The 121896-nt window shown below is 43.6% G+C and overlaps 3 protein-coding genes and 1 long non-coding RNA gene across 20 annotated transcripts; 1 reads left to right on the plus strand and 3 right to left on the minus strand.

The window, feature by feature from the left end:
* Window positions 1–34287: 34287 nt before the first annotated feature.
* Window positions 34288–94821, minus strand: SERPINB9 (serpin family B member 9). Of its 15 annotated transcripts, none has more exons than XM_078055622.1 (11): window positions 94355–94819; window positions 94098–94164; window positions 53558–53735; window positions 50145–50282; window positions 49669–49786; window positions 48043–48185; window positions 46558–46713; window positions 45061–45300; window positions 44814–44911; window positions 41634–41668; window positions 40634–40805 (listed from the first exon to the last, which is right to left on the minus strand). In XM_078055622.1, exons 3-11 carry the CDS (start codon window positions 53723–53725, stop codon window positions 40777–40779), a joined length of 1125 nt encoding a protein of 374 aa, XP_077911748.1. In that variant the 5' UTR covers window positions 53726–53735; window positions 94098–94164; window positions 94355–94819; the 3' UTR covers window positions 40634–40776. The 15 variants fall into 15 exon arrangements, 14 of the variants coding, with proteins under 14 accessions (XP_035943180.1, XP_077911748.1, XP_077911750.1 ...); XM_078055624.1 differs by having other exon boundaries at window positions 44894–44911; window positions 94355–94810; XM_078055621.1 differs by having other exon boundaries at window positions 40634–41668; window positions 94355–94821.
* On the plus strand, window positions 54396–69065 carry LOC118532607 (uncharacterized). The gene is made up of 6 exons (XM_078055852.1): window positions 54396–54410; window positions 54686–54755; window positions 55585–56819; window positions 58193–58267; window positions 62380–63040; window positions 66467–69065. Exons 1-3 carry the CDS (start codon window positions 54396–54398, stop codon window positions 56550–56552), a joined length of 1053 nt encoding a protein of 350 aa, XP_077911978.1. The 3' UTR covers window positions 56553–56819; window positions 58193–58267; window positions 62380–63040; window positions 66467–69065.
* LOC144379105 (uncharacterized) lies at window positions 73400–78586 on the minus strand. Its single transcript, XR_013441348.1, has 2 exons — window positions 76600–78586; window positions 73400–75757 (listed from the first exon to the last, which is right to left on the minus strand). It is a non-coding gene; the product is annotated as an uncharacterized LOC144379105 (long non-coding RNA).
* Window positions 94822–96548: 1727 nt separating the features above from the next.
* Window positions 96549–119181, minus strand: SERPINB6 (serpin family B member 6). 3 transcript variants are annotated; one of them, XM_036087301.2, is made up of 7 exons: window positions 118906–119181; window positions 106128–106302; window positions 105009–105155; window positions 102097–102214; window positions 100898–101040; window positions 97276–97431; window positions 96549–97089 (listed from the first exon to the last, which is right to left on the minus strand). In XM_036087301.2, the coding sequence occupies exons 2-7, from the start codon at window positions 106290–106292 to the stop codon at window positions 96685–96687; spliced, it is 1134 nt and encodes a 377-aa protein (XP_035943194.1). In that variant the 5' UTR covers window positions 106293–106302; window positions 118906–119181; the 3' UTR covers window positions 96549–96684. The 3 variants fall into 3 exon arrangements, with proteins under 3 accessions (XP_035943194.1, XP_035943195.1, XP_035943196.1); XM_036087302.2 differs by lacking the exon at window positions 118906–119181 and adding an exon at window positions 118584–118682; XM_036087303.2 differs by lacking the exon at window positions 118906–119181 and adding an exon at window positions 118433–118553.
* Window positions 119182–121896: the final 2715 nt, after the last annotated feature.

The following is a 121896-nucleotide window of genomic DNA, read 5'->3' on the forward strand; positions in this document are numbered from 1 at the left end:
TCAAGGTAGCTTTATTGGTGAACTGCAAAGATCAATAGTAGAAGAATGGATACATGAACTGTGATATATCCATTCAGTGGAATACTAGGTAGCAATGAAAAGACACAAATTATTGCTGCGTTCACAACATGGATGAAATTCCAAAACATAATTTGAGCAAAAGAAGCCACATTCCAACAACTACATTTCAACTTTATTTCATTTATACAGATCTCAAAATCAAGCTAAAGCAAACTATACTGCTTTAGAGAAAAGCAAAGAAATGATTGCAAAAGTCAGAAGAGTTGTTACCCGTTGGGGGATGTGGGGGCTGTGATCTGGAGGGGTCATGTGGAGGGGAGAGTATTTGATTTTTTTGACTTGGGTTACTTGAGTGCATGCTTTATAATTAGCTGTTCCATTACTTTTATGATCTGTGCAGTACATTTTACGATAAATGAGATAAAATCATACCAAGTGATCTAACAGACTGACATAGAACCAAATGCCTGACAAGGTGCTGTATCTGTAATTACAAAGTTAAATTAAGAAATGAGTAGAACATAGAGCCAGAGATAAAGGAGTACCGGGCAGGTGCGTGAGCAGGTGAGCTGGTTCCTGTACCAACCCTACCTCCCTTGACAGCCCTCCGGTGAGATTCCTCCCTGTGCTCGGTGCTGCGTGGCCCCCTGCTGGAATGCTCCGTGAGGGATGCGGCGCTGACGACAGAGGGCTGTAAGGAGCGCGTCCCCAGCCTGCTGGACAAGACATGGAGGGGCTTTGCCAGGCTGTGGCAGCGTTGCCTGAAGACAAGACCAGACCCTTCCTCTGAGCTGTCTTCCAGGGTTGGTAGTACTATGCAGCAGTAGCTGAATTTTTTACAGACCTTTTGATTTTGTTCAGAAGTTTCCAGTCAGATGAAAGCCAGGCTTACATAGGGGGAAAGAGCTTGCTAGGCACTTACTGAACGAACTGAGAATAAGTACAAACGAATCCACAAACTTGGCATTCTTATAAAGAGTATAAAGACTCATGTGTCAAGACTGCCAGACTAGAGTCAAGTCATCTGAAATGCCAAGTCACTATATGAAAAGCTGAGTGCGCCCAACTTGATGCTCCGAAGCAAAACTGTAGGCATTCTAAAAAAGGAACTGAAAAAAGTGAAAATCAGATGCTCAAAATGATATGAACTGATTAAAGGCATTGTAAGAAGGACACCATCATTGAGATGGAATCAAAGTCCATCAAACCACACGTGCCTTTTCCACGCAGAATGCAAGGGACGGCGAACATTCCCATCCACTCCCTCATCGGTTTGTTTGGGTTGGAAAGGAGAGCTTCCCCCCATGTTCACACAGACTCTCTGCAATGCTGTGTGCACCCTCCTTTCTCCCAGTCTGAGGACTCACTGCCAGTGGGTGGAGCTCTTCCTAAGACCTCCTCTTCATCCCTCTCTTCTTGGGCACTGCCAACGTAACTTCCCACCTAGTCTTCCTGGCACAGCTCAACAATAAGGAGGATCAGTCCTCCACGGGGTTTTCCTCGTGACCCTCCATCTGGACTTGAATTATTCCTCCTGCCCTACATCCTGAAGGTAGGAGGGAGTTACTCTTAGATTTGCCTTGACCTTCAAAACAAGCTGATCACTGATCATCCAGAACCCCCACAAAAATCTTGATTTTTCTTCCCTCTCTTTTCAAGTCATTTTGAATTGGTTTGTTTTGCCATTCAGTTTAAGACACTGTTATTAAGCAAACTGTTATACTTTTAATTAACTTGAAGCTTGGCGGAGTTAAAAGCTTCACAATACTGTTTTGTAAATATGTTAAATGTGGTTCTTATGAGTAACTTATTTCCATGTTATTGTGCTCTCTAGATATTTTATTTTAGATAATCTCTCAAGACATAAACAAAATGTACAATATTCCATGAGCGTGGAAATATTTTAAGCTTAAAAAATGATTTTTGTAAACCGAGAGCAGTATTTCCTGTAGTTAAAAGAGAAATATGACAATTACTTGCTATTTACGTAAATAATTGTTCAACTTATTTCAATAACTTATTTTTAACTTGTTAAAACAAGAAAAATAACTCAAATCACTCTGCAAATGTTTTCCTATCAATAGTGTGAGAGTTTAAGGTGAGACACAGTAATTTCATGACAATGAATAATTTTGGCCCCGGTCAGTAGCTGCAGGTGACTAGACAGTCCTGGTAAATTCTAAACCAGTTATATTCTCATATCTTGGGCAGCTTAATGACTGAGGTTATAGAAATGGATAAAATAACCCCTCAAAGTTTCTTCTAGTCCCTTTACTTTCTACCAAAAAAAATGGGACAAACCCAGTATTAAAATTTCAGCTGCGTAACACAGAGGGCCACCTGTGTTTCGGTGGCCCTCTGTGTACTCATTTCTTAATTTAACTTTGTAATTACAGATACAGCACCTTGTCAGGCATTTGGTGGCCTCATCCACTAGAGGGCCGAATGTCTTCATTGTAAAATAACCAGGGATCTGATGTCCAAATACCAGGAACCCTCCTGTAGTTCTTCAAAAAGACCAGTCCCCTTTCTAGGATACCTGAAATTTCCAGAAAATTAATTTCTTCTTACATATGTACATGTCAATCAGGATTTTTCTTTGACCTCACCTCCTTCTCTTTCTCCCTGATTTGATAGGTCTTTTTTCAGTATCTCAAATTAGAAGGCCCACTTTCTTCCAGATCTTTGTCCCCACTACTGTCTGGCCCTAGAATGACTGACTCCTTACAAGTCTGGCCTTTGCTCGATGCAGCCTCTGCTGAGACCGACCCTGGCCACTAGGCCTCTGTTCTTGTTCCAAGTTACTTTCTGTTTGCTTTCCAGCACCTGTCACCAGCAGAAATTATCCTGCTTATGAATGCGTCGTCTGTCTCTTTCAACAAACTATCCCATCACAACAATGGGGCTTTTCACTGCCATATCCCCAGTATCCAGAACAACACCTAACACATAGTAGATGTTTAGTAAGTATTGTTGAAAAATGCCTGGGGGCGCCTGGGTGGCTCGGTCGGTTAAGCGTCCCACCCTTGGTTTTGGCTCAGGTCATGATCTCAGGGTCATGAGATCGAGTCCTGTGTGGGGCCCCATGCTCAGCGGGGAGTCTGCTTGAGATTCTTTCTCTCCCTCCGCCCCTCCGCCACCACATGCGAATGCACGTGCTCTCTCTCTCTCTCTCAAATGAATAAATCTTTTTTAAAAAATGCCTCGATAAATGAATGACGGTTAAAGCCCAGGACAAATTAAGCTGTGTGAACAGGTGATGTGATATTTAGTAAAGTTTCTTGGTGAATGGTAAGTGGAAGAAAAGTCTTTTCACACTGAAAGTTAGAGGAACTCTAACTTAAGTGGAAGCAGAGCCCAAACCAAAGGAGTTTAAGTCCCAGCTCAATGAACTGGAACACAGACAGGAAATGATATACATGGCCTATAGGATGGTGCAAGGAAGTTGGCCCTGGGAACTCAGAACTGAGAAAGAGGCATTTACCAAAGCCTGTCATTGTCACACCAAGGGCAAGATGAGAGCACAGCGAAGGAGTGCTAGCTGTTTATGGAAATGACTGAAGTGTGGCTCACTTGAGGACAGAGGTCTCCTGAGGCATGCTGCAGGGCTCTGCCTTTGGTGTGGTCCTGTCTTACCTCCTCACAAACAACTTAGATGGAGTCATCAAAGAGCACAAAGAATAAGTTCACAAAAAGCACAAACCTGGGAGGAGTAGGAGACCTGGATTTCATCTGGTCTCAGGAATTCAGCTGGATAGGGATCAAACCATTCTGAACACCTACAAACTCAACAGGAGATCGAAGAAAAGAATAGCAACAACTCTCTGAACAGAAAAGCGACCACTTTCTGGAAGGTCTTTTCTGATTTGTTTAGAGTATATTTTCTGGGGACGTTGTTGCCCTGTTAGCATTTTGTTCTCTCATTCATCTATTCTCCTCTGGACAAAATGACAAGATGGAAAAAATCACCTCAACAAAAAGAACAAGAGGTAGTACCGACTGCCAGCGACCTACTCAATACAGACATTAGTACGATGTCGGATTTAGAGTTCAGAATCATCACTTTAAAGATACTAGGTGGGCTTGAAAAAAGCATGGAAGTTATTAGAGAAGCCCTTTCTGGAGAAATAAAAGAACTAAAATCTAACCAAGTCGAAATCAAAAAGGCTATTAATGAGGTGCAATCAAATATGGGGACGCTAACGGCTAGGATAAATGAGGCAGAAGAGAGAATCAGTGAGATAGAAGACCAAATGATGGAAAATAAAGAAGCTGGGGAAAAGAGAGATAAACAACTACTGGATCACGAGGGCAGAATTCGAGAGATAAGTGATACCATAAGATGAAACAACATTAGAATAATTGGGATCCCAGAAGAAGAAGAAAGAGAGAGAGGGGCCAAAGGTATACTGGAGCAAATTATAGCAGAGAACTTCCCTAACTTGGGGAAGGAAACAGGCATCAAAATCCAGGAAGCACAGAGAACCCCTCTCAAAATCAATAAAAATAGGTCAACACCCCAACATCTAATAGTAAAACTTAGGAGTCTCAGAGACAAAGAGAAAATCCTGAAAGCAGCTCGGGAGAAGAGATATGTAACCTACAATGGTAGAAACATTAGATTGGCAACAGACCTATCCACAGAGACCTGGCAGGCCAGAAAGGACTGGCAGGATATATTCAGAGCACTAAATGAGAAAAATATGCAGCCAAGAATACTATATCCAGTTAGGCCATCATTGAAAATAGAAGGAGAGATAAAAAGCTTCCAGGACAAACAAAAACTAAAGGAATTTGCAAACACGAAACCAGCCCTACAAGAAATATTGAAAGGGGTCCTCTAAGCAAAGAGAGAGCCTAAAAGCAACATAGACCAGAAAGGAACACAGACAATATACAGTAACAGTCACCTTACAGGCAATACAATGGCACTAAATTCATATCTTTCAATCATTACCCTGAATGTAAATAGGCCAAATGCCCCAATCAAAAGACACAGGCTATCAGATTGGATTAAAAAACAAGACCCATCGATATGCTGTCTGCAAGAGACTCATTTTAGACCCAAAGACACCCCCAGATTGAAAGTGAGGGGGTGGAAAACCATTTACCATGTTAATGGACACCAAAAGAAAGCTGGGGTGGCAATCCTTATATCAGACAAATTAGATTTTAAACCAAAGACTGTAACAAGAGATGAGGAAGGACACTATATCCTACTTAAAGGGTCTATCCAACAAGAAGATCTAACAATTGTAAATATCTATGCCCCTAATATGGGAGCAGCCAATTATATGAGGCAATTAATAACAAAAGCAAAGAAACACATCGACAACAATACAATAATAGTGGGGGACTTTAACACCCCCCTCACTGAAATGGACAGATCATCTAAGCAAAAGATCAACAAGGAAATAAAGACTTTAAATGACACACTGGACCAAATGGACTTCAGAGACATATTCAGAACATTCCATCCCAAAGCAATGGAATACACATTCTTCTCTGGTGCCCATGGAACATTCTCCAGAATCAATCACATACTAGGTCATAAATCAGGTCTCAACTGGTACCAAAAGATTGGGATCATTCCCTGCATATTTTCAGACCACAATGCTTTGAAACTAGAACTCATTCACAAGAGGAAAGTTGGAAAGAACTCAAATACATGGAGGCTAAAGAGCATCCTACTAAAGAATGAATGGGTCAACCAGGAAATTAAAGAAGAATTAAAAAAATTCATGGAAACAAATGAAAATGAAAACACAACTATTCAAAATCTTTGGGATGCAGCAATGGCAGTCCTAAGAGGAAAGTATATAGCAATACAAGCCTTTCTGAAGAAACAAGAAAGGTCTCAAGTACACAACCTAACCCTACACCTAAAGGAGCTGGAGAAAGAACAGCAAATAAAGCCTAAACCCAGCAGGAGAAGAGAAATAATAAAGATCAGAGCACAAATCAAAGAAACAGAAACTAAAAGAACAGTAGAATAGATCAACGAAACTAGGAGCTGGTTCTTTGAAAGAATTAACAAGATTGATAAACCCCTGGCCAGACTTATCAAAAAGAAAAAAGAAATGACCCAAATCAACAAAATCATGAATGAAAGAGGAGAGATCACAACCAACACCAAAGAAATACAAACAATTCTAAGAACATATTATGAGCAACTCTATGCCAGCAAATTAGATAACCTGGAAGAAATGGATGCATTCCTAGAGATGTATCAACTACCAAAACTGAACCAGGAAGAAATAGAAAACCTGAACAGACCTATAACCACTAAGGAAATTGAAGCAGTCATCAAAAATCTCCCAAAAAACAAATGCCCAGGGCCAGATGGCTTCCCAGGGGAATTCTACCAAACATTTCAAGAAAAATTAATACCCATTCTTCTGAAACTGTTCCAAAAAATAGAAATGGAAGGAAAACTTCCAAACTCATTTTATGAGGCCAGCATTACCTTGATCCCAAAACCAGACAAAGACCCCATCAAAAAGGAGAATTACAGACCAATATCCCTGATGAACATCGATGCAAAAAGTCTCACCAAAATACTAGCCAATAGGATCCAACAGTACATTAAAAGGATTATTCACCATGACCAAGTGGGATTTATCCCTGGGCTGCAAGGTTGGTTCAACATCCGCAAATCAATCAACGTGATACAATACATTAACAAAAGAAAGAACAAGAACCATATGATCCTCTCAATAGATGCAGAAAAAGCATTTGACAAAGTACAGCATCCTTTCTTGATCAAAACTCTTCAGAGTATAGGCATAGAGGGTACATACCTCAATATCATAAAAGCCATCTATGAAAAACCCACAGCAAATATCATTCTCAATGGGGAAAAACTGAGAGCTTTCCCCCTAAGGTCAGGAACGCGGGAGGGATGTCCACTATCACCACTGCTATTCAACATAGTATTAGAAGTCCTAGCCACAGCAATCAGACAACAAAAAGAAATCAAAGGCATCCAAATGGGAAAAGAAGAAGTCAAACTCTCACTCTTTGCAGATGATATGATACTTTATGTGGAAAACCCAAAAGACTCCACCCCAAAACTGCTAGAACTCATACAGGGATTCAATAAAGTGGCAGGATATAAAATCAATGCACAGTAATCAGTGGCTTTCCTATACACCAACAACAAGACAGAAGAAAGAAAAATTAAGGAGTCTATCCCATTTACAATCGCACCCAAAACCATAAGATACCTAGGAATAAATCTAACCAAAGAGGCAAAGAATCTGTACTCAGAAAACTATAAAATACTCATGAAAGAAATTGAGGAAGACACAAAGAAATGGAAAAACGTTCCATGCTCATGGATTGGAAGAACAAATATTGTGAAGATGTCCATGCTACCTAGAGCAATCTACACATTCAATGCAATCCCCATCAAAATACCATCCACTTTTCTCAAAGAAATGGAACAAATAATCCTAAAATTTGTATGGAACCAGAAAAGACCCCGCATAGCCAGAGTAATGTTGAAAAAGAAAAGCAAAGCTGGCGGCATCACAATTCCGGACTTCCAGCTCTATTACAAAGCTGTCATCATCAAGACAGTATGGTACTGGCACAAAAACAGACACATAGATCCATGGAACAGAATAGAGAGCCCAGAAATGGACCCTCAACTCTATGGTCAACTAATCTTTGACAAAGCAGGAAAGAATGTCCAATGGAAAAAAGACAGTCTTTTCAACAAATGGTGTTGGGAAAATTGGACAGCCACATGCAGAAGAATGAAACTGGACCATTTCCTTACACCACACACAAAAATAGACTCCAAATGGTTGAAAGACTTCAATGTGAGACAGGAGTCCATCAAAATCCTAAAGGAGAACACAGGCAGCAACCTCTTTGACCTCAGCCGCAGCAACTTCTTCCTAGAAATATCACCAAAGGCAAGGGAAGCAAGGGCAAAAATGAACTATTGGGACTTCATCAAGATAAAAAGCTTTTGCAAAGCAAAGGAAACAGTCAACAAAACCAAGACAACTGACAGAATGGGAGAAGATATTTGCAAATGACATATCAGATAAAGGGCTAGTATCCAAAATCTATAAAGAACTCATCAAACTCAACACCAAAAGAACAAAGAATCCAATCAAGAAATGGGCAGAAGACATGAACAGACATTTCTCCAAAGAAGACATCCAAATGGCCAACAGACACATGAAAAAGTGCTCAACATTGCTTGGCATCAGGGAAATCCAAATCAAAACCTCAATGAGTTACCACCTCACACCAGTCAGAATGGCTAAAATTAACAAGTCAGGAAATGACAGATGTTGGCAGGGATGCGGAGAAAGGGGAAGCCTCCTACATTGTTGGTGGGAATGCAAGCTGGTGCAGCCACTCTGGAAAACAGTATGGAGGTTCCTCAAAAAGTTGAAAATAGAGCTACCATATGATCCAGCAATTGCATTACTGGGTATTTACCCCAAAGATACAAATGTAGGGATCCGAAGGGGTACATGCACCCCGATGTTTATAGCAGCAATGTCCACAATAGCCAAACTGTGGAAAGAGCCAAGATGTCCATCGACAGATGAATGGATAAAGAAGATGTGGTATATATTTACAATGGAATATTATGCAGCCATCAAAAGGAATGAGATCTTGCCATTTGCAACGACGTGGATAGAACTGGAGAGTATTATGCTGAGCGAAATAAGTCAAACAGAGAAAGACATGTATCATATGACCTCACTGATATGAGGAATTCTTCATCTCAGGAAACAAACTGAGGGTTGCTGGTTGGGGGGGTGTGGTGGGAGGGATGGGGTGACTGGGTGATAGACACTGGGGAGGGTATGTGCTCTGGTAAGCGCTGTGAATTGTGCAAGACTGTTGAATTTCAGATCTGTACCTCTGAAACAAATAATGCAATATATGTTAAAAAAAAGAAGAAGAAGAAGAAGATAGCAGGAGGGGAAGAATGAAGGGGGGGAAATTGGAGGGGGAAACGAACCATGAGAGACCATGAACTCTGAAGAACAAACTGAGGGTTCTAGAGGGGAGGGGGGTGGGAGGATGGGTTAGCCTGGTGATGGGTATTAAAGAGGGCACGTTCTGCATGGAGCACTGGGTGTTATGCACAAACAATGAATCATGGAACACTACATCTAAAACTAATGATGTAATGTATGGTGATTAACATAACAATTAAAAAATTTTTTAAAAAAGCACAAACCTATTGTGGGTTCAAAGGAACTCCCATGACTGATAAGTCATCCCAAACCAATATGAAAGTGTAATAAGGAGAACATAGATGTTTTAAATTTAGATTTTAAGAAACAATTTTTGCAAATACCAGAGGTGGGAGGCCTTTGTTTCCCACATCAGCAGGAGCGGTTCATGTGAAAGAAAATTCTGAAATTGGAACTGACCACAAACTCCGTATTCACCAACATGGTTAGGAAGGCCTTAGTAGAAGCATATAGTCCACAGCCCGGGGGTGGGGGGGAGCTCCCCTGCCTCATGCTCTGGCTTGATCTATCTAGAGAATAGCCTTCAGATGTGGGTGCCACAGATATCCAGAGGAAGGCGAGGGTGATGCTCTGCTAGGAATTTTGGAAGGAATTAGATTTGCTTAATTCAAAGAGGAAATGGGCAGGAAGGAAACCATTATGGTGTTGTAGGCAATTCAGTAGGACATCTTTGAAGGAAGCCCACTGGTAAGAGGGCCAACACTGCCCCTTTGTGGCTGAGTCCTTGAGGCCAATATCTCATACTGTCCGGGTCCCAGCTGCGCCATCTACACACTGAGGTTAATCATTGCAACCTCCTAAGGTTTTGGGGCGGATTCAGGGAAACATCTCTAAATGTTAGAAGCAATTCAGATACGGTCTGGAAGGTGGCCGAGTGGTGCCACTGTGCCGGCATAATAACTGGATATCACTGTTAAGAGTTAGGACACCTGGGGTGCCTCGGTGGCTCAGCTGGTTGGCTTTTGATTTCGGCTCAGGTCATGATCTTAGGGTTCATAGATCGAGCCCCGCATCAGTCTCCAGGCCCGGCGTGGAATCTGCTTGAAAATTCTCCCTCTCCCTCTGCCCCTCCCCCTCCCCCCCACCCCCTCGCTCATGTGCTCTCTCGCTCACTCTATAAAATAAATAAATCTAAAAAAAAAAAGTTAGGACACCTAAGACTGTGTATGGGTGTTTAGGGTATGTTGACAGGAAGTTTAACACTGATGAGAGCCTGTCCCAGGAATCACAACCTCCAAGGTCTTTTGGAAATAAGGTTTCCAGGATCCTGAGGGGGCCAGCTATTGTTAGAAAAAAGTTGTTTATTACTGTTTAGTAAAAACTCATGAGACCCTTCAGATGTATATCGGTGGGTCATATGCTTGCGGGTTGATTGCCAACATGTATCTTGTGGGGTAGAGATAAAGGAAGTTTCCAAAGGAATTTTTATATGTGGAAGTTGACTTACAGGGTCCTGGGGGTCGGGCTAAGACTGCCTTTTGCCCTTAGGGAAGTATTTACATGGAAGCAGCTGAGTCCCTAGAGGAATGTCACTCCACCGGTTTCAAGGACTTGTCAGTGGGCTGTAAGTAGTAAGGAAATTTAATTTTTCTTTTTCCTTTGTTTCCCACATCAGCAGCCATGTAGGGCTCTCTGTGAGAGTTGCCTTGGAGGGGTGGCTTCCCTGCCTTCCTGTAGCTTGATGCCCTTGGCACCCTTCCCCCCACCTCTCCTGACATTTCCTTCACAGGAAAAGTAGAACAAAGTATGTAACTCCTTTCATCTTCTTTTAAGCACTCTCTTTTTAGCATATTTCTGTATTTCCAACAGCGCTCAGAAAGATATCATTTTAGGGGCATCTGGGTGACTCAGTTGATTAAGACTCTTGAATTCAGCTCAGGTCATGATCTCAGGGTCCTGGGATGGAGCCCCAAGTGGGGCTCTGCACTTAGCATGGAGTCTGCTTGAAATTCTCTCTTCCTCCCCCTCTGCCCCTCCCACTCTCTCTCTCTCTCTCTAAAAGAAGTAGATAAATCTTTAAAACAAAACAAAGGAAAGATATCATTTTAAAGATTTTTGCAGCCCACAGGTCATCTACACAGAGGAAGCTTCTTCCAACTTCTTCCAGCTATGGAGGCATCCTGCCACCTATTAACTTCCAACACAACTCTCCAACACCAGCTGGGGTCCTGCACCTCACTTCATTCTGACAGTAACAACCCAGAGTTCAGGTGGAGGCCACATGTCATGGGCTTGGTCTTCCTGGTATGGCCAACCAGGCCCATTAGGAATCACCTCATTAGAATAAAAAAGACACTATTTATGAATAACCAAAGACACTCCTAACACCCAGGAAATTCCACAGGTTTTTGAAGTTCTATGGCAGGAACTGGATGTAGGCCAAATATGTTTTGCTATATCACACCTAAACTCACAGATAGCTCTTCCAGGCACTAATCTTCTGGGTCAGACTGGCATTGTCTGGGGAAGGGGCTGAGAACTCAGGAAAGCAGAGACTTGCAGGTCCATCATAGAATTGCAGAGGTCCTTCCCCATCATCCAGTTCAGCTCATTTTTTTGAGACACCAGGTGAACAGAGAAGCTCAGAGACTTTTGCCCAAAGTTGCCAAGTTGGCTAATAACACAGCATAATAACACAGCATAGGAACTCTGTCCACAGTTGGTCACAGTTTCACAGTTCTTCCACGTCTTCTTTATCCATTCATCTGTCAGTGGACATCTGGGCTCTTTTCATAGTTTGGCTATTGTGGACATTGCTGCTATAAACATTGGGGTGCAGGTGCCCCTTCAGATCACTACATTCGTATCTTTGGGGTAAATACCCAGTAGTGTAACTGCTGGGTCATAGGGTAGCTCTATTTTCAACCTTTTGAGGAACCTCCATACTGTTTTCCAGAGTGGTTGCACCAGCTTGCATTCCCACCAACAGTGTGAGAGCAATCCCTATCAAAATACCACCAGCATTTTTCACAGAGCTGGAACAAACAATTCTAAAATTTGTTTGGAACCAGAAAAGACCCCAAATAGCCAAAGTAATCTTGAAAAAGAAAACCAAAGCTGCAGGCATCACAATGCCGGACTTCAAGCTGTATTACAAAGCTGTCATCATCAAGACAGCATGGTACTGGCACAAAAACAGACATAGATCAATGGAACAGAATAAAGAGCCCAGAAATGGACCCTCAACTCTATGGTCCACTAATCTTCCACAAAGCAGGAAAGAATGTCCAATGGAAAAAAGACAAATTGTGCTGGGAAAACTGGACAGCCACACACAGAAGAATGAAACTGGACCACTTTCCTACACCATACATAAAAATAAATTCAAAATGGATGAAAGAGCTAAATGTGAGACAGGAAACCATCAAAATCCTAGAGGAGAACACAGGCAGCAACCTCTTTGACATCGGCCACAGCAACTTCTTACTAGACATGTCTCTGGAGGCAAGGGAAACAAAAGCAAAAATGAACTATTGGGACTTCATCAGGATAAAAAGCTTCTGCACAGCAAAGGAAACAATCAGTGAAACCAAAAGGCAATCTCAGGTTCTTAATCTACCACCTGAAGATAATGCAAGCCCTCATGTGCCACAGAGGGGGTACTGTAAGTTCCTTGAAATTACAGGATGTTTAATGGTGATGTCTCTAATAAAAATCCTCTCATAGTTTCACTAAATGAGTGTTTGTAACATCCCTGTTCATAATGGACCCAAATGGAAACAATGCAAATCTCTATCAGCAGTAGAATGGACAAATACAATGGTATATTTACACAATACAATGGCATGCTGCAATGAGAATAAACTACAACTGAACTAAAAAATACAGAGGAATTTCTTGTGTAATATATTTAGGGGAAAAGCCAACCATGAATTTGTGAAAAAGTAAGATTATATTTAAATAAAAAGTCCCAAAACAGACTAAGCTAACTTACAATGTTCAAAATCAGCATAACCCTGAAAGGAAGAGTAACAATGATTGGAAGGATAATTCTGTGGTGTGGTTAATGTTCTATTACTTGATCTGAGTATTTTTTTATATGAGTTAGTTCCATAAGTGAAAATTCATTGCACTGTATACTTATGAATGCTATTATTTTCTGCATGTAATTTATATTTCAATAAAAAGTTCAAGGATATATAAAGCAAATGATAACCACAAGAAAATATATGGAAGTAAAATATCCTCAACTAAATTACAAACAGAAGGTAAATAAGACGATCATCCTCCTGAAGAATACCTTTGCAATAATGTTCTCTGCACGTGAGATGCTATTGACTTTGAAATTATTTTACAAATGAAGTCAGGTTACAAAGAATGTAGAATTACCTATCAACTCGTACATATTGGAACATAAGCGCATTTTCTGGAATAAAACTATCCCTTTTATTTCCCCCAGATCAGGTAGAAGTTCTGCCCTGAGGCTTTCATGCTGTCACATTCACTTTAACAGAGTTTTGGGTTAATTTTGGTGGAATGGCTATATGCCCTGTAACAAGCATCTCAGCATATTTCAGTGGGCTTGGCATAGTTTTGTTTTTTTTCATATATATTATTATTAAGGTGCAAAAAGTAAATAATTTTTTTAAATACATAACCTTGTAGTTTATTTCCAATCATGTGGTTTATACAGAACAAATTGCAGCATATCATATTTAACACAAGAGTAATCTCGAAAGATGTGAATGAATGACATTACATTGGCTGAGTAGATATCATGAACACAGATACATGAATATTAATTGTAATATATCTTAGAATGGCAGTGATTCTGACTTGAAATCTGCATTTCACATTCCGAGAAATCTTTATTGGCATACTACTTTCATCTTGTGTATGGCTCAACTACTGGTGATAGATTTCATCTTATTTATGGTAGTTTTGTGTTGAGGTCATTAAATATAGGGTAGTGTAAACCAATGGTGTCAGAGGTCTTTGAGAGTTAATTTTATGCTTTGTCTCTCCTGGTTCTGTCCTAGACTTTGCATTTCCTCATTTTATTATCTTCCTTAGGTGATTCAATCCATTGCTGTGCTTAAGGAGGGCACATGTTGTGATGAGCACTTGGTGTTATATGCAACTAATGAATCACTGAACACTACATCAAAAACTAATGATGTACTATATGGTGGCTAATTGAACATACTTTTAAAAATCTCCATCTACACTGCTGACATTTTTTTAAAGATTTTATTTATTATTCAACAATTCTATACATTACTCAGTGCTTATCATGATGAGTGTACTCTTTAATCTCCATCACCTATTTCACCCAACCCCCAACCACCTCAGTTTGTTCTCTTGGTAATCATCAGTTTGTTCTCTTAAGAGTCTGTTTCTTGGTTTGTCTTTCTCTCCTTTTTCCCCCTTTTTCATTTGTTTTGTTTCTTAAATTCTACATATGAGTGAAATCATATGGTTTTTGTCTTTGATTGGCTTATTTTGCTTAGCATTATACTCTCTAGCTGCATCCCTGTTGTTGCAAATGACAAGATTTCATTCTTTTTTTATGGCTGAATAATATCTTGTTATATATATAACATAGGGGTAGATGTATCCCTTCGAATTAGTGTTTTTGTATTCTTTGGGTAAATACCCAGTAGTGCGATTACTGGATCATAGGGTAGTTCCATTTTTAACTTTTTGAAGAAACTTCATACTGTTTTTCACAGTGGCTGCACCAGTCTGCACTCCCACCAACAGTGCATGAGGATGTGGAGAATATCTTCTCCAATACTTATTGTTTATGTTTTTTATTTTAGCCATTTTCACAGGTGTTAGGTGATATCTCATTGTAGTTTTGATTTACATTTCCCTGATGATGAGTGATGCTGAGCATCTTTTCATGTGTCTGTTGGCCATTTGTATGTCTTCTTTGGAGAAATGTCTGTTCATGCCTTCTGCTCATTTTTTAACTGGATCATTTGTTTTTGGGGTGTTGAGTTTTTTAAGTTCTTTATATATTTTAGATACTCTTTATCAGAGATGTTATTTGCAAATATCTTCTCCCATTCACCAAGTTGTCTTTTAGTTTTGATTGTTTCTTCGTTGTGCATTAGCTTTTTATTTTGATGTAGCCCTAATAGTTTATTTTTGCTTTTGTTTCCCTTGCCTCAGGAGACATACCTAGAAAGAAGTTCCTACACCCAGTGTGGGAGAAATTACTGCCTGTGCTCTCTCCTAAGATTTTTATATTTTCAGGTCTTACATTTAGGTCCTTAATCCATTTTTATTTTCTCTGTGTATGGTGTAAGCCAGTGGTCCAGTTTCATTCTTTTGCATGTTGCTGTCCAGTTCTCTCAATGCCGGTCTAATACCATGTTTTTGAAAAGCCTTTTATTTGAAACGATTACAGATGTATAGGAAGTTGTAAGAAATGTACAAGAATGTCCTGTGCACCCTTCACCAGGCTTCTTCCTGGTACTGTGGTCCCATCTTGCACAACTGAGGTACAATAGCAAGGCCAGGAAATTGACATTGGTACAATCTTCAGGATTTATTCATATTTCACCCATTTTATGCATGCATGCATTTGCTGTTATTGTTGTTGTAAGGGCAAATACAAATAGAATCAAAACATTAATTTTGCATGGTACAAAAAGGAAAAGAAACTCTTCCCCCACCCCCTTCTCTTTCAGAGCACTTTTTAAGAAAAGTTGTAATTATACATTCTTTCACTATCCCTTTGAGTCATTTGCAAACCTTTTTGAAATCTAAATGAAATTTCTCTCAAGGACTTGGGAACCATCTCTTTGAAATGCAATCATCAAGGAAGACAGCATTCCTGTCTCCTAGTCCCTATGGGAGAGTAGAAGCCTAACTTCAGTGGGCATCTCCTTCCAAGTTGCAAACCTATTTCTGGTTGTAGCTAACACAGATGGTCACCTCAACTATCAGATGAATTTAGAATGAACTATGCATAATAAATGGCACTGTCAGGTCCTTTTATTTGAGCGCTGGTTATTGTTTATCTCAAGAACATGTGTGTAATGGATTGTACCTGCCTGGTGATATAAAAGGCTAACAGTTCTTTCTATCTTTGCAATGTTTTAGTGCATTGCCTGGGATGCACATCACATTCTGGTTCAATCATAAACTGTTTTCTCTTCTACCTTTGTAGAGAGGTTTTCTGGGTTGACAGGAGATTTTAACAATGTATGGTTCTGTGCAATTTGATCACATGTGCAGATTTGTTTAATCACCACAATCAAGATACGTGACCACTCCTTCACCACAAAATTCCCTCTTGCCACCCCTTTCTAGCTACACCAATCTACCTGTCCCCTTCCCCCAGCCCCTGGCAACTACCAATATATTCAAGAAAATAATTTCAAGAAAATTATATAAATAGAATTATATTATAAAGTATGTAACATTTAGAGATTGGCTTTTTCTCACTCAGCATACTTCTGAGATCCATCCAAATTGTATCAATTGTTCATTCCTTTTTATTGCTGAGAAGTATCCCATGGTAAATGGCTTTTTATTTTATTTTTTTTTTAAGATTTTATTTATTTGACAGACAGAGCACAAGCAGGGGGATCGGCAAGTTGAGGGAGAGGGAGAAACAGGCTTCCCGTTGAGCAAGGAGCCCGATGAGGGGCTCGATCCCAGGACCCTGGGATCATGACAGGAGCCGAAGGCAGATGCTTAACAACTCAGCCATCCAGGTGCCCGTAAATGGCTTTTTAAACAATTCATCTATTGAGGACATTTGGGTGGTTTCCAGTCTGGGACTATAATGAATACAGCCACTATAAACATTTGTATTCATGTTTATTTGTGAACAAAAGTTTTCTTTACTCTGGGACAAATGTCCAAGACACCGTTGTTGGGTCATATACTAAGTACAGGTCTCGTTTTTTAAAGAAACTACCAACTATTTCTAGAGTGTCTGTACCCTACCAGCGATGAAGTCTGAGTGATCCAGTTTCTCCAAATCCTTGCCAGCATTTGGTGCTACCACAATTTTTTGTTTTAGTCATTCCAATAGGTGTGGAGTGATACCACATTGTGATTTTAGTTTGCATTTTCCTAATGGCTAATGATACTAAATATCTTTTCATGTGTTTATTTGCCATCTATTAATCCTCTCCACTGTAATGCTGATCATGACTTTTGACCATTTTCTAACTAGACTTTTTGTTTTGCGTGGGATTTTCAGAGCTCTTTATACATTCTAGATACAAGTCATATTTCAGATATACAGTTTGCAAATATTTTCTCCCAGTTTGTATCTTGTCTTTTCATTCTCTTCCCAGAGTCTTTTGCAGAGAAAAACATTTTACCTTTGGTGAAATCCAATTTATCAATTGTTTTCCTTTTATGGATTGTGCTTTTAGTGTCAAGTCTAAGAACTCTTCATCTAACCCTAGGTCCTTAAGATTTTTCCTTTTTTTTTTTTTTGGTCTAAAGTTTTATAGTTTTATATTTTATGTGTTAGTCCATAATCAATTTTGAGTTAATTTTTGTATTAGATGTGAGAGTTAAGTCAAGGTTCCTTTTTTTCTTTTTTACTATGGATGTCTGGTTGTTCCAGCACCATTTCTTGAAAAGGTTATCCTTCCTCCATTAAATTGCTCTTGCATATTTGTCAAAAATCATCTGGGCATATTTGTGTGGGTCTATTTCTGAGTTCTCTAGTTCTCTATTCTGTGCCATTGATCTATGTATCTAACCCCCCACTGATACCAAGCTGTCTTGATTATTGTAGCTAGACAGTAAGCCTCAACATTGGGTAGAGTAATTCCTCCCAGTTTAATCTTTTTCAAAAACTTTTTAAGTTATTCTCTGTCCTTTGCCTTTCCATACAAATTTTAAAATAAGCTTGTCTATGTCTTCAAAAAACCCTGCTGGGATTTTGATAGGAATCATCCAAAACCTATAGATCATTGAGGAGAACTCAGTCTTTACTATGTTGAGTCTTCCAATTCATGAACATGGTATGTCTCTCTATTTAGATCTTCTTTCTTTCATCAGCATTTTGTAATTTTCAACATACAGATCCTGTACATGTTTTACTACACTTGTACCTGAATATATTATTTTCTTTGGAGTGATTGTAACTCACTTTTACGTGACTGAATTCATATATTAATTCAAAGAGGGCTTTCTTTTGTGGATTCCTTTAGAGTTATTACATAGACAATCATGTCATCTGTGAAAAAGAACAGTTTTATTCCCTCAAGTTGAATCTATATGCCTTTTATTTTTTCTTTAGTATCACTGTTTGTAGTTGATATGTCTCCTACATCTCTTTTTTTTTTTTGAAAAGTAAACTTTTTTTGGAATAGTTTTAGATTTAAAGAAAAGTTGCAGAGATAGTACAGTTTCCCCTATTGTTAACATCTTACATTAATGTGGTACATTTGTCACAACTAATGAATCGATACTGATACATCACTAAAGTCCATAATTGATTCATGTTTTCTTAGTTTTTACCCAGCGTTCTCTTTCTATTCCAGGATCCCAGTCAGGACAAAACATTATATTCAGTTCTCACATGTAGTCCTCAGGTTTATCTTAGCTGTGACAGTTTTTCAGACTTTCTTTGCTTTTGATGACCATAAGAGTCTGGAAGAGTACTATTCAGGTATTTTGTAGAACACCTCTCAATTGGGATTTGTATGACATTTTTCTCATGGTTAAACAGGGGTTGTGGGCTTTTGGAAGAAAGATCACAGAGGTAAAGTGCCATTCTCATCAAATCATATCAAAGATACAGGCTATATCAACATGATTATTTACTGTTGTTGTTGACCTTGGTCACCTGACCGAGGTAATGTTTGTCAGGTTACTGTGCTGTAACTCTCCCACTCCAACAATGAGAAACCTGTTCCCACCATCCACCTACTTAATTGTTCATTAGTAATATTACTTTTAATCAAGAGAGGCATGGAGAAAGTCCCTCAGACCCCTTGATACCAAAACCAGGCAAGAAATGTCTAGTTACAATTCCTCAAATGAAACCCCCTTGATTTTCTCACAGTTTCATTTCTTTATCTTCAATCTACCTAATAACTGAGGCTGCTTAGTAACCTTGGGAGTAAGCATACTTACAGCTAATGTTGAAATTGGAAAGTTTGTGTGGAGGTCAACATTAAAATTTTTTGACATTTCCAAAAAATTCACACAATTTCCAGTTCAGTTATAAAAGTTGGTCTGAAACTTACTCTAAAGAAATCAAACTGCTACTCTCCCTGGGTAAAATCACCTTTGTGGTTTCTTCTTAAAACTTACAGTCAATTGTGTTTATGTGGGTGTCCAAACAGCCTAAAATTCCCTTATTTCTTATTCTGTGTAAGGCTGTGTTTGAAGATCCTGTGCCTTAAAGAGAACCAGAACAGATAACCAATGCCAAACAGCAATCTTGGCCAAGGGCTTCCCTCTTGAGAATGTAATGCAGCATGACCACATTGCCAACCAGGATGGTAAATAAGGCATACCCATGGGACAGATTCTAACAACTACTCCTGAGAGAAGAATCTGAGTCCAGTCAAGTGAACCAACAGATCAGGAAGTTCTGTTAGCTCTTACAGTTCTCTTAGGCAAGAGTATTCTCAAAAACAAGTAAATCAGGGGCGCCTGGGTGGCTCAGATGGTTGAGCGTCTGTCTTTGGCTCAGGTCATGATCCTGGCACCCTGGGATCGAGTCCCGCATCGGACTCCCTACTCCTTGAGGAGCTTGCTTCTCCCTCTGCCTCTCTCTCTCTGTTTGTCTCTCATGAATGAATAAATAAAATCTTAAAAAAAAAACCACAAGTAGATCAGCCCTTTTATCTTTCCACATCATCTCTCAGAAGGAGAGATGTTTCAAGTGCACTTTCAAGCTATTTAAAATGGTCAAACAACAGAGGCATCTTTATCTGGGATCTTTATCCTGAAAGCGGAAGACAGAAATTTGTCACTACTGAGACGAGAGTAGGTGGCTTGAAGCACTGGAAGCCTTTGTAAGGGTCAAGGTGTGAATGCGGACAGACAGACAGACATCCAGGGGATTGGAGATGTACCCTTTGTGGAGAAAACTGCAAATAGCTATTTGCTCCTCTAAACCAAGGATAAGCATTTTCTTTCTAAACCCAAATTAACATTCATTCCACTCCTGCTCTAATTTCCAATGTAGCTTCAGGACATTTTAAAGTTGTTTGAAAATCTCAGCATAAAGCTTAAGTGCACATATCATTAAGCTCTGAGCTCAGAATTTCAAATGAGCTCCTTTATTAGGGTGTTCTCCCTGCTGTGGGGTTGAGGTCAGCTACACAGATATTGTAATGGGAAAGAGAAGCATACAGCACAGCAGCCAGCAGGAATCGGCTTAGGGAGAGGAGAACCTTCCACAGAATGCTCTTTGTTCTGTGGTGCTAGATGAAGAAAAGAATGGGTGATCTGTATTCAACGTTTGGGGTTTGTGCATTTTGCCACCTCAACCACAACAGTGCTCACACCAGCCACTCCTGTGCCTCCCTGATTGGCCTCCACAGGGGACATGTACACAAACTTGGATAGAGACAGCTCTGTCTTGGAGAACATTCCAGAAAAGTCAGGTTTGGTATCGTCAAAAGCATTGGTAATTCCCTAACTGCCAAGAACAAACTCCACACTGCAGTTTTCTTTGTTGTCCATTGCTACTGGCTTTGTCCACTCACTGAGTTGGCCATGTGTAAGCTCGTTTTTCACCTGGAAGAAAAGAGGAAAGAGCCCTAGGGTTCAGATGGTGGGCCAGTCACTTAGGTCTACACTGCTTTCCCGTGGAATTACCCAGGACCATGGCATCACGAAGCCCTCTGTCCATGAGGTAGGGCTTCACAGAGATTCAGACAAGGCCCAGGCCAGTATCACTTTTTGATTTGAGTCTCCTGGTTTAATAAAAAAAAAAAAAATTAAGAAATGCAAGCATTATGGTATGTTTTAAAATTTTGTATTTAACAAATGGATGCTTTTAAAAATGCAATGCAATATAGTTGTGCTATCCCCAAGTTAACTATAGGATTTATAAATAAGACACTGTTACATGGTTTCTTTTATGGGACATGAGCCTAAATTTTATAATTAAAGCTGGGCGCCTGGGTGGCTCAGTTGGTTAAATTTTATAATTAAAGTATTGTCTGTCCATCTTTTCAGTATCTATCTCTAGACTCTACATAAATTGACATTAGAAAATAATGTCAACAGTTGAACTTTGAGGTAAGTCACAGGCTCTGCTGCCTGGCATCCCAAGGCCTGGAAACTGTACCAGATCCCCAAGTACCCTGACATTAGCTCTGATCGGTCACCTGGGCCCTGGAGGGAGGTGTTTGTGTGCAACAGGTCAAACTGGAGTTAAAGTTCAAAAATATTTGAGTTTCCCATCCCCAACAGCTGGTTTAAGATGCTGGTCAAGTTGATTTCAAATGACTGATTAGTTGCTAATTACTAATTGGTTGTATTTTTATGTTTTATTGGCTACTCTGAATCTATTCATGAATTGCTATAGAGCTGACAGTAAAGAGTTTCTCATCTCCTTGACAAAGAATTTAGCCTACATCTTTGAGCCTATCTGCAGTTTTTTTTTTTTTTAAGTATTTTATTTATTTATTTGACAGAGAGGGAGAGAGAGAGTGTGTGCGCACAAGCAGGGGGAGCAGCAGAGGGAGAAGGAGAAGTAGGCTCCCTGCTGAGCAGTGCTCAATCCCAGGACCCCGCAATCATGACCTGAGCCAAAACCAAGAGTCTGACGCTTAACCAACTGTGCCAGCAAGGCGCCCCTGCAGTTATTTTTTTTTTAATTTTAGTTCCAGTATAGTTAAAATGGTATTAGCTTCAGGTGTACAATATAGTGATTCAACATTTCTATATGTCACCCAGTGCTCATGACGAAGACAAGCGCAGTCCTTAATCCCCATCACCTATTTCGACCATCCCCCTACCCATCTCCCCTCTAGGAACCATCATTTTGTTCTCTAAAGTTAGGAGTCTGTTTTGGTTTGTCTCTCTTTTTTTTTTTCTCCTTTATTCATGTGTTTTTTAAATTCCATATATTAGTAAAATCATATGGTATTTGTCTTTCTCTGACTGGCTTATTTCACTTAGCATTATACTCTCTAGATCCATCCATGTTGTTGCAAATGGCAAGATTTCATTCTTTTTATGGTTTAATAAAATGCCACTTTATATATATATAATATATATATATAAATGTAAATATGTGTGTGTGTGTAATATATATATATATATATATATATATATATATATATATATATATATACACGCCACCTCCTCTTTATCCACCCATCTATGGATGGACACTTGGGTTGCTTCTGTAGTTTGGCTATTGTAAATAATGCTGCAATAAGCATAAGGGTGCAAAGGGTGCATATATTCCTTTGAACCCTTTGAACCTGTCTGCAGTTTTGCGTCTGACATTTGAGTGATTTTGAAGTGCTAAGAGGTTTTGTTCTAAGTATTGTTTTCTTTCATCTCAAAATGCAAATGAAACTTGATTCAGAAAGTTTGTACTTTGATAAAATAGTCAAATAATTTCCACAAGGAGAGAGCTAATTGTGTACTATTGGATTTTCAGAAAAAGAACAACTAACCGTTATGAATTAAACCCATAAGGCATTTCCATGGAAGTAGGGGTAAGAAGCCTTATTTTCACTTTACTTACATGGGTACTCTTAGTGGGGAGGCCAGCTGGTTTGGATAAAACAAGCAGTAGGAGGGACATCTGGGTGGCTCAGTAGGTTAAGCATCAACTCTTGATCTCAGCTCAGGTCTTGATCTCAGGGTCGTGAGTTCAAGCCCTGCAATTGGGCTCCATGCTGGGCATGGAGCCTACTTTAAAACAAAAAAATACAAGCAGTAGGATGTTCTTGAGCAGTGTCTACTAGCCTGTGACAGAAAGCAAGAAATACCCCTTGGGGCACAGAGGTACTTCAAAGAACTCAGACAGTGGGACCAGAGGAAGACAGGCTAGAGGAGGCATAAGGCAGGTCCCAGGATGTCACTGAAAAGGGCATGGGTTGTGCTGCCTCCATGATTTGACCAAAGGGAGAGGATTGCAGGCTCTGAGGTATGTTTCGGGAGGCAGAAGAGAGGAACTGTCTTGCTGGAAACAGGAGACTGGAAGGTGGTATGGAGAGGGTCTGCTGATAGGCAGCCTGAGTCAGACTGGAGGGACCCGTGATCACTGAAAAAATGAGCAAAGGAGAAGCACAAATGCCTTTTCAAAAAAGGTTCCTGAGTGAGGATGTGGAGAAAGTTGAACCCTTGTACACTTTTGGTACAACACTGTGAGGTACAGTATGATGGTTCCTCAAAAAATTCAATATAGAATTATCCTACGATCCAGGAATTTCACATCTGTGTACATACCCAAAGAATTGAAAACAGACTCTTGAAAAGGTATTTGTACACACATGTTCACAGCAACATTATTCACACTAGCCAAAAAGTGGAAGCACCCCATGTGTCCTCGGACTGGACAAAATGTGGTGTGTATAAACCGTGGAATATTATTCAGGCTTAAAAAGGAAGGAAGTTCTGACAGATGCTATCACATGGATTGGACCTTGAGGACATTATGATAAGTGAACAAAGCCAGTCACAAAAGGACAAAGACTGCATAATTCCATTTATATGAGGGACCTAGAGTAGTCAAATTCATATTAACAGTAGAATGGAGAAATGAAAGTGGAATGGGGGCTGCCAGGGGCTGGGGCAGTGGGGGAGGGAGAGTGAGTGTTCAATGGGGACAATGCTTAATGAGTCTCTGGGAAAATGAAAAAGTTCTGTGGGTGGATAGTGGTGATGGTTGCACAACAGGGTGGATGTATTCAATTATACCGAACTGTATACTCTCCCTCCCTCCCTTTCTTTTATTATGCAGCTAGAAAAAGAGCGAGTTCTCATTCAAGGTATGCAAAAAATAGTTTGGTTTCATTTCATTTTCTCCAATTGACTGCAGGCACCTTCAAAATACATATCAAAATACACTGTCTTCTTGAACAAACAGAGCTCAGTCCAGCTCCCTGTCAGGAATCCCCCTTTCTCATGCCCACCTCCGGTTCAGACCTCCCCACCTCTCCTCCCACAACCCAACTAGCCACTGTCTGGCTGCCAGATCATCCTCTGGCCCAGGCCTTCAGTTATTTTTACCATAAAGGTTTACAGTGCAGTTTTGATGAAAGTGCCAGGAATCAGGTTAGAAGGGAAGAAAGAACCTAATTTTTTTAAATTTTATTTTATTATGTTAATCACCATACATTACATCATTAGTTTTTGATGTAGTGATCCATGATTGTTTGCGTGTAACACCCAGTGCTCCATTCAATACATGCCCTCTTTGATACCCATCACCAGGCTAACCCATCCCCCTACCCCCTCCCCTCTAGAACCTTCAGTTTGTTTCTCAGAGTCCATAGTCTCTCATGGTAGAAAGAACCTAATCTTGAAGAAGCCTTCAAGATTATGTTACTCCACTGATCCTAAACAAGGGCCTGGAATTAAGCACAGGTTAAAGATGGCTCCAGCCCTTACTGCTCTATTCCCTGTCTCTTCTCTGTCCGTCCCTTCTGTGACCATTGGGGGTTTTCTCTCTCCTCACCTTTGTCCCTGCTGATCAAGTAGCTTAGAATGCCCTATCTGTTCAGCTCATCAGCCTTTTCCTTGAGTTTTTGAGTTTAACTTTGTCAAATAACAAAAATTCAACCAAGGAAATTTGAAGATCTAATTGGCCTTATGAAACAATTCCTGAATCAGTAGCACCCCATTTAGCATGTAGAGAGGTGCTCTGAGAAGTTCTACAAAATGGAAGGTCTTTATATAAAGAGGGTGGGGCAAGAAAGTACTAGCAAAAGAAAAAGATTGTTCTGGGCAAGGCCTCTTTCCCTTCGAGGGAAAAGCAAGGAGTCTTTATCATGCAGATGACCTCATCCTCCTTTGGGGATGGAGAGCCCCCTGTGCCAGACTCACTGGTGATGGAAAATTTCTGACCAGCCTGGTAAGACTTCTGGTGAAGGTTGAGACCGCAACTAAATTAGGTATTAAGCCTCAATTTGGGGACTCAGGCTAAGTGATGACACTGGGGCCTGTGGTTTTCCTCCTCTCTTGTTTGTCTCTCTCTGTCCCAGTTCTGCCACTGACTGTCTGTGAGATCTTAGCCAAGTTTCTAAACCTTTTTGTCCTAAATTCTTCATTTGTAAAATGAAGATAATGCTTCTGGCTTTGCCTGTGGCCTAGAGCTGTTGTAAAAATCGAATACACAAATAGATCGAAAGTGTTGTCTAAATTGTTAAAGTACTCTATACCTATCCTATTATCACATGCTACCTTGTATTACATGTAGACTTGCTTTTCTTTCATATGTGGTTAACCCCTTGCAGAACAGGACCATGTCAGGATTCTCTCCATGTTTCTCACAGTTTCTAGCACATTTCAACAATGCTTCAGCCCTCTGCCAGAGGGCCAGGCCACAGGGTTGCCCAGCTCCAGGGATAACATACCTGTCACACTCAACATGGATGCCTTGCTCTGGAGCTTTGCAAACAAATGAGGCCCTTCCCCTCCCCACCCCCAACCAGGAGAGGATCCTAACATCTCAGAAAATGAGTTGTCCTTGCTCTGCCACAATTTAAGTTGCATTGATATTTTTAAACCATTTCTTACCCAAGAACCAGTGCTGGGAAGGGTATATTTTAGAAGTGGGTGTAGAGAGCACAACAACAACCAAAGACTCACGGCATTTAGATCCCCGTTGACATTGACATCAGGGAGCAGAATGGCCATGCTCAGCCTCCCAGGGACATGGGGCAGCTCCAGCGGCTGGTCCATCCTGTGCCCCATCTGTTCTCATTCTAAAACAAAGCAGGTGTTAACTAGGTAACCACAACCAGGGGACTGAAGGGGAAGGCCAAAGGTCTTACTCAACATAAAAACTGACTCAGAATACTCACATGACTGTAGACCAAAAGAAAACCACCTCTGGCGTTTAGGCACTCATTTGCATTTAAAAACCCGAAAGAAATCGTAGTGATTCTTAAAATCTGAATTACTTTCTTGTGGCTGCTTTAATCCACTACCATAGATGAGGGGGCTTACACAACCGAAGTTTATCAGTTCCCAGTGCCGCAGGCGGGAAGTCCAAGATCAAGGTGTCAGTAGTTTTGCCTCTTCTTGACTTGTACACGTATCTACACATCGTCTTCCCACGGTGTCTGTGGCCAAATTTCCTACTGAGTTAGGGCCCACCCACGTGACCTCATTTTACCTTAATTCCTCTCGAAAGGTCTCTCTAAATCCCACCTCCAAATATAGTACATAATCTCAGGTGCTGGGGGGTAAGACTTCAACACGTGAATTCAAGGGGACACAATTCCGCTCGTAGCAATATCCCAATGTTTCCAGACAAGTTTCTGCACAGGTAGACGTAGGCTTAGCGTGCTAATTTTAAAAAGATTTCTTCTGTGTATTTTTTCATCAAACTGCCTAAGACTGCTTTCCTTTGAAGTATGCAGCACTGATTAAGGGCCAGTTTTGTCAATAAACCAGTTGAATTGGCAGGCAATACGTCTACAATTTTGTCTTTTTTAAAAAGGAAGACGACAGGTCTAAGTAATGCTATGATAACGCACATAAAGGATATATCATGAGCTGAGGACCAACTTCTCAAACTGCGTTATGGTTATCATGCCTAGAAATCGAATTAATCAAACAGTAATCTGCACTTTTCACAGGGTGTCTGAAACTATTCTGGACAAAATGGAGTGCAGAGAGTTTGCGCTGACTGTTGTCTCTGCCAGAGGGCAAATTATAATTCTCTTAAAAAGGCGTGAGGAAGAAACAGAAGAGCAATATTGAGTCGTTTATAAACAGAGAAATGGTTCTAAAATAAATGAGCAGATTGAAGATAGTGAAGTTGTAGCTGTATCTGGCTTCATGAAGAAAGACGAAATGAAAGAGTGAAGGGAATCCTGCTGCTCTGGGTGTGGAGAAATCCAGAGCGGGATTGGAGGGCGGCATGAGGAAAACGTACCTTGTCTGACTGGAATGGCAGTGTGGCCGGTGGTGGAAGGGGGGTGTCTGGGATGAGACACCGGCGTCCTCACTGGGACCGATCACGTCCCAGGCATTGCCCCAAGGATATGAGAAACATAAAAGTGGTTCGTCCTCACAGCATAATCCCTGGGAGGAAGGTCCTAACGTGACCCCCACAGGACGCTAAGAGTAATGGGACTTCGCAGAGCCCCCGATGGAAGGTAGGGTTGAGCTGAGGAATGCAGGAATCATTCCCACTTGTAATGCCAAAGCCCACAGGCAAGGTGGGGTTTGGTGGGGAGGGGTGCTCTGTTGTATCCGCAGCTTCTGGGCCAAAGTCAGCATTTGTATGTGTTCCTTAAACAAAGCCAAACCAAAGGAAGCTGCCTCGGATACCTTGCATTTTTTGGCTGCCATGAGCACATTACTGAGCTATGAGGTATACCACTGCTCCAGTGCCAAGTGCAGAGATAACTAAAGGGACAAATTATTTGCTGATGACTATTGTGATAAAGTTTGTTTTTATAAGTCTCCCGGAATAATTGAAAGTAGAACACTTTTTCTTAATGTAAAAATGTTAACCCATTTATACGTAGCAGAAATATCCATGGAAAATCCTAATAAGACCACAACGATTCAAGCTCTCCTCTTAGGTGCTTTGTGGGCCCCCCGCCCCCCAGGCATGCGAATGTGTTGCCTGGATACGCTGACAGCCCCAGCAAAGGTCAGCCCCTCTGGTTCTGCCTGATAACACTGCTGGCAAGATTCTTTAAAGTCCTACTGGAAAGACCAGAATTAAAGCAATCCTTCTCGTTGCTAAATAGCCAGTAACTTTTCTGAGAAATGAAAATCCTAAAAATTGTGCTGATGAGATAGCTTCCTCCCAACAACCCCAGGGGGCCGTGTATACAGCACTACATGGCAGAGGACAGAGAGTGAGATCTGTAACTGACCAGCTGCCGGGAATGGCCAGCAAACCCTGCACCGACGGATGAATGATGACTCCAAACTCCGCCATGACAGAGAGGAGGAGGCAGGGTGGTCCACACTCAGAGATGAAGACCCTTTGCTCGTCTTTGCTCCCGCTTTTATTGGTCCTTCAGGATAATCACAAATCCTTATCACTGTCTCTCAAGCACATGATCTGTGACAAAGGGTCTTACTGGAACTGGGAGGATTTACAGGAAAGAAAAGATATGCTAGGGTCTTACTGGAACTGGGAGGATTTACAGGAAAGAAAAGATATGCTAATCTGCGTGTTCTGCTAAACACAGCCTAAGGGACAATGCACACATCTCTTAGATCACAGGGCAGCTGTTTGGGCTAAGAGAGCTTCGGGGAAGGCAACTCCCCGCGGCATTCCAACTGTAGATTGGTCACGTGGGCCCTGGCATTCCAAAGGTCTATGCCCTTCTCAGAAACCATCCCTCGCCCCCAGCGGCCTCCGTGTGACATTTTAGCAAGCCAGGTATTATGGCTGATTTCATGCTCTACATTAACCCCGACAACCAGCCAAGCACAGATGGAGAGAGGGGCAGCCTGTTGCAGAGAGGCTCAATCCTACAACAATCAGCCCATTTGCCATCTTGTTTCATGGCTGAATTTTAAGGTCCTTAAAGATGGCATTCTATTGTACACTTTTATGACCCCTTCCTCTGCTCTCCAACATCTAGCAGATTTCACTCAGCAGTTGACTCATAACCAGTCATTCTATTCTTTTTCAGGTTTCTAACTAGTAAGTTAGTTTCATTTGGGGTGGAGCATAATAAAAAAATAGTAGTCGTCATTCCCAGTTCCCAGCACAGAGCTCCTAAAACAGGCAAGTAGAGGATAGGAAGTCTCAGCTCCACCCTCTGACCTCTGGGGAAAGGAGAGGCGCTGGAGATTGAGTTCAGTAATGAAGCCAATGATGAATCAATCGGGCTTACATAGAAATCCCTAAACAATGGGGTTTGGAGAGCTTCCAGGTTGACAAACACATGAAAGAGCTGGGGACGGTGGCGTGCCCAGAAAATTCTGTGCCCCTCCCCACATACATTGCCCTATGCAGTGACATCCCTTATAAGAAACCAGTAACTGTAAGTGCCTTCCTGAGTTCTGTGAGACATTCTATCAAATTATTGAATGTCGGGGTTGGTCATGGGAACTTCAAATTTGTAGTAATCTGGGCAGAAATAGAAGTCTCCTGGGCACCCCATTTGCAGCTAGCATCCCCACTTCAAGGAGGAGTCTGGTGGGGCTAAGCTCTTCAACTTGTGACATCTGCAGTAACTCTGGGTAGCTAGTGTACAAAATTGAATTTTTGGACAGCCAGTTGGTGTCACAGAATTGTCATGTGAGAAAAAACCTCTCAAGCACTCCTACTTACTAATAGTGTTGCTAAATTCATAACCATCCTTGTCAGTCATGATCTCATTAGGTATGACTTACTGAGAGGAAATCATGTCTTCTCTCCAACGAGCCTATTGGCCATTCTAAGCAAGTACTCAGTTTCCAGTTTGTTGATGTTAATGAGAAGTAAGGTTAACATGCAAACCTCGACGAACGTCTTTACCTCTATTTACAGAAAGTACTTTTCAAAAAAAGAAAAATAAATTACCTTAGGTGTTACGCTTCTGTTTCCCAAAGAACAGTGGGTGTTCAAGGAAAATCTTTCTACTAAGCTCCTCTGGGTCTTTTCCTGTCTTAACAGAAAGGTGGGGTGACGTTGTCTGGGAGGTTCACACATTCGGGGAACGATCATGTATAAAATTAGAAAGGGACCAAGCAGCAGTGTTAATATTTCGTGGGCTGAAACTTGTTCTGTACCTGACTCATCACCAGTGAACAAATATGACGATTCCAACATCTGATCTGCATGTGGACAGAAGTGCTCTGAGCCCAAGCTATCATCAAAGCTGTTATGTTCACATATTGGGATTAATCCTTTGTGGTTAATTAATAAAAGGACGTATGGAGCACTATGTGGTCGCCTTGCTCTAGCCATGCACGTTGACTTGTTCCTCAAGACAGAGTTACAGATGCAGGTGTTTTGGAGGACCCCTACCATGTCTTTGTCCAATAAAACTGAATTAACTAATATCGTCACTATTTTTAATAAACACAAAAACCAATTAGCTTAAAAATTTGGTTCCTCATACGTTAGTCTGAAATAAATTCCAAAATAGATTAATATAAAAAATAAAACTATTAATGGGGCACCTGGGTGGCTCAGTCGTTAAGCGTCTGCCTTCGGCTCAGGTCATGATCCCAGGGTCCTGGGATCGAGCCCCGCATCTGGCTCCCTGCTCCGCAGGGAGCCTGCTTCTCCCTCTCCCACCCCCCCTGCTTGTGTTCCCTCTCTCGCTATGTCTCTGTCAAAAAATAAATAAAAACTCTTTAAAAAGAAATAAACTATTAAAACTCTAAAGAAAAATATAGGTGAATATTTATATAATTTTAGCGCCAAGAAGGCTTTCTATGCATGACAGTATAAGAGAGGGAGACGGTATAAAGAAAAGGTGATTAAGACTGACTGTGAAAATAAAAAGCTGCCATAGAAATGTATTTATGGACATTGAACAAAGTGTATGTGATATTTAGTTAAGTGAAATGTGTAAGTAGGACATCACTAGCTGATTTAGGGGCTAAATTCATAAATTTCCAGAAACTGTTTATTTTGTGTATCTTTTCTTCTCCCAATCCTGTTTTAGCTGAAATCAACTGAGTATCAACAATAATCTTGTTCGCAGGACATGGTACAAGAATGATCTCTTCTTTTTCAATGTCTCAGAAAATAAAGGAACTGGGGTATTCAGAGAGGCTGTTCTTGATTTAAAGAGTTTTAAGAGACATAACAATAAAATTTGAAGACGAACTCTTGAATGAATTCTCATGAGGAGAAAAGAGCTGTAAAAGACATTTCCAGGGATGCCTGGGTGCAGTCGGTTGAGCGACCGACTCTTGATTTCAGCTCAGATCATTATCTCAGGGTCCTGGGATCAAGCCCCACATCTTTGGGCTCTGCACTCAGTGGGGAGTCTGCTTGAGGATTCTCTCTCTCCCACTGCCCCTCTCCCTGGTCTCACTCTCACTCTCTCTCTCTCAAATAAATAAATAAATCTTAAAAAAAAAAAAGATATTTCCAGGACCACAGGGAAATTTGAATGTGGATTGGATATGAGGAAATAATTTTTCATTTGATAAGTGGTATTATAATTACATAGGAAAATGTCTTTTTTTTTTAAAGATTTTATTTATTTATTTGAGAGAGAGTGCACAGGCAGGGGGAGAGGCAGAGGGAGAGGGAGAAGCAGCCTCCTCACTGAGCAGGGAGCCAGAAGTGGGGTTTGATCCCAGGACCCCGGGATCATGACCTGGGCCCAAGGCAGATGCTTAACCAACTGATCCACCCAGGTACCCGGAAAATATCTTCTTTAAAAAAAAGAAATGCATACCGAAGTATTTAGGAGTAAAAGTCATAATGTATTCATTGATTTTTTTTTAAGGCAATGTCTGATCCACTGTTAAGACCATCTACTAAGTTTTTTATTTCAGGTTTTTCAATTCTAGAATTTTCTTTCTCGTGTATGTGTGTGTATATGTGTGTGTTTTAGTATCTATTTCTCTATTGGGTTTTCACATCTGTTCATTCATTATGCCATGTATTCCTTAAATCCTTTAACATATTTATAATAGTTACATTGCAATCTTTGGCTGTTAATTTCAACATTTGCACCATTTTTGTGTCTGTTTCTCTTGACTGCTTTTTTCCCCTGGTTATGGGTCATATTTACTTACACTTTGATATAATTAGTAATGTTTTACTCTATGCTGGACATTGTGGTTTATGTTGCCTTCCTTTAAATAGAGTTGAGTTTTGTTCTTACTTGGTGGCTCAGTTTGATGCTGCTGAGGTTACGTTTTGTTAGGGAGGGTCTAGAGTAGCCCTTTTTCTTGGGCTACTAGTCCTAGTCCTAAGACCTGAGCTTCCTGGACTCTCAATCAGATGCCCACATTGCTCAGCAGGGGTTTCTTAACTCTGTAAGGTCAGAAACCTAACAATGCAGTCTGACTGCATTGCAGCACCATGCGATCTGGAATCTTGGTTCAGCCCTCATGACCCAGTCTGTTCTCTGCCCAATCTCACAGAATCTCATCTCATCTTGCAGTTCAGTATTCAGACAAAGACGCCAGGAAACTTCTCTGCATGTTTTGGGAGCTACATTTCTGTGTTTCTCTCTTTTCTGTGGCACCATGTCCTGCAATTGCAACTTGCTCCACCAACCTCAGACTCTGATCTTTGTTCGTTCTACCCAGTGAGACTACTCCTTTCTGTTTGGGCTCCTCTTCCCTGTGCTACAGTTTGGAAAGTGACTCAGGTAGAATATAGACCTCATCACATGTGTTGCCCATCTTTCAAAGATCACAGCCTTGCACTGTCCACCCAATTCCTGAAAGCAGCTAGTTCATACATATTGTTCAGTTTCATGGTTAATTACAATGGGAAGTCAAGTCCAATACTTGTTACTCCATCTTGCCTAGAACTAGAAGTGACATCAACTTGCTTATTAATCTCTGAACTTCAGGTTCACCAACACCTGTGGCATGAGGCATTGGGCTAGATCAGTGGTTCTCAAACATTAGCACCACCTGGAGGGGCTTCATCCTCAGAATTACTGAGGTCTGGTGTGGGGGTATACAAGAATTTACATTTCGGGGTACCTGGGTTGTTCAGTCGGTTAAGCGTCCAACTCTTGATTTCAGCTCAGGTCATGATCTCAGGGTTGTGGGATTGAGCCCTGCATTGGGCTCCACACTTAGCATGGAGTCTGCTTATCCCTCTCCCTCTGCTCCTACCCCTGCTCATGTGTGCTCCACCTCTCTCTCTCAAATAAATAAATAAATAAATAATCTTTTTTAAAAAAGAGAATGTACATTTCTAACAAATTCCTGGGTGTTTGCAATGTTGCTTATACAAGACCACACTCTGGAGAACCACTGGGCTAGATCTATATGTTTCAACCTTGGTAGTACATAAAGGTTTTTTAAAAATACCAATGCTACGTTGCCATTTGCTTGAGAGGGCATCCGTGGTGGGGGGGGTCTGGAACCAGAGCACAGAGAGAAATGTATTTTGTGTGTTTGACAGTTCGCTGTCCTCAACCTAAAAAAATTCCCAGTGGAAGCTAGGCTTGGGATGTTTTTGTTTTAATAGTAGACCTGTCTTTAGAACTGTTCCGTCCATCCTCACCCATCCAGGAGGCCAAGGAGAACTAATTTTATGTGCAAACTTCAATGTGTACATCATTATTTTCTTTTCATTGATTTAATTATATTGATGTTAAAACCACATTTATGATAAAAATTCAAACACTGCAAAGGAGTACACTGAAAAAAAGTAAAATATCCAGGCCTAGATAGGATGAGTAGTTCCCCAGGAGATTTTCCTATGTGGGCAATGTGGAGAACCCCTAGGCTAGATGTTTCTAGTGGCCATTCGGCGCTGACTTTCTAGAACTCCATGATATACAGAGGGGAACTTGCAAAGCAATGGAGGGACAATGACATTATTCACCTGGGGAAGGAAAGCAAGATGGCAGGACAAGGAAGTCTTGCCAAGTAGAATTCCCAGCTCCAAAAGATGGGACACATGAGCACCCCAGCAGAGATGACATCCAAGAGAGGACTCTCAAAATGGCACCAATTTGAATTAGGCAGAAGATCCTCACACTCTTAAAGCTGTACATCTAGCGTATAATTCTCCCCATATTCAGAACTATTTCTCAGTCCAGGCAACACTTTCTCCACCTACAATATGGGTTTTCAGTGTAAAAGTTAGATTTATTCTCTGAATAAACTCTTATGCAGTTACAGAAACTTTTTGAACTAGAAAAATCTTCAGGTATTACAGAGTCAATATTTTTATGGCTAAGATACACATTATTTAACAGTTTAGAAAGCACTTTCACATACATATTTCATTAGTTTACAGATGTTCTGTGTTTTGTGAATACAAGCCAAGCTGATATTATCTGTCTTTTATAAGGTTCTGAAAAGTTATGTGGCTTAGGAAAGGTTCCTTAGTGGATCAGAAGCACAGCCTGGATTTGAAAGCTGATTGACTCGCTCCAAACCCAGGGCCTTCCCACAAAACACCTCTGGAGTTTATGTGAAAAGTGAGCCATGGAGGAAGTTATCACAGATCTTCAAGGTCCTAACCACATTTTTCACTTCCTTTCCCATTCCAACAGCACCAGCAGAAGTCCTCATGAGCCAGCTCTATGACGGTGTGGAAAAAAAACAATGTTTGATTATATCGGTCAGGATAGGCTTGGTTACACTTTGGTAACAAATAATCGCTCAAATCTCAGTGGCTTAAAATAACAAAGAGTCATTTAATCTTCAGGCTGTATGTCCATTATGGATAGGCAGGGGCACTGAGGGTCCCAGGCCAGTGGGGTAACCATCATCTCAAATGCTGCTGACGCCATGCTAGAGCGACACAAAGAATTCTAGCAGACCTCGAACTGTCAGTTAATATTCCTGTGTGTGTCCCTTCTACATGTAACCCAGTGGCCTTAGAACAGGTCATGTGGCCCCACAAGGGAGCCAGAAAAAAACAATCCTGCCGAGTGCAAGAAGGGAGGAAACCCAGAAACTTTTGGCACATGATTCTAACGACTACAACACAATTCCTCCTCCTCCGTCTGCCGTGGAGACCTCTGGGCATTTGGGCAGCAGTGTTTCCCTTTGCCCCCAGGAAAATCATGGCCGAAGCAGAGGAGACATTCAGGAGAGAGGGGGAAAAGCCACATTGTGTGAAGGGTTTTCTTCATAGTTTCTTTAAAAGATGGATAGCAACGTTGCCATTTGCTTGAGAGGGCATCCGTGGTGGGGGGGGGGGGGGGTCTGGAACCAGAGCACAGAGAGAAATGTATTTTGTGTGTTTGACAGTTCGCTGTCCTCAAGGACAGGTGGCTTCTCAAGCAGAGTGTTCAAGGGGTTGGAGGGGAGGAGAAGCTTGGCTGCTGTACAGCCCAAGGAAGTGGCAGGGCTGGGGGGGTGCTTGAGAAGCTGCCTCTTCTCTTTTCTCCTCACTCTCCCTCAGAGGACTCTGCAAAGCAGGGTGATGGCCCGGCGAGGCTGGGCAGCAGCGAAGCAGGAGGTTACGCTTGCCAAGGGAGGGAGCCATGCCAATGGCAGCTCCCAGCCGCCATCTGACAGGGAGGAGGGAGGGCCTGTCAGACCTGAATCACCACTCCCCGTTAGCCCCTTCACTCGCAGTCACGCTTCTCCCCTGCCTGCCCACCACTCATGGCCTTCCCTTACGCTGCCTCTGGTTGTCCAAGGATGGCCCCTACGGAGCCCCAGGTCAGCGAACCCCTCCCCCAGACCCTGCATTCATTAATACACGCCTGTCTCTTCATCATTCCACTGCTTTTCTTCACCATCTGCCCATAAAAGGTTTCATTCCCCATTTTCTGTGGCCTTAATTATGCCTCAGGAAGAGAACAATCTGATTAACTTGAAACAGTCACAGAAGCTAACATTCATCAAGCTCTACTGCCAGTCCCCTATTGTCCCAAGTGTATCACAACCCTAATCCTTTGAGACAGGCATCCTTACAGATGAGGAGATCAGGCTGGAGAACTGCACTCACTTACTTAAGAGAGTCCAGTCGGTAGGTGGCACAGTAAGGGTCACACCCAGGCTGCACAGGGGCGGAACTCAGCAGCCTAACCACCGTGCTGCCTTTGGGCTCTGCTAATTTATATGACTGATCAAAGCACACCCAGCGGATCTTGGATTTCGGAAATTTCAGGCAACTCAGGGGCAGAGTTTTGCTTGGCCCCCAGCCAGAGCACTCCCAGACCAGGGTCTTCTGATGGACACCAGAGGATCCTCCTGCCATGCCAAGGCCCTCCTCTCCTTGCCCTAGGTTAAGTCCAGAACCCGATTCTTGTCCTTGCAGGACTTGAGTCCCTCCCAGCGCTTGCCGGCAAAGCCATCCCGGCTTTGATGACCTAGATGCCTGCCTGGGAGCTCTGCTTCCCCAAGGTCTGGCCTGAGAGGAGCGGAGCGCTCTCCTTGGACCCCAAACCTGGGCTACCATCTTCGGCTTACCTCTGGAAGGCCCCACTGACCAAGGAGAGGGTGCTTACTAGGTAGTGGAGGGGGGGCGGGGCGGTCACAGAGCTGATCTGTGACAGAGGGCAGGCCCCAGGGTGGTGGTGAGAATATCCTGGGCAGTGGCCAATCAGAGCAAATGCTGGCCAAACACAACCAATGAGGCCATATTGCTGCATACTTGTTGAAGATTAGCCTCATCAAGGGGAGCCTGGGTGGCTCAGTTGGTTGAGCAACTGCCTTCGGTTCAGGTCATGATCCTGGAGTCCCAGGATCGAGCCCCACATCGGGCTCCCTGCTCAGCAGGAAGTCTGTTTCTCCCTCTGACCCTCCTCCCTCTCATGCTCTCTGTCTCTCATCCTCTCTCTCGCAAATAAATAAAATCTTAAAAAAAAAAAAAAAGATTAGCCTCATCAGGCTTCTGCCCAAGTCAATGACTAATTCCAGGTCCCACACGGTCAGTATCTAAAATCAGTGCTCATATAAGGACATATAACGTCCTGGCTCTCAGAGCCTTCCCTCCTGACCCTTCCCAGCTTCTCTCTGAAGAGGAATCAAAAGCCTTGGCCTTGAGAAAACAGACTCTGAGGTCTTGTCCCCGCGAGTGCAACTGTAGTTACTGAACAACGCAGCCCTGTTTTCTAATCCTAGGCACACACGAGATGCCTGGATCCTGGTGGTCCTTCCTTGTCCTCTCCCAAAGCCAAAATGACTCCCCTCGAGCCCTAAGGCTCTCCAGGGACACACGCAGGAGCCAGCGAACCGCTGAGAGGGATATCAATCCCACAGCTTCCCCTTCCTCCCTCCTAAAGCGTCCCGCAGCTCTTGCTCCTCCTCTTCCGGTTCCAGCGATTGGGCCTCCGCGGGCGGGAGGAGGGGAGTGGAGGAGGAGGGGAGGGGAAAGTCTGGGGGAGGCGGGGCCTGGAGGGCCGGGGCAGGGCCATTCGGACCCGGAGGGGCGGGGCGGGGCGGGGCGGGGCGGGACCAGTCGGACCCGGAGGGGCGGGGCGGGGCGGGGCGGGGCGGGGCTTCGCTGGACAGCCTGAAACCTGGTGCACTCCGCAGAGCGGCTGTCCACCGTCCCAGCACCCCGAGGTCTGGACCAACCTGACTTCACTCCAGGCAGTTCCTACACCGAATACCGCTTCATCCTGTCTACCCAGGCCGGAGGTCCCAGGGTGGTGGCGCAAGGTCTGGGGCATCAATAAGCCATCCTTCCTTGCAGAGATCAGAGAGATCCTCGCCCTCCAGCCCGCTTCGCCTGAAACTTCCGGCAATAGAGCCTCCTTAATGTTTAAAGAAAACAAGGACAAAACACTGGCAACTCAACGTGTCCACTGTGGAACAGCTAAGCTGCTGGGAGGGCATCTGGGCAAGGCTAGTGAACAGGGAGTCCATGCATCTTGGAGTCGGGGTGCGTGCTTTTCACAGAGGCTCTGCCACGGTCCCTTCTGACTTTGCAGTCTGAGAGCTCTGGCTTCATTTCCCTTGCCAGCTTTGAACTACCTAAGTGAACTAGTTGCTTAACTTCTCTGAAGCTCAGTTTTCTTATCAATATTTACCTGCCCAGGTTGCTGTGAGGACTAAGTAAAGTAATGCACGTGCAGTGCCTAGCACAGTCTCTGGTGCATAGCAGGATTTCACAAATGCTAATTCCTCCTTCCCCTCAAAAAGGAAGGGATTACTAGATCTCGTTTTTCTCTGCCTCATAGTTTTTCAGTGGAGTCCACCTCTCCTTGGGGGCTTAGGCTATGCTGATGCATCTTTGTCTGGTTGTTGAGAAGAGATCCAGAAACATAGGCTTGGGGAATGTTGGAGCTGGAAGTCTTGTCCAAATGGACTTCCTTATTTCGCAGCCCTGGAAGGTCAGGGCCTGGATCCCACAGCAGGTAGTGGGGAGGGAGGTATTAGGATTCAGCCTTCCCACTTGAGGATTAACATCATGGTCCGGGACTGGAAACTTCCACTCTTCCTGCCCACATTATACAAACGACCTTAGCTCCTGAGACGTTGGAGAAGCAGCCCAAACCCCAGAGAACAAAGAAGAAAGGCCGTTGGTCCCTGCAGTCACCACTCCCTTTTAGAAGTTTGGCAATATCGCCAAGTGCTTTTGACCTTCACTGTTATGTGACCCAGCTCTGTGAACCTTATCCACCCTCACATCACAATCAAATTGCTCTCTCATTTTATGGGCCAGGAGCTGAGCCCAGAGAGGCCATGCAACTCTAGTTTGGCCCATTTTGTTTGTTGGGATCAATATTTGCACTCCCTGCACGTTTCTCCTGGGCAATATCCAAATGTCTGGCATATCCAGGGGACATGAGTCAAGCCCACTTACAGAGTTTCTATCTCTATCTCGATCCATCTGTCTCTTGCCTCTCTCCTCTCTCTCTCTGCATGAACCAAACTCACTCAACAGGCTCTGTCTTCCCCTGCTTCCCCCATGCACAGGGGTTGGGGGAGTGGGTCCTAGCACACCATATCTCTCTGAGGAAGAATCTCTCACAAATACCCTTTCAAAAGCTTCTCTCTAATCCCTCTTACCTGGGAGAGGTCTAGAGATCTGGGTGATGTCCTCGGGGAGAGACATCAGTCACACATTCCACGAGAAGGTAACTTCCCCTCCCTGCACCTTACCCGAACCGCCCCGTAATTCACTGCAGCTCATCACAGTGCCCTAGCCAGTGAGGCTGATGAGGGCCCATGAAACCTTAAGTGACCCTCAGACACCAGGTCTGTAGAAGACCTGACTGAAGACACTGCTGTCCCGTGAGCTTTTACAAACATGAGGGCTCCTTCTGTCTTGGCCAGAGTGCTGAGTTCCAAAAGCGCCCTCTTTTCAGCCTTTAAAGCATCCTTGACTTTTTCCTCTCGGCAAACTACCCATGGAATTTCTGATTGTTCCCTTGCCTGGCTAGTTAATGACCTCAGCTCTGACATTTTTTAGCCCTGTTGGTGTTTGTTTTAGCCTTGAACATCTACTATGTTTGTGTTTCAGGCTAAACTAAAAGATTCCCACGGTCATATCCTGTTAGAACACGATTCAGAAAAAATAGTGTTTCTGTTTCCCTTGACAGCCAAGGATTAGAAAGTTGAAATGCTCTCTCAAATCTCACAAAACCCAGAGTATGTACCAGGCTTGTGTGATTGGTGGTGTTCAAGCAGCGCCAGCTTCAGCAGCATGGGACCTGCGGATTTGCAAAAGGCCCCGCGCTCGCAAATGCCCTGTCCCTGATTCGATACTGTCCTGAAATTCAAACGAGGGACCTCATTTTCCTTTGTAGTAGGCCTCATAAATTGTGTAGCTGGTGCTAGGTGCTGGGTGCTGAGGGGACAACTGTGGGACAACTCCTGCCCTCCAGGACTTTACAATCTTGGGCAGGTGGGTGAATAGTTCATTTATATTCAGTGTACCAAAAGCTTCAGCTTCAAAGAATTAAACACACAGGTGGAGTATTTCACCCACAAGGATTAGTGAGTATTAGCTGCTGATGGAGGGTTTGGGGCTGGGGGAGGTGAATGGAGGGGGAGGGATGGGGAAGAAGGGTTTCAAGGTAGAATGTGGAAAGCGTGAAGCCCCAGAGGAAAGACAGAGCATGGAATCAATCTATCATCAGGAAACTGTAAATAGTTTAGTCAGGCTAGAGCTGAGGATTGTCCTTGGAGAAAGGCAAAGGATGGACAGGAGAGTGGGCTAAATTAGGAAGTGTCTTGTATTAGCCTGCTCAGACTGCCATAATCAAATACGGCAGACTGGGTGGCTTATACAACAGACATTTCTCACAGTTCTGGAGGCTTTAAGTCAGAGATCAAGATGTCAGCAGGGCTGGTTTCTCCTGAGGCCTCGCTCCGTGGCTTGCGGATGGCCACCTTCTCACCGTGGCCTTTTCTCTGAGCTTGTTTGCCCTAGTATCTCTTCTTTTTTTTTAAAGACTTCGTCAGACAGAGAGCGAGAGCATAAGCAGGGGGAGCGGCAGACAGAGGGAGAGGGAGAAGCAGACTCCCCATTGAACAATGAGCCAGATGCGGGACTCGATCCCAGGACCCTGGGATCATGACCTGAGTTGAAGGCAGACACTTAACCCACTGAGCCACCCAGGCCCTCTTTTTTTTATAAGGACACCTATCATGTCAGATTAGGATCATACCCTTCTGACCGCATTTAAGTTTAATTACTTCCTTAAAGGCTCTATGTCTCAACGTAATCACATTCTGAGGTACTGGGGAGGGGGTGTGTGGGCGTTGACATGTACATTTGGAGGGAACACAACCCAGTTCCTTACTGGTTAGCTCTATGTGGGCGTTTAATCTTTATCTTAAAAGTCGTGTGAAACCACTCCTCCTCATCCACACAACCCTAGGGAATATATGAGCAAAGTATATGAAGTCAGCTCACAGAACAGGAAATAAAGCTTTGAAAAATAATTTAAAAAAAAAAAAGCTGGAAATGAACCTTATTCATGAAAAGAGGAAGATACATGTTTGACTGACATTCTTATTAAAATTTATTCTAAAAGCCAAGAATAAAATATTTTAAAGCTGTTTATGTAGATTTTATTTCAGTTTCAATACCGTGTCACTCAGAATTACACATGTGGTTATATTCTGGAGTTCTTCCTTTGAATTATGTGCAGATCACAGGATTAGATTTTCCTAGTTGAAACATTAAATAATATTGAAACACAGAGAGTAAAAACTGGAAGTTTTCCTCCCATTCCCCCTCAAAACCTTTCCCAGAGATAACCTCTGTTAAAGGTGAAGGCTTAGCCTTTTAAACCTTTTCCCAGAGACTCACATACGTGAATTTACGTGTAGACATACAGGGTCTGTTCACATAAATGCGTGCATCATGCTAGGCACGTTGTACTGAAAGCTGTATCTTTCACTTACTTTGTTTTCATGACCTTTTTCAGGAACTGCATATAGACCCTTCACAATTTAAAAAAAATGTTCTGCAGAGTATTGCATAATATAAATGAATTAAATTCTTCTATTGCGGAAAAAATAAAATTCAGTTAAATTGTAAGGCGCCCAGTCGGTGTCCCTGAGGAGCGGAGAACTGCTTGGTGTGGAAAAACCCACACAACTGGTGCCAAAAGTATTTAGTAGGAGGAGGGAGAAATGGTGTTTCTCTTTAGTATGTACTAAACTGCGTTTGCTTATATGCCACCCATAACCACATGAGGGAAAAATGCTCTCACTACAATTATTATAATGACAATAAAATTTAGAAATACCATAACAAGAAAAACAAAACTATGTCTCTCTCTCTGTCTATATATATATACATAAATATATAGAGAGGGAGATAAAAAAGATTTGAATAAATGGAGACTCCTCACATTTCCCGAACAAGACTAAACCCTGTAAATAGATTAATTTATCCCCAAATTTATATGTTTAATGTCACACTAATCCCTCCAAAAAATACCAAAGTTAAAAACATTATTTTGAGTATTGCAAAATTATTCTGACGTTCACCTTGAAGAATGAAGATGAGAAAATCACCGTGAACACTGGGAAAAAACAGATTATTTACAATTAATGTTGAGAAATTGGCCATTTGTAAATAAATACAATTATATTTTCTCCTGAATGTCAACAACACAGAAACAAATTTCAGATGGATTAAATAGTTAAATCAATTAAAAACATAACAGTTTAAAAGAAAATATAGGTGACGTGCTGGTTTCAATGGGAAAGTATTTCTAAGAGTTGAAAGCAGTGTCAAAAATCACTACGGAAGAAAACCTAGATTTGACTATAGGAATAAAAAAACTCTGTTCATTAATAAAACATCATAGCAAAATTTATGAAAAGTTTCTCACCAATAAAAAGAAATACAATAGGTGTGTATCCTTGTATAATATATACTGCAGAGATTTTTAATCTACATAAGTAAAACTTATAAGTTGTTAAACTAGATATATATACACATATATATGTATTTTTTACTCAATATCATCTATCCATAAGACTGAATGTACACCTACTTTGTACTTTAGTCTAACTCCTACATAGTGTCACAAAGTATGCGCACACCTTCATTATTCCCATTGAGATGGACACTTAGGTAGCTTCCAATTCATTGACAACATAAATGAAGTTGCAGTGAACCCCCTCGTGCCCGTACCTCTGGGGACCTGTGCAATGACATCACTGGGCCACACACCCAGAAATGAGCCGCTGGAGCCCAGAGCAGACACCAGTTGAGTTCACTGCCAGATTGCTTCCTATCTGAGCCATATTGGTTCTTGTTCCCACGAGTGCTCCTAAATTTCCCTACTTCCTGGCTGATGCTGCACGGTATCCAACTTTCTGACACCAATCCGATGGATGTTGAGCAGTATCTCAGGGTATTTTATTTGTATTTTTCTGATTACTAATTGACTGCCTTGTTCTCTTTGATTTGCAGGAGTTCTTTGTATACCCTAGTGTTAATTCCTTACTGATTTTTTATAATATTTTCTTTCAGTCTGGTTGTGGATTCCATTCATGGAATGGATTTGATATATATATGCCAGCTGTATAATTTTTCACCTTATCACTTGTTTAGATATTATTTTTTTATCTGTTATCAACATCCTTTTGCAATTCAAAAGCATTTATAGGTGTTGAGACAACTGATATCCCACATGCAAAAAAATTAAGTTGGACCCCTACCTCACATCATATACATCAAAATGGATTAACGTTCTAAATATAAGAGCTAAAATCATAAAAGTCTTATGAAAAAAATAGTTGTAAATTTTCGTGACTTTGGATTTGGCAAAGGATTCTTACATATGATACCATAAGTGAGTAACAAAAGAAAAAGTAGATAAACTGGACTTCACTGAAATTAAAAACCTTTGTGGATCAAAGGACATTATCAAGAAAGGGAAAATATAACCTAAGCAATGGGAGAGAATATTTGCAAACCATGTATCTGATAAGGGTCTTGTATCCAGTATATATAAATAACTCTTACAACTTCACAACAAAAAGACAACCCAATGAAAAAATGAACAAAGGACTTGAATAGACTTATCTCCACAGAAGATATCCAAATGGCCAGTAAGCACATAAAAAGATGCTCAACACTATTAGTCATAGGAAAATGCAAATAAAACACACAATGAGATTTCACTTCCTACCCACTTAGAGACGCCATCATTTTTTTATAAAAAGAGGGGTGGGAAATAACAAGTGTTCATAAGGATGTGAAGAAACTGGAACCCTTATACAACAGTTATCCAAACAAATACATGTACGTGCATGTTTGTAGAAGGATTACTCATAAATATCAAAAAGATGGAAACAAATCAAATGTCCACCAATGAATGAGTGGATAAACAAATCTTATGCTACAGCTATATGGTGGAATATTATTCAATCATAAAAAGAGATGAAGCACATGCCACAACATGAATGAACGTGTCATGCTGAGTAAAAGCCAAAAACAAAAGGTCACATGTTATATAATTCACTTATATGAACTATCCAGAGTAGGTAAATCCATAGAGGTAGAAAGCAGATTGGCAGTTGCCAGGAGTTGGATTGGGGGTGGGGGGAGTAACTGCACAGGGTTTTCCTTTGGGGTGATGAACATTTTTTGGAACTAGATAAAGGTGGTGGTTGCACAACATTTTTTTTTTTTTTTTTTGGTTGCACAACATTTTTAATGTACTAAGACCACTGCATTGTTTGCTTTAAAATGGTTAATTTTATGCTATGTGAATTTCACCTCAATAACAAATTCTTTAAAAAGGCCCCAATAATGTCACTGATATCTAATCACTTTTTAAAAAAATTACAGAGCTCATCTATGATCAAATTACTTACTGCTGCACTGTACACGGCACATAGACATGTAAAATATAGTCCCAACCCCTGAGGAATTTAAGGTCTAGTTGGAGAACACAGATGATTAATAAATAAAGCAACCGCCATAAGAGAAATGCCCTCCCTCAGTATGCAATGAAGAGTTCAAAGATGCACACCTGCTTATGTAGAAAAGGAAAATTTTCCTGGAGATGACATTGGAAATGAACTTTTAAGAGTTGAGCGGAATTTTTGTTAGAGTTGGAGGTGAAGAAAATACAAGAACAGAAGGAAAGGGGATCCCTATGAGGAGATCACACGATAAGTTTAAGGACATTCCCTCGTCCAACCTGGCTGTCATAAAAGCTACTCTGGCATGAGTATTAAAGACCAGGTGTCAAAAGCCCATGACTCCGCCCCCTTTGGCTCCAATGCCTGATGCCCTGTTTGCCACCTACTTAGGCATGAATGTCAAAGATAAAATAAAAATGTGCATTAAAGAAGCTTTCTAAAAAGCCCATGCACCAGGCAGACTATAAAATAATAGCCTCAGCTAGCAGCATTTATTACTACTGAAACAGGCTAAGGCAAGTATGCAACCAGATTTGAGGTACAAGGCAGAACACAGTGTCACTAGAATGAATTATAAGTGGAATGAGAGGGGAGTAAGTCTGGGGCCATCCAGGGAAACTTTGCATTCCATCCTATGGGATTCGGACTGCACTTTAAATACTACAGGGAATCATTAAGGTCTCTTGTCCCATGAACTTGGCTAAGTAGGGCAAATGAGTGGTCAGGATGGGGAGAGCTGGGTGTGGACAAGCATGGGATTGAGATGCTTGAGGCATCTGCCCTCACCTTTGCACCGCGCTTCGAAGGCCCATCTTCCCGGGGCTGTGGAGCAGGGCAGGAGGACACAGAAAGAGGGGAATGCTCACCCTTATGGAGAGGAAAACCTGCCACAGAACAGAATAGTGTTGGCTGCATTGTGCCTAATGAAGAAAAGGAAGGGGTGGTCGGCGCAGAACGTGGGGCCAGAATCCATGCAACACTCCACAACCAAGATGGCTGACGCGGCCGCGGCCTCCGTGCCTTCCTCGTTCACCTCCACAAAACTCTTGTGCACGAACTTGGACAGACACAGATCTCTCTCGCCTGACATTGCCGAAAAGTCAGCCTCGTCCTCCCGAAAGGCATCAACCATTCCCAGACCCCGGAGCACAGATTCCATGTCATAATCCTCTTCCAGTTGAAATCTCGGAAGGAAAACTTCCACTTCGGTGCTCTGCATACGGTCTGGCTTGGTCCAGGCTCTGAATTTCTCCAAAGTGAGATTTTTTTCCACCTGAAGGACCAGAATTAGACTTTAAAATTCATACTTCCGTACGTAAGGCCACGCACACCCACGTACGCTTCCTTCTCTCGGAGATGGGTGGTGATTGTCTCTCGGAGATGGGTGGTGATGGGACCAGGGGCACCTTTCTGCGCCGGGAAATTCGTGAGATCTCGGACTTGTGCTATTCCAACCACGCTCCCTTGCCAAGCAGGCAGCACGTGAGGCAGCCCCGAGGCATACAACCAGCGGCTGGTCCTCTCCTTACCCAACAGTATCTACGACACATCTTTCATCCTGACAACGCTCAATGCCCAGCTGACTGTGATTTTCTTTTTAACTGCGCTTATTTTTTGAAGATGAGGCATTGCTGGTAAGAAAAACGATTGGAAAAGAAAGGGCTCTTGCTGGAGCAATTTGCCAGAGGTGCAATCCTGTGCACCTTCTGAAGAAGAGACGGCAGGTGGCAAGGACACACAGAGAGCCTCTGGCTGCAGCTCGGCTCACGCAGGCCCCTTAGGACACTGGGAGTGCTGTGTGCCCCTCAGCGCCTGGGCCTAGAAGCTCCTGGGCCATGGATGACTCTCACACTAGGGATGCATGCTGAAAGGAAGCAAAGTGAGTTGGGAGTGCCGTCTGGAGCTGTTTCTGGCTCTGCTCTCCTGAGTTTCGGGTTCTTGATATTTAAAATATAATGCAGGGGTGCCCGGGCAGCTCCGCTGGTTAAGTGTCTGCCTTCAGCTGGGTCATGAGCCCGCGCTGGACTCCCTGCTCAGCAGGGAGTCTGCTTCTCCTCTCCCTCTGCCTCTGCCTCTGCCCTACCCCCACTGTTCATGCGCAATCTCTCTCCCCCCCCCTCAAATAAATAAAATCTTTTTAAAAAATAAAGAAATAAAATATAATGCTAACAACGATTATGATAATAATAACGGATCATATTTATTCAGGGCTTATTATGTACCAGACAATGTGCTAAGCTTGTTACTCGAACCATCCCTATTTTATCCTCATAGTAACTCTCAGGCAGATGTTATCACCATCCCTGTTTTCCAGGTGGGAAAACAGAGTTAAGGAATTTGGCGAGATCACATAGATAATAATGGGAGAAGTAGGTCCTGAATGACAGTTTGGTTCCAAAGCGCGAGGGCCTGAATACTGTGCTCTGTTTCCTGGTTGCCCACATCACTGACTTAAAAGGTAAACATAAATGTTCAAAGTGGTGCTTGAGTTCCAGCAAGAAGGACGCAAAGGGCGCCCTGGGGTTCTCACCAAGCTTAGATCCACGTTGTCGTCCGGGAGCAGAATGACCATGCTCAGCTCCTCACCCTCGTAGGGCAGCTCCAGGACCTGGGTCTGCACCTCTTTAATATAGGCAAGCTTAAACGTAGCTTCCTGAAACATCATCTGCACCGGCTTTTGCTCCTTCTGACGGGAAGAAACAGATGAGCACGGAATTAAAAACAGATTATTGTAAGAGGCAATAAAAATTTTCAAAAGAGCTATTATTGGCTCCAGGAGTGTTTTCAGCACCCATGATGGAAACGATATTCGTGTGCTAGTTCCGACTCTTTCCTATCATCGATACGAGGCATCTATGGGAAACAGATACGGCGCTAGCCTAGGAAAGGAGATGTTTTATTCAGCAAAATAAACGTGATACTCTGCATTTCCCACAGGAGGAAATCAGATTTTCCTCATGTAAAATATGCCTGGCAAATATATCTAAAGGAAACAATATAATCAAATATAATGAAATAGAAAATTATTTCTATTTAACTGGAAAAAGTTTTTATGATAAAGAAGAAGAGACTGAAGAGTTTCACAGCAGTGTGACTGGTGGTGTAAAGAGCCCCTCAGGAAGCAGTCTGCCAGCAAGTAGAAAGAATGACATATCTCCTCCTGTATTTAAATGCAGTTGTTTCAGTTCTGATACTCTAATCCAAGGAAATAGTTTTCTAAAAACACAGAAGAGGTATATGCATGCAGAAGTTAATTGGACTACTATACTCATTAAAGTTTTAAAAGTTGATATGGATCAGCTATTCTAAAAATTAGAATTCTAAAATCATAGCTAGAAAAGTTCTCCCCCTTCCACTTTTGTAACTAGAGGGCTGATTATGTAAAGTACACCTTATGCCCCACCCCCCAAAAAAAGGTTTTACCTGTGCAGTACAAGTTTCCTAATTGCATTAAAATGGTATTTTTTTTTTTTTTAGGGGCTGGGAGATTTGGCAAGCTATTTTAATGCCTGCCTGAATTGAAGTTATACCTCAATATCAAGACTAACATCTTTGTCAGTTAGTTTTAATATTAGAAACTTATAAATACTAGATTAATAATGATTAACAGTAATTCAAGTCTATACTTATTTTTTCAAGTATCTGATTAAAGAAATATTCACTCCTTCTATCCACTCGCCCAACACATACACATATCTCACTTCCTTAACACGTTTTTTGCTTTCTGTTAAGCAACTTAGGCTTAGAGGAAAAGTCTTAAGTTTCCAGAACTAGGTGGCAGCAACGAATGTAGGAGAAATTATCAGAGGCAGTAGGAATAGTAATAAAATGCAAAAAATCAGAGGCAGCAAATTATTTTTATTTCTCAGTTCTTTTCTCCTGAGTTTAAAATTTCATTCAAAAATGTGTTATGTTTCAAAATTATTTCTAACCAATCATTTATGCTTTTACAAAGTTAACTTTTTCCATTCAATTTCTTCATGAAACTAGAAGGATTTTTGAAAGCTTCTCTCACCTGGTTTATTTTAAAAGGCATTTCCCTTGTGTACATTTTGTTGAACTGTTCATTCCACCTTCCTTTGAAGTAGATGGCATTGACAAGAACCAGCCTGGTGTTTGCACTGATTGAGTTACTCGGCAGTAAATCTCGAATTTTACCTTCCAGGAAAAGTAGAGAATATATTAAGTTGTTTTCATAGAAGTGTGATGAATAAATCGTAATAAGGCTATTGACAGATCCTCAGTTATTAATCAAGAACCAAACATTCTTTTCTTTTCCAAATTTGGTGAGTTTGGATTGCTATGTGCAGAAATAAAAAAAACAACACATACAAGGGGTTTTCATGGTCAGGTCATAAATGCTGTGGGAACACCCACAAAGTCGATGACAGTGAAAGGTTTCTAAATCATTCAAAACATTACACTAGGTCGGACAGCAAGGCAAGCGGGAAACGAGGGATGGGCTGGGAGGGACTTAGGTTCTCTCAAGTGCTAAAACGGAGTGTTTGGTTTAATGCACCAAAGGTACAATGAGTGCTAACATTCCACAACTATGTCCACATGTCAGAGGCAGCCAGAATGAATGACTCAAAGGGGATATAGTTGACAATGGGCAGCATGGGTGCACTGAGGAGCTTCTGGAAGCATCCGGAAGAGATTTCACTATTTGATCCTCTAAACAAAATACCAGACATTCCTGGAAAAGGTAAGGTGGGCAAGTGAAAGATACTCCCTTCTTCCCTAGATATCAAGTTGTACCTTTCCAATGAACTAAGAGCATCCCTGCTAATTCCCTGCCTCCAGATGGCATAAGTAGCAAATATTACAAGAAGAAATGGTAGAATAACTGCTAACTCTCTAAGGAGAGACAACCTCTTGTTCTCTATTGTCTGATTTATTGATAGAAATAGGAGTGTTCCTAGTGGTACTAAGTAGAGTTGGTGCAGAGGGTCCTGAATGGTTCAAACATCATTGATCATGCGGGTCAAGATCAGAACACACCACTCTGTAAAACAGAAACGAGTAAGGCTCAACGCCAAACAAAGGATGATTTCAGTCTAGAGAACTGATCAGCCGTGAGAGAGCATCTGCAGTTGGCCTACCAAATCTAGGCTTATCAAACCTAATTAAGGGAGTGTACGTGGAAGACATGAAAGAAGCAGCAGAATAAGTAAGCTTAATGTATAGGGTGAAGGTGGTGGTATGTGAGGTCCACAGAGAATTTCGAAGCCCAAGCGTATGTCTCAGAGAAGATCTGACCGATAGCCTCCTTCCTACGGAGGTGATGAATTCCCCCAACATGTGAATGTTACAGGCCAAGTGAAAGTATGTTTCAGTGTACGTTATTAAACTGGAAATCCAGCCTATGACTTTCTTTGGACATTTGTATCAGTCTTTCTTGTCCCAGGAGAATGGACAAAATTAAGTCTCTGTGGTTGAAAACCTGAGCATCTGATCAGAACCCTGTGAGTACATTAAGTTTCAAATACGCCAAGAGGCCCAGCCCGTAGGCAGGCCTCTGACCATCTGAAACACTCGTCAAATCAGAGCATCAGGAAAAGCAAGGGGAGGAGAACCAGGGGAAAGATGAGAAGGCAGAAGGAGAAGGAAAAAGAAGGGGGTAATAACATGTAATTCTGACCTTCAGTCTTTTTTGAGACCCAAGTGTTGATGTGCTCCCTGCACTGCTCTGCATCATTGGCAAAGGAAAGCTGCTCCAGCTCAGCATGGTAGAACCGAAGACAGGATTCCTTAAAGGCCTTTGGAGGGAAAAAGGTTCAAATATGGCTATATTCCTAAATAAAGTTCAGGTTCCAAGAAAATTGGAATCTTACATACATTTTATTAAAACGAGTATACATTTCTTAAAAGTGGTCATATCTCAGTCTACTAGGTACTAAAATATCAGAGTTTATAAATAGGTAAGTACTAAGCCCCGAATAACCAGAAATGGATAAGTGAATTTTAGAAGTAATCAATTTTTAAATAATTCAAGGCACAGTTATAGCATTATGATTTTTTAAAAAAATGTTTACCATAATTTTCAGTTCTCCAAGATCTTTCTTTCAGACTCCGTATTTTGATTACAACTTTTATTGTTCTGCTGACTCAACTTACCGAGAGGAATTCACAAGTCTTTTCTCCAAAGAGCCTGCTGGCCATTCTGAGCAAGTACTGGGTGCCAGGTTTGTTCACTTCAGCAAGAAGTGACTGGAAACTCTGATGAATGTCTTTCTCTGTGCTTAATGAAAGCACCTGTTGAGAAAAATAATTTTAAAATTTATCAAGATTGTTCTTTGGGGGGCAGCTGGGTGGCTCAGCCAGTTAAGCGTCTGACACTTGATCTCAGCTCAGGTCATGATCTCAGGGTTATGAGATCAAGTCCTGAGTCAGGCTCTGCACTCAGTGTGGAGTCTGCTTCAGATTCTCTCCCTCTCTCTTTGCTTCCCCCCTCCCCACCAGCTGCTCGCACACTCTCTCTCTCAAAAAAAAAAGATTGTCTCAAAAAATCTGTAAGCAAAATTCTTTCTTAAATACTCTACAAATTTTTGCTTTAAAGTACACTGGTTTCTCTTTTTAAAAAAAGGACATTACATTCATTTTAATCGCAGATTTAATACATACTAGAGCAGCACTATGTGGGGTAAGGAGAAGATACAGAGAGAAAAGGACAGAGAGGAGAGGGGGAGGGAGAGAACAGAAAACAGGGGAGTAAGATAAAATGGATGAAAGACCTAAATGTGAGACAGAAATCCAACAAAATCCTAGAGGGGAACACAGGCAGCAACCTCTATGATCTTGGCCGCAGCAACTTCTTGCTAGACACGTCTCCGAAGGCAAGGGAAACAAAAGCAAAAATGAACTACTGGGACTTCATCAAGATAAAAAGCTTCTGCACAGCAAAGGAAATAATCAACAAAACTAAAAGCCAACCGACAGAATGGGAGAAGATATTCGCAAATGACATATCAGATAAAGGGCTAGTATCCAAAACCTGTAAAGAACTTACCAAATTCAACACCCAAAAAACAAATAATCCAGGCAAGAAATGGGCAGAAAACATAACAGACATCTCCAAAGAAGACATACAAATGGCCAACAGACACATGAAAAAGTGCTCAACATCACTCAGCATCAGGGAAATACAGATCAAAACCACAATGTCAGATCAAAACCACCAGTCAGAATGGCTAAAATAAACAAGTCAGGAAATGACAGATGTTGGCACAGATGTGGAGAAAGGCGAACCCTCCTACACTGTTGGTGGGAATGCAAGCTGGTGCAGCCACTCTGGAAAACAGTATGGAGCTTCCTCAAAAAGTTGAAAATAGAGCTACCCTATGACCCAGCAATTGAATTACCAGGTATTTATCCAAAGGATATAAGCACAGTGATTTGAAGGGGTACCTGTACCCCAATGTTTATAGCAGCAATGTCCACAATAGCCAAAATATGGAAAGAGCCCAGACGTCCATCAACAGATGAATGGATAAAGAAGATGTGATATATATATATATCACAATGTGTGTATACACACACACACACACACACACACACACACACCCCCACACACCCAATGGAGTATTACTCAGCCATCAAAAAGAATGAAATCTTTCCATTTGCAATGACCTGGATGGAACTAGAGGGCATTATGCTAAGTGAAATAAATCAGACAGAGAAAGACAAATACCATATGATTTCACTCATATGTGGAATTTAAGAAACAAAACAGATGAATATAGGGGAAGGAAAGAAAAAATAAAATAAAAACAGAGAGAGAAGCAAACCATAAAACACTCTTAAGTACAGGGAACAAACAGGGTTGCTGGAGGGAAGGTGGGTGGCGGGATAAGGTAACTGGGTGATGGGCATTAAGGAGGGCACTTGATGGAATGAGCACTGGGTGTTATATGCAACTGATACTAAATTCTACCCCTGAAACTAATAATACACTATATGTTAACTAAATTGAATTTAAATTAAAAATTTAAAAATTAAAAAAAAACAGGGGAGTAAGAATTGGCTTTTCTGCCTAAATAGATATCTATTGTTTATAGGTAAGTAATAGGAAGGGGCACCTGGGTGGTGCAGTCCGTTGAGCATCCAACTATTGGTTTTGGCTCAGGTCATGATCTCAGGGTCATGGGATTGAGCCCTGCATCGGGCTCTGTGCTTTGTGGGGAGTCTGCTTGGGAGTCTCTCTCCCTCTCCCTCTGCCCCTCCTGCTCGTGCTTGCTCTCTCTCTCTCTCAAACGAATAAGTAAATCTTTAAGAAAAAAAAAGGTAAGTAATAGGAAAGAATGACAAGGATAAGAGGGGTTCAGAAAAAGGGGCTATTACAGAATCTTGCATCCCAAGGAAAACGTAAGTATGAAATACACCCTATACAGAGTAAAATTTGCTTCTAAGATTTACAAGGAAAAAAGAACAAGACATACAGTTAAAAGCATGAAAAGTTCATGGAGAAATGGGCAGAAATATAATCAGTGGGGAAAAACATCACTTTCAGTCTCTGCCAGTGCACACAGAATCCGAAAGCTAGTTCTTTGAAAGAAGTTCCCTGAGTGCTAGGAGTAGCAATGTGTATTTAGCATATTCAGTGCCATTGCTGTCCAGTTGAGCACAGGAGGATAAGGAATTTCAATGTCTCTGAATACAAAGTAACCAGACAATCTTCAGGTTCTCAAAAAAAGCTCCTAGAGGGTTCATCAGTTAGCCTAAAACAGAGAAAAGTTCAGTAAGCCCAAAGAAGCCCCCTTCTACACGGAAACACCCAGTCCTTCCTACCACAAGCTGAAAAATGATTAACATTGAGTGGTCACCCCAGAAAGGGCTCTCAAGGGAAAAGAAAGTTATATCAAAACAAAGAGCCACACTGACTAACACACCAATAGCGAAGATGTGTGTGGGGGCATGAGGCAAGCTTTCAGGTTTCATCTCGGGCACATGTCCCCTACCTACTCTATAAAACCCCTTCAGGACAGGGATGGATTCGTAGTCATTTTCAGATGTTTGCTGAATGTTTGTTAAACTAACTGGTCCACATGCGTCTGCATATGCAATAAAGACGTGCTTTTTTACCCACATTGCATATTTTTGTCCATCCCCTTACTGAGCTAGGAAGACCTGAAATAGATATGAACCTCCCCTTCCTTACTAAAGAATAATTATAGCTATGAAGTCTTTTACTCCAAAAATGAGAGCTCTTAGCTGCTTAGAGTTCCAAATAATTTCAGTATCATTTCCTAAACAAAGATAAAGTGCTAGGATAAGATTCTGATAGTCTTATCCACATTATTAATAAGGGAACTTGCCCCAAAAAATATCTCAGGGAAGGAGACTCCCAGCCTTGTCCTTTGTGTCTTGGTCCCCAGGCAGCCCCACCTGCCAGACGTAAGCACAGGGGTGTCCACACTGGGCACCCCTCCCCCCCTGCTTTATGGCAGTTCTGCAGCCTCAGGTACGAAGCTGGGTGATGGGACATAATAACCGAAAGGCAGTCCCTTCTGCTGGGTGACAAGCAGGTTTACCTGGGCCATCTGGGCAGCAGTGTTTCCTTTTGCCCCCAGGAAGACCATGGCCAGGGCTGAGGAGATGCTCACAGGAGAATAGAACACGTTGTGTGAAGGGTTGTCTTGACACAGTATCTTTAAAAGCTGGATGGCAAAGGTGCCATTTGCTTCAGAAAGAGCGTCCATGATGCAGGGTCTGGAACCAGAGCATAAAGACAGATAAAGAGAGAGGCTGCTTCAACAACCCCCCGCCCCCCCCAACGAACGTTATTGACCTCACATATGGCAGTTTGGGAATTGTACGGGTTTTTGTTTTTGTTTTTTTTAATAATAAAGCTCATAAATATTTTAAGTTGAAGGAAAACCCATTTGCTATTGCTCTCCATCCAAACAGTAAGTCCAAATATTAAGATAATTAGCTAAGTGAGGGCGCCTGGGTGGCTCAGTTGGTTAAGCAACTGCCTTCGGCTCAGGTCATGACTCTGGAGTCCCGGGATCGAGTCCCACATCGGGCTCCCTGCTCACCGGGGAGTCTGCTTCTCCCTCTGACCCTCCCCCTCTCATGCTCTCTGTCTCCCATTCTCTCTCTCAGATAAATAAATAAAAAAATTAAAAAAAAAAAGATAATTAGCTAAGTGTGGTACTGGGAGAAGATAAAACCAGCTTGAGAGCCTTGGGGAAAATGAAGAGCACCAGCTCCTGGGCACAGACGCACAGCACTCAGCCTCCGGAGATCAGGGAAGTCCAATCTTCTCCACAATACTTTCTTTTTCCATACATTTATGGAGAGAACTTCTGAGAGTTTCAGTTATGCAACAGACCACAGTCTCCCCATCTATTAGCCGATTCTTGAGAAATGTTTGAGATGCTGGTAAGCGAAGAGAGACAGGCTACAGTTGGGCATGGAACTGGCTGTGAGGCCAGGACCTTTCATCTACAGTGACTGGAGAGCCAATGTGCTCTCCTGCTGAGCAGCCCATGGCCAATTAACACCCAACTCAGAGTGCAGGACCATTGCTAGGGGCTAGGCATCACGTGACCTTCGGACCTTGGCACTGAGGGTGAGGAGTCTGGGCGTTTTTGTTTCACAATTTTTTTTTGCTAACTCAGAAACACTGATTTGGGAGTTTTACCCGTTTGTCTCAGAAAAAGCCACTACAGTGGACTGTGCATGAGAGGGCGAAGAGCAGCCCCGGTGGAACACCAGAATGGAGAGGTGAGGTGGAACAGAGAAGGGTCCAAGAGAGCAAAACCACTGAGAATGGGGAGGCCAGTAATCCTGGTAGCTACAGAGGTCAGAAGCCTAAGTGTGAGTGGGCAGGTCTGCTGACCACACACCGCTCCCATCCCCCAGCCCACATTTCTCCAGGGAATTAGCTAAGGGTGGAAATGAGACCCTCACTCACCCAACGCTGGCCTCACACCCTGGGAGACCTCCCTGACTCCTCCCACCCACCGCTCCTCATCCCCTCAAGCCCGTCACCAAGGTTTGCCTTCTGCTGCCTACATGGCTCTTGAACCAGTCTACTTCTCTTGAGCCTGCACCCTAGTCTATACCACCTGATCCCTCTCCCCGCGGACAGAGCCACCCCCCCCCCCCAGTACACTCCATTCTGACAGGAAAGAGTACCCTTTCAGCCCTCCTCTTAAACCTCGCAGGGCCCTTAAGATAAGCCCGAAGCTCACTTCATTTAAATGGCTTATGCCCCACCCGTCCGCCTCCTCTGCCTCCAGCCTCGGCCTCTGGCCATCCTGACCGCCTTTCATTCCCTCCAAGTCACCCCTGGGCCTTTGAAAACACTGTATCCAACTCCACGCCCCCTACACTGATTAATGGCACTCACGCCACCACCGCCTGCCGGGCGTGGGCCTGCAAGAGAGCTCAGGAAACGGGAAGGACTCCATGAATTTGTGTGGAAGGCCTGCAAGAATTAGGATGGGTAAGAAGTGCTTGGATTTGCAGCTGCAGACTGGTGGTTTTAGCAGGAAAGAGGACAGGTAGGGAGATGTCGTTCCGCGGATCCCTAGGAGAGAGAGGAGGTGAGGAAGCAGGGCCGGTGGGAATGCGGCTGGAGGGCGGCGAGCCCGCGGGGAGGAGGCGTGCGAGGGGAAGAGAGAAGACCCTCGGGGAGCGCCAGCGGCTGGGGCTCGCTGGCATCGGGAGGCACGGGCGCCACCCAGCAGCTGCGCCACCGAGCCCACCGAGCAGCTGTGCCACCCAGCCCACCGAGCCCACCGAGCAGCTGCGCCACCGAGCAACTGTGCCACCGAGCCCACCGAGCAACTGCGTCACCAAACAGCTGCGCCACCGAGCCCAGCGAGCTCGGTGCTGGGCTCGCCACCGAGGCCACCGAGCAACCGTGCCACCCAGCCCACCGAGCCCACCGAGCAGCTGCGCCACCGAGCAACTGTGCCACCGAGCCCACCGAGCAACTGCGCCACCAAACAGCTGCGCCACCGAGCCCAGCGAGCCGCTGCGCCACCGAGCAGCTGCGAAGTGAAGGGCTCTCTTTCTGTCAGCAGGGAGAGGGCCAGGTCGGCTCGGTTTCGCTGGCGTCCTCGCGTCCTCGCGTCCTCGCGTCCTCGCGTCCTCGCGTCCTGTCTCCAGGCCGGAGCGCGGGGGTTCTCCTCGTCCGCCGTCCCCGCCCTGCCCCGGAACGCCCCCACTTGCCCCCTCCGGCACCGCGCCGCTCCTCCCTCCAGACCCGGATCCCAACGACTCCAGGCCGAGCTTCGCAGCCGCGCCGCGGGTCCCCACTCGGGTGATTGGCACCCGCAGGACTCCGCCCGCCCCCAGGGCCCGAGACCACCCCTAGGCTTCCCGCCAGGGCGGGGGCGGTGCCTGGGGGCGGGGCTCGGCGAGAGGCGGGGGCTCGGCGAGAGGCACCCTAGTCTGTACCACCTGATCCCTCTCCCCGCGGACAGAGCCACCCCCCCCCCAGTACACTCCATTCTGACAGGAAAGAGTACCCTTTCAGCCCTCCTCTTAAACCTCGCAGGGCCCTTAAGATAAGCCCGAAGCTCACTTCATTTAAATGGCTTATGCCCCACCCGTCCGCCTCCTCTGCCTCCAGCCTCGGCCTCTGGCCATCCTGACCGCCTTTCATTCCCTCCAAGTCACCCCTGGGCCTTTGAAAACACTGTATCCAACTCCACGCCCCCTACACTGATTAATGGCACTCACGCCACCACCGCCTGCCGGGCGTGGGCCTGCAAGAGAGCTCAGGAAACGGGAAGGACTCCATGAATTTGTGTGGAAGGCCTGCAAGAATTAGGATGGGTAAGAAGTGCTTGGATTTGCAGCTGCAAATCCCGGCCCCCCTGGCCCCGCCGCGCGAGTGGGACCCTGCAACCTAAAGGGCTGTCGGCGCCCGCGGTCTGCCAGAGGCCTCCGCTCTTCTCCCTCCTCCTCTGCTCCTCCCCCCGCCCATGCTCTCTCTCCGTCTGCTCTCCCTCTCAAAAAAAAAAAAAAAAATCTTGTTTTAAAAGAAAAAGTATACAATTCAGTGATTTTTAGTCTGTTCACAAAGTTGTACAACTATCACCACGATCTAACTCCAGAACATTGTATCACCTCAAAAAGAAACACCGTGCCCATTAGCACTTTCTATTCCCTCCTCCTCCGGCCCCAGGCAACCATGAAGCCATTGCCTAGGTTCGCCTACTGTGGGCATTTCCCGTAGATAGAATCATATATAATAGTCTTTTGTGACTGCCTCCTTTCACTTAGCACAGTGTTCTCAAGGTTGATCTTTGCTGGTTCAAGGTGACAATTATCTGTATTTCATTTCTTATGACTGATAATATAATAATATAAAGTGTGTACACATATATATCCATTTTGATTATTCATTCATCAGTTGGTAGACAATTGGCTGTTTCCCTCTTTTGTCTGTTATGAATAATGCTACTATGTACATTCACATATAAAATTTTGTGTAGACATATTTTCACTTCTCTTGAGTCTATACCTGGAGTGGAATTGTTAAATCATATAAGTCGTCTATATTTAGCTTTCAGAGGAAATGTCAAAATATTTTTCAAAGCAGCGACACAATTTTACCACCATCATTGTATGTGCGTTTCAATTTCCTAAAATTTTAAATTTTAGCCATCAGAGTGGATGTGAAGTGGTATCTCATTATGGCTTAGAGTTGTATTTCCATACTGATTAATGATGTTGAGCACCTTTTATCTTTTTCATGTGCTTACTGGCTCTTTGTCTATCTTCTTCAGAAAAAAATCAATTCAAATACTTTGCTCATTTTCAAATTAGGTTATTTGTCTTTTTATTGTTGAGTTTTAACACTGTAAGTTTTTATTCACTTCATTATCATACTGCATAATCAAACTGCTCAAAACCAGTGATAAAAAGAAAATCTTAAAAGTGATCAAAGAAAAGAGGTACAGAAAAACAGAGATAAAGAGGATATCAGATTTTTCTTTAGCAACAATGCAAGCAAGAATACAGTGGAGAAACATTTTTCAAATACTGCAAGAAAAAAGAGAAACCATCAACCGAGAACTCTGACCTTTCAAAAATATTTTTCAAAAATGAAGGTGAAATAAAGGCTTTTTTAGACTGACAAAACCCAAATGTTTTCATCACCCACCAACCTTGCACTTCAAGAAGTGTTGAAGTAATTCCTTCAGGTAGGCAGACTAAAGATGACAAAGAAATAAGGATCTACCCAAAGGAAGAAGAGCACTGGAAATGAGAACTATCAGGTAAATATATATAAGACTCTTTTTCTTATTTCTTAAATGTCTTTAAAGGATAACTGCTTTAATAAAAATAGTAATAATGTACCATGGGGTTCATAACACATAGGAAAACAACAGCACAAAAGACAGCAGAGTCCAATTCTAAAAGTTATGGGGAAATGCAAAGTACCCCAAATAGCCAAAACAATTCTGAAAAGTAAGAATAAAACTGGAGGACTAACATTACCTCAAAACTTATTATTAAGCTACAATAATGAAGATGTTGTAGTATTGACATCAAGAAAGACATTAGATCAGTGGAATCAAATATAGTCCAAAAATAGAGCCATATGTATATGATCAATTGATTTTTGAAAGAGGTGCAAATACAGATCAGTGGAGAAAGGATGGTTTTGCAACAGATGCAAAATGAGCTCAAAATGGATCATAGGCCAAAATGTAAAATATTAGGGTATAATATTTCTTGAAGAAACTTAAGAGATAATCCCTGTGACCTTAGCTTCAACAAAGAGTTATTAGATAAAAAGCACAATACATAAACAAAAAAAAAAGTTGAATAAACTGGACTTCATTAAACTTAAGAACTCCTCTTTGAAAGGCACTGTTATCAAAATGAAAACTCAAGCCACAAGCTGGATGAAAATATTTGCAAATCATGTATCTGGTTAAGGACTTGGTATCTATAAGAACTCTCAAAATGCAATAAACAAATGCCTTTCCAGTCCTGTGGGTTAAATTTTTTTTCCAAATCCATTTTAGAAAGCACAGCCCCTGAAATGGATGTGGTCTAACAGGGAACATAGTCTATCTTGGTATATTTTAATAAGAGCTGCAATATAAATGATAAGTGGTTCAGGTAAGAGGCTGATGAACTGAATCCAAATTTGAACCAGGAGCAACCATGCTTCAGTCCAAGTCAAAGAATAAGTCAGTGGTACCATGAGCAGAAGTGTAAATCAGTACTTTTTGGAGACCAGTTTGGAAGAAGCCTCAAAAAGTGCCCAACTTTTGTCTCAACAGTACTATGTTTAGGAAGATTTCCTTTAGAATATTAAGGATGTGAGCAAATAATTAGGATATTCATAACAATGCAGTATATAATATAAATAATTTTAATCACCCAAATTGTCTGAGTAAACAGATCACAAGAAATATGGACAATCCCACAATGCAATTGTATGCATATCAACACTGACTATGTGGAAAAGTAGTCACCTAGAAGAGGGTTTATAGTAAGGAGGGGCTACGAAAGTCTATGACTAACTTGTGTGAACAGATGATTGTAGGTTTATATTTGCATATAGATGTTGGTTCGAAACCCCCCTGGGAGCTTCCCTGGTATAATCTGAAACCAGCCTCATGCTCAGAGATTGGGGAGAGACTGAAGAAAGAGGCAGGCCACCCTAGCTTGGTAGGTGGCAGTTTTATTAAGCAAAGGGAACTTACATACAAGGCTTGTCTTGGGCGGCAGCAAGGTGAATGGATCCCCACAGCCACCCACCAGATCTTCAAAAGTTTAGAAAGAGGCCTTAACTGGGCTCAGTCACATATACCACGCAGGTGTTTTCCACACCACGTCAGTATCTCAAGACTATGTCCTTGGAGTGGCCTCTGGGAGTGGCAAAGGCAAGCAAAGCCCACATTCCAAGGACGGGGGGAGGCTGTCGAGCCTCCAAGTGCCAGTGTCCAGCTTGTGATCTTCCCCAACAGCATAGACTAGGGAAGGAGATACATATACGTATATGTCCCCATCAACAGCAGTGATCGCTAGGTGTGGATTTGCGGACAACTTAAATTTTCTTCGTATTTTCTATAGTTTCTAAATTTCTGCCACAACACATACTCATTTGTAATCAAAAAAGGTATTAATGTAGGGAGGTCCTTTCTTAAGCAAGGGAGATGCTTGAGCTACATGTGGGATTACACAGGCCATGGCTCCCAGGCGTTGGTGAGTTTGTGAGGGTTTCTTTGCGGGCTTTAGGAGAAACAGGCAGAGTTTTGTGTGCGCCTCCAGGGGACAGGGATGGAGAGGACTGCGGGCGTCCGCTTCGGAGGTCCACCTCTAGCCTGAAGCTCATTGCTGGAGCCCCTGGGCCTGTATCTGGCTTGTTCTCACAAGGGACTCTCGGAGATGTGGAGCATGCAGAGCTCTCTGTGCGACACTGAAGAAGACACTGAGAGACACGGTCTCAATTGTTGGGGAGACAGACCCTGGGTGGCTGCAGGGCTAACATGTCAAGATCTCTGGAATTGCGAGCCATGGGGCCTGGGCACCGGCATCTCCTGATGAGGTTGGCAGGGGTGGGCGGCAGAGCTCGAGGTGATCCTAGGACAGAAGAGCAGAGGACTGGCCCAAGGGTCCCTGAGATGCTCCAAGGACACCCACAGATAATGAGCACAGCCTGGGAAGGGAGCCATCTCAGGTTATATAGGGAGGGCAGAAACGCTCAGGGACACCCTAAATACTGCAAAAGAAGCATAGCGTTCTCAGCCCCAAACTTCACACATCTGAAGCCTCAGTTATTCGAGCAGCCCCCGAATGCTCAGAACAAGCATTCACAAATCCGCCCAAGTGCACACATTTTATTTTGCTGTTCAAACCACTGCACTGATTTGGTCACACAAGATTTAAATTAAGTCACGGTAGGCAGAAGGGGAAGGGAGCGCATGGACAGCTACTCTACCTTTTATGTGCTTTCATCACTGGTCGCCTCTGCAAGGTGTCTCTGCACGACCTTGGATGCACACTTCACATTCCAGGGAAGTTGGCCTTGGCTTCCTCAAACACACCAGTCATTGCGAAACTTTGGAGAAAAGACTGCAAGCCATAACTCTCCAAAACTCGAACTTTCTTTAGTGAGCTTTTCTGGATTTGTCCAGGCTCTGAACTCAGATGTCAGTGCTTTTTCCATGTGGAAAAACAGAGTTAAATGGTAAAATCCAGACGACAACAACATGTGCCCATGCACACACTTATTATCCCCCACCTGTCTCCCAGCCCCACACCCCCTGTGCAACTAGGTGGTAAGTTCTGGTCCGAGACAATGCACAGATAGTTTTCTTCTTATAAACACATCAAGACTCTTCCCAAGTTCTCGAGTTTTCCCTGTCCTCCCTAGGACACTAGAGTAAAACAACTGGAAAACAACAGACCAGCAAAGGTTTTCTTTCTTTTTCATTTTTTTTTAAAGATTTATTTATTTATTTTAGAGAGAGAGAGAGAGAAAGAGCATGAGCGGGGGGTGGGGGGGGGGCAGAGGGAGACTCCCTGCTGGATGTGGAGCTTGATCCCTCGACCTTGAAATCATGACCTGTGCCAAAATCAAGAGTCGGACGCTTCACCAACTGAGCCACCCAGGTGCCCCCAGCAGAGGTTTTCAAAAAGAACTATTTTCCCTAAACTCATTTAAAATATTTAATTTCAAAATTCTCATAACCAATTGTTACACTTATATTCATGCTATATACACATTACTGTGAGTCAAAGGACAGTCTGACAAAGGAGAGGCCAAGATCAGGGCTTGGACCTCTGACTGTGGAAGAGAAGGAAATCAGGGAAGGGTGGTGTGCTTCCTGTGAGCCGAGAGCAGAAATGGGAATTAGAGGAGTGTAGCGTCAGGCATCCCTGTTTGCCCTCACACTTCCTGCCTGCCCTGGAGTTAGCTTCTGGTCCCCCAGGAGCTGTCACTCATTCTGTGCAACCACAAAGAAGGAAGGAAGGACAGAGAGGGGGCCTCCATTTGTATCTGCTCCTCCCCTTACCTAGAGCCCCAATAAGTGCCCCTCTTCAGTGACAGCTCATGGGATACCAGCTCTAGTCCCAGTCTCTCCTAATTTTCTTCAAGTAGCCATGACAGATCTCATCCACGGCCCCACAAGGGAAGCGCATTCTGGTCCCATGAGAGAAGGCGGGGAAATCAGGCAGGCCCCCTCAGCATCCCAGGCAGTGGTGGGCTGGAGCTGGCTCCTACCTGCAGCAAGGGGCCATTCTTAAACTTCCAGAAACTTGTTGTCAAACTCTTGGTAACAGAAGTCAGCCATGGTGAGAGCGCTTACCCCACAGGAACCAGCAAACATTACTTTTTTTTATTAACATAGTGTATTATTTGTTTCAGGGGTACAGGTCTGTGATTCAGCAGTCTTACACAATTCACAGCACTCACCATAGCACATACCCTCCCCAATGTCCATCACGAATCCCCCTCCACTTCTGCAACCCTCAGTTTGTTTCCCGAGATTAAGAGTCTCTTATGGTTTGTCTCCCCTTCCGGTTTTGTCTTGTTTCATTTTTACCTCCCTTCCCCTATGATCCTCTGTTTTGTTTCTCAAATTTCTCATATCAGTGAGATCATATGATAATTGTCTTTCCCTGATTGACTTATTTCACTTAGCATAATACTCTCTAGTTCCATCCATGTTGTTGCAAATGGCAAGATTTCATTTTTTTGATGGCTGCATAATATTCCTGTGTGTGTGTGTGTGTGTGTGTGTGTGTGTGTATACACACCCACACATATATACCACATCTTCTTTATCCATTCATCTATTGATGGACATCTAGGCTCTTTCCATAGTTTGGCTATTGTGGACATTAACCAGCAAACATTATTATTCAGGGTTTCCACCTACCCCCACCCCAACACATACACATCACCTCTGGGTGATGAGCCAGTTTGCCAGCAACATTGATCCTATACCTTCTACCTACAAGTTTACTTTGCCCTCCTGGACTCTCTTCCTTCCTGTCAGAGAAAAAGGTCTCTCCTCCTGTCTAAGGTAAGTTCCTCACTTGTACTTTAGATCCTTGTTACTCAAAGTGTGGTCCATGGACCAACGGCATCTGTATTATAAACAAGCTTATTAGAAATAAAAACTTGAAGTCCACACCCAGACCTACTGAACAGAGACTGCTCTAAACAAGATTGCTAAGGCAGCCATAACAAAGTAGCACAGATTGAGTGGCTTAAACAACAGAAATTTATTTACTCACAATTCTGGAAGCTTGAAATCCAAGATCAAGGTGTCAACAGATTTGGTTTCTTCTGAGGCCTCTCTCCTTGGCTTATAGATTGCGATCTTCTTTCTGGGTCTTCACATAGCTCTTCCTCTGTATCTATCTGTGTCCAAATTTCCTCCTCTTATGAGGACATCAGTCATATTGGGTTAAGGCCCACCCTAATGACCTCCTTTTTACTTTTACCACTACTTTAAAGACCCCGTCTCCAAATACAATCACATTCTGAGTACAAGGCGGTAAGGACTTCGACATATGAATTTTAGGGAACACAACTCAGCCCATAACAATTTGTATACATATTAATGTTTGAGAAACACTGTCTGGATCAATCCCTACCCTCTCTTTCAAGACTCTTGTTCAATAATTATTAGGTCTTCAACAAGCACCCCCCCTTCAAAATAAAGAATAATGTCCTTATATTTTTGGCATACTCTCTTCTTTGCTTCATCAAACCTTGCCCTTACTAGCAATTCCACTTTGGAATACCCAATAGAAATGCATACATGAGGGGGTGCCTGGCTGGCTCAGTAGAACATCCAATTCTTGATCTTGGGGTCCTGAGTTTGAGACCCAAGTTGGGTGTAGAGATTACTTTAAAAAAGAAAGAAAGAAATGCATACACATGTTCACCAAAAGACATGCAGTGGTATTCATCCAGCACTACTTGTGATAACCCAAAGTTGGGAACTCCTAGAATGCTATCTAGTGGGTGGAGTTAAAAAAATGAGCTCAGGCTGGAATCCACCGACACTCAGACTTACTGCTGTGGGCTTACCATGGCCAGATGAGTATTGTCATCAGGAAGCAGAATGACATCAGGTCCGCCTATGCACAGGGCAGCCCCAGGTCTGGGGTTTGCACCTATCTCTATACCCTGTTTTAAATTTAGCTTGCTTAAATATCATATGTACTATCTCTGTCTCCTCATAAAAACAGGAAGTCAAAATTAGATTACTGAAACATGAACACAGCTTACCCCCCAAATAATACATCTAACTGGAAGAACCCCTTGGGGACAGACAAGAGAGTTTTTACTTCTGTATGATCTTTATGCTGATACCTATAAAATCTTCATCAGTACCTCTTAGTGTTGAGTACAGAGTGCTTTTGTCCCCTCAGACCAAATATTACCAGGTGAGAGAGAATAGATCAGCAAATATAGAGAGACCTAAACTTTCTATATTAGTTTTGGAAGGAGTTGTGTTTTTGTTCCTCTTTTGAGAAGCTGCATAAAAAACACCCCCATGGATTTTCTAATTAAAAAATATTTCTCCAAGTTAAGACGATCATCAACTAATATCCAGACCTTTGGGAAGAAGGTTCTGGTTAGAAAAGATATTGCTGGCCAAAGGGAATGATCCTTTCATCCTGAAGAGTTGCCCAGTTATGTCATATAAATGTAACTATAAAGCTTAAAAATAAATTCAAATACATTGTATACTTTTGTATCTTTGAGCAATATGCATATTCGGTTGATGGAGGCCAGATCCAAGCTATAGCTCCCACCCATCATCCCATTCAAAAGGCAGTGTAAGAAAGTGTTTAAAGTTAGCCTTAACATCCAGTAACACTGTTTTTTGAGCTCGGAATTGTAGAGCCATGAATCTTAAGACAACAGATAGGCATCCTTGTCCCTCACATTGCAAGAAGGTGTCTGAATAAATGTAGAGCATGATGGCACGATACACACGTGCCGGCTGCCTCTGGGCCCCAGGACTTAGAGGAAACTTACCTCCAATCCATATCATATCACCAAGGACAGAAGCTGGATTTGACCAAGGATGAAAAAACAGAACTCTCACTACGAAAATGGTTCTAGGCTTTTTCTCCCTTCCTCCCAGTAAAAGATACACAGGGGACATGAAATCCATTCAGCAATAGATTAAGAATTGAAAGTTGCTTTTTTTTAATTAATTAATTTAGTTATTTTAGAGACAGAGTGAGCAGGGGGAGGGGCAGAGGGCAAGAGAGAATCCTCAAGCAGACTCCCAACTGAGCACGGAGCCCGACTCAGGGGGACTCATTCCAGGACCCTGAGATCATGACCCGAGCCAAAGGCAGACACCAAAATCCTGTCAAGCACACACAGATAGGCATCTGATAACTAGGTCAGGATGCTAATCTCAAGGAGACCACGCCCCAGCTAGGCTCAGTCCCCCTTTCCTTCCTGACTTGAAGACTCCCTAAGCTAGCACCTCATACCACCACTGTGTGATGCAGTTCCCTGTCTCTTCTGTGACTCTTCTGTGTCATTAGCCAAGGACAGTGCCCCTAGCTCTGCCTGAGGGAACTCTGACAGAATTCCTTACAGAGAACAAACACTGAGTTGGGTTCTAATCTGCATGGGTTTCCACAACTTAAAAAAAATTTTTTCCCCTTTTAACATGTTTCTACCATAAATACTTGCACATGTTATGTTGCATTTCAAGATTCATTAACTCAATTAACAAAAAGAGGAAAACCATCTACTATCTATCTGCCTGTCACTGTGCTAGGTCTTGGCACCAAGTTGAAGACGTAATATCTGACCTGAGGTGACTTACAGTCTGATGAGAGAGGCCGAAAATACAGAGAGGTACTTTCATGGTGTTATGGGGAAACGGATGGTGGCAGCCATGCTCCCCAAACCTCAAGGACATCCCTGTCCCACACCTACACTCCATATGGACTCCATTGACTTTTCTGTCTCTCTCATTAGCCTGTAAGCCTTAGGATAGCCTCACTCTCCTATACTCGTTTTTGTGTCAATAGTATCAATCACAGTGTCTGAAACATATTTGTTGAATGACTGAGACGCTTCATAGTGGGGTGTGATCATTTAAAAATATTATAGCTCTCCAGTGGGACAAAGAGGGAACCAGCATTTTACATCCGGATCATCATAGTAACAAGAGAACAGAGAGCAAGGAAGGTCTTCTGGGAATGGATTGGGATAGGTCTGGAGGGATGTGTGTGTGTGTGTGTGTGTGTGTGTGTGTGTGTGTGTGTGTCAGGGTGGCTGTTAGGGAGAATGTACTGGCGGGGAATGATCATTGAAAAGTAAATTTGAGACCAAACAGAGAAAGATCTGTACCCAATACACTAAAACCTAGAGACAACTCTTCTATGATTATTTGGTTTCAGATATAAAGAGCTTGGCAGTTGGCTCTCATCCTCTGCTCATCACGTGTTTTCAAATATTTCAGCTTTTATAGAAGAGGAAGTAGAGTGGAAGAGAAGCCAAGCAAGCAAGGAGAGTGGTGGGTGACTCCCTGTGTCTCCAATATTCTCCAATAATGAAAGATCAGGCTGATGTTCAAAAATGAACATCAATTAACCAGATGTTTCTTAGAATGACCAGTGCTTATCCAGGAAGACCCAGCCCACCAAAGGACCCAGGATCATCCCCAAGGAGATTGAAGCCCAGAGCAGGCAACCTCCATGGGGTGGCACCACGTATTTGTGACTTACAGAAGAATGCCTGACACAGCCAACCAGTGAGATGGTCAGAATCACTCCATCAGTTCATGAATCTCACAATAACATCACCCTGTATATTACTTGGTAGTTTTTGTTTGTTTGTTTTGCTTCACTTATTGCATTAAGGAAGGGTTTTTCTGGACTAGAGAATTTTGTAGAAGCTACCCAGATTTAAAGTCTCAGTTTAACAATAAGATTTTTATTTAGAAAGACTCTTTTGTCAGTAGTGTGGATTTATGAGACAGAGGAAAAGACCAGGCTGGACTTGGAGGACCAGTCATGTAGCAATTAAAAAAACAGTGTAGAAGATACAGTGAGACTCTGAACGCAGGCAATAGCAGTGTGGCTCAGAAAAGGGGGCAAATTTAAGAGATCTTGAAGGGGAATCAGCCCAACCACCAGCAGTAAGACTGGGGAGGACTCAGGATGGCTGAGCTTCTGCCTTCTATAGCACAATGGGGAATAGGGAGTCAAGGGGGAGGAGCAGGTTTGGGTGCAGGAGGATAGACATACTGAGAGAGAGAGAAACAATAAAAAAAGAACGACATAATTCAGAAGTAATATTAAAATTCAGAATTATAATTACAGAAGTGTATTTCTAAGCACGTTTTTAAAGCAGTAGAGTTATAGTCCCCAAAGTACTATGCTTCAGCTTATGATTTCTTTTACTTTACATTGGTGTGAAGGTGACATGCATTCAGTAGAAACTGTTCTTTGAATTTTGAACTTTTCAAGGTTAGCCATACATGGGATGATCCTCTCCCACGATGCTGGCTGGCAGCCGCAGCTCCCAGGTGGTCATGCAATCACCAGGGTCAACAACCGATATGCTTACAACCACTCTGTACCCATACGACCATTCTGTTTTTCACTTTTAGTAGTATTTGATAAATTACATGAAATCGTCAACACTAAAATAGGCTTTGTGTTAGATGATTTTGTGCAATTGTGGGCTAAGCACAGGGTATATTTAGCACTTTTAAGGAAGGCTGGGCTAAGCTACAATGCTTGATAGGTCAGGTATATGAAATGCACTTTTAACTCTGGATATTTTCACTTGATGATGGGTTTATTGGGGCATAACCCCACTGTAAGTCAAGGAAGATCTGTACTTTATCCTCTGCCCTTCTGTAGTTCCTCTTCTATTTTCCTTTTCATCCAATGTATGAACCCCACTTACTGAAAGGAAATTACACATTTTTTTCTCCAAAGGTGTCAGCAGTTTTGAGAAAGCACTGCTTGCAACATCGGTTAATGTCATTGAGAAGTGAGTGGAACCCTTGGTGAACATCACCATCTTTGTTGCCAAGTGTCTGTTAACAGAGAACACCACCAACCACTTCAAACATTTCCTTCTAATTGCCTTCTAGTGACCTCCAAACAAATCTCTGTACTGAAGATCATGTGGGTTCCTATAGGAAAAGGAGTTTGATTTAATTGCCTAGCACGGGCTTTATCAACCACATCATTACTGACATGGGGCCAGATGATTCTTGGCTGTGGGGGCTCTCTGTGCATTTCAGGATGTCTAGCAGCATTCATGGCTTCTACCTACTAGGTACCCATAGCACTTCCTCCATTATGACAACTCAAGTGACTCCAGATATTGCCACGGGTCTTCCAAGGGGACACCATTGCCCCTAGCTGAAAACCAATGTAGCAAATGTATTCCTATCAGAAAAGTATGATAACAGGAGGCAGAAAGAAAAGAAAAAAAATAGGTCTTTGGGATTGAATCTAACATGGCCTCAGGGAAATGAGAAAGAGCAGACATAAAAATGAAAATGTCTCACTAGCAATTTTACAGAAGTTCTCCAGACCAGATTGTGATTAAACGTCAAGTCAGAATAGAAACTAAGGTTGTTCCTGTGTCTCCCACCCCAACCCAAAGTCTCCCTCCTCCAGTGAACAGGAAGAAGGAACCTCAGGGTAACCCCACTGAGGTTCATTGCTGCACTGTGGGGGAATGTTCATATAACCCCCTGATACTACGTCAAAATGGTCCATAAAGCGCAATGCTCCGGGACACTTTCACCAGATCATGATAGAAACCCAAAACACAAAGAGGCGAAGAACTACTTCCCGAAAACATTACCCACTACTTCATTTGTACAGAAGGTCACACATAACCCACTTTGGAGATGATTATGTGTTCCCTCTAAACGACTCCAGAAGATGTAAGTTCTCTCATTTGTGTTGTATTCTTTCACTACACATAATCACACACTAAAAATGACCCATTTACAAAAGTTCATTTAGATAACTGCATTTCAATTTTAGATAGGTTTTTAAGAAAGTTCAAAATAAAACAACATTGAAAGCCTTTGTCTTTTTGTGAAATAGAGTTGTAATTTTATCTTACTCATCAAAGATGCAATTTTGCTATAATATACTGATGCTTTTGTCTGGATAAAATAACTTAATCGCTTGATTCCGCCCCCCCCCCCCATGAACACTATCAGAGATTCTCTGTCCTACACAATTTACCTTTCTACCCATTTCTGCTCTTTCTCCATCACCATGGTGCCCCTCCTGCTACCAATGGGCCACACTGGTTTTCATCAGCTGGTGCGAAGGTGTGAAAAGATCAGCTCTTTGGAATCACAGCAAAAAAGCATGGCCTTGTTCTTCCTGTGTGACAAGCATGCACACCTGGGACATCTGGGCAGCAGGGTTTCCTTTCGTTGCTATGAAGACCGTGGCCAGAGCAAAGGAGATGCTCAGGGCCAAGAAAAACACATGTCCTGACTTCTACTTTTTCCCCCCACATTCTTTTTTGTAAATTTCATTTCATTTCATTTAAATTCAATTTATTAACATATAGTGTATTATTAGTTTCAGAGGTAGAGTTCAGTGATTCACCAGTTGCATATAACACCCAGTGCTCATTCCATCAAGTGCCCTCCTTAATGCCCATCACCCAGTTACCCCATCCCCCCACCCACCACCCCTCCAGTAATCCTCAGTTTGTTTCCTAAAGTTAAGGGTCTCTTATGGTTTGTCTCCCTCTCTGATTTCATCTTACTTTTTTTTTCCCTTCCTTCCCCTATGATCCTGTTTTGTTTCTTAAATTCCACATCTGAGTGAGATCATATAATAATTGTCTTTCTCTGACTGACTGACTTTGCTTAGCATAATACTCTCTAATTCCATCCACATCATTGAAAATGGCAAGATTTCATTTTTGATGGCTGAATAATATTCCAGTGTGTGTGTGTGTGTGTGTGTGTGTGTGTGTGTGTGTGTGTGTATAAAGATATATATATATATATATATATATATATATATATATATATATACCACATCTTCTTTATCCATTCATCTGTTGATGGACATCTGGGCTCTTTCCATATTTTGGTTATTGTGGACATTGCTGCTATTAACATTGGGGTGCAGGTACCCCTTCGAATCAGCACTTTTGTATCCTCTGGATAAACACCTAGTAGGGCAATTGCTGGGTCATAAGGTAGCTCTATTTTCAACTTTTTGAGGAACCTCCATACTGTTTCCCAGAGTGACTGCACCAGCTTGCATCCCACCAGCAGTGTAGGAGGGTTCCCCCTTCTCTGCATCCTCACCAGCATCTCTTTTTTGCTGACTTGTTAATTTTAGCCATTCTGTCTGGTGTGAAGTGGTATCTCATTGTGGTTTTGATTTGTATTTCCCTGATGCCAAGTGATGTTGAGCATTTTTTCATGTGTCTGTTGGCCATTTGTATGTCTTCTTTGGAGAAATGTATGTTGATGTCTTCTGCCCATTTCTTGACTGGATCGTTTGTTCTTTGGGTGTTGAGTTTGAGAAGTTCTTTATAGATTTTGGATACTAGCCCTTTATCTGATAAGACATTTGCAAATATCTTCTCCCATTCTGTAGGTTCTTTTGGTTTTGTCAGAAAAGCCCCCAAATAGCCAAAGGAACATTGACAAAGAAAACCAAAGCTGGTGACATCACAATTCTGGAGTTCCCTCATGTTTTTAATGAGCTAACGGCAAAAGTACCATTTGCAACATAAGCAAATCTGTGACCTAAAGGATCATCAGGGAAAGTTGAGATCTAAAGCATAACCCAGAAGCACATCAAGTCCTTTTTTAGTCACCTTGTCATTAGTACCTCTGTCAGTGGACACTGGGTGTGGTCAGCAGAATAATGGCCCCTCAAAGATGTCCACGTCCTAATCCCCAAACCCTGTGACTGTGTCACCTTACATGGTAAAAGGGACTTAGAAGATATGATCAAGTTAAGGACCTTGAGATGGGGAGATTATCCTGAATTACCTGGGTGGGCTCAATGAAATCACAAGAGAGAAGCGGGCAGGTCAGAATCAGAGAAATGAGGACAGATGTAAAGCCCAGACTATGCGGGGCCATCAGCCAAAGAATGGAGGCAGCTTCTAGGAGCTGGAAAAGGCAAAAAAATTCTCCCCTAGATCATCCAGAAGGAAGCAGCCCTGCCGACCCGTTTTGGACTTCTGATCTGCAGAACTGTACAATAATAAACTTCGGTTGTCAGCAGCCACTAAGTTTGTGGTCATTTGGTAGAACAGCAATAGGAAAAAAAGACACTGGTTTGTTCACAACGCAGCTGATCCTGGCCGCCTGGGCACGACCATGAGCAACAAGATTGCCCCAGGGTCGCAGACACCCTCCAGGCCCTGCTTCCTGTGCCCTTGCCGACAATGGCCAACTTCTGCGTGCCGGGCCCTGCTGGAGCCCTTGACATGCATCGTCTCGTTCTGCTGAGGTCAGTGCCGTTTGCGCTCCTGCCAGAGGCAGCAGGTGGCCAGGACAGATGAGGGCAGTTTGAGGCCAGAGACTGAATCATCTCAGGACCGCCCCCCCGCCCGCCTCCCGCCGTTGTTGCTCATTCTCTCTGTCTGGCGTGTCTCTAATCTAATTTGTAAACGATGGTCTATGAATAAATAAGGTAAATAATGTAATTCACTGTAAATAAAAACAAAATTTTGGTCACCGTGCCATGTGGAAACAGCTGGGCAGAATTCACCAGACCTGGAGGGTTGGCTTGAGACAGTCTGATCTAAAACGTGAGCAATGTAGAAAAGACACATTTTGCTTTGAAACAGGGGGACTCCAAAGAGATACACCATTTTCCACTACGGTGGCTGACACGGGGCCAAGGAGGGAACCAGAGGGCCTATGGCACGGACAGCAAATACGAATCTAGCGCCACTGGGTGGGCATTTTGCACTAGAGACATTCTTCTGGGCCCAGTCGTAGCTGGATGACCCATGCTTCCAGGAAAGGAGCGCAGGACTCATCCACATGTACATAGAAAGAAGGAAAAGAGAGGCCCTCCAAGGGAAGCTTTATTACCAAACTGAAAGTTAGTACAGATCACTATTCGTTATTATAAGTTTAACAAATTATTATAAGGTTTCAATAAACCTTATTTAACAAGAGGGGCTGTTTTCTGGCTGGGCTACTACTCAATACAATATTGAAGTTCATCAATGCACCTGTTTCCCTCACCTGCTTTGCTGTTATAATTGAAAACATTTTGGGAAACAAAGCGACAAATCAACCATAATCCCATAGCCATGCAATCTGGTTTTTTTTTTTTTCTTATTTTATCTTCTTTTTACATGGTATGTATATTTTTAGCTCAAAAATTTTAAAACCACATAAGAAATATGGTTTCCAGTTTGGGAAAATGGAAAATAAGCAAAACAAAGTTACTGGAAACTCCACCCAGAGATAAGGATCATTGTCCATAGATATGAGGTTTAAAATTTTTTCTTCAATTGTGGTAAAATACACATAACGAAGCTTACCATCTTTACCACAGTTAAGTGTGCAGTTTGAGGCCCTGTGACACCCGCCCTGTTGCATTACCATCTCCACCGTCCGTCCACGGAGCTCTTTTCATTTTGCAAAACTAAAACTCTATACCCATTAAACACTAACCCCCCCATTCCTTTCCCATCGCCCCAGCCCCTGGCAGCCCCCCTTCTACTTTCCGTCTCTGAATTGGACTATTCTAGGTATCTCAGAAAAGCAGAATCATACATTTGTCCTTTTGTAACTGGCTTATTTCACTGAGCATAATGTCCTCAAGGTTCATCCATATTTTGGCCTGTGTCAGAAGCTCCTTCCTTTTTCAGGCTGTTATCCCATTGTGCGCAGACACCACATTTTGTGCATCTATTCATCCATCTATGAACACCCAGGTTCCTTCTTCCTTTGGCTATTATGAATAGTGCTGCTGTGAACATGGGTGTACAAATATCTGAGTCCCTGCTTTTATTTCTTTTGGGTAAATATCTAGAAATGAAATTGCTGGACCACATGGTACCTCTATGTTTAATTTTTTGAGGAACCACCATAGTGTTACAGACGCATTTTCACAGGCAGATGGGTCATCATCTGATCTTTTGCCTTCCTATTTCCTAGGGGGTTGCAAAGTGCCTCACTCTGCAGTTTTGAAAACGTGCTCCATTAAGTCTTGGAAAAGTCTTGTGAGTCTCTTAGGGGCACAACCAGAGGAGAGTGGAGCTGGGTGGTGAGACTAAGGAGTTGGGGATCACCGTTTCAATACGAGTGTCTCCACGGTTAGGTGTTTTATGTGACGCTTCCTCCAAAAATAGTTGTTTAAGAGGGAGTGTCTCACATTAAAAAAAAAAAGTGTGAAGGCCACTCTAAATATAGATCAGCCCCAACCAGTACAATTTATTTTAAGTCTCAAACAATGTGCAAAAACATCAACAAGAAAGTACAATAGTGGTATAGTTTGCAAACCCTACACATAATGGGTCATGTTAAATGTTAAAGTTCCTCAACTGTCTTCAAATCACAATGGCTCTCGGGAGCCTTCAGCTACACAGCTTGTCCTCGAAGTCTGCAGTTTCTGGAAGGCTGGTGTGTTGGCCATGGGCAAGCCCCCGGCAGAGCAGGGTCCAGCCTCCTCCGGGCCGCTTCCAGCCCACACAACCTCACCTTACACGTTTTGGACAATGTCTGGCCAGAAAGAGCTACTCAAACTCCGAAGCACTTGGGTCCACCAACTAAAGAGACCCAGAGAAGGAGAGAACTAGGTAGAGACCACAGAGACACAAATAAAATTTGAGTTTGACCCTACTTGACCTTGAGAGTTTTGCCCTCTAGATGAAGCAGGCATAAACCTAGGCTGGTGAGTGTGCGTCTGTGTGGGTGTGTTTAATCGTTCTGTCTGAGCAGGTCAAAGAATGAACTTGAATATCCCATCAATCTCAATCTTAGATTTTTTTTTTTTAAGATTTTATTTATTTATTTGACAGAAAGAGATGTGGCGAGAGAGGGAACACAAGTAGGGGGAGCGGTAGAGGGAGAAGCAGGCTTCCCGCTGAGCAGGGAGCCTGATGCAGGGCTGGATCCCAGGACCCTGGGATCATGACCTGGGCCGAAGACGGACGTTTAAGAACTGAGCCACCCAGGCGCCCCTCAATCTTAGATTTTAACTACTTTGACTGCCTTGTTATGGCCTACTTATGGCTTCTCCTGTTTTTTCTCTTCTTCCATCTCATTTCCTTGCCTCCATTCCTTTTCAGCATCCAGGTGCTGGGCAGTAGCGGCATTTCCCATCATTATCCACTGCAGAGCCAGGACACACAAGCGTGCATGCACCTCGCAGTGTGCTTCTGGAGCGTGTCTCAGCTCACACCAATGTCAGCAGGGAGGAGGGAGGGAGCAGAATGACTCGTTCTTCCACCTCTTGGTGCCTCAGTCCCCTTGATCAGTAAAGCTTTTGAGAGGGTTCGAACTTTAAACGACGTGGATCTCTGGGGGCACCTGGGTGGCTAAGTTGGTTAAGCAGCCCCTCTTGGTCTCAGCTCAGGTCAGGATCTCAGGGTCCTGGGATCAAGCCCTATGGGATTCTCTCCCTCCCTCTCCCTCTGCCCCTCCCTCTCAGCGTGCACTCTCTCTCTCTCAGATAAATAAATAAACAACATGCACCTCCCAGCAAAAATCTAAAAAGGCATTCATTTCAATACCACACGAACAACACGTGTGGGCGCCAGGGCCACGTGCCACAGGGGAAAGGTCTGATTTCCAGCCATTACGATGAATTAGCTTCAAACCAGTTGTCCTTTTACAGGTGAACAAATAAGGCCTTGAGCGATTAAATTACTGTCCTCAGGTGTGGCAGAAAGAGTGACAGAATCTCAAAAGCAAGGCTTCTGCTTTCCAGTATGGAGGAGCCCCCCAGGAGCCTTGTAGGCCTGTGAGCTCCCTGCTTCTCTACACGCTGCCCTAAGTGAGTTTATTCAAAGAGCATTTATGTAGAAATTTCCTTACATGGTTTGGGGGATGAAAATGCAAACTCGGTGCTATAGGTCCTCAGCTGGAGCCCAGCCGCCAGGGGAGAAGAGATACCTGAGTGCATGGCTGGCCCGAGAGCCGTGAGCTCGGTGACAACTGCAGGAAGGGCACGTCCACACGGGGCCTAGGTGAGTGGGCCTGCAGGCTTTCCTGTGAGACTGTGGTTAGAGACAGAAAGGGAGGCTACCTCGTGGCAGGTTGACGAGTCTGAACTTGGTTTGGAAAGTCATGCGTGGTTTTAAACAAATGTTGGGTATGAGTACTTCGGAGTTTTAGAAAAATCACGTGGCCCACCATGGGCCGGTGGGAGTCGCTGGGAAGCCCATGGGGAGGCCACCTCAGCAGACTACCAGGCGCTGGGATGCAGACATGTCTTTGTCGGACGAGGAGGAGAGAGAATTGCTGGCCCGCGCGACGGGTCACTTAGGCTTAGGGAGCAGGAGAAGTCAAGGATCTGTCTGGGTTTGCGGCACACTTCGGCTGAGCCAGGGGCCACGGGGACAGCTGCATGAGGAAGCCGGCTCAGAACGGGGAAGCTGCCACATTCCCCGTGAGGTTTGTGGGACCTCCCAACCGAACCCATGAGCAAGGACGGCCAAGGACTGCTGCGCATTCGGGCCGGAGTCTCAGAATCAGCAGGGATTCTCCTGTTAGGAGCCATTAGCTTCCCTATTCCAGGAGCTTCCATGTGGTTGGATGAAATTCCTAAGAATGTGTAGTGGAGACACAAGGAAAGAAATTCAGCTAGCTCTGAGAACTTTCCAGTATTTGGAGGCAGTAAGAGGAAGGAGGAAGAGGTGCCTGTGACCCCTTTATGGGAAATGCGAGGGGAACAGAGAGAAGGGGGAGGTGTGTGTGAGGAGGCAGGGGAGGCCCTGGGGGCAGCTGCGTCTGAGTAGGAGGCCTCAGAGGCAGAGGAGGAGGATCTGGGACGAGGAAGTGAGTTAAGGGAGCTCCTGCCATGCGACCCGAGGGGCATCCTGGTGAAGAAGCATTTTTCCAAGTTGAGGGGAAGCGACAGATGAAGGCAATAGGTTAAACGGTTTTGTTTTGTTTTGCTTTGTTTTGTTTAATCAGGGCAAAAGCAAGAACACGAGGTCATCAGTAAGCCACTGGCAGAGGGACCAGGCAGATGTGCCGCTGGGATTGGCCCAAGGGAGGTCGTGGCGGCTCCAGGCCTCCCTCTCAAGGCCACCAAATCCAATGCAGTGTCACCACCCACCCACCGCTGCCCGCGGGCCACATGCCCGAGGAAAGACACCCAGGCCCGCACTACTAAAATGCCCAGGCCCCCCGGGCTTCTGCTCCCAGGCCTCCGAGGCCACAACTCCAGCGCCAGGCCAGGGTGGGGGGACAGCCGTCCCCCCCGCCGCATGTGATGCCCTCCCACCCCCAAGATGCTGTGGAGGGCTCTCAGGAGGACCCCTGGCACCCGCACCCGCACGGCTCTCCTCTTTCCCCCCCTCCCGCTGTCACCCTCCTACCTCCTCTCCCTGTCTGCAGGTCCCCTGCCTGGGCTCTCCCTCCATTCCTCTCCCCCGGCTCACCTGGAGCTCTCTCGGGAATGTTCCAGCCTGGGCCCCTGAGGACCTCCCCAGTTCCTGCACCTGGAAGGTCCTGCAAGCCTGGTGACAGGAAGGTCTTGTTGGAAACACGTGTGCCTTTTTATTTGGGCTCATGGAAGTGTGGCCAACTCAACTGTCCTTACTTGACCTACCACCTCTCTGCCCCTTCTGTTTCAAGGAAAACAGACCCCTCCCTCTTCCCCAAGGCCTAGTGGTTCCATTAATTGCCTTCTCTCCTCTAGGTTTAATTTCTTGTACCGCGTGGGAGTCATGTTATTCACATCTCATACATATGCCCAGTCTCCCCCATGTTAAAAACCAAGTAACCACACTTCTCTTACTTCTCATGGGCCTGTACTCTATTTTTCATTCTTCTCCTGATAGTCAAGTTTCTTTAAAAAGTATACACTATTGGGGTGCCTGGGTGGCTCAGATGGTTAAGTGTCTGCCTTTGGCTCAGGTCATGATCCCTCGATCCTGGGATCCAGCCCCATGTCTGGCTCCCTGCTCACAGGGAGCCTGCTTCTCCTTCTCCCTCTACTGCTTCCCCTGATTGTCTTCTCTCACTCTTTCTGTCGAATAAATAAAATCTTTAAAAAAAAAAAAGTATACACTGTTGCCTTTTTCCCATATTCTGATTTATTCCTTACCCACTGCAGTTTGACTGTCACCCCAATATTCCCCAAAACTGCCCGCCTAAGGTCACCAATGACTTCTAATTGCCATAGCTGAAACGATATCTCCTGGCTTATATTTCATTTTATGTTGGTAATGTTCAGCTCTTTCGCCGTTGCTGCCCTCCCAGGGTTTCCAGAGGACCTTCTCCTGGTTCCTTTCCTTTCTTTCCACATTCTTCCTTCCACCTGAAATGTCCCATCTTTCCATTCTAAGCTCTCTTCTTTTCATTCTCTCATATGCTCTTCTTGGATGACCTCTATATGCATGGATTCAAGTTTTGACAGTTACTGATTACGTCCAAAGCTCTGGCCTGTCTCTTGAGCTGTAGGCATTCCCAGTCTCTGTACTACTAGACATCTCTCAGAAACCTGGGGTGAGCCTTTTGCCCCACTCCCAAAGCTAAATGATCAATGGTCCTGTCACTTCTACCATCTGAGCACCCTTCCCGTCCACCCTATCCTGGTCACCTCCATTGCTTGCGTGAGGCTCTCCTCATTTCTCTCCTTCATCTGATCCATGCTGACCTGCTCTTCACACGGAAGCCCAAATAATCATTCCAAATCTAATCATGTTACAGCTCAGCTGAAAATCCTTTATAACATCTTCTTACCCCAAAGATCAAGTCCAAACTGTCAATCAAAGAGTGTAAGCCCTTTAAAGTCTTGGCTATGTCTTCGTTTCTTTCGAGCTGTGGTAAACTTTTTGTGGTCCCTCCATATCCTGCATGCATATTCCTCTACATGTACAGCTGGGGCACCTGGCACCCTAGCTTCTCTATCAAAATGCAGCTCAAACAGTACCTCCTCCAGGAAGCTTTCCCAGATATCCCCAAGTAGTGTATGCCTCTTTTGTTTCAAAAAATCCCATGGCCATTCTGAACCCCAAATCAATTAAGTGAGGATCGCTTGAGCAGGAACCCAGGCAGTAGGATGGATTCCAGAGTGCGGACCATGGACCACTGAGGGAGAGTTCTCTGATTCTCAATCATTCCCCATGTGATTATGGAGAACGGCAGGTTCAAATTCTGCAGGGCAAGGTGGGCAGGCTGGACACCCAGGGAGGGGCTGATGCTGCAGCCCATCTGGAGGCAGAATTCCCTCTTCTTCGGGGGACCTCAGTTATTCTCTCTTAAGGGAAACTGATTGGATGAGGCTCACCCACATTATTGTGAGTAATCTGCCTTACTCAAAGTCTGCTGATTTAAATGTTAATCTCATATTTCCCAAGTCCCCACTCCTTGATGTGGTTTTTCTGACTGCCTTGGCTCTGGACTTCCGAGACCCCAGGAAGGACACACACCTACCTCACTCCCGGGCTGGGCCCTGGGACCTCCACCTCAGACTTCCTCTTGTCCAGGAGCGCTGTGGCGTCCAGGCACAGTGGAGTTCCCACAGGTTGAGATCCTGTAGCCCATGTGGTTAGATGGGAGAACATCCCACACTGAAGAGTCAGCCGAGACTAATTGTGAGGAGGCCTCCTGAGCCTTCGCTGGGGATCCAGATGTCTGCGTTCAGTGACCAGCTGCTATATTCTCCAGCAAGAGCCTCTCCTACTTCCCCCACCTCACCTCCCACTCTCCCCACAACATGCTCTGCAGGTTCTCGTGGTTTCGAGAAGGTGTGGGGGAAAGAGTGCATGTGCCTCTCTTGACTCATGCCAGGAGAGCAGAGGGAGAGTCATGAACCATCGGAGCTAGAAAATGCATAGACTGCAGACTGCTCCTCCTGGTTTCCAGGAGGGGAGAGGACACGAGGCGGCGTTTGTGTGGTTCCTTCGCCGTGGGACAGTTCGTGGAAGAGACCAGCTGTGGTCCATAGGCCTCCTTCCCTTAGCTCTTTCTGCCATACCCTGTAGTGACAATATTGTCACAGGACAGTATGAAAGAGTGTCCCACACATCCTGTTTGGGAGGAGGAGTTGAAGGACGGTGAACATGTGTCACAAAGGGCGAGGGCGTGGTTGTGTGAGTGCTTACGGAATGTGGTTTTCACTTCCTGAGAGCAGCCAGACTACATGGCTCCGTGCAGCCTTCTTCCTCCTGATCTGTGATGCTGCTTTGCTGGAACAAAACCGACACTTGTTTTTTTTATGTTCAGTTAGCCACGGTATAGTACATCATTAGTTTTTGGTGTCGTGTTCAATGATTCATTAGTTGCCTATAATCCCCAGTGCTCATCACAGCATGTGCCCTCCTCAATACCCATCAGCTGGCTACCCTATCTCCCCACCCCCTCCCTTCTGAAATCCTCAGTTTGTTTCTCAGCGTCCATAGTCTCTCATGGTCTGCCTCCCTTTCTGATTTCTCCCCCTTCAGTTTTCCTTCCCTTCCCCTAGGGCCCTCCACCCTATTCCTTATCTTCCATATATGAGTGAAACCATATGAAAATTGTCTTTCTTTGCTTGACTTATTTCACTCAGCATAATCCCCTCCAGTTCCATCCATGTTGATGTAAAAGTTGGGTATTCATCCTTTCTGATGGCTGAGTAATATCCCATTGTATATATGGACCGCATCTTCTTTATCCATTCATCCGTTGAAGGGCATCTTGGTTCCTTCCACCGTTTGGCTATTGCGGACATTGCTGCTATGAACATTGGGGTGCATGTGCCCCTTCTTCTCACTACATCTGTATCTTTGGGGAAAATACCCAGTAGTGCAATTGCTGGGTAGCTCTATTTTTAACATCTTGAGGAAACTTCATACTGTTTTCCAGAGTGACTGTTGCAGCTCGCATTCCCACCCACAGTGTAGGAGGGTTCCCCTTTCTCCACATCCTCACCAACATTTGTTGTTTCCTGTTTTGTTAATTTTTGCCATTCTAACTGGTGTAAGGTGGTATCTCATTGTGGTTTTGATTTGTATTTCCCTGATGGCTAGTGGTGTTGAACATCTTTTTCATGTGTCTGTTAGCCATTTGCATGTCTTCTTTGGAGAAGTGTCTGTTCATATCTTCTGCCCATTTTTTGACTGGATTATTTGTTTTTTGAGTGTTGAGTTTGAGAAGTTCTTTATAGATCTTGGATATCAGCCCTTCATCTGTAATGTCATTTGTAAACATCTTCTCCCATTCTGTGGGTTGCCTCTTTGTTTTGTTGACTGTTTCCTTTGCTGTGCAGAAACTTTTTATCTTGATGAAGTCCCAAAAGTTCATTTTTGCTTTTGTTTCCCTTGCCTTTGGAGACATGTCTTGAAAGAAGTTGCTGTGGCCAATGTCGAAGAGGTTGCTGCCTGTTCTCCTCTAGGATTTTGATGGATTCCTGTCTCACATTGAGGTCTTTCATCCATTTTGAGTTTATCTTTGTGTATGGTGTAAGGGAATGGTCCAGTTTCATTCTTTTGTATATAGCTGTCCAGTTTTCCCAGTACCACTTATTGAAGAGACTGTCTTTTTTCCATTGGATATTTTTTCCTGATTTGTAGAAGATTAGTTGACCATAGAGTTGAGGGTCCATTTCTGGAATCTCTATTCTGTTCCATTGGTCTATGTGTCTGCTCCATTGGTCTATGTGGCCAATACCATGCTGTCTTGGTGATCACAGCTTTATAATATAGCTTGAAGTCAGGCATCGTGATGCCCCCAGCTTTGTTTTTCTTTGAAACTGACATTTCAACTTGAAAATGATCCTCTGCTTTTTTGCCACTCCTGCTGAGTTCAGTGTGCCCCTCCACACTAACATGTGCATTCTCTTCTCCCCAGTTTTCCCACCACTTCTCTCCACTCACGCCGACATAAAACCTTCTTGGGTGCTATTTGGCAAGTCTACAGCATTAATGAATCGCCTACAGAAGATCTGCTTCTGTCCTATTTCACTCCCCTGCTACCCTGCAGCTAGTACCATGTCACAGCAACACGATCCTAAATTCAGAGTACTCAGCTATCAAGGGGTCACGCAGATCACCCAAAACATGCTCATGTTCAAATGTTTCGATTACTACCCAAATGAAAGCATGCTCTTAAAAAGAAATGTTGCGGAGCACCTGTCATGCTCCAGGAATGTGCGAATAACCCAGTGGACCTCAGTTTCAAAAGCATCACATGACTTTTGCCAGGTTTTGTGTTTCAAGGAACTTGTGAGAGAAACAGAAGTGTTTCTGACATGATACCACCTGGTAATGGCCAGTAATGACTTGTTAGTGTCCTGTCACTCTCTCTCTTAATAATAAGGGTGTTATTTAGAAGTACAGTCCACCCCTGAACAACACGGGGTTTGGGGCACCCACCCTCCCGCACAGCCAAAAATCTGTGTATAACTTTTGACTCCCCAAAAACTTAACTACTAATAGCCTACTGTTGACCAGAAGCCTTACTGAGAACATAGTCAATTAACACATCTTTTGATTGTTATATATATCGTATACTATATTCTTACAATAAACCAAGCTAGAGAAAAGAAAATGGTATTAAGAAAATCATAAGGAGGGCGCCTGGGTGGCTCAGTTGGTTAAGCGACTGCCTTCGGCTCAGGTCATGATCCTGGAGTCCCTGGATCGAGTCCCGCATCGGGCTCCCTGCTCGGCAGGGAGCCTGCTTCTCCCTATGACCCTCACCCCTCTCATGTGCTCTCTCTCTCTCTGTCTCAAATAAATAAATAAAATCTTAAAAAAAAAAAAAAAAGAAAATCATAAGGAAAATCCATTTATAGCACTGTACTGTAGTTATTGGGAAAAAATTGCATAAAAATAGACCTGTGCAGTTCAAACCCGTGTTGTTCAGTTGCATGACAATTAATTAGAGCAGTCTATTTGTCTTCTAAATATGTCCATTCCTTTTTGGGGGGCTTTGACTGGATGTATTGCAGGTGGCAAGTTAAATAGAAATATAACCCTCCTAGAAGTATATGGTATGGCATGGTATGGTATAGTGTAGTAAAGTATATGGAACATGGTGTGGTATAATTAACACACCCTGGTTTGTCTGGGACAGTCCCAATAAGAGCTGTTGTCCGGTGTCCCACTTAGTTCAGCAGTTGTCACACCTTTTTCATTTTTAATGGAGTATTTTTGCTAATAGCTACATTAAACCGGGAGGCGTTTGGTAGACCTTTACTTAGTATGTCAAGATTCTGCCCTGGTCTTTCCGACACTGTGTGACACTCATAGTTACATCAGTCAAGGCCCGGTTAGGAGACAAAACCACCTCAGTTCTTTGAACGGGGGAAGCAGTATACAGACTTGTTCGATAGGCAAAGGAGTGAAATGGGACTCCCAGGGGAGTAGAAGTAGAGGTGCAAAGGGCCGGCTGCTATCTCAGGGCCGAGAAGAGTGGACAATGAAAGACAATGAAAGGACCAAGGGCCTGGGAGACCCCGCTGAGATTCAGACCTCCTTGGAGAGGAGGTGGTTGCCACGGGCGCATGAAGCCAGCCACGGGCCAGCGGGCCTGGGTCAGAGCCGGCCCAGAGAAGCCATCTGCTGTTGCTGGTGGGTGGAGCTGGTCCGCAGAAGCAAAATGCCAGGTAGGGATACAGTGGGCTGAGGCTGCAGCCTTCGTGACCGCAGAAAGGCCACTGTCGGGGGGGTGGGGTGGCCAAGCAGGGGCATGCAGGTGGAGCTGGGCGCTGTGGCCTGCTACCCCAGCAGTGAGAACCACAGGAGGACCAGCATCTGGGAGGGAAATCAGTGCCTTTCTACTGCTGTCGAATGTCTCTCTAGGGCCCCCTACTGATGAATCCCAACATTGGCCCCGCTGGTGAAGTAGTAATACTGATAAGGTTATTTTTTTGTTTTTTGTTTTTTTTAAGATTTTATTTATTTATTTGAGAGTGAGAGAATGAGAGAGAGAGAGAGAGAGCACAAAAGTGGGGAGGGTCAGAGGGAGAAGCAGACTCCCTGCTGAGCAGGGAGCTCGATGCGGGACTCGATCCCGGGACTCCAGGATCATGACCTGAGCCGAAGGCAGTCGCTTAACCACCTGAGCCACCCAGGCGCCCCAATACTGATAAGGTTTTACAGTGTCAATGAAGGGTGGAGTTAGAGCCCAGAGACGGTAAACTGCTAACTGACATAGCAATGCGGAGCGCTCTCACTGCTCACTATAACGTGGGGTGAAATCTGAAAGGCAACTAGTGAGTCTGCTCCTCTTCTCCCAACCTTCTCCAGGCCCTCCCTTTCCACGCACATCACTCAGGCAGACCTCATTTTGTTGTGCTGTTTTAGCGTACTTTGCTTTATTGAGCTTTGCAGATACTGTGGTTTTGGGTTTTTGGTTGTTTGGTTGTTTTTTGTTTTGTTTTGTTTTGTTTTTTACAGATTGAAGGTCTGGGGCAACCCTGCAACAAGCAAGTCTCCAACAGAATTTGCTCACTTCGTGTCTCTGTCTCACATTTTGGTAATTCTCGTAATACTTCAAACTTTGTCATTATATGTGTGATGATGATCTATGCCTGGCGATCCTTGATGTTATATCGTAATTGTTTGGGGGCACCACAAACCATGCCCATACGTGACAGAGAACTTAATCGATAAATGTTGTATGTGTCCTGCTTCACTCCATCTCTCTCCCTCTCCTCGCGCCTTCCTATTCCCTGAGACACAACAATAGTGAAAATAGGCCAATGAATCACCATTCAAATGAAAGAAAGAGTTACACATCTCTCACTTTAAATTGAAAGCTAGAAATGATTAAGCTAAATGAGGAGGGCATGTTGAAAGCCAAGACAGGCTTCTTACGGCAAACAGCCAAGTTGTGAAAGCAAAGGAAAAATTCTTGAAGAAAATTAAAAGCTCCAGTGAACACATGAATAAGAATGTGACACAGCCCGATTGCTGATATGGAGAAAGTTTGAGTGGTCTGGATAGAAGATGAAACCAGCCACAACATTCCCTTAAGCCAAAGCCTCTTCCAGAGCAAGGCCCTAACTTGCTTCAATTCTGTGAAGGCTGAGAGAGGAGAGGAAGGTGCAGAAGGAAAATCTGAAGCTAGCAGAGGTTGGTTCATGAGCTTTAAGACAAGAAGCCTTCTCCATGACATCAGAGTGCAAGGTGAAGCAGCAAGTGCTGATGGAGAAGTTGCAGCTAATTATGCAGAAGATCTAGCTAAGGTCATTAATGAAGGTGGCTGCACTAAACGATGTATTTTCAATGTAGACAAAACAGCCTTCTGCTGGAAGAAGATGCCATCTAGGACTTTCACAGCTAGAAAGGAGAAGTCAATGTCTGACCGCAAAGTTTCAAAGGATAGGCTGACTCTCTTGTTGGGGCTAATGCAGCCGGTGACTTGAAGTTGAAACCAGTGCTCATTTGCATTCCAGAAATGCTAGGGCCCTTGAGAATTATGCTAAGTCTATTTGGTCTGTGCTCTATAAATGGAACTACAAAGCCTGGATGGTAGCACATCTGTTGACAACATGGGTTACTGAATATTTAAAGCCCACTGTTGAGACTTAATGCTCCAAAAAATGATTCCTTTCAAAATATTCCTACTTACTGACAACGTATCTGGTCACCCACGAGCTCCAACAGAGACGTACAACAAGATGAATGTTGTTTTCACACCTGCTAACACAACATCCCTTCTGAAGCCTATAGATCAAGGAGTCAGTTCAACTTTCAAGTCTTATTATTTAAGAAACACATTTTGTAAGTCTAGAGCTGCCAGAGATAGTGATTGCTCTGATGGATCTGGGCAAAGTCAATTGAAAACCTTCTGGAAAGGATTCACAACATTCGTGATTCACAGGAAAAGGCCAAAATATCCACAGGAGCAGGAGTTTGGAAGAAGTTGATTCTGACCTTCATGGCTGACTTTGAGGACTCAGGACTCCAGTGGAGGAAGGAACTGCAGATGTGGTGGAAACAGCAAGAGAACTAGAATTAGAAGTGCAGCCTGAAGATGGGGCTGAACGGCTGCCATCTCACGATAAACTTGAATGGATGAGGAATTGCTTCTTACAGATGAGCAAAGACAGTGGTTTCCTGACATGACACCTACTCTCAGGGAAGATACCGTGAAGACTGTTGAGATGACAACAGAGGATTTAGAATGTGACATAACTTAGTTGATCAAGCAGCGGCAGGGGGTGAGAGGAGTGACTCCAGTTTTTGAAAGAAGTTCTCCTTGGATAAAATGCTATCAAACAGCATCACAAGCTACAGAGAAATTGCTCATGAAAGAAAGAGTCCATCAATGCAGCAAATTTCATTGCTATCTTAAGGTACAGCTGCAGTCACCCCAATCTCCAGCACCCACCACACTGACCCATCACTGCCATCAAGAAGGAGGCAAGACCCTCCACCAGCAAAAAGATTATTCACTAAAAGCTCACATGATAGTTAGCAGTTTTAGCAATAAAGTATTTTTAAATTAAGGTATGTACATTTTTTAGATATAATGCTATTACTGCACACTTCATAGACTATAGTATAGTGTAAACATAACTTTTATATGTGCTGGGAAATAAAAAATTCAATTTGACTTGCTTTATTGTGGTATTCGCTTTATTGTGGTGGTCTGGAACCAAAACCTCAGTATCTCTAAGATATGCCGGTATAAGGAACTAACTTACTCATAAAGCCACAGTGTATCTGTTGACGAGGTGGTGTGCGTGGTCACAGCATCTGGGGACGGGTAAGTTCTTCTGGTCTCTAGTGTGGGTGGGAGAGGTATCTGGTCCTTCAGTTGTCTCTTGGTTGTGCCGTGGTTCCTGCAAGGCCTATGAGAAGCCACCATCTGGCAGGAGCAATTGGAAACACAGAGAATTATAGTTTAGACATATGTAAAATATGTAGAGGGAAATAGAGGCTGGCCAGTCCAGTTACGGTGTATTATAGAAAATCCAGTTATAGAGATTATAGAAAAAAAATCTAAACTCTCTGACAACAGTGATTTTATCATTCATTATAGAGTGAAAATCTACATTTACTTATTGTATGGTTATACTTCTTTATTTTGCGGTAAATCGTTTCAGCAAACAGCAGGCTCAAAAATTAAGTACTGAGTTTTCGTATGTCAAGAAATGGAATGTGTAATGTGTACAAAATGGTATTTACCATCCACCATAGTGGGTAGCGTAGTGTGATCTCTAACCATGTGAAGACCAGAAGATGCTATCTATAAGAAAATACCAGCATTTCCTTCAAAAGGTAGTAGTTAATTTTTTTTTAAAGATTTATTTATTTATTTGAGAGAGAGGGAGAGAAAGTGAGAAGGGTAGGATCAGAGGGAGAGGGAGAGAGAGAATCTCAAGCAGACTCCCTGCTGAGCATGGAGCCTGACCTGGGGCTCAATCCCACGACCCTGAGATCATGACCTGAGCCGAAACCAAGAGTCGGACTCTTAACCAACTGAGCCACCCAGGCGCCCCTAAAAGGTGGTAGTTATTTTAAGAAGATTCTACCCACAGATAACAATCTAATGAGGGCAGCTGCAGGGGGTACATATATATGTCACTTTGTGAAGCAGACTTTTTCATTTGATCGAATGACTGTTATTCTAAATTAATTTCTGTCATTTTCAAAAAGCAAAGCCATATGTGAACGTGTTGGCTCCATTAGCAGAAAAAAAATTACATCTTGCTAAAGCCAGTTTCATCAAAGCTTCCAATAGAAAAGCACTTTAAGGTTTTCATTTAATTCACAGATAGAATCAAAGTTAAGCTTTTGGGAGTTGTATCTCCCGGCAGTGAAATCTATAGTACTCTGTGAGTAGATGCTGTTATAAACTTAGTTAAAATGTGTATCAGTGAAGATGTTTGTAAAGACAATATGAGTCAAATTTTGATGGAACACACCCCTGTGTAAACTCGATATTCTTACGAAGTTAAAAACCTCTGGAGAAGAAATGACCTGGAGTTGGTTATGAAATACACACAATTTGGACCGCATTAACAAGTTGCAATATTCTTCCAAGCAAGATATAATATGTAGTTGTGCAAATTTACAAGTACTCTTTATATAATCACGACTACAAACTATTTGTGATGAAGCCGCTGATGAATACAAAAACAGAGGTCTACATGGCAGAACATGCTTTTCCTCTCTGGTGGCCATTAGCAGATGGAATACAGTTCTGTGTGCTCTTTCGAAGAATGATTTTAAATTAGCCTAAATGTCCAATGATGGTGTTCACCTTTGAACTGAGTCCTCTAAAGGTCGGGTGCATTTTGTTCAAAAACAATTAGAAATGTTTAATCAAAATATTCAAAGAGTGGAGTATCTAAATTTAAATTTTAATGGTCAAACACAAAATTTGCAAACAGGGAGATAGTCAAAGTTGTACCTACAAAAACATGGGAGAAAGTAACAAGTTAAATAATCTGAGCTCAACGGTACACAGGACTTAATTATGAAATTCTATAATCGAATTTTGGAATTTCTTGGCCAGTGGGAAGAATCTTTAGATAGAGTTCCTATTTTTAATTGGATAACTTTATACTCTATATTAGAATCTGATGAAACTGAGGTCAAAAATTTTGTAGCATATACATTGGGAAAAACTTCAAAAGAGTGATATAGATAAATAATTTGATACGGTTTGTCCAATATAAGTATTTGGAAAAGAGACACATAATGTGTGGAGGCAAAAAGACTGCAGCTATGGAAATATTCCCACTGAGATATTTATACATTCTGTCGATGCAAAATGAGCAAATCTTTAAAATTTCTTAAACAAGAAAAAGAAGACAGTTTTATTTGCGCTCAAGTGAGGCCAGCTGCCCAGGATACTCAGTCTTCAAAAAGAAGTCAGTGCTCCTCAGAAGGACTGTGTAATACAGAGTCATACATGGTTTTTTGTTATATCAAGAGTTACAAATCATCAGGACATAACATAACATTCAGAAAATAACAAACTTTATCTTATGCTTTTAGTATGTGCAAGGTTGCAGGCTTTGAGGTGTGGGAACTTAGGGAGATTTTCACTCTTATCTTTAGTTTGAAATGTTTCTTTTAGGTTATTTGCTGACGAAGCAGATAGACAGTGTGTGCTATGGGCAGAAATAGAGCCCGTGCTTTGAAGTGTGGCTAAGTCATTCTGATCCTGGTAGAAGTATAGCTTCCCCGGGAGCCCAGGAACAGGGCCCACAAACATGAAAGGTTGAAAAGTTCCTTTATCAATTTTAATATGAAAAAAATAGAATTGAGAAGATCTTTATTTTTCAGAATTTGCTCTGAGCTTACCTAGGTCCCTCAGCATCTGAAAAATGAGTGTTTTCTCAATAAAAAAAAAAAATGCTATATTCTACAGCAGTTCTGGCTACATAATTTGCAGGATCCAGTGCAAAATGAAAATGAAGGACCCTCTGATCAAAACTTTGAGGTTCAAGACAATAATAAGAGAGCATTAAACCAAGTGTGGGCCCTTCTGAGAGGGGCTCAGGATGGCTGCACAGGCCACGTGCTTAAGAAGCCACGAGTGCTGGTCAACAGACAAGAGCCAAGTGATGATGACAATAATTTCAAATTTGTGAATAATACAATGAATGAAAAATCGTTAAAAATTTTTAATAAGATCATATCGAAAAATAAATTTTTGAAATAAATACCAGTGACATTTCAGCAGATTCAGCTAAGAAGCAAATTAAAATATATTAAAAGGTGGCAAGAATAATTAATCTGTTTATTTTTTTAAAGATTTTATTTATTTATTTGAGAGAGAATGAGATAGAGAGAGAGCGTGAGAGGGGGGAGGGTCAGAGGGAGAAGCAGACTCCCTGCTGAGCAGGGAGCCCGATGAGGGACTCGATCCTGGGACTCCAGCATCATGACCTGAGCCAAAGGCAGTCGCTTAACCAACTGAGCCACCCAGGCGCCCCTTATCTGTTTATTTTTAAACATTTAGATAATCGGGGGCACCTGGCTGGCTCAGTCAGTGGAGCGTATGACTCTCGATCTTGGGGTTGTGAGTTCGAGCCCCATGTTGGGTGTAGAGATTACTTAAAAATAAACTCTTTAAAAAATAAGTAAAAAAATAAACATTTAAATAATATATTTTTTAAATTGTGCTTTAATTTATATGTTAAATTTAATCTTTTGAAAAAAAATATTTTTAAAGACCATTTTGACAAGAATTACTTTTAGGTCCACTTTAATAAAAACCAAGTTGGCAGTCAGTAAATCAATTTCTAAAAATAAAACAATTATTTTCATGACCTCTTTCATTTTCAGGTGTCCTAGTTTGGATACACTACATACCTAGCAAGTATATTTGATTTCACACTTTAATATTTCATGTTATATAGATGTGTATAGGTGTTACATACACTTTATAGACTGAAAAAATAATTCTGTTTTCAGAAAAATGTGTGTATTGTTCTCTAATCTGATTCCAGCTGTGTGTTGATCTGTTTCCTCTAAGAAAGGGGGAGGAAAAGGAAATGTTACTTCTAAAAAAGATTTTTTTTTTAAAGATTTATTTATTTTAGAGAAAGAGAGAGTGCTTGAGAAAGCAGGGGGAGGGGCAGAGGGAGAGAGAGAATCCTCAAGCCGACTCCACCTCCTGAGTGTGGAGCCCAACTCGGGGCTGGATTCCAGGACCCTGAGATCATGACCTGAGCTGAAACCAAGAGTTGGACGCTTAGCTGACTGAGCCACCAGGTGCCCCTAAAAAAGAATATTTTTAAAATAGCTACAAGTTCACAGAAGAGTTATGACACCTATTTTCAGCATTCATTTCCCTTTATAGCTCACTACCTTTTAGCAAAGTGACATGGGTACATGTGACTTTCAAGAAAACTGGTAACATAACTGTCCTTGGCATTTAAGAAAGTATCTAAATGACTATAAAAAAAGAAAGGGTTTTTAATAATACTGGGAACTCTTTTCTAATGTTGAGAAGAAAATGTATCTAAAGTTTTGTCTACAGATTAAAAATAGCAACAGCCATATAAGTGATATTTATCTCAAAAGGTATCTATGGAAATTAAATTAGTGTATGTAAAGGGCTCTGCATTTGGTCTAGCTGATTAAAAAATAAAAAATATCAATAAATGGGCCTATTATTGTGTCTCTTAGCCACTGTCGTCTCCTGTAGGGTTAGATAGCTATTTCTGCATCTACTGATATCACTACACAATTTTGCTCCTTTGTTCTGTAAATGAGACAGATGACATTAATTTGATCATGTTGTATTGACTTTGCATTCCTGGGATAAACTCAACTTTTCCATTGTATCCTTATATTGTCAAGGCTGTGGTAGCCACAAGCAATGAGACTGATTTTTTGTTTTGTTTTGTTCTATTTGGTTTTGTTTCATCCCCCGCATATTTTGGCTAAGTCTGATTTGTGCCTTGATCATCACATACAGATTCTACTGCTGGGAATTTGAACCCAGGTTCCATCTGACTGCAAGGCTTGCCCTGTTCACCAAGATCCAAACAGTCTCAGTAAGGGAGTGAATAAAAAACATGGCCCCAGTGCGTTCACAAAACAGTTGGGCCTTACCTGATGATTCCATTCTCTTTTCTTCAGACCATGCATTAAAGCTTCAGAAAGAATAATAAGAAGTCAAAGTACTTTACTGAAATAAAGACACTGAAGTGCATCCAAGGACGGGCACCTCATTTGGCTCTGGCCACCAACTGCATGACCACTGTAGGCCAAATTCAGAGAGGGTCATTCCAAACAGAACTGTGCTTGCACTGATATTTTAAGGCTGAGTCGTTTGAAAGAATGAATTGATATAAGAACTTGAGGAAGAAGGAGGATAAGATGGTAGAAATGTGAGAGAAAATCTTTTCAGGCATTTATGACGATTTAAAAGGAAAATACATCTCCAACAAAATATTAGCAAACTGAATTCAACAATATATTAAAAGGATCACACACCATAATCAAATGGGATTTATTCCAGGAATGCAACATCCACTAATCAATCAATGTGATACATCATATTAACAAAATGAAGGATAAAAATCATATTATCATCACAATAGATGCAGAAAAAGCATTTGACAAAATTCAACATCCATGCATGATAAAAGCGCTCTTCAACAAAGCAGGTATAACAGGAACATACCTCAACATAATAAAAGCCACAGCTATGACAAGCCCATAGCTAAAATCATACTCAGTGGTGAAAAACTGAAAGATTTCCCTCTAATATCTGGTACTTACGAGGATGTCAACAGTCAGCACTTCTATTCAACATAGTACTGGAAATCCTAGCCAAAGCAATAAGGCAGAAATAAGAAATAAAATACATCCAAACTGGATGTAAAGTAGTAAGTAAAATTGTCTCTATTTACCGATGATATATTATATGTATAAAACCCTGAAGACTCCACACATACACACACACACACACAAATTGTTACAAATTATAAACAAATTCAGCAAAGTTGCAGGATGTAAAATCAATATACAAATATCACCTGTATTTCTATACACTAATAACAAACTATCAGAAAGGGAAATTAAGAAAACAATCCCATTTACAATTGCATCAAAAAGAACAAAACACCTAGGGGGTGCCTGGGTGGCTCAGTCATTAAGCGTCTGCCTTCAGCTCAGGTCATGATCCCAGGGTCCTGGGATCCAGCCCCGCATCAGGCTCCCTGCTCCGCGGGAAGCCTGCTTCTCCCTCTCCCACTCCCCCTGCTTGTGTTCCCTCTCTCGCTGTGTCTCTCTCTGTTAAATAAATAAACAAAATCTTTAAAAACAAAACAAAACAAAACACCTAGGAATAAATTTAACCAAGGAGGTGAAAAACCTGTATACTGAAAACTATAAGCCACTGATGAAATAAATTGAATAAAAAGATATTTTGTGCTTATGGGTTGGAAGAATTAATACTGTTAAAATATCCCTGCTGCTCAAAGCAATTTACAGATTCAACATAATCCCTATCAAAATTCCAATGGCATTTTTCAGAGAAATAGAACAAACAATTTGTTTGGAACCACAAAAGACCCCAGAAAGTCAAAGCTATTTTGAGAAAGAACAGAGCTAGAGACATCACACTTCCTGATTTCAAACTATATTACAAACTACAGTGATCAAAACTGTATGGTATTGGATTAAAAAAACAGATAAAAAATTAATGATAGAATAGATTAACAGAAGATTAACACATAGATTAACAGAACAGAGAGCCCAGAAATAAACCCACACATATATGGTCAGTTAATTCACAGCAAAGCAGCCAAGACTATATATACAGTGGGGATGTACACACACACACACACACACACACACACACACACACACACACAATGGGGAAAGGACGGTCTCTTCAGTAGTGTTGGGAAAACTGGAAAGCCACATGCAAAGAATGAAATTGGACCACTATCTTATACTATACACAAAAATTGACTCAAAATGAACTAAAGACTTAAATGTAAGATCTGAAACTATAAAACTCCTAGAAGAAGACATAGGGGATGAGTTCCTTGACATTGGTCTTGACAATGACTCTTTTTAGATTTGACACCAAAAGCAAAAACAAACAAGTGGGACAACTTCAAATTAAAAAATTTCCATACCATGATGGTAAAGGAAACCATCACCAAAAATGGTTTCCTATAGAATGGTATGAAAAGGTATGAGAGGGTAACCTATAAAATGGGAAAAAAATATGCAAATCATACATCTGATAAGGACTCATATATATATATATGAACTCATACAACTCAATAGCAAACAAACAATCCAATTAAAAAATGGGCAGAGGAACTGAATAGACATATTTCCAAAGAAGACTTACAGATGGCCAACAGGTACGTGAAAAGATGCTCAGCATCACTAATCATCAGGGAAATGCAAATCAAAACCACAATGAGATAACAACTCATAACTGTTAGAATGGCTTTTATCAAAAAGATGAGAAATCCCAAGTGTTGGCAAGGATGTAGAGAAAAGGGAATCCTTGCACACTGTTAGTGGGATTGTAAATTGGTGAAACCATATCATCCAGTAATTCCACTTCTGGATACATATCCAAAGTAAATGAAATCAGTCTCTCAAAAAGATATCTGCATCCCCATGTTCATTGTAGTATTATTTACAATAGCCAAGACATGGAAACAACCTAAGTGCCCACTGATGGCTGAATGGATAAAGCAAATGTGAGACACACACACACACACACACAACCACACACACACAGAGTGTTTTATGGCATTATTCAGCCATAAAAAAGAAGGAAATCCTGCCATTTGTGACATTATGCTAATGAAGTAAGTCAGAGAAAGACAAATACTCTATGATCTCACTTATGTAGAGAATCTAAAACAAGGGGGGGAAACCCCAAATTCATAGATACAAAAAACAGATTGGTGATTTCCAGAGGTGGGGGCTGGAGCAGGGGTGAGTGAAATGGGTAAAGATGGTCAAACTTCCAGGTATAAGAAATAAATCTTGGGGTGCCTGGATGGCTCAGTCAGTTGAAACCCAGATTCTTGGTTTACTCAGGTCATGATCTCCCCGACCTGGGATGGAGACCCTAGTCAGCTCTGTGATCAGTGGGGAGTCTGCTTCAGGATTCTTTCTCTGCCCTTCCCCACTCTCACTCCCTCCCTCTCTCCCTCTCTAATACATTTTTTAAAATCTTAAAAAAAAGAAACTCAAAAAATATTTAATCTTGGGGTGTAATGCACAGCATGATAGCTATATTTTTTTTAAAAAGGAAAGAACAGACCCCACATACCATACAAACACAATTCCACAATATTTAAACATAACAAAGCCTTTCTTTCCTGTACATAGTATTAAATAATATTTTCCCGATTATATAAGAATACATGTTCATTGTAGAAAAAATTTAAATTACTATATATATCTCCAAATAATAATAAGCAAAACCCACCTACAATCCTGGAACCTATTTTAAACACGTTAGAGCATAAATTTCTTGCAGCTCTTCTACTCACCTGGAGCCAGTGGAAGTTGGATCACTGCTCAAGACGATCCGGGCGGCGGGATTCAGAGTCCTGTCCCCTGTGGACAGGTGTTTAGGAACGCAATGAAACCAGAGCAAGGAAGGGAACTCAACAGGCCTCCATAGGTTCGTCCAAATCCCACCTCCTGCGGCCCGCCTGCTGGGATTCCCATCCGCTGGGCCCTGCTTCGCCCTCCACCCGCCAGGATCGCTGAGCGCTAGTCCTGGGGCCCCGTCCGTGCTGCCCACCAGCGGCGTGCAAGATCAGGATCAGCTGGTGCGCGAGCCCCTCGCTCCATCCCCTTCTACCCAGGCTCTGCGGTCCGTCCTCGGGCTCCCGGCCGTCGGCGTGCAGAGGGTGCAGGCCCGCGCAGGGCGCCCCCCGCCGCCACTCCCCTGCGCCCAGGGCCTTTCTCCAGGCGTCCAAGGCCTGCACCCTCAGTGAGGCCGCAGCCCCGAGGCCCCTCCTCTGAGAACCGCAGCAGAATCGAGGGGTGGGGGGGCATGGGCTCCCCAGCACGTCCCTCTGGCACTCCTGGAGGGGCTGCCACCCCCGCGGGTTCCTAGAGCCTGCTGCGGCACCGGCCCTAGCTCCACACCCATGGCCCTGGTTCGAGGTCCAGTTTCGTGTGTGTTCAGGGCTGGAAATGTCCCAGCCCCGCTTTTGCAGATGAGAAAACAGAAGCAGCGAAATGAGACTTCCTGTTAGAGGCTGGGACATCTTCGGCTCTCCGCGCTGCTTTGCTGATGGCTGTCCTGATGGGAGCCCTGGTTTCCACTCAGCCGCACAAAAGGCGGAGGTTCCGCCTCCATCCGTACGTACTGACCCCAGAGCTGGGTTCTTGCCTTTGCAGGCTGCAAAAACTTGTTCATGCTACTTAACCCTTTGGGGCTCAGATCCTTCCTGGTTTATTCATTGCTGAGGATCAAATAAAATCATCTGAATCGCTTCTCAGCCTTTTGGCTAAGATCAAATGCAAATAAAATTGTCTGTTTAAAACACTGTAGTGCAAAGCAGGTGCTCAGTAAACATTTGTGAGTGGGTGAGACCAACTCTTTCCTAGAATTAAATCCTGCGGGGATTTTATGTTGTAGATCCTTACAAGAAGCACTGCACGACAGAATAGAAATGTCTTTTGGTACAGTCTCATGAGACACAGAAGCATTATTCAGGTGACTGTGCCTTTTACTAAAATCATATATTGAGTGACCCTTCAAAGGCAACTTGACAGCTAAGTGAAAGAATTCTGGGAGAGCTCTTAGAGCAGCAAGCGTGTTTATTCTACATGCACTGTGACTTTTGACATGGGTAAGTTCTTACTGTGGGATAGGTCTCCAGCAGATGGGAGCACTGGTGTTCATTTGTATGACTTACTACGGATCCAGCCTGACAGTTCTCCTCCAGAGAAAGGGCAGCCAGACACCTTGAAACCTGGTTGCTTAGAGACTACAGGCAGCCAATGTGCACAGTGCTGGGGGCAGGGAGGGGGACGCCAGCCACCCAAACAGCAACCCCCTCTAGTCCTCTTTCCTCTTCTCAAGCCACTCATCGTTTCTTCAGTCCCAGCCTCTCCCCAAGGCCAAGCTGCTGGCTTGGGCACAATGGGGAAAGTGGACCAGCAACTAAAGGGAAATAATGAATCCCATCAGTTAAGCTCTGATCGCATCAACATAGGTCACGGAGGAAGTCCTTGTGGCTGTCCCCAAAACACAGCACAGGTCTCCTCACTGAACCTCACACATCAGTAGGCTCGAGTGTCACTGAGCACGGTGATCACGTTTCTAGCACAGAAACCTTGGCCACCTCTTCTCTAATACTTGCAGTAGAACAAAAAATCATCCGGTACTTACAGCTCAGGGAGTTGTCTTAGACTCCACCACTGTGAACAGAACCTGTCTAATCATCTCTGGCCCCTGGTTGCCATTTAAAGTGTTCAGAGAAACTGTATGTTGTCCATTTGAACGTGCGTGTGACCACAGATCCTGTGATTGTGGACTGCGATAGAAGGAGCCACACGGGTGGGCAATGGGGCTGGTTTCTCAGTGGTCTGAGTTAACCGCTCTCCCAGCTTCTGTGCTGGCTTCCGGAGTGCTTGCAACATGTTTGGGATAGAACTCGCCGAGGGGGGTCTCAGAGCCCTGCTCCCCGTGGCGCTCCACAGGCTGTCACCCTGTCCTCTCACTAACGGGGCCACGGAGCAGAGAAGAGACAGGCCCCATGTGTCCTCCTGTGCCTGCAGGAGAGCCACATTCTGCCCAAAGTGAGGACCCGAGTGCCCAGCAGGTGTGAGGCTGGATGGGACGACACCTCCCAGAGCAGTGGCCTTGGCTAAGTGGCCGGTGCTGGCCCTGCCAACGTGACCACAGAGCTGCCTGAATGGCAGTTTCTGATCTCCGGAAACATTTGACACGTGAACACACACACATACGGGAGTCCAGAACATGGGGTTTCAAACTGGGCCTTTTATTTTTGGATTGTCACTCAGGGTCACTTTGCACTGTAGGCACACTGTGAAGAGTCAGGAGAAGTGGGTCAGTAGGAGAGAGGAGGAGGACTCCGTACGGGGCCGACCATGACCTTATGGGGAGGAGAAGCGGCCACAGAACAGGATGCTGTTGGTCTTGCTGTGCTGGATGAAGAAAAGGAAGGGGTGGTCGGCACAGAACCGGGGCATGATTCTCGCACACCGCAACATCATGATGGCCGCAGTGGCGGCCGCGGCCTCCGTGCCTTCCTCGTTGACCTCCACGAAGGCCTTGTGCACCACCTTGGACAGATACAGGTCTTTCCTGGACGACATTCCAGAAAAGTCTGCCTTGGCCTGCTCGAAGGCATCGGTCATGCCCAGAGTGCAAAGGACATTCTCCATGTCGTAATTCTCCTCCAGTTTAAATCTAGGGAGGTACACTTCCGCCTCTTCTTCATCCAGCATGTCTGGCCTCGTCCACTCTGTGAATTTCTCATAAGTGAGTTCTTTCTCCACCTAGAAGAAGAGAGTTGAAGATTTTCAGATCTAGAACAGTGCTGCCCAACAGAACCACGTGCGGGGCTGTGAGTGCTCTGGGCGGTGCAGGGCGAGGGGGCAGAACGGCAACGGGACGTCATGCGAGCTTCCGAGCAGGCCCGTGGGCCCTGCCAGCAGGCGCCCTTGCCCCTCAGCGCTCCTTACCGTCCTCAAATCCGTGTTTTCATCTGGAAGCATGATGATCATGTTCAGCTCTTTGCCCACATAGGGAAGCACCAGAATTTTGGTGAATATTTCTCCTATATAGGTCATTTGAAAGGTAGATTTTTTAAACATCATCTGCACAGGCTTCTCCTCATTCTATCAAGGAAACAGATAAACGTTAAGTTGAAACCAGACCCACTGGACACACTGGACAAATCGACAGACCTGGCCAGCGTGGGTTCTACAAGCACTTCCTTGGCTGGCTTCTGGAATACCACACCGGCCCCCTCTTCTGCCGGCCCATCTCTGTTGCCTCAATCTCTAAACACTGGGGTACTCAGGGCTCAGTCCTTACACTGCTGGTCTCTCAGTGATCTCCATCTTGTGACTTTAAACAGAATTCCCAAACGTATACTTCTAGCTGGGACTTCTCCCCTGTCCTCCAGATAGGTTACACTCCCACATATCCTACTGCTTACTTGGCCCCTGCATTTGGACAGTAAAGGAACCTACAATGTCGCATGTCACACTGGTCTCCTCACAGTCCCTTTCAGGTCCGCTCCATCTACCATGTTCCCCAGCTCAGGTGACGGCAATGCCATTCACCCCATTGTCAAACACTCTGGAGTATCCCTGACTCCTGTCTTTCACCCCACAGTGGACTCAGTAGCAAGTCATATCGGCTCTGCTGTTTAAAGTATTAACATAAATGAGATCAAATTAGTCTTGAACACCTTTCTGTGGCTCCCCCTCTATTCCAAGGGAGTAAAAAAGCAGAAGTCCTTAAAGCCACCTGTGATGTGACAAGAGCTTGTCCCCCATGCTCTCTGCTTCCATCTCCCTTTGCCTGTCTGTTGCAGTCACAGGGGCCCCTGGATGCTTCTGAGGGCAAACTCAGCCCGCCCGACCCCAGAACCTGGACGGCACGTGCCCTTGCGTTGTTCTGGTCTTTGCTCAGTGAGGGCTGTAACCTGAAACCGTACTCCCAGCCACAGGCTGGATCCTTCCTCTGTGTCTGTCTCTGGATCACTACCACTGTCTCATACACTCCCGTTTTCCCAGGTACGCTCACGGTCTCGCCCTCAGGAAAACGGCAGCTTCGTGAGAGGGATGCGTCACTGGTTTTGCACACACTGTGATGGTACCGGGCACCACGCCTGGCCCTCAACCAGCATCTGCTGCATAAATGGATCGACAACTAAAGGACCGGAAGACTGAAAGGACCAGGCAAAATGAACACATCCTACTAGAAGAATGCATTTGTCACCAATGCGTCCCCAGCTAGGCGGTAAGAAAGACCCAGGGACGGTGACCACATCCTAGCCAGCAGCCCTCCTTGGCTCCTGACTGGCATGCAAGCCCCACGCTGCAGTCCCCGGTTCTCTGGGGAAGCACGTTACTCTGCGTCACACGGAAGAAACTTCTGTTTCAGCTTTTCACCTGTGCCTTGCCGAGGCACGCCCAAACTGGCCTCAGCCATGCCTGCCCCCTCGTTCCTCAGCACCCCATTCACCTCCTGGGCCAGGAGTCATCAGCACCCTTTTCCTCTAACAGGCCAGACAGTATACATTTTCAGCGTTATGGACCACACAGTTTCTGTCCTAACTACTCAACTCTATAGTTGTAGCATGAAATACAGAAATAAGCATGGCTGTGTTGCATTAAAACATTATATGTTAAAAAAAAAAAAAAAGATAGTAGGAAGGGAAGAAGAAGGGGGGGAAATCGGAGGGGAGATGAACCATGAGAGATGATGGACTCTGAGAAACAAACTGAGGGTTCTAGAGAGGAGGGGGGTGGGGGGATGGGTTAGCCTGGTAATGGGTATTAAGGAGGGCACGTTCTGCATGGAGCACTGGGTGTTATACACAAACAATGAATCATAGAACACTACATCAAAAATAAATTAATTAAAAAAAAAACTTTATTAAAAAAAAAAAGTGGTGGGCTGGCTTTGGCCTCAGGCTGCAGCTCGCTGACCCCTGCCTGAGGCAATTTCTCCTTCTACCCCTCCAGGGCCCAAAGCCCTCAGGCTTATAATATAAAAGGGTCCAGTCTCAGTAACTGAATGATTCATCAAGTATACAATTACAGAGATAAGTTTCATTTTACTTAGAAATAAAGGAATTTTAAAAATCTATAGGAACTCAAAATCTGTTTACTTTCAGGCACAATCCTCCAACCCAATAGGCTGGTGCACTCAAAACCTAGTGCGCTCCTTTTGCCTTTCTCTACTGGAGAGATTAGGAAGCAAGCTGGAAGTTCTCACCTCCCTACAGCCAGCAGAGGCCATACAACATAATCGGGCCCATGAGACACAGAAGAGAGGCTTCTCTTTCTGACTAAGATGTCAGAACCCTGAAGGAGAGCGCTTTTGCTCTCACCCTTCATCCTCTCCCTCCCTCCCGCCTAGATGGCGCATGCCTTGACCCTGATAGGATGAAGGCTGCCTGCTAAGCATGGCCCCCCAGGGAACAAAGGCTGCCTGCTAAGCATGGCTGAGCAACAAGACAGGGAGCTGGTCCCCAGCTGGTCCCCATACACTCTTGGCCCACCTGCAGGCCTCTGCTAGGGGAGATGAACTTCCCATAAATCAAGTCCCAATATACATCTTGTTAAAGATGAATACCAAGGAGAGAAATCATTTCCCTGGGTGAAAATAGGGCAGTTCATTTCAGAATAAAGCTCAAAGGAAAATATATTTCTTGAGAAATTGAAAGTTCAGGCTCATGTCTGCTTAGATCATCTAACTCATGGTCAGTGATCAAGAATAGGCTGTAACTGATCTATTCTGTCTACTTAGATGTATGTGCAAAAATCTCTACAATTAGAGATTAGTAAAAAAGAAAGAATGTACTAGATTCAGTGACAGAAAAGATATAAGGCCACCAGCAAATAACATCTTCAAAGCTGGAGATAGCTCAACTTACTGTCTATCCTTATCTACATGTCCTTTTGTTTGCTTGTTTTTTAAACAAAAATTAGAGTTTGTTCTCCTTATTATCAAAAGAAGACTGCAGATCAGTCATTTGTTCAGTATTCACTGAGCACCAACTATATGCCAGGCACTGCTGAGAGCCATCTGCCCTCAGATGGCCTTGGGCATTCAACCACCGCAACGCTGCCCTGAGGACCAGCCGGGGTCACTGCGGCTGCTGAGAGGAGGGATACAGAAATCCCCACCGGGGAAGACGGTCAGGGAAGGCTTCCAGACGCTGCTGGAAAGGAAGGGGCATACAGGTACTGATGGGAATGAAGACAGAGAAATGGGGGTACATGGGTAGGGTCTGGGTCTACAAAGAGCCTCATACACCATATTTGGAGTTCAAACTTTATCTCAAAAGTTCTAGAAAGCCGAGAAAGACCTTAAGCCTGACAAGTGACATGGGATTTATGATTGTAGACCGAACACCTGGCAACAGTAGCCTATGAGTATGTAGCTACCTTTGATGACACAGCAAAGGAGAAGGGCAAGGCACGCTGGGGAGCCCGGCTGCCAACTGCCTGAGGCCGCACAGGGCACAAGTTAGCTTGTGAGGTGAGCTTTCTTGCATGTTTTAAAAACCAGTGTGAACACAGGGACTTGTTCCAAGAGTCTCCTTTGTTATTCCAAAATATTCACCTTGCTGACTTTAAATGGTCTTTCCATGGTCTGCGTTTTGTTAAACTGATTATCCCAGTTTCCTTTGAAATAGATGGCATTCACGAGAATCAGATTCATCATTGGATCAACTGAACCTGGAGATAGCAACTCTGTAATTTTACCTGAAAAGAAGAAATAAAGAATCAGTGAACTAAAGGAATTGCAAGATGGTTAGAGAAAGACAAATACCACGTGATCTCACTCACGTGTGGAATTTAAGAAACAAAACAAACGAGCAAGGGGGAAAAAAAAAGAGAGGGAGAGACAAACCAAGAAAGAGACACTTAAGGATAGAGAACAAACCGACCAGTACCAGAGGGGACCTGGGTGGGGGAGGGGTTGAAACAGGTGAGGGGGATTAAGAGGGCATTTAACTTGATGAGAGCTGAGGAATGTACAGAAGTGCTGAATCACTATATTGTACACCTGAAACTAATCTTACACTGTACATTAACTACCTGGAATTTAAATTAAAAAAAAAAAGTTTCCTGATGCATGCATCAGGGACGATATTTAAATTGGTCAATCTCCTTGTGAAATACACAGATAAAAGGAGTTTACTGTCCCCCAAATATAACCATGTAAGGGGATTCTGGTTCTTAAAACAACAGCAACAACAAAAACTTAAAAAGCCCTGGTAAGAAAAATACCATCGCTTGAACAAAACATAAAATGGACAAAGTAGTACGTGCGGGATGAATGCACAAGTGAGACAGAAAGGAACACTTGGCACCTATGACCAAAGACAGGCACGTAAGGGACTGTCGGAAAGGTGAGCGGCGGTGTGCGCGTCCAGGAGAGTCGCAGTGAAGGGCCGCGGAGGAGCAGGGCTTGAGCAAGTGTGCTAGTAATGCGTGGCAGTCTGTACAGCATGAAGCCTGGATCTTTTTCTTTACAGTATTTGTGAAAAGAAGGACTATATTAACAACAATGACAACCATATGGATTGTTCTAGAAGACGTGTACTGAATATTCAGACATCACAGATGCACTGATGAGAACAGGGAAGGGCTAGAGAAAAGCAGCAGACACTGATCATATTTCAGAGGCAGATTTTAAAAGTTTACAGTTATTCAAAGAAAACTGTCATTCCCGTTTGCATTTTGATGGTCTTGAGAAGGAACGGATAGTAAGATCGATTAAAAGACTATTAAGAAAAAGTAACAGTGTCTTTTCACCATCTGTCTTTTCGGCCACCCAGGTGTTGATGTGTGCCCTGGACTCTTCCGTAGCGTTATTAAAGTCGAGCTCTTCCATCTCTGCTTGGTAGAACTTACGGCAGGAGTCTTTGAAAGACTAGGAGAGACAGAGCAAGGTAATCACATGGCTGCAGGAGGAACCCACGCTTACAGCTTACTTCTTCGTCGCGCCCAATCAGAATGTCGACCATGTTAATGATTTACACGGGCAACATACAAGTAAGCACGAGGAATTAACTGAAAATCCATTTTTCAACTACATTTAATCTTAGCTTATAAACCAGGTAAAATAGGGGTCTGAATATCAAATAAACACCATGAATTGCTGGATTCTGTGAGGGACGAGCTGCACACCAGTGAGGCAAGTACAGAGACACGGAGACTGAGGCTAGGAGAGTGTGGTTTGGGGCCAGCCACTGTGTTTGCGATGTGAGTCCCACCCACAGCAAGAGCCACAACCGCCTCCACGTTCCAGAACAATGGACTGGAAACCAGGGCCTGCTGCTCCGTACAACAGGGCAAGTGCGCGACCCCGTGCCACTCCTCTTCCACTACAACTTTCTGTGATGAGGTTAGCAATGTTCGAAGTCTGTGCGGTCCCAAGCTGTGCCTCGTGCAGCTCGGAACACGTGAAATGTGGCCCGTGCCACTGAGGAGCTGAACAGTGAACTGTAATTGTAATTAGTCGCACCGAAATGCAAATAGCTACATGTCTCTCGTGGCTACCGCGTTGGAGGGCTCCGTTTTGGAGGGTGAGCAACTCTCAAAAAAAGTTTAAACTATATCTTGTTAATATAATCTTTTAAATGATGATGACATTCATGAACACGTACATCATGCCCTATAAAAGCAGGAAACCTGATAGAAAGTAAATGGACTGAAATAACTCACTTGTGGCCAGTGTACTACAGAATGGTTTCCCGGGGCGACTGGGTGGCTCAGTTGGTTGAGCATCCGACTCTTGATTTCTGCTCGGGTCATGATTTTGGGGTCGTGAGATCGAGCCCCATGTCGGGCTCTGTGCTCAGCATGGAGTCTGCTTGTGATTCTCTCTCTCTCTCTCTCTGCCCCCCCAATAAATATATTTAAAAAATTAAAAAAAAAAAAAAAGAATGTTTTCCCAGTCTTTCTTCTGAACAGCTTATGGCTAAATATTTCATCCCCCTTTTCAGGCCTGGTTTTCTATTACAGGATTTCACGTTTCTCCTTCGAGACAGCATGACAGAGGTAACGTGGCACAGTAGCTACCAACGCTGGTCCTGCAACTTATTAGCTATGTGACCTTAAAAAATCACTTTGTTTCTCTAAGCTTCCTTGTCTTTCCCTGTGAATGAGGATATGGCATTCGTCTGAGGGCTTATAAAAAGATGACAATTGCCTAAGACTGAGAAAATAAGACAGGTTGCAAAAAAATCACACTGTGGTGAACAAATCTTGCCAATATTTGACCTCACGCTTGACTACATTTACTTTACTCCAATTATCTTAAAACAATTTGAGTCTGGAAACAAGTTTAAAACATAATGAAAAAAAATTGTATCACAGAATAAGACTGATAGCCTGAATTTAGAGAGAACTCAAAAAACAGTAAGAAATATATAGCCTCATAAAAAGCGTGCAAAGAAAATTCTCAGAAAAGATACTTATTCAATAAACATAAGGAAAGTTGTTCAATCTCATTAATCATCAAAATTTAAGAGGTTAACCACATGAGGTGTTGATGATGGTGAGTGGAAATGAGCACTCTGCTAATACTCTGGAGAGAATGTAAATGACCACAGCACTTTGGACAATCTGGCAATATTTGCTGTAACTTCAAAGCTTCACTCTCTTCCTCCCTTCTACGAATCCATCTTGGAGTAACACACGCCCCGAGGCACAGGATCACATATAGTAATAATGTTCACTGTCTAAATGATGTGTACTATGTATGTTTCAGTATATCCATACTGAAGAATAGCAGATAACAGTGAAACAGAGGTAGATGCCCAAGATGCAAAGACTTTCAGACACAGCGTTGGGTGAAAAGAAACAAGTTATGAAATAATATTATGGTATAACGATGTTAGGTAGAGAAAACCCCCACCAAACAGATTTCTCCATGTGTGGGACATACACCTCAAATCTATAAAAGCTCTTATATTGGGAGGGGAGTGATGAGGTGTGGAAGGGGTTGTGAGGGCTCTTGCTTTGTCTTCCTTACCTGCATTTTTATCTAACAAGAACATACTCATTGTATAACAAGAATGTGTTCACATATTACTTGAGTAGTTTTTGAAAAAAAAAAAAAAAGCCTGAAAGCACTATAAATAAAGAGAACCAGTATAATTAGACAGATAACTTTGTAAAAATTCTGCACTGGAAAAAAATGATAAAAATATTTACAAGTATAAAAAGCTGACCGAGTCACAATGCACAAAAAATTATCAATATGTGGAAAACAATGATTAGAAATATTCATTTTGATCACTTCTTTGTTTCAGCCAATTTACTTTTTTTTTTAAAGATTTTATTTTTAAGTAATCTCTGCACCCAACATGGGGCTCGAACTCACAACCCCGAGATCAAGAGTCACATGCTCTTCTGATGAGCCAGCCAGGCGCCCCTTGGCCAATTCACCTTGAATTGTGTTTGCTCCATGTTAATTCTTTTATAATTATCTCATTTAAGCTTCACAAAAATCTGGATGGTATCTGTGATAAGCCTCATTTTACAGATAAAACTGAAGCAGGGTTCAAGGGAATGCATGAAGTTAGTGAATGGAAAGCCAAATTCCTGCCCACCAGAATGAATTCATAACCTCCAGGCTTTCTGCTATTACCTCATGACCCCTCCTCCCCACCCCCTTGGCATCTTTACTTCCTTGGTCAAAAACAGCGAGTATGACTTACTGAGAGAAATTCATAAGACTTGTCTCCAAAGAGCCTGTTGGCGGTTCTAAGCAAGTACGCAGCATCGGTCCTGTTGACCTCCGTGAGAAGTGACTGGAACCCCTGGTGGACATCGCCTCCTCCACCGCTTTTACTTAAAGAAAGTGTCTGAAATCCAAAACAGAATACAAACACATAACGTCAGTGTGCCCGGGCTTCGGGAAATGGATACAACACTAAACTCAGCCTAAGAACTGTACAGATCGGGCGTAAGAGAAGACTGGTCCAATGGAAGACAAAAGGCACTTCCTGGGGGGGGGGGGTGTAGGGGCAGAGTGGTGCCCCTCTGCAAGCTACGCTGTGTGGGCTCACTACTTGTAGTCTGTCTGCAAATAAGGCTGCCAACCAGGCCTCCCATCTCCGCAAACACAGGCCACTCCTGAAACAGAAAGGGCTTGATTTGTGCATCTAAGCTGGTCCTCTTGGAAGCTGGGTGCCATCCCATAAAGAAGCCCAGGCTACCCTGCCAACGAGACACGCGGAGGAGGCCACGTGGAGGAGGACCGAGACCCCACACTAGTGACCCGGCTGGGGCCAAGTGGAGCAGAAGCATCCCACGACACAGCCAGAGTCAGGTCCCAGTAAACTGGCATCTTACACTGTGAAGTTTTAGGGTACTGGTTAGTCAACAGCAAACAACTGAAACGCCACTCAAAACATCAGGGGCTGACCAGTGCCATTCTAAGAAGGTTTTACACTTCAGTGACAAAATTAAAATAATAATTTCTAACAACTGAAAAGCAAGTGACAACATCCAAAGAGTATCACAGAACTCAGCATGGGCCCTGTGACTGAATCCCTACTCACAAACTCAAACTCATGTATAAAGCATAGTCGGGGCTGGTGACTTCTCTCATCCTTCTAAATGGCGCACACCACTTCCTCCCTCACAGATCCCAGGTACCACTCCAGGGTGCTCGCTCGCTCAGGGCTAACGTGTCACCCGGCAACTCTGTCCCCATCCCGCAACACCAGCAGAGGGACGTGTCAGGAGCAAATTCTGGAGGTGAAAGTGAAGACCAGCTCAACTGACAAATGAACAGCATTTACTGTTGCCCAGAAATGGCTTCGGGTACGTACCTGGGACATCTGGGCTGCTGTGTTTCCCTTTGCACCCATGAAGACCATGGACAGGGCAGAAGAGATGCTCATGGGTGAGAAAAACACATTTTTTGAGTTGTCTTCACCCAGCTTTTTCAGAAGACTTAAGGCAAAGGTGCCATTTGCCTCCGAAAGAGTATCCATGATGGTGAGCCTGAAAGAATGGTTTTAAAATCAGTATCACATTCCAAATTAAATAAATAAATAAATAAATAAATAAATAAATAAATAAGATTGGTATCACATAAATATAGGCTTACACATTGACTATATTTCACTCTTATTAATAGTGACCACTTTGGTTCAGTGGGCAAATAGGTACATACACAAAACTCTATTTGCTTTTGGGGCCCTCAAAATTATTTTCTGTGCTTCTAATATTAAGTGAAAAAGGAAACTGAACAATGATATTAATAATATAATCCTGTTGTGTGGGGGGAAAAGGCAGTGGGGACTGCTACGTACCCACTTACCTGGGAGCACAGAGGAAGTGTGAAAGGTTACACACCTGACAGCTTACCCAAGTTACTGCCTGGGGGTCGGATTGGGAAAGGAGTTATTATAGGCTTTTGCTTCCAGTTCTTATTGTTTGGTGTGTTATGTGGGTTTGTATGTATCATTTAATCATTTAAAAATCATTCAAAATAATCAATCCAACTACAAGGTTACACAAAAAAAGATGGTTGAATGTTTTTATAATGTGGGAGGACTCCATTTTAAGATAACCTGAAGCCTAAAGATAAAAGACAAATCAAACCACATGGAAAGATGTATGAAAGCCTTAAAAACAAGGACTTTTGACCTTCAATTCTCCTTCTATGAAACCTCTGCTTGTGTCGAGGCCCAAATCTATGGCCATGTTCCCCAGACCCCCTGCTGCCCCAGGCCCAGGCCTTCTTGCCCCTTGTTCTGGACGAGGGCCTGTGGCAGCAGGTGCGTGCCCATGGCGACCCCTGCACACAGGCCTCAGGGGCCAGGGGTCAGACTGCACATGTCGGGCATGGAGGGCATGGGGCCATGACCCCGGTGGCCTAGGCAGGGTCCAGAACAGGAATACTTGTGGGCAGTCTGGGATGGGGTGAGTATGATCTTTAGAAAGACCTATTATCGACTCCCCATTTTACGACGGGGGATCTGAAGGTCACAGAGGTGAAGTGATAAATCCAAGCTAAGGAACTGAATAGCTAAGGCTGAACTCAGGGCCAACACCCGGTCTTTGCACTGCAGCTCTGGATGTCCCTACTTCAGGAAGGACAGAGGAGCAGGCGAGAAGGCAAGACGCAGCCGAGGGCCCCTCCGTCAGATAGCTGCAGACGCAGCAGTAGGCTGGGGAGGAGCAGACTCTGGGGGAAGCAGCACCTGCCTGCTCTGATATCTTTACAAATATTTACCAGACTCCCATTTCCCCAGTCAGAGACTGGGGAAATGACTCATCTGAGCTGTGGGTGGGAACCGACAGAACAAGGAAAGGAAGATAAGAGACTAGATATTTTGTGGAGTAGAAGGGACAGGGAAGGACAAATCTAATTGAAAGACCCAGTGAAGAGAATGAGGAGTTAACCCATTCTTCACCAAGCATGCCTTTCCGTTTATAACTGTGGTCCGCTTAATACGGGCAGCAAAGATGCCCCCATCCCAACCCTTGGAACATGCGAGTGTTCCCTTATATAGCAAAGGAGACCTTGTAGATGTTATTAAAGGAAGGATCTCCATATGGGGAGATCATCGTGGATTATTCAAGTGGACCCTAAATGTCATCACGTGTATCCTAATGAGGGGTGGGCAGAGGGGGATGCGACCAATGAGGAAAGCAATGTGGGGACAGAAGGAAAGCACTACCCTGTGGCTTGAAAACTGGAGGAATAGGAGACAAGCAAGGGATGGGAGAGCCGCAAGTCTAGAAGCTGGAAAGGGCGCGGGACAGACGCTCCTCTCGAGCCTCTGGAGGGAGCAAGTCCCTGCCAACACCCCAGCGTCGCTCAATGAAACCTGCCAGCCTTCTGGCCTCCAGAAGCGTGAGAAAGTAAATATGCTGAGTTTGTGTTGGGTTATAAGAGCCACATAAAACTAATACTATAACGAATATGCCTGATAAATTTTATTTACTGTCCTTGTTTAAACATTTTGTTTTCAAACTCTTCTTTATTCATTATAGAGAAAAGTTGGGGCACTGGTTTGCTCAGACTTTCCATACATATCTTAAATTTCCGATTTCTGATGAAAGGACAATAGAACATACACATTACTAAAATTCTCCTGAATACAACTGATTGTATGATGATACAGAAATAACTTCAGGATTTTGCAGGGCTTTGGGAACATCAACATAAACAAAAGTAGGGCCCCTGGGTGGCTCAGTTGGTTAGGCGTCTGCCTTTGGCTCAGGTCATGATCCCAGGGTCCTGGGATCAAGCCCTGCATTGGGCTCCCTACTCCGCGGGAAGCCCGTTTCTCCCTCTCCCACTCCCCCTCCTTGTGTTCCCTCTCTCGCTGTCTCTCTCTCTGTCAAAATAAATGGGGGATGCCTGGGTGGCTCAGTTGGTTAAACATCTACCTTCAGCTCAGGTCATGATCCCAGGGTCCTGGGATTGAGTCCCGCATGGGGCTCCCTGCTCAGCGGGGAGTCTGCTTCTCTCTCTCCCTCTGCCCCTGCCCCCTGTTCATGTTTGCTCTCTCTCTCAAAATAAAATAAAATCTTTACAAAAAAAAACATGAACAAAAGTAGCCATTATATGAAACTGATGTGAAGTTATACTGTTTATTTGGATTTTATATTAGCAAATGCTCCCTGCTTACCAATTTTAAACGAAACAACTGTTAAAACAGGTTTAAGAATGAAGAACTAGGTAAGAGGAGGTACCACAGGACAAGAAGCACAGTCCCAAGCATTCCTGATACAATCAAATGTTAGGACTCAGGTGTCTGGGGGTCCCCCGCCACACTAATCTTCCTTATGCCTGGGGACAGGGGCACCTCTGACTTTGCCCCCAAGATGGCTCAGCCCCCACTGACAGGCTACACAGCCCCTCAGCGAATCGAGAATGCTGAAAGATTTAAAAGTATATTTTTTAAAAAAAGAAAGTTGAAAGACCAGTAGTTCCTCAACATAAAACAGCTCCAGTCTTCTTGTTTTAAATACTGACCCTAGGAAGAACAAGCCAGGACATTCAGAGGAAAAGGCACGAGTCAGGAGGGAGATGAGGTTTACAATCCCAGCTCATGGACTCTAAATATGTTCTTGATTTCTGCTCCCTGTATGAGGAAGAGGATGTGCCAGATAATCTGTGTTCCCTTCCATCGTCAATGCCTACTAATTGTCAACTAAGTGTGGCTCACTCTTCAAAGCCCACAGTGAAGTCTAACAGCTTCCAGTTCTCAGCTACAAATGACTGATAGCCACCAAAGGTAAAATTCCACCCACATCCTATAAGAATAGCTAAATAAAAAAGAAACATGAAATCAATGATGCCTCATAGGTTTATCCCAGATATGCAGGATAGTCTTACAGCAGAAAATATGTCAATCATGAAATAACTAAATTGCCCACTCATAAGAAACGTCCTTGAAACAAACAGGAAATGAAACTTCCTATACTTCCTTAATGTGATGATCATTGATGATAAAATATTAGAAACAGTTCCTTTGTTCCCCAAACAGGAACTATAACTAACAACTAGATTAAAAAGCTTTAACTTCAGAAAGACTAATAAATATCCCTTTTTGAGTATGTACTACACACTGGGACCTACGTTAGCACTTTTCCTAAAAGACTCTTACAACTCTCTAAAGCTGGTTGAGAATATCAGCATTTGACAAGCAAAGAAATTGCGCCACATAGCTCTCTGATCTTGCCCCTGTGGTCAAAAGGCTATACGAGTAGCAGGGTGAAGGCGGGAAACCAGGTCTGGGTGGCTCTGGAGTTCATTCTCTTAATCACTACGGCATACTGACTTCCAAAAAAAAAGAAAAAAAAAGAGAGGTGGAGAGCAAATTAAAGATACATTTTCAAATCACAATTTTTGAAAGTTCAAAAACCATTAATTTCCAACAATGACTAAGATAGGTATTCCTTCCTATTCTGTGTAAACGATGCTATAAATTGGTATATCACTATTTCCGGAGTGTAATTTAGAATTATATAAAAAATAAAGGAAGGAAGACAAAAATGTCATGAAAACATTCTTATTGCCTGAACCAAAAATTCCACATCTAGGGATTTAATTAAAGGTAAAACTCAGAGTTACTGATGCAAATACCATGCATGGACCAACATGGCAACATAGGTCGTTCCTGTCTTCACTCCCCCTCACAAGAAGAACTAACAAGACACCAGTGAGAGAATCCTAGAACATGGGGTGAAGCTAAAGACAGGCTGCATTAGACAAGTAAGAGGAGAAGCTACCCATTGACCATAGTGCCCCCTGCCCCCCAGGATAGTGCAGCATCATGTGGAGGGGTCTCCCCCGAGTCTCCAGTTTCTCCAGTGGGAAAAGAGAACCCAGGGGAGACAACGGGCCTCCCTCAGTATTTGGGTTGTTTTGCAGGAGCCCCTACTCTGCTCTCGCACTACAGAGATTGCAGGGGAATCTGCAGGGCTCAACCACTGGGCATCTGTGATGGAGAAGAGGGGAGGGGCTTGCAATAACCAGCACATGAATCTTGGCAGACCAAGTTCATACCTGCAGTGTCCAGCCAGTAGTCCCATGCAGAGGCTTTGCTCATCTGTAGGACTAAGTCAGGGGTGCGCTCTGACCAGGGAACACGCTGGGGTGGAAATCTGCCTGATTCAGATCCTCAAACCAGGAGATTGCCAGCCCTAGAGCCCGGTTTGCCTGTGTCCAGGCAACATGCTGAGTCATAGCCCCACCCACTGTGGAGAGTGCTTTCCAGCCCCATCTGCCCAGAAGGCCTGATGACAACTCTGGAAGCTGTGTTGCCCAGTGATGCGCGAGCTGAGAGGCGGGCAGGGAGAGCTGACTGCCTCCACAGCAAAACCAGTACCAGGTATGGAGGCAGAGGGATTAATTCACAGAGGGCTGAGGGTAGCCCCAGGACTCTCCCAACCAGACAGCCTGTTTGGGAAACTGAGAGTAGCTTGGAGCAGCCTTCCCTTTCCCACCTGGGCAAGGTAGCTAAACCACAGCCCAACCTGCTGTGGAGAGGGTCTTCCGGCCCCATCTGAACAGAAGGCCTGGAGACAACCCCTGGGAGCTGTGCAGCCCGGTGGTGTTGAGCCAAGAGAAGGACAGACAGAGCTGAGAATTTACAGAGAAAAGCCAGTGGTCCTGTTCAGCAGGGAACTCGGGGTGTGGATCAGTTTGAGTTAAGACAACAAAGAGTTCTACCATCTCTAGAGCTGCTTCTCCCACTGCACTGGAACAGGGAATCTAATTCATAGACCCACTCATTGCTGAATACAGCCTTCAGCCCGTCCAATCAGGGAACCTAACCAGAGCACATGAGAAGCTCTATAGCCCATTCAGCATCCCTAAATACAAGGGCTCTTGAACAGAGAGCACAGCCTGTGGCTTCCCCCATCTACAGAGTGAAACCTGTGGCCTCACCTGAGTAGGGAACTCAGTGCACACTCTGGCCTGATTCAGCCCCCACAAACAATGAGTTGTATAGGCCCTGAGTTCTGGCCTGCTGCCCTGCCAGGGCAGGAAAGCTAATTCAGAGCCCCAATTGCTACTGAATATAGTACCCACTCCTGACCCTCTAGTAGGCCAGACCAGAAAATCCAAACAACTGCTGAGCCCATCCGATAACCTCACAGTAGTCCTACCCAACCATTCTCAGCCAGTGGCCCAACCCACCATCTCCACCTTCAGAGCTCGAACAGTTGCCTAACCTCAAAATTGACCATAATAACAGGCCCCACCTGCCCAAAAACATTAGAGGCAGATGTATCCAGAAACCCAGCTGTGCGGATGGGTGAAGAACTCTCTCTGCCAACACAAATCTGTAAAGTCTAGAAGAGGAACCCCATTAGTCAAATGCGTAGATACCAACGTAAGGAATCAAGGATCCTGAAAAATCAGACAAGTAGGAGACCACCAAAGGAAACTAATAAAGCTCCAATAACAGACCTAAAAGAAATGGAGATTTATGAACTGTCAGAAAACGAATTCAGAATAATCCTCTTAAGGTAGCTAAGGTGAACTAAAAGAAAATACAGACATACAACTAAACAAAATTAGGAAAACAATGCGGATTGAAATGAGAAGTCTGACAAGGAAATAACAACCATCAAAAAAATCCCAAAAAACTGAAATCCTAGAGTTGAAAGTACAATAACGGAACCAAAGAATTCAAAAGTTTCAAAAGTAGACTTGATCATGCAGACAAAAGAATCAGTAATCTGGAGGACATTGCAAATTATTCAGTTAGAGAAACAAAATGAAAAACAAATGAAAAACAGCGAATAAAGTCCATGGGAATTATAAGACACAATGAAAAGAAACAATATTTGCACTATGAGAATTCCAGAGGGAGAAGTGAAAGAGAAATGGACAGAGAGTTTATTTAAAGCAACAATGGCTGGAAACTTCCAAAACCTGAGGAGAGAAATGGATGTCTGCATCCACGAGGCCCAAAGGACCCCAAACAGGTTGAACATGAATAGGGCTACACCAAGACACATCATAATTAAATTGTCAAAAGACAAAGAAAGAATTTTAAGAGCAGCAAGAGAAAAGAGAGAAGTTATATACTTGCGGGAACCCCAGTAAGACTATAAACAGATTTCTCAACAAAAACTTTTCAGGCCAGGAGAGAATGGGATGACATTAAAAATACTGAAAAAAAAAAAAAAAAACCAAAACCCAAAACCCAAAACCAAAAACTGTCAACTAAGAATTCTATGCCTGGTGAAGCTATCCCTCAGAAACAAAGAAGGGATAAAGACCTTCCCACACAAACAAAAGCTGAGGGATCTCATTACCACCAGACCTGCCTTACAAGAAATGCTAAAACTCTTCCAGTGGGAGTAAAAGAACACTAACATAAAAACACAAAAAGGTAGAATAAATCTCACTGGTAATGGTAAATACGTAGTCATAGTTAGCTTCTGCCACATGGTCACAGTGGTACATAACTCACTTACAACCCTAGTTTAAAAGTTAAAAACAAAACAAAACAAAGATTAATGTAGCAAAAAAATCCATAAATATAATAATCTGTTATTAGTTACTCAACATAAAAAATATGTTAGTTGAAACAGCAATTATCTATAATGTGAGAGGGAAAAGAAGTAAAAGTGTAAAGTATATGAATTCTATTGAAGTTATTATCAGTTTAAAATAGGGTTCATAGGGGCGCCTGGGTGGCTCAGTCAGTTCAGCGTCTGCCTTAGGGTCAGGTCATGATCCCAGAGTCCTGGGATCGGATCGAACCCCACATTGGGGTCCCCACCGAGTCTGCTTCTCTGCCCCTCCCCTGGTTCGTGCGCAATCTCTCTCTCTCCCTCTTTCACTCTCTCTCTAAGTAAATAAATAAAATCTTTAAAAAAATTTTTTTTAGGGCGCCTGGGTGGCTCAGTTGGTTGGGCGACTGCCTTCGGCTCAGGTCATGATCCTGGAGTCCCGGGATCGAGTCCCGCATCGGGCTCCCTGCTCAGCAGGGAGTCTGCTTCTCCCTCTGACCCTCCCCCTCTCATGTGCTCTCTCTCTCTCAAATAAATAAATAAAATCTTTAAAAAAAAAAAATTTTTTTTTAAACCAAACCTTAGTAATCATTTAGACTTCTATAAACCTTATAAATCAAGACTTATAAGTCCAGTAAGCTAGGATCACCTAAGACTTTCGAACAGGTTTAAGAACACACAAAGCATTACAGTGGTTACAAAAATCATTTCTACACCTGTGCTTAAGTCTAGCACAAAGGTATTAACACCATGGATTTAACGTATTTTATCTTTGTTATATCTTATACATTTCCTAAGGTGACAGTAATGCTCATTTTAATGGTTCTCTGGGGCTCAATCAATCTTAAGGGACCAGCCTCTCCCCACACAAGGAGCCTGGTTCTTGGTCACTGTGAGGTCCCAGCAGCTCCTTGGGAGCTCGGCACTCACTCTTTGGTAGACAAGCACATTCCAGTATGTGGGGGAATTTTGAGCTTCATTTCCCCCTTTTCTGGGGTTTTACAAGGCCTAAGGCAAACACCAACTTTCAATTCCTTGTAACCCAGTGTCTTTCCTTAAAATGAGGTATTATTTGAGTTTTCCTCTATCTGGGTTGTATAACTTGGCTATAAGCTTAAATTTTAGGCCTTAGTTTGGCTTGTGTAACTACTGTGCTTGTTAGCCTAGGAACCTGGGATAACAGAACTTTTTACATTAACAATCATCACACAGCATTTCCTGAAACAATACTGAAATTTCTGTGAGCCTTTTTTTTTTTTTTAAGATTTTATTTATTTATTTGACAGAGAGAGACACAGTGAGAGAGGGAACACAAGCAGGGGGAGTGGGAGAGGGAGAAGCAGGCTTCCCACTGAGCAGGGAGCCTGATGTGGGGCTTGATCCTGATGTGGGGCTTGATCCTGATGTGGGGCTCGATCCCAGCACTCTGGGATCATGACCTGAGCCAAAGGCAGACGCTTAACGACTGAGCCACCCAGGCACCCCTCTGTGAGCCTTTTTAAAGCTCATTTTGTCTGCCTCATTTGAAGTTATTAATGGCCTCAGGGATTTTTACAAACAATGCATTAGCTGATCTCAGTTTTCTTCTTGGTGCTCAAACTGCCCTAACTGGACTAGTGGGAGGTCTCTTTAAATTGGCTCCTTTATCATGACATGTTGATCTCAAACATCATTGCTCTGGGGCAACAACCCTAGTTCTTACCAACCCATTTTGATTTTTTTTCCAGTCCAAAGACCTGAGGTATCAGCCCCTCTCCTGGTTTCTTTTGATGGAGAAACGTTGTCAAGTACAAAATCTGAATCTTCAAGGAGTATGTGAGTTTTGGTGCTGTTGTTTGGGCCACATCAGCAACAAAGCTGGAGAGATGTTTCCTTTCAGGTCCCAAATGTGCCATGATGTAAATGAGACTGCCACATAAAGTTTTTATACACTTGGCTTTTCTAAAGCATAATCACACTTAGAGGCATTCATCCGGGCTGCCACTGTACCACCCTGCTCTTTCATTATACTCATGTATTGATACCACTGTTTATCAGCCACGTTTTGGACACACCGCTCTCCCACATGCCACACTGCTATCTTCTCTGAGAGATCTCTTTGCCAACAGTATCCTTTGTGTCGGACCCCAATGTCTTCCTACTTCATGGTTTACTCCCTTATTTTGATGAAGCAAATTGTCCAATAGTTTTCCAAAATAGAATACATACATTTTGGCTTCTTGCATGTCCAAAAGTCTTTATCGTTCCATTTAATTGACAGTTTGGCAGGGTCTGGAATGAGCTGCACAGCATTTTACCTCCAAATTTCTGACACATTGCTACATTGCTTTCCTTCAGCTCTGCTGTTGGGAAGTCTCATGACATTCTGACCCCAGTTCCATCCCTCCTTCCCCATGTCTCCATTCTTAAAAAGCTCATAAAATCTTATCCTTAACCCTGATATTCTAAAATGTCACAATGTGTCCTTAAGATGGGCCCAGTGTATTTATTTTGCTGTGCACTTGGTCGGACCTTCCAATCTAGCAATTCAAATTTTCCTTCCTCTCTGGGGAAAATTTTAAGGCACTTGTTAGTCCCCTCCAGACTGACTCTGTTCTCTTTTTCTGTATCCCCGAGTAGTCAGGTCCTAGAAATCTTGGACTGGTCTCATCAGATATTACCTAAGTGCCTTCATGTCACAGCACACACAGAAGAAGGTATTTGTATGACACTGTGGGATGGGCAAGTCAGCTTCCTGCAGAGGTAGAAAGCTCTGCTCTGATCTTCCCTCTCTTGCATTTTCCATCACAATGACATTTTTGTTCCATTTCTTGGAAGAGGTCCATGACATTATCTTCTAATTTTTCTACTGATAATTTTCTAATTTCAGCCATTTTATTTTTAATTTCCAAGGACTTCTCCTTGTTCTCTGCTGTTCCTTCTTTACAGCCCTCTATTCCAGTTCCTTGGAAAACATCATTACAGTTTTATTGAGTTATCTTCTGCTCCCTACACCATCTCTCTTTCTCTGGAGTCTTTTTTGTTATTGTGGTTGGTGTTTGCTTTATTTTATTTAGGTCTATTTCATACATAGGCTTCTCACAAATGCCTGGCGATCCTTGGGTATCTGTCACATTTAAGAGGAAAACACACAAAACAATGTTGGCAATTGTTTATAGGGGGAGGAAGTCAGCTGGGGGCTCTGATGCAGTGCGCTCAAGGGATCAGCTGCTTTTGTTGTGATTGTCCAGCAAATGGAGGAACCCCCTGGTCTGGCTGCTGGTGTGTTCTGGAAGCAAGCTGGGTAGGGCTAGGGAATTTCTATTGGATCTGTAATCCCTCGTTTCAACCCAGTGCCTGGCAGTCCCTGAGTTTGAGCATCAAATCCTCTATGGGTGAAATCTGATCTCCTGTGGGTGGCTGGTAGGGCAGGGAGGGTGGCTGCCTGGTTGCCAGGGTCAGGGACAGCAGGTGGGGTCTAATAGATCTGTCAACACATGTTCTAAAAAAACCCCGTTTTGCAGCCCTGCACTTCAGCCCTACCTTTCCAGGTACTGGAGCCTCCAACCTTGAGAATGTGGGATCCAGGAACATAAAAACTGGATATTACGGTTTTATTAACGAACAATTTCATATATGAGTGTGTGTGTATAAAACAAGTCTAACAAATCTATCCTCGCACCATTATTTTTCCCTGTAGTACCATCAGTAACTTTGAGCAATTAATGTTCACAATTGATTTGATTCAACCGATCGAGTATTAATTTTTTAAAGTGTCACTGTTTGTGCTTCTTGTCTTCTTGGATTAAGGATGCCTTACTTTCCTACAAAATCTAACCATTTAAAGATTGGCTTAATGTAGACCTGGGCTTCTGCTTTGTCCCTACATATGTTATCTGGTATACTGTGTGTGTTTTACTTTTCTGAACAGCATTTCTCCAGTATGTAAACAGGACATGATTCCTTCTATTTACAGGTTTACTGTGAGGATTAAATAATGTCTGGCATCCAGTGGGTATTCAACAAATGGATAGAATTATACACTATTTCCTTTCTTCTGATGTCTAGGCCTGATCTCAGGTCAGCAACCTTGGAAATGTAAGATGTGTGGTCTTCCTCCAGATCTTACAACAAACACCAAGTGCGATGTAGGGTGCTCTTAGTATAAACAGAAAAGAATGGTGATTCCATTCATTCTAATTTCACTGTACTGTTCCAGGTGGAGCTAACTATATAGTATATGCTGAATTATAATAAGATGCCTTGGATTGGAAATGGCCTCATATAATTTTAAATAGTTAGTTGATGTGGCCAAGTATGACTAAAATTGTACCCTTTCTCTGTGATGGCATAAAGGAAAGGCTACAATCACTCAAAAGTAGTCATGAACTACTGGGTCACACCCCTACAATACTGATAACAGCTTCATTCATGTTAACCACAGTGCACATTTCTTAACTCAGCAATACAATGCTGAAGGACCTGAATCCAAAGGTTACTTTTGCCCTCGCACCTCACCACGTCAGTCCTAAACCACACCAGGGAAGAAGCAGGCAGCCTCCCGGCGGTCATATTCCTGTCCTCAGGTACAGCTGTACAGACCCAAGGAGTAAAAGTGCCAATACTGACCCAGTTCCCCCCTGGCATCTAGGTATTTATTCCTGGCAGCATGTGACTGTCCATTTCCCATACTTCTCATTTCTAAAACTGAGCTTTATGCGGAGAAAGGGGGAAAGAAAGTAACTTATGTGCCAATTTCATCTAGCGTACTAGCCCCAAGTATGATTAAAATTTCTACCATGTCCTCTTAGCCCCTTAGACACCACATCTTGCAATATTTGGCCTGCGGGGAATTTAATGAAAAAAACACAGAAGTAACAAGATCTGGAATGATGCTCACAAGTGTCTCTGCAGGCCTGAGTGACCTGGAAAGTGCTGCGGAATTTGCGAAGCACCCGAGCGAGCACAGGCCACGCCGGTGGGCAGGAAGCCAAGGCGCAGGGAAGCCAGAATCAGGCCGCCGTTCGCACCGACCCCTGCCCTTCTCTAGGGCCTCCAGCACCGCCCCCCACCCTCACCGGATTCCCAACGCCCGGCGCCCCGCGGGCCTAGGCCGCGGGGCGGGCCGGGTCCCCTGCAGCCGACAGACAGGCGAAGTCACCTGTGGCGAGGGACCGCGCGAGGTCACCTGTGGCCTTGGGACCCAGCGCAGCAGTTCCGCACGCTCGGCGCTGTCCCCATGCCCGCTCCCGCTTCCTCCACTGCTGGCGCGGGGCTGCGGGTCCCGGTCCGGGCGGCCATGCACAACTCACCAGATGGCGTCACTGTCCGCCAGACCGCCGGGCGTCTCAAGAGAACCCGAACCCAAACGCTCACACCCCACCCCCACCCAGCCAGGACTGCCAGGGTCACGGCCCCGCCCTCCCCACGCGCGACCCCTGCCCCGTGCGGCCACGCCCCTCCCCGCGCGTGTGCGCGGCCCCACCCCGGTGCGCGCCAGCCCCCGGCCCCCGCGCGACTATGCCCAGCCCCCCCACTCGCCGCGGCCGCTCCACCCTGCCTCCCGCGCTCTCCTGGCCTGGGGGCGGAGGACAGACCCCCGCGTGCGGGGCGGGTCCCACACCAGACACGTACCTCAGAGGGTCAGCGGTCTGCAGGGAAGGGAACAGCTCCGGGCCTCAAATACCCGCGCGGCCGGAGGGCGGGGCGAGCCCGGGGAAGCGAGCCAGCGCACCGCCCACCCCGGGATCGCGGAGCGGCGCTCGGCAGCCGGGGGCGCGGAGGAGGGCGGTGGAGGGAGACCAGCAGGTGAGCGCCCGGCACTCCACTGCACTTTGACCGCCACCCGGGAGCCAGCCGATCCGCGGGCCGCGGGAGGGACCGCGCCGCCTTTCTGGCCGTTTCACTGAGCTCGCCCACTGGGCCACCCGGGAAGTGAATCAAAGGAAGGCGCGGCCCTCCAGAGGTCTTCAGTCAGAGGGCGGCCCAGTGCGGCCACACACCAGCGCCTGACCCTGGCTTGGTAGAGACCGTGAACTATGTTCTCAGTGACCAGAAGAGTGCCAGAGTCTGGTACATGGGCATAAGTTGTACAGTGCAGGGCAGAAATTTATTTTTTATGTATTTATTTTGGGGGGGGGGTTTGGCAGGGGGAGAAGGAGAGAATCTTAAGCAGGCTCCATGCTCAGCGCCCAGCCTGTCCAGGCTCCATCTCAGGACCCCTGAGATCCCGACCTGAGCGCAAATCAAGACGGGGATGCTAACCGACAGAGCCACCTAGGCGCCCAGGACAGAAATTTTAAATGAACAAACTCTACGTGATCATCTTGTGTGTTCAAAGACTCCAGTAGTCTTCCGACCCATGTGAATTAAACTCCAGGGTATTGACAAATTAAATAAATGCGTAGGAAATCCACATTTGCCATCTTAGAGCAGCCTTGGAGAATGGAAAGGGCTCAGGTGACTGGAGGAGGGGAAAATGCTAGCCAAGTTTTAAAAATGAGTTCAATTTTGGAAACCTCAAACTGCTTTGTGCTTCCTCCATCCTTACCCTAGGCCAGGAGTTCTCAACGTGGACACTATGAACATCTGAGCTGGATAATTCTTGGTTGTGCTCTGACACTGTAGAATGTTTAAGCATCCCTGGCCTCTCTACCCACTACATGGCAGCAACAAACACCCCATCCCTCTCCCAGTTGTGACTGTTTTGATTTTATTTTTGGAGTAATGAAACATAAAGGAATACCCAGAGGTATCACTCCAACTTTATTCTCTCCATTCCTTTTCAACCCAGTTTTATTAGCTTCAAGTTTGTCTTTCCAGCTTGCCCTCTTGCAAACATGTGTATGTGTGTGTGTGCTTATCAAAAAGGTGGCATTCTATTACTTACCTATCCATCTTTTATCTATCAATAGTTCTACAACTTTTTTTTTTTTCACAATAAACTTTGGAGATCTCTGTATTTGCTACAGAGAGCATCCTTATTCCTTTTCATGGCTACATCGTATTTCATCACGTGTCACTGATGGCCATTTGGGTTGTTTCCAACCTTATGTCATTACAAATAATGCCACCAATAACCTAATGCTGTGCTTCTCAAGATGTGAACGATCTGAGGTATTGTTAAAATGTGGAGCATTTCTAACAAGCTCCCAGGTAGCTGAGGCTGCTGTCCCATAGACCACACTTTCAGTAGCAAGATACTAGTGTAAAGACTGTTTTGTATTAGTGGAGAAATACCCATCAGTCCAGATTCCTAGATTCCTAGAAATGGGATTGCGAGGTCAAAGGACAAATACACATATTTTTGTTAGTTATTGTCAAATTCCTCTCCACAGGGATACTTGGACATCTTTGGATTTTTACCAATCTGATAGGGGAGAAATGTTATGTCATGTCGTTTTAATTACCATTTCCTTTATTATGAGTGAAGCTGAATATCTTTTTCATATGTTTAAAAGTATTGCCTCAGGACGCCTGAGTGGCTCAGTTGGTTAAAACATCCCACTCTTGATTTCTGCCCAGGTCATGATCTCAGGGTCATGAGATCCAGCTCTGTGTGGGGCTTAAGATTCTCTCTCTCCCTCTCCCTCTGCCCCCCACCCCACTCGCTTGCACATGCATGCTCTTGCTCTCTCTCTCTTTAAAAAAAAAAAAAAAGCATTGCCTCTTTTCTGTTTCCCCCTGTGAACTGTTCATGACTTTTGTTCATTTTTTTAAATTGTATGGTCTTCTTGGTTTTTTTTTAAAGATTTTATTTGTTTATTTGATAGAGTGAGACACAGTGAGAGAAGGAACACAAGCAGGGGGAGGGGGAGAGGGAGAAGCAGGCTTCCCGCTGAGCAGGAAGCCCGATGCTGGGCTCCATCCCAGGACCTTGGGATCATGAGCTGAGCCGAAGGCAGACGCTTAACGACTGAGCCAACCAGGCGCCCCTCTTCTTGGTTCTTAAGTGCTCCTTATATAGTAGCATTAGTCCTCTGTGATATAAGTTGCAAATATTTTCTCCCAGCTTCTCCTGTTTTCTGACTTTGTTTCTGGTGGCTTCGGCATACTTTTTTTTAGTCAAATTTAATGATTTTTCCTTTACTGCTTCTAGATTTTTGAGTCATAGTTAGAAAGTCTTTCTCCAGACTCTACAGTTCACCAAGGTTTTCTTCCAGTAATTGTTTAGTTTCATTTCAGACCCAAGTAATGGCCGGAGGAAGACAGGGCAGTGAAGATAGAAGGCAAGAGTATCCCAGTGCATGTGCTGAGGCCACCCCCACAGTTGTTGCTCAGTAGGACTCGGTAATTCATTGGTGTCTAAAGTTTAGAAAATTCACTTCAAATACAGCAGTGTTGTCAACAAAAAAGATCTGATTCCAGAGAATGTCTTTTATTTCCAATCCCAGTTTAATTGGTCTCTTGTTAACCCTGACTGAAAACATGTAGCTCTGACTCTTGACAGTAGTGTGGCATTTTATTTCCCCAAACTTCCCTGAAATGGGGGATTGGTTCAATTTCAGTTTCAAAGGACTTTGGTACTCCATGTAAAATAAAAGTAAACAGAATTCTTTAGGTGTTTATAAAGCAGTCTGAATTTATAATCAGTAAATTGGAAATAAAGATTATCCAAGAATCTTG

The sequence above is a fragment of the Halichoerus grypus genome, chromosome 9 (genome assembly GCF_964656455.1).
Source record: "Halichoerus grypus chromosome 9, mHalGry1.hap1.1, whole genome shotgun sequence".
Classification (NCBI taxonomy): Eukaryota; Metazoa; Chordata; class Mammalia; order Carnivora; family Phocidae; genus Halichoerus; species Halichoerus grypus.

What these genes read in the sequence shown, in the direction of transcription:
- LOC118532607 (XM_078055852.1), top strand. An exon ending in TGGAACACCAGAATGGAGAG is followed by an intron (nt 54,756 to 55,584) that starts GTGAGGTGGAAC and finishes AGAGGAGGTGAG; the next exon opens with GAAGCAGGGCCGGTGGGAAT.
- SERPINB9 (XM_078055625.1), bottom strand. Translation starts at nt 78,729, where the DNA reads ATGTTCTCCCATCTAACCACATGGGCTACAGGATCTCAACCTGTGGGA. An exon ending in GGGCCCAGCCCGGGAGTGAG is followed by an intron (nt 53,736 to 78,598) that starts GTAGGTGTGTGT and finishes CTCTGGTTCCAG; the next exon opens with ACCCTGCATCATGGACGCTC. An exon ending in GGTCTCAAAAAAGACTGAAG is followed by an intron (nt 48,186 to 49,668) that starts GTCAGAATTACA and finishes TTTTCCTGGAAG; the next exon opens with GTAAAATTCGAGATTTACTG.
- SERPINB6 (XM_036087301.2), bottom strand. Translation starts at nt 106,292, where the DNA reads ATGGATACTCTTTCGGAGGCAAATGGCACCTTTGCCTTAAGTCTTCTG. An exon ending in AGTCTTATGAATTTCTCTCA is followed by an intron (nt 102,215 to 105,008) that starts GTAAGTCATACT and finishes TGTCTCTCCTAG; the next exon opens with TCTTTCAAAGACTCCTGCCG. An exon ending in GACCATTTAAAGTCAGCAAG is followed by an intron (nt 97,432 to 100,897) that starts GTGAATATTTTG and finishes TTTCCTTGATAG; the next exon opens with AATGAGGAGAAGCCTGTGCA.